This window comes from Callithrix jacchus, chromosome X (assembly GCF_049354715.1).
Source record: "Callithrix jacchus isolate 240 chromosome X, calJac240_pri, whole genome shotgun sequence".
NCBI lineage: Eukaryota > Metazoa > Chordata > Mammalia > Primates > Cebidae > Callithrix > Callithrix jacchus.
Genome location: NC_133524.1, coordinates 104,238,800 through 104,370,208, shown reverse-complemented (window position 1 = coordinate 104,370,208; position 131,409 = coordinate 104,238,800). Strand labels below are relative to the sequence as shown.

The 131,409-nt window shown below is 45.3% G+C and overlaps 2 protein-coding genes across 9 annotated transcripts; one reads left to right on the top strand and one right to left on the bottom strand.

Annotated features, from left to right (window-relative positions):
• Positions 1-22,562: 22,562 nt before the first annotated feature.
• NCBP2L (nuclear cap binding protein subunit 2 like) lies at positions 22,563-23,027 on the bottom strand. The gene is given in 1 exon segment (XM_035288323.1): positions 22,563-23,027. A coding segment is annotated over 1 exon segment (465 nt).
• A 31,816-nt stretch (positions 23,028-54,843) lies between these two features.
• Positions 54,844-120,525, top strand: TSC22D3 (TSC22 domain family member 3). Of its 8 annotated transcripts, none has more exons than XM_008989736.3 (4): positions 54,844-54,928; positions 56,375-56,800; positions 117,788-117,839; positions 118,985-120,525. In XM_008989736.3, exons 1-4 carry the CDS (start codon positions 54,882-54,884, stop codon positions 119,213-119,215), a joined length of 756 nt encoding a protein of 251 aa, XP_008987984.1. In that variant the 5' UTR covers positions 54,844-54,881; the 3' UTR covers positions 119,216-120,525. The 8 variants fall into 8 exon arrangements, with proteins under 8 accessions (XP_008987984.1, XP_078219126.1, XP_035145433.1 ...); XM_078363000.1 differs by lacking the exon at positions 54,844-54,928 and adding an exon at positions 55,208-55,300; XM_035289542.2 differs by lacking the exon at positions 54,844-54,928 and adding an exon at positions 55,594-55,711.
• The last annotated feature ends 10,884 nt before the right edge of the window (positions 120,526-131,409 follow it).

Below are 131,409 nucleotides of genomic sequence, written 5' to 3'. Positions count from 1 at the left end.
TTAAGCCCAGCTCCCATTAGCTATTCTTCCTGATGCTCTCCCCTGGCTGCCCCCTGCCCAACAGGCCGCAGTGTGTGTTGTTCCCCCCACCACCATGTGTTCTCATTGTTCAGCTCCCACTTATAATCGAGAATAGGTGGTGTTTGGTTTTCTGTTCCTGCATTAGTTTGCTGAGTATAATGACTTCCAGCTCCATCCATGTCCCTACAAAGGATATGATCTTGTTCTTTTTTATGGCTGCATAGTATTCCATGGTGTCTACGTACCACATTTTCTTTATCTAGTGTGTTGTTGATGGGAATTTGGGTTAATTCCATGTCTTTGCTATTGTTTTTTGCTGCAATGAACATACATGTGCATGTATCTTTACAGTAGAATGATTTGTATTCCTCTGGGTATATACCCAGTAATGGGATATCTGGGTTAAATGATATTTCTGCATCTGGATTTTTGACGAATCATCACACTGTCTACCACAGTGGGTGAACTAATTTACATCCCCACCAACAGTGCAAAAGCATTCCTTTATTTTCTGCAACCTTGTCAGCATCTGTTGTTTCTTGACTTTTTAATAAATGCCATTCCGATCAGCATGAGATGGTATCTCATTGTGGTTTTGATTTGCATTTCTCAAACCCTTTTCTTACTAGAACATTGTTTGTTATTTAGTGCTGTTAAGTTTAATGCTTCTTTACTGATTTCCATGACACCTCACTTTCCTAGTTCCCTGAACATCTTACTGTTCTTACTTTGTCCTTCATGTGATTCCCCTCCTTCATCAGCCCCTAAAATGTGGATGTTTCCATTTTTATCTGCATCTTGAAGACACCTCAGTCTATAGCTCCAGGCCAGAACTTTACTCCAAGGTTTAAAAGTCACACAGGCACTTCAAGTTTAACATGTCCAAAACCAAACTCATGATATCTTCCTCAAATTGATTCCTTATCTTTTATTCCCAGTCTCAATAACATCACTCAGTCACCCCCACACTAGAATCCTGAAAGTCATGTTTGCCTCCTCACCTCTCTCACTCACCCCATATCTAAATACTGACCCAAATTTAGTGATTTTTATTTCTCAAATATTTCTCAACTCATCACACACCAACTAGCCATGACCAACTCTTAGCTGGCCTCTCTGCCTCTTATTTTAACACTATACAATTCTCCACACAGCCACCAGAATTTTTTTTTTTTTGAGATAGTCTCGCTCTGTCACCAGGTGCCAGGCTGGAGTGCAGTGGCGCGATCTCTGCTCACTGCAACCTCCGCTTCCCGGGTTCAAGCAATTCTCCTGCCTCAGCCTCTCAAGTAGCTGGGACTACAGGCGTGCACCACCATGCCCAGCTAATTTTTGTATTTTTTTAGTAGAGATGGGATTTCACCATGTTGGCCAGGATGGTCTCGATCTCTTGACCTCGTGATCCACCTGCCTTGGCCTCCCAAAGTGCTGGGATTACAGGCGTGAGCCACCGCGCCTGGCCACTAGCCACTGGAATTTTTAAATGAAAACATGATCATATAACACCTCATTGCCTACAAGATGGAGTCCAAGCTACACCAGGACCATATAAATCTCCTCAAACTTGCCAGCTACTATTGAAACTGCCTTTGCAAAAATTATAATGGTATGGAAATTATGATAGTGGAAGACGTCTAATCTGGCCAATCCCCATCTTGCCTTTGACCTTCAGGTTGCCCTTAATTATTTCTGGACTTGGGCCAAGCTAACTTTGGGAAACATTTAGTTTATAGTTTAAATGATAATAGCACTTCCCCAAAACTGAGCCAACCACCTTTGTAAAGTTAATGAGAGACAAATAGTTTAGGAGGATAGAGGAGCTTGAATTCTGCTAAGGTGTAGACATAAATGATTGCAAGTCATTATTTCAGGTGTCACAAGATATGCAACTTCCCTAATTACTCCTGCAGATAACACCACTATTGTAGGGTTTTTGAGGTATCTTTTCAGGTGTTTTGCAGCTCTGACCACGGATGATGGCTCCACCTGAACCCCCAACTGCTCCTGTGACCCCACAGGGAAGTGACTCAAGGTGCAAGAGGACCATTTCCCACACCCATATGATTGCATCCCCAACCAACCAACAGCAAGCACCCCATTGTCCAGCCACTCCCACCCCTTCCCCAAACTACTTTTGAGAACTCCTAACATCTGAGCTTTCAGTGAGGTTGATTTAGATTATAACTCTGTCTTCCAGGTGGCATAGCTGGCTTCTCATCAATTAAACTTTCTTCACTGTAATACCATGGGCTCTGTGAATTTATTTTGTTTGTGCAGTGGGCAGGAAGAATCTGCTGGGTGGTTACACTAGTTCACTTGCAACTAATGTTTTCACAATTCCAAACTGCATGCAACATTGCAATTCTCCATATAGGTACTTCTGTGCCTTTGTTTATGCCGTAGCTTTTGCACTGAGGCTCATCCCAACCCTTACCATTTACTCCCACTTTGCCTGGCTGACTTCTTGTCATCCTCTCAGATTGAGCCCAGGCACCATCTCCTCCAAGAAGGCTTCCCTTAACATGCCCCGTTTCCTTAACATGACCCCATAGGTATCATTCTTTTATGCTTTCAAGGCATCCATTTTTGGGGGATTGGGGGATGGGGTCTCCCTCTGTTACCCAGCCTGGAGTGCAGTGGTACAATCTAGCTCACTGCAGCCTCAAACTTCTGGGCTCAGGAGACCCTCCTGAGCAGATGGAACTACAGGCATGCACCACCACACCCACCTAATTTTTAAAATTATGATTTGTAGAGACAGAGTCTCATTATGTTGCCCAGGCTGGTCTGGAACTCCCCTGCTCAAGCGATTCTACCACCTCAGACTCCCAAAGTGCTGGGATTACAAGTGTGAGCCACCATGCCCAGTTGAGACATTCTAAACTTAACTTTATCACAGCACTTATTCTTCTGTATTTTTCTTGCCTGTTCTCGTGTCTCTATCCCTCACTAGACTATGAGTTCCTGAGAGCAGGAACTACACCTTATCCAAAGTTGTACCCACAATGTTATGCACAATGCCTGGCACATAGAGAGAATTCAATTAATGCTTAATGAATCAGCTATTTTATGACCACTGTACATTGTTTCCTCATTTAGTTGACTTATAACAACCTTAGTTCTTTTTCACACAAGTAATTATTACATAGTGTGATAAGTGCAATGATAGAGGTAAAGCAAAACCACAGAGAATGGCCACCTAACTTGGCCTGAGGTGAGGGGAATGGAAGGTAGAGGAGATACAGAAAATACACTAATTCAAACTTAGGCAGCAGCAATAGAAATAGAGTATACAAATCCAGGGAGGAAATAGTGTGGATCTATTCTGCATGGCCAAACTATACCTGAATAACAGGTAAGTTGAATTATTCAATAAATAGCAATGATTTAGAAAAAATAAAGCTAAACCTCAGAAATGGTTGAAGGCGCTGGGTATAGTGGCTCAGGCCTCTAATTCCAGCACTTTTGGAGGCCAAGGTAGGAGGATTGCTTGAGCCCAGCAGTTTGAGAGCAGCCTGGGCAACACAGTGAGACCCAAGCTGCTCTACAAATAACAAAAAAAGTAACTGGACATGCCTATAGTCCCAGCTACTTGGGAGGCTGAGGTGGGAGAATCACTTGAGCCTGAGAGTTCAAGGCTATATTGAGTCATGATCATGCTACTGCACTTAGCTTGGGCGACAGAGTGAGACCCTGTCTCAAAAAAAATGGCTGAAGGAACAGGGAAGGTTTAGCCAGGATAAGGGAAAACTGTGAGGTATTTGATGGTTTTTTTTTTTTTCAAATATCTGAAGGGCTGTGTTATGAGTGGAATTGTGTGCCACCTGCAAAATATGCTGATGTCTTAACTCCTAAAACCTCAGAATGTGACTTTATTTGACAATGGGGTCTTTGCAGGTGTAATTAGTTAATATGAGGTCATATTGGAATAGGGTGGTCCTTCACACCAGTATGGTGTCTTCATGAAAGAAATTGGGACACAGACATAGAGAGAAGACAGCCATGTAAAGATGGAGGCAGAAATTACAATTATACTGCCACAGGCCAAAGAATGGAAGCACCCCCCTAAACTGGAAGAGGTAAGGAAGGAGTCTCCTTTATAGCATTCAGAGGGAACATAGTCCTGCCAATACGTTGATTTCAGACTTACAGGCCAGCCTCTAGAACTGTGAGACAATTAATTTCTGTTGCTTTAAGCCATCAAGTTTGTGGTACTTTGCTATGGCAGTCACAAGAAACTAATATAGGCTGTCATGCAGTGGAGGAAGCAGATTTGTTCTGTGTAACACCCAATGGATGGAAGATTTAGGGAGACAAAAATATTTTTTTATGTTGAATGAAAACCTCACAGTCATCATAGTCATGCTATCCAAAGATTAAAATGAGCTGCCATGGAAGCTAGCAAGCTCCGTGTCACTAGAGGTCCATGTATAGGCTAGAATTTTCTTTGGCAAAGGTTATAATGATAATATGATCAGTAATAATATTGATAGCATATTTTCCTGATTCAAAAATCCCCAATTGACATAAACATTTTTCAATCCAACCTAGAGAAGATGTTTATGACAATTAGGGATTTTGAATGCTGATTGGATATTTGACTACATTAAAGATTTTGTGTTAGTTTTAGGTGAAAATAATAGTAAAATGGTTATAAGGAGAGAGAAGGAGGGAGAGTAAGAAAAAAGAGGGAGGGGCCTCATCTTTTAAAGATACACACTGAAGGTTTCATGGTGGAAATTATATGTGTGTCTAGTATTTGCTTTAAAGTAATTCAGAGGATGCCAGGCACTGTGGCTTACACCTGAAATCTCAGCACTTTGGGAGGCCAAGATGGGTAGATTGAGGCAGATGTATTCTTTAAAATGCATTTAATGTTTGCATTCTTCACATGATGCTTTCAGACAAAAATATTTAATTTGTCATCAGAATAATATTTTCCTCAAAAATCTTGCAGAAAAATTCAAATGTGTCAGAAGTATGGGCCACATTGTAACTGTGGCTTTTTGTGTTTGCCAGCATATTGTCACATAGTCTGGGGGGCTCACACTCCAGATTGAGGAGCACAGGGACTCCCATAACAATAGGCAGATGGTAGAGGATGAGGAGGGCACCTGGGAGCCACATGCATATTTTGAAGGTGCCTTTTTTGACATAACTGCTCAACCTGCAAATTTCCATGCACATATACTGTTTCATCCCTGGCTCCCTCCGAGAGGCACAAGGCACAAGGGCAGACCAGCAAAGATAGGTTAGGGGACAGATGGGCTTGCAATCACACTACCAATGTTGGACCCTGAGCAGCAATTACAGGTCATCTTCTGATGAGTGTGGCTGCATCCATGCCTCTGTTTCCAGGGGAAGTGATTCATAGGTAGAGTTGAAGCCAGGCATGGTGGCTCATGCCTATAATCCCAGAACTTTGGGAGGTCAAGGTGGGTGGACCACTTAAGCCCAGGAGTTCAAAACCAGCCTGGGAAACATGGCGAAACCCAGTCTCTAGTAAAAATACAAAAAATTAGCCAGGCATGGTGGTGAGCATCTGTAGTCCCAGCTACTTTGGAGCCTGAGGTGGGAGAATTGCTTGAGCCCGAGTGGTTGTAGTGAGCTGAGATCACGCCACTACACTCCAGTACCTGGGCAGCAGAGTGACACCTGTCTCAAAAAAAAAAAAAAAGTTACCATGTACTGAGCACCTGTGATGTTCTAGGAACCATGCTAAGTGCTTTTAAAGCATTATTATTTCATTTAAAGACCTAAATAAAAAGAGACTTATTCCTGTATTAAAAGACACAGTACAGACGTATTCCTCTATTAAAAGACACAATTACCTGAGGTAGATGATGGAGTGATAGATACAGCAAACCACCATGGCACGTGTATACCTATGTAACAAACCTGCATGTTCTTCACATGTACCCCAGAACTTAAAGTATAAAAAGAAAAAAAAAAGACAGTGTTGTAAAGATATTTCTTACAAACTAGTCTGGATAATCAAGATGAAGAGAGAGTTCACTATGCTTGAATTGCTATAATTTTTAGAAGAATATGTGTATGTAATTTTATATATTTTGACAGTTTGATGAGGCACTATTGTATCAGTTTTAAAAATGGGAAAACCAGCTGAGCATGGTGACTGCCGCCTGTAATCCCAGCATTTTGGGAGGCTGAGCCAGGAAGATTGTTTGAGCCCAGGAGTTAGAGACTTACCTGGGCAATATAGGAAGAAGACCCTGTCTCAAGAAAAAAAATTTAAAAATAACAAAACAAAACAAAACAGAAAAGAAATGAGGAAACTGAGGAGGAGACAAATGAAGTAAAGGCTGAATATCTACTAATTGGAGGAAGTAGGATTTAAACCCAGGTTTCTCTTACTCCACTGTTGTGTGCTCTTAATGCCTTTACTATTCAAAATGTGACCCAAGGACCACCAGCACCCTATCACAGGAGAGTTTCCCATAAATGCAGAATATCTGGCCCTTTCTCAGACCTACTAGATGAAATTCCACATTAAAGTTTGAGAAGAATTTCATATGCTATACAGTTGTCCCTCAGGTATTGTGGAGGATTGGTTCAAGGGCCTCCTGCAGGTACGAAAATCTGTGGATGTTCAAGTCTTTGATATAAAATGGTGTAGTATTTGTATATAACCGACTTACATCCTTCTATATATTTTGAATCATCCACAGATTGCTTATAATAACGAATACAATGTAAATGCTATGTAAATCATTGTTACACTGCACTGCTTAGGGAATAATGACAAGGAAATTCTGTACATGTTCAGTACAGACACAATTTTTTTTCCAATATATTTTTTAATAGAGATGGGGTCATCCTATGTTGCCCAGGCTAGTCTTGAACTCCTGGGATGAAGTGATCCTCCTGCCTCGGCCTCCCAAGTGCTGGGATTATAGGCGTAAGCCACTGTATCTGGCCCTCAAATATTTTTGATCTGTGGTTGGTTGAATCCACTGATGTGGAACCTACCAATATAGAAGGCTGACTATACTGCTATTTAGGGCATGTAAGCCCTGGCAGGATGGCTAGATTGGCTGAGGTTTCTAAAATTCAGGTGTTCATTTGAACTTACCAGGGGAAATTCAGAAATAGTGGTCTCAGGTTGCAAAGTATTGTATCTCTGGGGTGGGGCCTGAAAATATATTATTTACAGGCTCCTTCTGATGAACTATCGGTTTGAGAACCACTAAAAAATTAGAACAATAAAGGTCTTTTTCAGCCTTTAGAGTCTCTAATTTCTGACACATTTTCAAGGGGAAGAAGAAGAATTCAGTTATGTGCAACTATGAACAAATACTTAACTGTTCACTGACGATAATAATTTAGAAGGGATTTTAAGTTTCTTTCTAAGGAAATAAAAACTTCAAGGAGTGAAAATGGAGTGCAGATGGACAGAATCAGAGGATTAGAAAATAGAGTATACCAAAAATATGACAATGTATCAATCTTTTATTTCAAAGAATTTTTAATGTATGCATATGTCATAAAACAAGATATAAGCTTGTGACTCCAAAGCGATTTGATTGGCTCTCATGGATGCCTTACATAAATCAAACTCATTTTTCTGGAGTTTAATTGTTCAATATATATTGGATCTCTATCCTCAAGGAGCCCACATTCTAGTACAGAAAAGATAAGTAAACAGACAATTGCAATAAAGTGTGCTGAAATACTGTGATGTCAATACAAGCTGCTACAGAACATGTAGGATGGTGTCATAATAGGCCATGAAAGTAGCAGGACGGCAATCAGGGAAAGATGAGTTCTGGAAGTAGAGTAGCAGTTATTCAAGGGAAGAAGGGCATTTCAGAAAGAAAGCACAGCATGCCCAGCAACACAAAGGCCAAAGAGAATGTAATAACTTCTGATGATATTGTACGAACATAGGCTGAGTATGGAGTGAAATGAAGAGAAAAGGTAGATAAAGTATTCAAAGTATAGATCACAAAAGTTCTATTTCTATATGCCATTCCTAAAAGCATGGGCATTATCCAGTAACTGTGGACAGAATTATGAAATTTCAAGGAGTATAAACATTATCCAGAATCTTTGAATGGTTTTAAATAGGAAAATGGCATCATGAAATTTGTATTTAAAAAAATTACTCAGATAGCTGTGGGAAGGGTGGATTTGAAAGGAATGAGAATGAAGCAGGAAAGCTGTTGAGAAATGCACTAAGTAAGCGATAAAAAGGAGAATATATATTTGAAAGAAATTTGAAAAGTTGAATAGAATTTTTGCGACATAATAAGTGAGGGAAGCCGGGTGTGGTGGCTCACATCTGTAATCCCAGCATTTTGGGAGGCTCAGGTGGGTGGATCACTTGAGGCCAGGAGTTCGAGACCAGCCTGGCCAAGATGACAAAGCCCTGTCTCTACTAAAAATATGAGAATTAGCCTGACATGATGGCACACGTGTGTAATCCCATCTACTTGGGAGGCTGAGGCACAAGAATCACTTGAACCCAAGAGGCTGGAGTTGCAGTGAGTGGAAATCACGCCACTGCACTCCAGCCTGGGAGATAGAGTGAGACTCTGAAAAAAAATAAATAAATGAGAAGTGAAGAGTTAGTTTTCTGATTAGGTACTGGAGGGCAGTGGTGCCACTAACTGGGATAGGGAATGCAAATAGAGGAGCAGACTTTCAGAAGAAATGGGGATGGGAAAAAATAAAAATAAGTAGAGTTTTAAAAAGAAATGGGTGTGTGGAAAGATAAACCAGTTGTGGACACATTGAGTTTGAGTAGTCTATGGAACAACTAAGTAGAATTGTTGAGAAGACAAATAGATGTGTGAATGAGTTGCTTAGAAGAGAGGTAAGATAAAGACATAGATGTGGATGTCATGAGCACGTACACTGGAACTAAGAGAGCAGATAAGTTCAACTAAGAAGAGACTGCAGCCAGGTGCTGTGGCTCACACCTGTAATCCCAGCATTTAGAGAGGCAGAGGTGGGATGACAGCTTGACCCAGGAGTTCAAGACCTGCCAGGGCAACATAACAAGAACCCATAGAAGTGAATATGATATATTGTGGATAACAGGAGTCAAATTTCTCACTGTTGGTGATGAGAATGAGTGTCTGTTCATGACCTTTGCTCATTTTTAAATGGAGTTATTTGGTTTTTGCTTGTTGAACTTTTTTTTTCTTTTTTGAGATGGGATCTCACTCTGTCACCCAGGCTGGAGTGCAGCAGCATAATCATGGCTCACTGCATCTTCAGCCTCCCAGGGTCAAGTGATCCTCTCACCTCAGCCTTCTGAGTAGCTGGGCATACAGGTGCGTGCCACCACACCTGGCTAATTTTTTAATATTTTTTGTAGAGATGGGTTTTCACCATGTTGCCCTGGCTGGTCTCAAACTCCTGAGCTCTTGAATGCCTGTCTCAGCCTCCCAGAGTTCTGGGATTACAGGCGGGAGCCACCGCTCTGGGCCTGTTGAATTGTTTAACTGCTTTATATAATAGATTCTAGTTATTAGACCCTTGTTGGATGCCTAGTTTGCAAATATTTTCTCCCATTCTGTCGATTGTCTGTTTACTTAACCATTCTGAATCCATGTTTCATCCTTGCAAATACACACTCAACTCCCTTGCCCACTTCTCCATTGTACTCTACTGGCAAAGCCAGTACTTTGTACTTTGTGTTTTTGAACACATGTACTTTGTAATTTGTGTTTTTGAATCCTGTACCCAAACTGTCAAATGGTGCAGGAGAATATCATACAATTGAGCTGAGTGGCTTTACTTTAAGTTGGATCCATGAGAATGGATCTTAAAGACTCCCTTAAAACCCCTTAAACACAAAGCTCAAGAGTTCCTCCACTGTGCTCCAAATCCCATCTCTCTTTTTCTCCTCAAGGAATGTGTTCCTTCAGTTATCTTATTTCTCTTCTGCAATAGCAATCTCTCCCTCTCCTTTGGATCACTTCCATCAGAGTTCAAACAAGCTATAGCACTGCTAATCTTAAAAAATAAACACTCTTCCTTGACCAAGATGTACCTACCTCCAACATCCATCCCACCTATTTGTTCCTTTATATTACCAGCTTCTCATATATAAATTTGTCAACATATGTTGTCTCCATTTCCTGCTGTCCCATTAAATTCTCAATCCATTTCAGTCAGACCTTCACCCCCTATCATTTCACCAAAACAGTTATTGTCACCAATGACCTACATGTTGCCAAATCGAATAGGCACTTATCTGACCTCATTTTACTCATACTCTCAGCAACATTCAGCATTGTTGACCACTCCTTTCATTTTGAAATACACTTTCCTTTTGCCTTTCTTGACATCATAACCTTTTGGTTTTCCTCCTAATTTGTTAGCCACGCCTCATTCTCCTTTGCTACCTGCTCATCCTTTGCCTTATGTTTAAACATTAGTAATCTTCAGTGATCTACCCTATTCCCTTCTCTCTTCACTACATTCTTTCACTGGGTGATCTCATCCATTCTCACAAATGTATTGCATTTATTTGTTTATTTTTGTGATAGATTCTTACTCTATCTCTCAGGCTGGAGTGCGGTGGCACCATCCCAGCTCACTGCAACCTCTGCCCCCCAGGCTCAAAAGATCCTCCCACCCCAGCTTCTCAAGGAGCTAAGGCTACAGGCATGTGCCACTACATCCAGCTAGTTTTTGTATTTTTTTGGCAGATATGGGGTTTCACCATGTTGTCCATGCTGGTCTCGAACTACTGGGCTCAAGTGATTTGCCCACCTCCGACTCCCAGAGTGCTAGGATTACAAACCTGAGCCATCATGTCCAGCCCATTCTTATGGCTTTAAATGTCATTTTTGCCACTCTAAAAGGAAGTCTCAGCACAGGTGCTCATGCCTATAATCCCAGCACTTTGGGAAGCCAAGGCAGGTGGATCACTTGAGGTCAAGAGTTTGAGACCAGCCTGGTCAACATGCTGAAATCCCTTCTCTACTAAAATAAAAATTAGCCTTGCATGGTGGCAGGCACCTGTAATCCGGCTACTCAGGAGGCTGAGGCAGGTGAATCACTGGAACCTGGGAGGCAGAGGTTGCAGTGAACCAAGATCTCGTCAGTGCAGCCTGGGCTGAACAGAGTAAGACTCTGTCTCAAAAAAAGAAAAAAAAAAGGAAGCCTTATATTCATTACTGGTCACTCCCTCCCCCACCCACCCCTGGCTCCTAGCAACTATTAATCTGCTTTCTGTTTACAGCTTTCTATCTACAGATTTACCTACTCTGGAAGTTTGACATAAGTGGAATCATAAAATCTGTGGTCCTTTTTGACTGATTTCTTTCATTTAAGATAATATTTTAAAAGTTTAACCATTTTGTGGCATGTATCAGTATTTCATTCCTTTTTATGACTGAATAATATTCTATTGTGTTGATATACCACATTTATTTATCCATTAATCAGTAGATGGGCTTTTGGGCTGTATCCACTTTGGGGCTATTGTGAATAATGGTGCTATGAAAATTCATGTACAAGTGGCCATGGAATACTATACAGCCATAAAAAAGTGAAATCATGTCTTTTGCAGCAACATGGATGCAGCTGGAGGCCATTACCCAAGATAACTAATTCAAAAGCAGAAAAACAAACAGCACATGTTCTCGCTTATAAGTGGGAGCTGAACATTTGGTACTCATGGACATGAAAATGGCAAAAATAGACACTGGTGACTACTTGATGGGGGGAATGATTGAAAAACTATTTGATACTATGCTCAGTACCTGGGTGACAGGATCAATTATATCCCAAACCCCAGCATCAGTAATATACCCAAGTAATAAACCTGTACATGTAACCCCCAATGTAAAATAGTTGATATTATAAAAATAAAAATGAAATAAAAATTTTTTGTGTGGACATATTTTTTAGTTTCTCTTGAGTATATAACTAGGAGTAGAATTGCTGGGCCATGTGGTCCTCCATGTTTAACATTTCGAGAAACTGCCAAGGTGTTTTCAAAGTGGCTGCATCACTTTACATTCCCATCAGCAGTCATTTCTCTACAGTCTCATCAACACTTATTATTATCTGACTTTTTAATTACAGTTATCCTGTGGGTGTGAACTAGTATCCCATTGTGATTTTGCTTTGAATTTCCCTGATGGTTCATGATGTTGAACATCTTTCTATGTGCTTATTGGCCATGTGTATCTCTTTTTTGAAGAAATGTCTATTAAGATCCTTCGTCCATTTTTAAATTGGGTATTTGTCTTTTTATTGTTGAGTTGTAAGAGTTCTTTACATGGTCTAGATACAAGTCCCTTATCAGACATATGATTTGCAAACTTTTTCTCCCACTCTGTGAGTTGTCTTCCTACTTTTTCTGAGATTAAGTCTTGCTCTGTCACATAGGCTGAAGTGCAGTGCTGCAATCTTGGCTCACTACAACCTCTGCTTCCCGGGTTCAAGCCATCCTCCTGCCTCAACTTGCAAGTAGCTGGGACTACAGGCATGCACCATCATGCCTGGCTAATTTTTATATTTTTTGTAGGGACAGGGTTTCGCCATGTTGCCCAGGCTGCTCTTGAATTGGTGAGCTCAAGCAGCCCACCCACCTTGGCCTCCCAAAGTGCTGAAATTACAAGCATGAGCCACTGCACCTGGCCCAAGGTCTTGAAAATTTATTCCTATGTTTTCTTCCAAGAATTTTATTGTGTTAGCTCTTACATTTAGCTCATTGATCCATTTTGAGTTAATTTTAGTATATGGTGTGAGATATAGATCCAAATTTATTATTTTGCCTATTCATATTCATCGTCCAACAGGCGATTTGCTTAAAAGTCTCTTGTTTCCCCCATTTAATGGCCTTTAATGCTGTTATAAAAAAATCAATTGACTACAAATGTGAGGGTTACCTCTGGACTGTCAATTCTATCCCATTGACCTACATGTCTATTCTTTTGCCAGTTCCATGCTGTCTTGTGTATTGTAGCTTTGTAGTAAGTTTTGAAGTTAGGAAGTGTGAGTCTGCCAACTTGGTTCTTCTCTTTCAAGATTGCTTTGGCTATGTTGACTATTGCATTTCCATATGAATTTTAGGATACACTTGTCAAAAAAAATTTTTTTCCTAGTAATTTGAGAAAACACTTAAGAGCTTGTCAACTTCTATAGAAAAAAAAAAATCCAGCTGAAATTCTTGATAGGAATTGCATTAAATCTATACATTAATTTGGGGGTTATTGTCCTCTTAGCAACATTAAGTCTTCCAATCAATCAATATGGAATATCTTTCCATTTATTTAGGTCTTATTTAATTTCTTTTGACAATGTTTTATAGTTTTCAGAGTATACGTTTGGCACTTGTTTTGTTAAACCTGTTTCTAAGTATTTTATTCTTGATGCTATTGTAAATAAAATTATTTACTTAATTTGATTTTGGATTTATTGGTAGTGTATAGAAGTACAATTGATTTTTGTATATTAATCATGTATGCTACATGATTTTTTTTTATTTTTATTTTTTAGTGATTTCAGCAAGTCTCAAGATAAAGGACAAGGCCAGGAACTGCAGAGCACTGAGCAGAGAGGCTGGTGATGAAAAGGCAAAGGCCTGCACACTGAACCACACGGCTGTGGGCAATACAGGGTAACTGGAGGCGGGGCCAGGGCCTCAGCACTGTGGAAGTGTCCACTGAGGCTGCACATGGCCCAGGAGTGGGTTGCAGGGACAACCATCCCCACTTGGCTTCTCCTTAAAACACAAATGCAGCTGCATTATGCATCACTGAAAACTGCAATATAATATTAAATCTGTTGGTCTATGTATGGCTGTGTATGTGTTTCTTGGGCCCTGTGTGACAGGAACGTCGTGTACCTAGCACAATGGCCAGAAGACTGGGCAGCCACCATGGCAGTGCTGGATGACCTCACTAAGAATGTGTCATGTATTCCAGGTGCTGATCTATAAACTGTGGCTCAAATGTCATCGAGCTTACATGAAGCTCCCAAAGAGAACATTTAAAAGTTAACAGAGTGAGTGCTGGGGAAAGCAGAGCTATTAGAGGAAATCTCATAGAAACCAAACTAACAAAAAATGAAGACGGCAACATCTTTAAGGCCACCTCTACCTCTATCAGATAAGCTGTTGGTCTACACCAGGGGCTGGCAAACTTTTCTGTAAAAGGCCAGACAGTAAATATTTCAGATTTCACAGGCCACATAGTCTCTGTTGCAACTATTCAATTCTGCTGTAGATCATACGTAAAGGAATGGGTGTGGCTGTGCCAATAAACTGTACAGTTGACCCTCGAACAATACGGGTTTGAACTGCATGGCTGAACTTATATATGGATTTTTGTCAACCATGCACGTTGAAAATACAGTACTGACAGGATGTGAATCCTGCGTACATGGAGGGCTGATTTATCAGATACATGGGTTCTGCAGGACCCACTGTGGAACTTGCTGAACTATTAGTTCTAATAGATATTTTTGTGGATGCCTTAGGATTTTCTATATACAAGATCATGTCACCTGTAAATAAAGGTAATTTTGCTTATACTTTTTTCTAATCTAGGTGCCTTTTATTTCATTTTCTTGCCTAATTGTCCTGACTAGAACCTTGAGTAAATGTTGAATAGAAATGTCTTGTTCCTAATCCTAGAAAAGCTTTCAGTCTTTCACCATTGATGATGTGTGGTTTTCATAGATGCCCTTTATCAGGGTGAGGAAGTTCTGTTCTATTCCTAGTTCGTTGAGTGTGTTTATCATGAAAAGGGTATTGAATTTTTTCAAATACTTTTTCTGGGTCTTTTGAGATGGCTGTGTGATTTTTATCCTTTATTCTATTGATGAACTCAGCATGATTTTGAAGAACATATTGTAAGAACTACTGGAGGAGTCTTCTTGTCGCACAGTAGGAAAGTCCCTTTACTTAATCAAAAATATGTTTCACAAGACGATGTTAAAACTTTTTCTTAGCCTAGGAAAACAATTTCTCTTCAGGAATAATCCAAGTGGATGGCCACTAGAAGGGGTGGTTGAGAGATACGCCAATATACCCCTCCAGAAACACCCTGTAATGACAAATTTTAGTTGCATGACTTTGTAAATATCTTTTATTTATTTATTTTGGGAAAGTTGCAGAGGAGAAATACTCAAACATTAGTAAACTGCATTGCTACATTCAGAATAAGCTAAATTGGCCAGAAATACATGTCGGATGTTCTTCCTTCTCCCATTAGATTGCGGAGTCTGAGTGATTCTGGATGTCAAGACAGAAAGGAGAGTACAGTTAAGAAGCTTGCTTGAAAGAGAGAAATCTCAGATGTGATATAGTCAGTGGGATATGGGATAATTCCCTGAGGAAAAAGGAAACTCAAAGAGACGTTTGCACCTAATGGCGTGAGTGAAGGAAAGGGAAAGAGACAATATAGTACCCTGATTAAGGACACCAGCCTTGACATAGAGTTTTTTGGTTTGAATCCCAACTCTGCCACTTCCTACTTAGTGACTTTAAGCAAATTACTTTACCTCCTCAATCCTCAGTTTCCTCACCTATATAATCAGAACAGAGTGTTTAAAGCCTCTAGCAAAATGCCTAGCACTTAATAATCACTCCATAAAAATGGACATTCCAGTTCCTCCCTGATTCAGAAAAAAAAAGTGTTACTGACCAGAGAGAATTAATTCAGGTCACAGAGTAAAAGATTCAGAAGTGAGACATTTATTTTTTCCAACTTTCCAGACAAAAGATCACGAACCCTGGAGATACATGCTTGGTTTCATGAGGTTTCAATTTAATTTCTTTAAGCAAGGATTAAACTAAAGGGAAAGTGTATAAATAAGTATTGGTATCAGAGTGGTTTTTTAAAATTAAATTAAATTTAATTTTAAGTTCCAGGATACATGTTCAGGATGTGTAGGTTGGTTACATAGATAAACGTGTGCCATGGTGGTTTGTTACATAGGTAAATGTGTGCCATGGTGGTCTGCTGCACTGATTAAGCACCACATGCATTAGCTATTTATCCTGATGCACTCTCTCCCCGCCCCACTGACAGGCCCCATTGTACATTGTTTCCCTCCCTGAGTCCATGTGTTCTCATTGTTCAGCTCTCACTTACAAGTGAGAATAAGTGGTTTTTGGTTTTCCATTCCTGCATTAGAGTACTGAGGATAATGGCTTCCAGCTCTATCCATGTCCCTGCAAAGGATATAATCTTGTTTCTTTTTATGGCTACATAGTATTGTATGGTATATAGGTACCACATTTTCTTTATTTAGTCTATCATTGATGGGCATTTGGGTTGATTTGTCAAGAGTGCTATGACTGTATGTCAACAGAAAATCCTGCCACAACTTGGCTTAAACAGTAAAATATAACATATTATCTCATATATAAGACATCCGGACATAATGCATGCTGCAAAGTTGGTTGATTAGGCAACTAGATAATCTCACGAACAACACAGTTTCTTTGGTCCCTTTTTCTGCCATATAAAAAGTCCCATTTATCCTAGTTTTTTTTTTTTTTTTTTTTGGTGGTGGTTTTAAGGAAGCTGTCTGCAGTAATTACTATATGCATGCTTATTTGTATCCAATAGGAAGGAGAGATACAGCTTCTCTTCCAGGCTAAAACTAAAAATCCTTCATTCAGTCTCACTGGGGTCTCTGTTGCTTGCTGTTTACCCCTCAACTTATTAATATAACTTTAGGATTGTCCACCTCTGATTGGCTTAAGCATAGGTTCCTAAACCAATCACTAGCAAGAGGAAGATTACCATAACTAATTTACACTAGTCAAGCCCATGAAAAATAGGGAATCAATATAAAATGCCCAGTATTCAGATAATAGGTGTTACAGAGACACCAGAGGAAACAGAAGGGAAGAAATTACAAATAAGTGATACAAGACAATTTCCCAAAACAGGACACAAGATTCCAGATTGGAAGTGTCCCTTGAAAGCTCATCATACTAAATTTAAACAAATAAACAAACAAAAACTTACAACTGTAGAAACATTGTTGTAAAATTTTAAGACATCATTAAAAACTAGAAGACTAAAAATTATGACAAAATAAACAGAAAAAAATCTGACAGGATTTAAAAGACAATGGAACAATGACTTCATAATCCTGAAGAAAATCATTTCAACCTAGAATTCTATGCCAATTCAAACTACCAAGAAAGTGTTAGTGACAATAATGGTGACAGAAAATCTATTTACCATATGTCTTGGCTGAGAAAGTTCTTTGATGATGTGTTCCAATGAATCAAGGGAGTTGATATGATTTTAACTTGTGTCCTGCCCAAATCTCATGTCTAATTGGAGAAGGTGCTTGGTGGGAGGTGATCGGATCATGGAGGTGGACTTCCCCCTTGCTGTTCTCATGATAGTGAGTTCTCACAAAATCTGGTGGTTTAAAAGCATGTGACCCTTCCCCCTTCACTCTCTGTCTCACTCTCCTGCTCTACCGTAGTAAGATGTGCCTGCTTCCCCTTCACCTTCTACCATTATTGTAAGTTTCCTGAGGCCTTCCAGTCTTGCTTCCTGTTAAGCCTGCAGAACCGTCAGTCAATTAAATCTCTTTTCTTCATAAATTACCCAGTCTCAAGTAGTTCTTTATAGCAGTGTGAAAGTGGACTAATACAGAAAATTGGTATGAGAAGTGGTGTACTGCCATAACGATACCTGAAAATGTGGGAGTGACTTTGGAACTGGGTAACAGACAGAAGTTGGAGTAGTTTAGAGGGCTTAGAAGAAGACTGGAAGACGTGGGAGAGTTTGGAACTTCCTTGAGACTTGTTGAATGGTTTTGACCAACAAGCTGTTAGTGATATGGGCAATGAAGTCCAGGCTGAGCTAGTTTCAGATGGAGATGAGGAACATATTGGGAGCTGAGCAAAGATCACTCTTAGCAAAGAGAATTTTGCCCTTGCCCTAGAGATCTGTGGAGCTTTGAATTTAAGATAGATGATTTAGGGTATCTTTGAATAGATGATTTAGGGTATCTAGCAGAAGAAATTTCTAAGCAGCAAAGTATTCAAGGTGTGACCTGGCTGTTTCTAAAAGTGTATGTTCATATGCATGATGAAAGAGATGGTCTGAAATTGGAACTTGTATTTAAAAGGGAAGCAGAGTACAAAAGTTTGAAAAATTTGTAGCCTGGCCATGCAGTAGAAAAGAAAAACCCATTTTCTGGGGAGAAATTCAAACCTGCTGCAGAAATTTGCATAACTAAAGTGGAGCTGAATGTTAATAGACAAGACAATGGGGAAAGTGTTTCCAGGCCACTTCAGGGACCTTCACAGCAGCCTGCTCCATCACAGGCCCAATGACTTAGAGGGAAAAAATGGTTTCATAGACCAGATCCAGTGCCCTACCACTCTCTGCAGGCTTGGGACATGGTGCCCTGCATCTCAGCTGCTCCAGCTCCAGCTGTGGCTAAAAGGGACCAAGGTACAGCTTGGGCCATTGCTTCAGAGGGTGCAAGCCCCAAACCTTGGAGGCTTCCAAATGATGTTGGGCCTGCAGGTGCACATAAGGCAAGAGCTGAGCTTTGGAAGTCTCTGCCTAGATTTTAGAGGATGTACAGAAAGGTCTGGATGACTAGGCAGGAGTCTGCCGCAGGACCGCAGCCCTCATGGAGAACCTCTGCTAGTGCAGTGTGGAGAGAAAATGTTGGGTCAGAGACCTCACACAGACTCCCCACTGGGGCATTGCCTAGTGGAGCTGTGAGAAGAGGGCCACCATCCTCTAGACCCCAGAATGGTAGATCCACTTACAGCTTGCATCCTGCACCTGGAAAAGTCTTAGACACTCAACACCAGCCCGTGAAAGCAGCCATAGGGGCTGTACCCTGCAGAGCCACAGAGGTGGAGCTGCCCAAAGCCTTGGGAGCCCACTTCTTGCATCAGCATGCTCTGGATGTGACATGGAGTCAAAGGAGATTATTTTGGAGCTTTAAGATTTAGTGACTGTCCTACTGGGTTTCAAACTTGCAAGGGGCTGGTAGCCCCTTTGTTTTGGCCACTTTCTTCCATTTAGAATGGAAGCATTTACCCGATGCCTATACGTCCATTGTATCTTGGAAGTAATTACCTTGTTTTTTATTTTACAGGCTCATAGGTAGAAGGGACTTACCTTGACTCAGATGAGATTTTGGACTGTGGATTTTTGAGTTAATGCTGAAATGAGTTAAGACTGGGGAACTGTTGAGAAAGGATAATTCTGTTTTGCAATGTGAGAAGGACATGAGATTTGGGAGAGGCCAGAGATGGAGTGGCATGGTTGGCATTTGTGCCCCCATCCAAATCTCATCTCTAATTGGAGGAGCGGACTGGTTGAAGGTGACTGAATCATGGGGGTGGATTTCCCTCTGGCCGTTCTTGTGATAGTGCGTTATCATGAGATTTTATGGTTTAAAAGTGTGTGGCACTTCCCACTTTGCTCTTTCACTCTCTCTTTCTTGCCCCACCATGGTAAGACATGCTTAATTCCCCTTCAACTTCCGCCATGATTGTAAGTTTCCTGAGGCCACTAAGTGATGCTTCCTATTAAGCCTATAGAACTGTGAGTTAATAAAACCTTTCAATTCATAAATTACCCAGTCTCTGGTAATTCTTTATAGCAGTGTGAAAATGGGCTAATACAGGAGTAAACCAAAAAAGGGATAAACACAGGATCCATGAAATAGTCAGTCCAATTCAAGAGTATATAGTGAAGAAAAATCTCTGGATGGGAACTATTGTTTAGAGCAGTGGCTTGCAGTCAGTTGTGATTTTGCCTCCCTACTGGCCTGCCAGAAACAACTGGTAATGTCTGGAGACATTTTTGGTTGTCACAAGTTAGAGACAGAGAGAGAGAGAGAGAGAGAGAGAGAGAGAGAGAGAGAGAGATGAGAGAGAGAGAGTGCAAATGCATGCTACTATATCTAATGGGTATATGAGGCCAAGGATACTGAATTCTATAATGCACAACACAGCCTTTCACAACAAATAATTATCTGGTCCAGAACATCAGTAGGGCTGAGATTGAAAAACCCTGGTCTAGAGAGTGACAAATCCAGCTTGGAACAGGAAGACAGACAGATTATGGAGAGGAAAGTAGGGGAGTATCCACAGAAGGCTTAATTTTTTACAGAGTTTGGAGGAAATTAAGGGGTACAATAAAGGCAAATAAAAGAAATAGAGAATGGTAAACAAAAATTTCAGAAGAAAAGATATAATTGTTGGAATCTCCCTGGCTTTGCAGGGAATTTTATTTATTTATTTATTTATTTGGAGATAGGGTCTGACTCTGTCACCCAGGCTGGAGTGCAGTGAAAAAAATCTCAGTTCATTGTGACCTTGCCTCCTAGGCTCAAGTGATCCTACCACCTCAGCCACCTGAGTAGCTGGGATGGTAGCCACATGCCACCATGCCCAAATAGTTTTTGTATTTTTGGTAAAGACAGGGTTTTGCCGTATTGCCCAGGCTGGTCTTGAACTCCTGACCTCAAGTGATCCACCTACTTTGGTCTCCAAAAATGCTGGAACTATAAACATGAGACACTGCACCTGGCCAGGGAGCAATATTTATATAGTCACAGTAATAAAATGCTCAATACTAATTGTAAACTTTTGGAATTAACTGAAAGACAGAGTGTGGACTTTATCAAATTTGACAATGTAAAAATAGAATATAGATTGAAAAAGCTAGAAAGTAGAAAGGGGAGGAGGAAAGATGAAGAAAAGGCAAAAGGATGTTAATATCTTCATCTTACAAAGTGGGGAGTACTATATGGTAGAACAAAAATGGGGGTATATTTGTATGTATTAAAATTACAGGAGAACCTATAGTAAACTGTATAACTCATCACTAATATTCAGGGCCTTTTCCTACAGATCCTTCTCCACTCTCTCAGAATCAGTTTTGACAACATGTTTTGAGAATGGAAATGTGAGCAAAGGTGATGAATATCATTTCTGGATGGAAGCTTGAGGAGCCAGGACATGATTTGTCACTCTGTTTTTCCCTCTGTCACCATGATTCCAGATAGTGGTTATAATATTAGCCTGGGCCCCAGAAGGAGGACAATCATGACATGGAACAGACCCCCCCATTGTGTAATCAGCAATGGAAATGTAGTGAAAGGAACAGAGCTTAGTGATTTTAAGCATTAAGATTTTTTGACTGCAGCATAACCTAACTTATGCTATGTAACAATAAAGAAAGTAAATACAGATGCTTATTGACTTATGATGGGGTTACATCCTGATAAACTCATTTTAAATTGAATATATTGCTAAGTTGAAAATGCATTTAATACATCTAGTCTCTCAAATATAGTATAGCATAACCTACCTTAAATGTGTTCAGAACACTTATATTAGCCTACCCTTGGGCAAAATCATCTAATCCAAAGTCTATTTTATAATAACGTGTTAAGTATATCATGCAATTTGTTGTATACTGAAAGTGAAAAACGAAATAGTTGTGTAGGTATCTGAAGTATGGTTTCTACCGAATGCATATTACTTTTATAGCACTGTAAAGTCAAAGCATTGTAAGCCAAGCCACTGTAACTCAGGAACCGTCTGTAAAGTGTTGTGAACTATATTGAGAGGATGGAGAGTAGAGAAGTGCAAATGGAGATGTAAGTGAGCTAAATCCTCATCTCTGAAAACAGGAAGTCAGTAGATAGCATTTAAAAAGAAAGTAAGCAGTTATATTATTTGGAGATATGGAGAAAACTATCAAGAAACAAACAAGCCAAAAACTACTAAAAATAATTAAGTGTTATTGTCCAGGGAACAGGCATAAGATAGGAAGAGGTGGGGCAGGAGGGATTTTGTTTTTATTACAAATTCTTCCAGACTTTTTTATGGCTTTATTTTTTTGAGATGGAGTCTTACTCTGTCACCCAGGCTCAAGTACAGTAGCATGATCTCCGCCTCCCAAGTTTAAGCGATTCTCCTGCCTCAGCCTCCTGAGTAGCTGGGATTACAGGCATGCGTCACCACGCCCAACGAATTTTTGCAGTTTCAGTAGATACGGGGTTTCACCATGTTGGTCAGGCTGGTCTCGAACTCCTGACCTTGTGATCTGCCCACCTCAGCCTTCCAAAGTGCTGGGATTACAGGTATGAGCCACCATGCCTGGCTCTATGGTTTCAAATAATAGTGCTTGTGTTTCTTTTGATAATTTGAAAAAATTTTTCATTTATTTGACTTCATTTATGCAAGCTTCAAAAACTATATAATTTCAGCCTTCAGAAACATGGTCATAGAATCCAAAGGAAATCTTAAAAGGGAAGTCGTACTTTGGTTGACTCTGATCTTACATACCTAATTTGTTCCTGAAGAACACTTCACTTTGGACCAACTAATAGACTGGTAATCAGACAAGCAGCTTCAAAATTCAGACAAAAACAAATGGATTTTTTTGTTTGTGCCATTTAATAAATTTTCACAGAAAAAGAAATTTATCAACTAGTAGGGTAATTTAAACCTGGAATTGGCAATTCGCAGACTTGAGGTTGCTCTTTAATGCACTTTTCAAGGGGTTAGAGTTTCAACTTTTTCTCTATGGACTGTTCTAGATCTGAGCCTGTCTTCCAGAGCCTCCTCTACCAGGATCAAAATCTTCGTGAAACTCACCCATTACCTGACCCCCAGATACACCGTGACTATACTGTCAACCCTCTCTAAAACCTATATCCCGATCAGTGTGGATAATACGTTCATCTAGGCAGGTCCCATTTAGAAACCACATGGCATTTTCAGCATCGGCTCTGTTATAGTATTCTACAAAACAGAAACAGCATGCTGTTTTCGTTATTTTATCCAGGCCCATAAATATATTCCTGACATCACCGCATCTACTAAAGAGCTCATGTATTTGCTCTTCAGTTGTATAAAAGGAAAGATTCTCCACATACAATGTGGAGCTTTCCCTCAGTAATTTTTCCTGCTCAGATTTACTGCCACTGAACTGGTAGTCCTGGTAGCAGCTCAGCTCCAAAGCAGGGTCTTTACACAGACTTTTCAGGCCTTTGGACATGGTGCTGGGTGAGCAGCATGCAGATGGCCATTTTTGGTCCAGCTTCGCAGCTGAAAACCTAAGTCGAGTTGGAAAAAATGAGGGAAGTCAAAAGGAGGGAAACAGAAGTGTAAACCTGTGAATATTTAACATATTTGTGTCTGGATACAATAGCATTTCATCTCTTGACCATAAGGATCATGTCAAGGCAAACTAAAAATAGACAGTTCCAGTCCCCAAAACATGGTCATAAAATCCAGCTTCCTGAAAGGGAAGTTGTGCTCTCTTTGGTTCACTTGGATCTTATATACCTAATCTATTAACAAAGAACACTTTTAATAACAGTATGCTCTTGGAAAATATATCATAAAACAGTTAAATGGATCACATTTTCACAGAGAATGAACACTAACAATTCTGATCAAGGACTAAGCATCAGACAAATCACATACACAATCAAAGTTAAAGCACAAGTGCAGTTGGGACATACTCTTAGTTTGCAATTCAAGTCTATAATATGGAATCAATATATTGCATTGTTGAGTTACACAAAGGGTACCTATACACCATCAAATATACAAGTAGCTCTATAAAAACGAAAACTCACTGGTATCATAAATTTGACCTAAATTAAGAATAGATTTTATTAACAATAATTCTGTGTGTTCAAAAGGTAAATAATAACCTTTCTAGACAATTTTAACTAACTCCTTTTACTTCTTTGCTAAAATTTCCTACAGCATTCAGAGGCATTAAACATGATGTAGTTGGTTTTAGCTATACTTTTCAATAATAGGCCTTAGGTCTCCCTATTTCTGTTCTATTTCGCAGTGTTTCCCAAATTTTAGCATGAAAGAAATACCTGCAAAACGAGATTAAAATACAGATTCTTGCAGCCCAGTCTTAAGATATTCTGATTCAGTGGGTTTGGAGAGGGACCCAGGAATTAACGATTTAACTTACATCCCTCAGTGATCCAGATGCGAATGGTTCAAAGACCACACTTTGAGAAACTCTGCTAAGGAAGTACATATCCTTAACAAACATTTAATAAGCACTCTACTTGCCAGACACTATGACAGGTGCTATAAATACAACAGTGAAAATACAATTTTCAGAAATCACTGTGTCCCCAGCACCTACATGAACAATGCATTGTACACCATGGACACAGTAAATATTTGTTAATGACTGGATGAATGTGTGAGCTCATAATTGAGTGGTGAAGCCAGCCAAATAAACAAAAAAATACAATATGGTGTAATCAATACTATTTTAGAGCTATTCATGGAGGAAGGGGAGAAGGGAATTAACATTTATTGGGGATCTACTTTGTGACAGGCACTGTGCTCACTTGCCACTACATCACCCAGGAAGAAAAGCAGTTACCTTAGTCTGGGGACAACAGGGAAGGCTTCTGGAGAAGCGGCTGCATGCACTGATTCTCAAAGGACAAGAAAGGTATGAGTATGTGTGTTGGGGGCGGTGGGAGAGCATAGGAGTTTAGGGAACGAAACAGGCAGAGGAAACATGTGCAAGGGCAGAACACAAAGAAAAAACAAAAGCCCAGAAAACTGAAATGGAAGCTTAAATAAAACCAGATGCAAACGACAGTGCTGTACAATTCAAAGCAATAAAAATGAGAGTCCCTATTTAGATGTCATTTGAAGCGAAGTAGGAAGTCCACTGGCCAAAAATTATCTTCCTGACAGCCTATCAAGGATGTCTGAAAGTATACCACTGGAAACTCATTGCTTTAAGTCATTGACAAATTGCCCCGTTAAAAAACAAATATCCCTCCTAGACTTCATTTCCTTTGTTTTTGTTATTGTTGTTGTTTGTTTTGATCTGCTGACTAGATTGGCATATCAGAGAATGTGATAGCTATAGTGGATTTCATTTCATCCAGGCATTGGACAAAGTTTCCCATAATTTCCTTGTAGATGAGATGGCAAAATATAAGCTGGAAGCTTCAGCCATTTGTTGAGATAAGCCTATAAATAGTTGAATAACCACAGCCAAAGAAGTGAATGAATAGTTTGGTGTCAAAATGGAAGGAAAGTTCTAGTAGAGAGCCAAAAGGCCTTATTATTGGCCTCGTCTTGTTTGGCTCATTTATAACTTGGCTCACTACAGACAAGAGCTTTTAAAACGATCAGAGCAGTCCAAAGACAATGGGCTGCCTTGAGCTAGGCACTGAGTGGTTCTAGCCAACCTTGAAGAACCCTTTACCCAGTTGTACGGCAGTGGAGATGTTTCTTTGAATCAGTGTAGTGTTATAAATCAAGCATGAATTTTGAAGTCAAAAGACCTTGGTTCAAATCTGAACTTCACCATTTACCAGAAATGTGACCCTGGACAGACCACTTAACCATATTGATTTCAGTCTTCTCATCTGTAAACTGGAGAGCAAAATGCTGACTTTGCACCAAATGCTGTGACAATGTCATATGTAAAAACATCTAGTACAGTGTTTGATGCACAGTAGGTGTTCGATAAGCAGTAGGTATTGTATCAACATTCTGATCAAGTGATTCAGAATAGGCTATACAAATATGTATCAGATCTACCCATAACACAAAAATAAGAGAGACTTTGAAATGATCTGAGCAGTCTTAGATAATGCTGAGCCCAAATTGACAAGGTAATTGATGGATAATACTTAAGAATAAATGTAAGGCAGGTGCAGTGGCTCACGCCTGTAATCCCAGCACTTTGGGAGGCCAAGGCAGGTGGATTGCTTGAGCCCAGGAGTTCAAGACCAGACTGGGCAACATGGTGAAACCCAATCTTTACAAAAAAATACAAATATTAGCAGAGTGTGGTGATGTATGCCTGTACTCCCAGCTACTTGGAACGCTGAAGTGGGAGGATCTAGAGCCCATGAGATCGAGGCTTCAGTGAAGCCATGATTGTGCCGCTGCACTCCAGCCTGGGTGACAGAGTGAGACCCTGTCTCAGAAAAAAAAAAAAAAATATATATATATATATATATATAAAGGTAAAGTATTACTTTTAAGCTCAATACATGGCAAAAGGACAAATTGAGAGAGACTGGGAAAGATAACTGGTTTGGGAGCATTGTTTTATAATTTGAGGCATTCCCTACTTTATTCCTCTTTTCACTTGTTTCTTCATTCACTCAATAAACATTTATAGAGTGCTGTGCTAAATTCTGGGGAAACAATAAAAAGTAAGATGCAGCCCCTTCCCTCAGGTAGCTCACAATCTGGGGAGACAGACAACTTAACATGTAAATTGGGTCCGGGCATGGTTGCTCAAGCCTATAATCCCAGTACTTTGGAAGGTTGAGGCAGGCAGATTACCTGAGGTCAGGAGTTCGAGACCAGCCTGGCCAACATGGTGAAACTCCGTCTCTACTAAAAATACAAAAATTAGCTTGGCATGGTGGCACATGCCTGTAATTCCAGCTGCTTTGGAGGCTGAGGCTGAATTGCTTGAGCCCAGGAGGCGGAGGTTGCAGTAAGCCAAGATTGTGCCATTGCACTCTAACCTGGCCAACAGAGCAAGACTCTGTGTCAAAAATAAATAAAATAAAATAAAATAATTGCAGTGCAATGTAATTATTCTAATCACAGGAGCACACATTAGGCCCAGAAGTAGCACAAAGCAAGGAGTACAAAACTGCAAAGGAGGATGAAGAGGGGAAAACAACTTTCTAAAGGACCTGATTCCTAAGCTTTTTTATTTATTTTTATGTTTTATTTATTTATTTTTTTGAGACAGAGTCTTGCTCTGTTGCCCAGGATATAGTGCAGTGCATGATATCAGCTCACGGCATCCTCTGCCATGCAAGTTTAAGCGATTCCCCTGCCTTAGCCTCCTGAGTAGCTGGGACTAGATAATTTTTTTTTGTATTTTGGTAGAGACGGAGTTTCACCATGTTGGCCAGGATGGTCTCGATCTCCTGACTTCGTGATCCACCTGCCTCGGCCTCCCAAAGTGCTGGGATTACAGGCATGAGCCACCGCGCCCAGCCTCCTGAGCTTTTATAACAAAAATTTTATGTTGCGTTTACTTTTTTGAATAGTGAATTCAGATTTGTGGTACAAAATACAGAATGTACAAATAGGTGGATGAAGTCAATCTTCTTTCCACTCCTGTGCCCCAGCCACCTAATCACTGTCACTAGTTTCTTGTGTATCTATCCAGACATGCTCTGAGTCTGATTTTGAAAGCTGAATGAAGATTTGGCTGGAAGACCAACGGGTCATTCTAGGCAGAGAGAACAGTGTGTACTAAGACATGAAGACATGGTGGGGAGTATTCAGCGTGACATTATTTGAGCAAAGAAAATAAGGAAAGGATGATAGGAGATAAGATTGGAAGGGTAGGGAGGGCCAGGTTGTGATGGACCTTGTAAGCCTTGTGGAGCAGCTTGGGTTGTACCAGGAAGCAGTGGGAACCATGATAGGGCTTCAAGCAGAGGAGTGGTGTGATCTGATTTGCATTAGAGAAAATGCACTCTATCACAACGTGAAGGATAGACTAAAAGGGAGTAGGCCAAGAAGCAGTAAGACCAGTTAAGGAGCTATTTGAATAGTTAAAAAATTAAAAGATGATGGACAGCCTGGACTAATAATATGCTGCAGTAACATAAAGGAAAGACTTATCAGATAGATACTTAGAAGACAGACAGAACAGCTCTTGGTGACTGGTTGAATGGGAAATTTAGGATGACCACCAAGTTTCAACACTGTGTAGATAGAGGTCAACTGTGTAGACAGAGGTCTGAGTCACCAAAATGATATCAGTTGGGCAGATAGAAGAGGAGGGGCACATTAGAGTAAAAAAGATGGATTTGAAACATACTGCATTTGGTCTTGAGGAGCCTGTAGGATGTGCCATATTTTTTACTTGCATTTTAGGTTTTGGGGTACATGTGACGAACATGCAAGATAGTTGCATAGGTACACATGTGGCAGGGTGATTTGCTGCCTTCCTCCCCTTTACCTATATCTGGCATTTCTTCCCATGCTACTGCTCCCCAACTCCCCACCCCATGCTGTCCCTCCCCTATTCCCCCCAACAGACCACAGTGTGTAGTGCTCCCCTCCCTGTGACCATGTGTTCTCATTCTTCAACACCCTCCTATGAGTGAGAACATGTGGTATTTCATTTTCTATTCTTGTGTCAATTTGCTGAGAATGATGGTATCCAGGTTCATCCATGTCCCTACAAAAAACACGAACTCATCATTTTTGATGGCTGCATAATATTCCATGGTGTATATGTGCCACGTTTTCCCTGTCCAGTCTATCATCGATGAGCATTTGGGTTGGTTCCAGGTCTTTGCTATTGTAAACAGTGCTGCAATGAACATTCGTGTGCATGTGTCCTTGTAGTAGGACGATTTATAGTCCTTTGGATATATACCCAGTAATGGGATTGCTGGGTCAAATGGAATTTCTATTTCTAGGTCCATGAGGAATCGCCACACTGTCTTCCACAATGGTTGAACAAATTTACACTCCCACCAGCAGTGTAAAAGTGTTCCTATTTCTCCACATCCTCTCCAGCATCTGTTGTCTCCAGATTTTTTAATGATTGCCATTCTAACTGGTGTGAGATGGTATCTCAATGTAGTTTTGATTTGCATCTCTCTAATGACCAGTGATGATGAGCATTTTTCATGTTTTTTGGCCTCATGTATGTCTTCTTTTGTAAAGTGTCTGTTCATATCCTTCGCCCATTTTTGAATGGGCTTGTTTGTTTTTTTCTTGTAAATCTGTTTGAGTTCTTTGTAAATTCTGGATATCAGCCCTTTGTCAGATGGGTAAACTGCAAAAATTTTTTCCCATTCTGTTGGTTGCCGATTCACTCTAGTGACTGTTTCTTTTGCCGTGCAGAAGCTGTGGAGTTTGATTGGGTCTCATTTGTCTATTTTGGCTTTTGCTGCCAATGCTTTTGGTGTTTTGGTCATGAAGTCCTTACCTACTCCTATGTCCTGAATGGTTTTGCCTAGATTTTCTTCTAGGGTTTTTATGCTGCCAGGTCTTCAAAGGGAATGATTCCAGTTTTTGCCCATTCAGTATGCTATTGGCTGTTGGTTCGTCATAAATAGCTTTTATTATTTTGAGATATGTTCCATCAATACCGAGTTTATTGAGGGTTTTTAGCATAAAGGGCTGTTGAATTTTGTCAAAGGCCTTCTCTGCGTCAATTGAGATAATCATGTGGTTTTTGTTTTTGATTCTGTTTATGTGGTGAATAACGTTTGTTGACCTGAGTATGTTGAACCAGCCTTGCATCCCCGGGATGAATCCTACTTGATCATGATGGATAAGCTTTTTGATGTGCTGTTGCAATCAGCTTTCCAGTATTTTATTTAAGATTTTTGCATCTATGTTCATCATGGATATTGGCCTGAAGTTTTCTTTTCTTGTTGAGTGTCTGCTGGGTTTTGGTATCAGGATGATGTTGGTCTCATAAAATGATTTGGGAAGGATTCCCTGTTTTTGGATTATTTGGAATAGTTTCAGAAGGAATAGTACCAGCTCCTCTTTGTGTGTCTGGTAGAATTCAGCTGTGAACCCATCTGGACCTGGGCTTTTGTTTGGTGGTAGGCTCTGAATTGCTGCTCAACTTCTGGTCTTGTTATTGGTATATTCAGGGTTTCAACTTCTTCCTGGTTTAGGCTTGGGAGGAGACAAGTGTAGAGGAATTTATCCATTTCTTCCAGGTTTACTAGTTCATGTGCATAGAGTTGTTTGTACTATTCTCTGATGATGGTTTGAATTTCTGTGGAATCTGTAGTGATTTCCCTTTTATCATTTTTTATTGCATCTATTTACTATTCTCTCTTTTCTTTTTTATTAATCTGGCTAGTGGTCTGTCCATTCTGTTGATCTTTCAAAAAACCAGCTCTTGGATTTGATTTTTTTGAAGGGTTTTTCGTGTCTCTATCTCCTTCAGTTCTGCTCTGATCTTAGTTATTTCTTGTCTTCTGCTAGGTTTTGAGTTTTTTTGAACTTGCTCCTCTAGCTCTTTCAATTTTGACGATAGGGTGTCAATTTTGGATCTCTCCACTCTTCTCATATGGGCACTTATTGCTATATATTTTTCTCTAGAGACTGCTTTAAATGTGTCCCAGAGATTCTGATATGTTGTGTCTTCATTCTCGTTGGTTTTGAAGAACTTCTTTATTTCTGCCTTCATTTCATTGTTTATCCAGTCAACATTCAAGAGCCAGTTGTTCAGTTTCCATGAAGCTGTGTGGTTCTGAGTTAGTTTCTGAATTCTGAGTTCTAACTTGATTGCACTATGGTCTGAGAGACTGTTATGATTTCCATTGTTTTGCATTTGCTGAGGAGTGATTTACTTCCCATTAGGTGGTCAATTTTAGAGTAGGTGTGATGTGGTGCTGAGAAGAATATATATTCTGTGGATTTGGAGTGGAGAGTTCTATAAATGTCTATTAGGTTTGTTTGTTCCAGGTCTGAGTTCAAGTCCTGGATATCCTTGTTAATTTTCTGTCTGGTTGATCTGTCTAATATTGACAGTGGAGTGTTAAATTCTCCCACTATTATTGTGTGGGAGTCTAAGTCTCTTTGTTAGTCATTAAGAACTTGCCTTATATATCTGGGTGCTCCTGTATTGGGTCCATATATATTTAGGATCGTTAGCTCTTCTTGTTGTATTGATCCTTTTACAATTATGTAATGTCCTTCTTGATCTCTTCTGATCTTTGTTGCTTTAAAGTCTATTTTATCAGAGATGAGAAGTGCAACTCCTGCTTTTTTTTTTTCTCTCCATTTGCTTGGTAAATCTTTCTCCATCCCTTTATTTTGAGCCTTTGTGTATCCTTGCATGTGAGATGGATTTCCTGGATACAGCACACCGATGGGTTTTGGCTTTTTATCCAATTTGCCAGTCTGTGTCTTTTGATTGGTGCATTTAACCCATTTACATTTAGGGTTAATATTGTTATGTGTGAATTTGATACTGCCATTTTGATGCTATCTGGATGTTTTGCCCGTCAGTTGATGCAGATTCTTCATTTTGTTGATGCTCTTTAACATTTGGCATGTTTTTTGAATGGCTGGTACTAGTTGTTCCTTTCTATGTGTAGTGCCTCTTTCAGGAGCTTTTGTAAAGCAGGCCTGGTGGTGACAAAATCTCTGAGTACTTGCTTGTTCACAAAGGATTTCATTTTTCCTTCACTTATGAAGCTCGGTTTGGCTGGATATGAAATTCTGGGTTGAAAGTTCTTTTCTTTAAGGATGTTGAATATTGGCCCCCACTCTCTTCTGGCTTGTAGGGTTTCTGCTGAGAGATCTGCTGTGAGTCTGATGGGCTTCCCTTTGTGGGTGACCCGACCTTTCTATCTGGCTGCCCTTAGCATTTTCTCCTTCATTTCAACCCTGGTGAATCTGATGATTATGTGTCTTGGGGTTGCTCTTCTTGCGGAATATCTTTGTGGATTTCTCTGTATTTCCTGGCCTTGAATACTGGCCTGCCTTGCTAGGTTGGGGAAGTTTTCCTGGATACTATCCTGAAATTTTCAGCTTGGATTCATTCTCTTTGTCACATTCAGGTACACCTATCAAACGTAGATTAGGTCTCTTCACATAGTCCCACATTTCTTGGAGACTTTGTTCATTCCTTTTTGCACTTTTTTTCTAATCTTGCCTTCTCATTTTATTTCATTGAGTTGATCTTCAACCTCTGATAACCTTTCTTCTGCTTGGTCAATTCGGCTGTTGAGACTTGTGCATGCTTCGTGAAGTTCTCGTGTTGTGCTTTTCAGCTCCATCAATTCACTCATACTCCTCTCTAAGTTGTCCATTCTTGTTATCATTTCCTCAAATCTTTTTTCAAGGTTCTTAGTTTTTTTGCATTGAGTTAGAATGTGTTCTTTTAGCTCACAGAAGTTTCTCATTACCCACCTTCTGAAGTCTGATTCAGTCATTTCATCACACTCATTCTCCGTCCAGCTTTGTTCCCTTGCTGGTGAGGGATTGTGGTCCCTTGTAGGAGGCGAGGTGTTCCAGTTTCGGGTGTTTCCTTCTTTTTGCACTGGTTTCTTCCCATCTTTGTGGATTTGTCCACCTGTCATCTGAGTAGTTGCTGACTTTCCAACTGGGTCTCTGAGTGGATGTCCAGATTGTTGATGATGAAGTATTTCTGTTTCTTGGTTTTCCTTCTAACAGTCTAGCCCCTCTGCTGTAGGACTGCTGAGGTCCACTCCATGCCCTGCTTGCCTGGGAACACCTGTAGCAGATGTGGGACAGTGAGGGTTGCTACCAGTTTCCTCTTCTGCTATCTTTGTCCCAGAAAGATGCCCACCAAATGTCAGTCTAATCAGTCCTTTGTGAGGTGACTCTTTGGATATATGGGGGTCAGAGGGCTGCTTGAGGAGACAGTCTGTCCTTTATAGGAGCTCAAGTGCTGAGCTGTGAGCTCCATTGTTCATTCAGGGCTGCTAGGCAGGTACGTTTAAGTCTGCTGAAGCAGAATTCATAAAACCCCTTTTTTTCCTCAGGTGCTCTGTCCCGGAGAGTTAGGGCTTTATTTATGAGTATCTGTTGCACTGTCCTGCCCAGCAAGGAGGCAGTCTAGTCACTGTCTGCCTGCCGAGGCTATGCTGAGCTGCTCTGGGCTCCGCCCTGCTGCTCTGGGCTCCACCCTGTTGCTGTGGGCTCTGCCCTGCTGCAGTGGGCTCCGCCCTGCTGCCATGTGTAATTCCCTGTAGTCCTGTTTATATGGGTGTGGTTACAACTGCCGTGGCGATGGTGGCCCACCTCTGTAATAGGGGACTCTCTCAGTTATGGCGGGTTGCCTTGGCAACGGCAGGCTGCATCAGCAATGGCAGAGTACCTCCGTAGGGGTGGAGTGCCTTGGTAATGGCAGGCAACCCTCCCCCACCGAGCTGCAACGTCCTGGGTTCAGCTGTGCTTGCTGTGAAACTCTTGACCCCGAGCGTTTCCAATTGCTGTATTGTTTGTTTTTGTGGGGGTGGGACCTGCCGAGCCTGATCACCTGGCTCCCTGCCTCAGAGCCCTTTTTTTTTTTAAGTTGAATGGTTGACTCTCTCCCAGGTGTTTCAGTCGCCTGCTGAAAGTGTGTCGGGATCTGTGTGATTTCCTGTGCAGCGACCCACTGTGCCGGCTGAAACAACGTCACTGCCTGGGAATCTCCTGGCCTGGCTTACTGTTTAAGTTCCATTTAATCAAATGAAGGTGCTAATTTGCCTTCCCAAATCTCAAATTGCTGGTTTAACAGGGCAACCAGACCAGTGTATTTTGTACAGAGTGCCGCTGTGCTGCGGCGCCAGCCAAAACAGCTGCACTGGCAGCTCATGGGGCTCCTACACCTGGGATTCTCCTGGTCTGTGGACAATAAAGATCCATCTGGAAATGCGGTGTCCACTCATCCTCTGTGCTTTCACTGGGAGCTGCAATCCTGAGTTGCTCCTATAGCTCCATCTCTCCTCTCCCCTGGATGTGCCATGTTATACATATCTAATATAAACTACTATACAGGTTTGGAGCTCTCAAGAGAGATCTGGAACTACAGCCACAGATTTGGGGCTCAATAGTATGGTAGATAATACCATGGGTATAGATAAGATGATCTAGGGGAAAGGTGTGGAATAAAAAACCTGGAAAAGACTGACATTTAAGGGGTGGCAGACAAAGAGTTCACAAAAGAGCATAAGAGCGAGTAATCACAGAAGAATGAGGACAGTCAGGAGATGTGCAACATCACCAAAGCCAAGGAGTAGGCACTTTCAAGAGAGTCATGAGGACAGAAGTAGGGTGACAACAATCAGTTATGTTGAATACATCAGAGAGAGGTCCAGTAAGATAAAGACTTAACATTTTTTCATTAGATTTGGCAGTTAGGATGTCATCAGTTTACTTAACAAGAGAAGTAAAAGTGGTGTTCTGGGAATCGAAAAGCCACAGTAGGGGCTCAGTTTCTAACAGGTGGTGAGGAAATGGAGGGTGCCTACACTTTAGAAAGGATTCCATAACAATAAAATAAGAGAAATAGGGCAAATGCCAGTTGGGGATAAAGACGAAGGAAAGTTTGTTTGTTTCTTTTTTAAGGAGTGAAAGTTGAGCATGTCTGAAGCTTGATGGGAAGCAGCCAGGAAGTAGAGAAGGGGTTGCTGAAGATACAGATGAGAGGAGGGATAACTGATGAAGAAAGTACTCAAAGAGGTAGGAAAGAATGGGCTCCAAAGCACACATAGAGGAATTAGCCTTGAACTGGAGAAGCTATGTCTATTTCTGCAAGACCAAAAAAAGAGGAGGCTAGGACATATAGGGACACAACTATGTTGCAGGGTGGGGTGAGGGCAGGAAAGTGAGTGTTAGCATCTGATGACCTAGATTTTCATAATGGAATAAGAGGTGAGATCATCTGCTGAGAATAAAGTGGATCATTGAAATTGGTTGGTGAAGCAGAGTGGAGGTAAAATGATTGAAAAAAATGAAGCTTATAAATGGGTAATCTATGAGGACATTAAGATCACTCAGGATGGTGGCTAGAGTTGGGGAGGAGACGAAGACTATCAGTGAGGTGCTGAAGTCCTCAATAAGTGAGAGCACTGAAGTACAGTAGATGACAGTAGGAAGGATTGGAAGATGGTGGCTGTACCATCTCTGGGCACCATGGGGTAAGAAAGAACAGAGAAACTCTACCGCTGAAAATAAAGTTTTCTAGTAGATGTTAGGTACCTGACTCAAAGTAGGTACTCAATAAATGTAAAGAAGTGAGTTACTCTTTTTTAAGCTAGCATGATCATAAAATCACATTAGGAACAATCTTGTAAAGGTAAGGCGTGTAGTAACACTACTCTCTCAGTGTTTTCTGATCTCCTTTCTCAGAGCTACTGCCTTCATCTGGAGCAGGAAGCAGCCTGGCTTTTTAAAAAGTCCAGATCATTGTTCCCTTCACATAGCTGAAAGAATCCCATCATTAGTTTAAGGGAACTATTGAGAAGATGGTTCTCATATATCTGCAATATATCCATGTACCAATATATCCATTGCATCAGAAGATCACAGGACGTGGCAGTCACAATGTACTCCGTGCTAGTCAAACCACACAGTGAGCAGTACATTTCACTTCTAGGTGCCATAATTTAAAGTGAACATTTACAAACCATAGTGTATCTAGTGTTTATTGAATGAATGAAGGGTCAAGAAGTAACTGAGGACTGATTAGAAATTGGGCATGTTTAGTCTAGCAAAGTGATGGTTAAAGGAGGATATGACAAATGCCATGAAACATTGGAAGTGCTATTGCTGCTCCATATGATAAAAGTAAGATTAATGGATAGAAGTTACAAAGAGAAGATTACAATTCCTTTTTAGCAGAGTTTTTTTGGTGGTGTTGTTATGGTTTTTTTTTTTTTTTTTTTAGATGAAGACTCACACTGTTGCCCAGGCTGTAGTGCAGTGGCATGATCTTGGCTCACTGCAATCTCTACCTCCTGTGTTCAAGCAATTCTCCTGCCTCAGCCTCCCGAATAGCTGGGACTACAAGCATGCACCACCATGCCCAGCTAACTTTTTTTTATTTTTAGTAGAGATGGGGTTTCACCATGTTGGCCAGGATGGTCTCAATCTCCTGACCTTGTGATCTGCCCATCTTGGCCTCCCAAAGTGCTGGGATTACAAGTGTGAGCCACCGTGCCTGGCCATTTAGCAGAGTTTTTAATTCATCCAGTGGTGAAATGTGAACTTCCCTAGTCTACTCATGTGCAGGCTGCATGAACACCTACCTGCTAAAGGTGTTAGAAGGGTCACCCCCAAGGTTAACCTCCCTAAAGGTTAAAGAGAAGATAGAAAAGCAATCCAGTTGCCAGGGACCACAGATCATCAAGTTGATCTGTAAACACTGTGAAAGAATATTTCCTACCTAAAAAGTACAGCTTGATTGGAGTGGAAGGCTCTCCTTGACTCTTGCTATTGGGGAAAATTAGTCAGAGAGTCTAAAAATAGAAGGAAAATGTGAAGAATGGCTCAAAATGATGAGTCAAAATCATAAGAGGACAGAGGAGGTGGCAAAATAAAGTAAATAATTTCTTCCAGGAAACGAATTTCACTGAGCTTTTGGAGTTGGCAGGACTCTGCAAAGAATCTTCTCAATGGTTCCCTTAAACTAATGCTGGGATTGTTTCAACTATGTGAAAGGAACAAGGATCTGGACTCTTTAAAAAGCCAGGCTGCTTCTTGCTCCAGATGAAGGCAGTAGCTCTGAGAAAGGAGATTAGAAAACACTAGGACAGTAGTGTTACCACATGCCTTACCTTTATAAGACTGTTCCTAATGAGAGAGAGTGCTGAGAGCAGTTGTTGAGGCCTGGAACCCCGTGGCCAAATATCTATTTTATGCCAAGAGAAACTCATCCCTCATCCCCGCCCATGATGATATGTTTATGCTTAAACGAGTAGTTAAACATAAACATGTCATGGGGTGGGGGTGAGGGAGGAGAAATTACTTAATGGGTACAATCTATACCGTTTGGGTGAGGGTTACATTAAAAAGACCAGACTTCATCCACTCTGCAACATATCCATGGATCAAAACTGCACTTGTACCCCTTAAATTTGTACAAATAAACATGAGCTGAAACAGACTGGCAGAACCAAAGTGGAGACAATGGCCTGAGACAGCCTACAGGAGAAAAGAGGATAATGAGTGACTGTTTAGTGTAGAAGCTGATCTGGATTAAATTATGAAGCAGGTGTTAACAGATGCTTGAATGTTGTTGTTTATCATTTGCACTATATGGCCTTGCTATTCAAAGTATTGTCCATGGACTAGCAGGAACAGCACACCTGGGAGCTTTTTAGAAATGCAGGGTCTCAGGCCCCTCCCCAGACTTGCTAAATAATAATCTTCATTTTAACAAGTTTTGGTGATTTGCATGCACAGCGCAGTTTGAGAAGCACTGACGTATGTGGTTTCTTAGTTGAACTTTTGCCGAACAAAATTATCTGTCTGTTCCTCCTTCCTTTTCTCCCTTGTACCACCTCTCCTAGTTTCCCAATCTTTGTTTCCTTGTGAGCCAGCAAATAACTCTAATCATGGCTCATAGTCCCAAAAGTAGTATTCCCGACATACCCAGATAAAGAAAAGAAAAGGGTGGTCAGAAATATATTTTGTAAAGCACAGGTTTGAGCAGTAGGAAACAATTGACTTGGCCTCTAATTGTGCTGTCTGTATAACTTTTCTCAAGTTCATTGACCTTTCTGAGCCTCAGTCTGTAAAATAAGGGTCATAATAGTATTTAATTTATAGTGTCATTGTGAGAATGAAAGGAAATGAGGGGAAGGTATGCAAACTACCTAGCACAGTGCCTGACACACAGTAGGTGCTCAGTATATGATAGTCATTATTATTGAAAGCCATCAGTTTTGAAGTAAACTTAAAACTATGTTATGATTCTACAGACTTTCAAAATCCCCATGAGTCTTTCTGGAGAGCCTCTAGAAAGTCCTGTGTACCTCATCCAATTCAACTTTCTTGACTCCCGTGCCAGCAGCCAAGCAAAAATAGTACTTATTCCATTGGACTGTCTTCTTGGTTTTGCTGAATTACCAAGATTTCCTACTTTTTCATTGCAAATGGCCCACACTTTTAGTACATTAAAGCTAAAAAAAACATCTTTTGTGGGCTGGTTTGGAAATGTAATTCGATTTATAACATTTTTTCCTCCTATGGAAAAAATGCATGTCACCTTCCAAACAACTGACTTAAGAGTCAACTTTGAGAGCTCAGCCTGTCTGTAAGTTGGAGGCTGACTCTATGTCAATATGTGGAGTGGTCACAAAAGCTAGAATTCCAGAGATTGCTGAAAGGCAAATGAGAATGCTACAAGGAGTGGAAAGCAGGGCAAATAGATCAACCTGCATGCACAGTATCAAGATTTAGAAAGCTAATACAGGAAGGGAGATATACCTCTGGAAGGATATTAAAAAATAGCCATAATGACAGCACAAACCATTTTTTTTACTATATCAGGTCAGGGGCCCCTGATCAGTAGCTTGGGATCTACAAACAATATCAAGGCCTTGCAAGCTAACTCTCCAACATGATCATCCTTCCCCTGCCCTGCTCTATGCAGTTTGCCAGGATTCTCAGCTCAGAGAGGAAGACAGTAAGCAGCATCTCCCCAATCCTCTTCACTCCCACACCCTGACAGCCAGCCCCCAGATTCAGTCAATTTCCTTCTACCCTTAACTTCCCTCTTCCCAGGGAGATCAAGGTGTCAGGAATATACAAATAGTTCTTCCTTACAAAAAGGATTAGGACTCCTATATTGGGTAAAATGAGATGACTGGTGAAAACAGGGCCCCCAGGATGGAGAGGGCTGGAAAGATAGTAAAAAAAGGACCATGAAAAAGCTAAGGACTTTTGTGCATTCTCCCTGAAGTCATTAGCAAGAAAATCAATTGTATCTGGGGAACTCTGGGTTAACATGGCAGCCAGCTAACACAGTATGATACCCACTATCTAGAAATGCCCATTAAAATATCCATGAAGCTCTGCAAAACAAAACAAAACAAAAGAACACTTGCACTAGCTATGGAAACTAGGGGAAAAGAAACTGCTAATTGCTAATGGAGAAGGAATTTCTGCTAGCTTTTGTGGGGAGATGGGGTTGGAGTGAGGAATATGTTTACAACCTACACAAACTCTACCCTCCTATCCAGAACAGCAAAAGTGCCCAACAAAGTTGGGGAAAGCTTTTGATTCACTTCTATCAACTGTCCTCAGACTGGAAACACAGAAGCTGATCAGAAACCTAGTGTCATCCCTTTACTATATAGAAAATTTTTCAGAGGCAGCAACAGCTCTGTTACATTTCTTCCACCACCAGTTCCTGTATTTTCTTTCTTCCTTTCTTCTTTCTCTCCTTCCTTCCTCCCTCCCTCCCATTCTCTTTCTTTCTTTCTTTCTTTTCTTTCTTTCTCTTTCTTTTCTTTCTTTCTTTCTTTCTTTTTCTTTCTTCCTTTCTTTTTTTTTTTTTTTTTGACAAGGTCTCGCTCTGTGGCCCAGGCTGGAGTGCAGTGGCACAATCAAAGCTCACTGTAGCCTCAACCTCCCAGGCTCAAGTGATCTTCCCACCTCAGCCTCCTGAGTAGCTGAAACCACAGGTGCATGCCACCACACCTGGCTAATTTTCGCTTTTGGTTTTTTTTTTTTTTTTGTAGAGATGGGATTTTGCCATGTTGTCTAGGCTGGTCTTGAATTCCTGAGCTTAAGTGATCCACTTGCCTCAGCCTCCCAAAGTGTTGGAATTACAGATGTGAGCCAGTGTACCTGGCCAGTTGCTCTATTTCCTATATGCTTTGTAAGATCACAACTTAAGAACACCATGTGGCTGGTGATGGTGGTAGTGGTGGTTAGGGCCAGAGATTGTCATGGTTGGGGCCAGAGATTGCTATCAGGAAAAGTTCTGAACATAAACATGCTTGTAGACATTATATCTGAAATAATGTAACATGACAAATTGCAGAGTTGAATGACCCAAAAGATCAGAGATGGAAGATTCCATCTATCTTAGCCCAGTCAAGCCTAAATATAATAATAGCAGAAGCAACAACAACACTATCAACTGCCAGCATCTGCTGTGCAATTATTATATGCCAGACACTATATTAAGTACTTTACTTGCCATGCATTATCTCATTTATTCCTCATAGCAAACATAACTTGCCATTCAAGTTTGTTTGAAAAGGTCAGGCAAGGGCTGGGTGCAGTGGCTCACGCCTATAATCCCAGCACTTTGGGAGGCCGAGGTGGGTGGATCATGAGGTCAGGAGATCGAGACCATCCTGGCCTCGATAGGAGGAAACCTTGTCTCTACTAAAGTACAAACAATTAGCCAGGCACGGTAGCACATGCCTGTAGTCCCAGCTACTCGAGAGGCTGAGGCAGGGGAATTGCTTGAACCGGGGAAGCAGAGGTTGAAGTGGGCCAAGATCGTGCCACTGCACTCCAGCCTGGTGACAGAGCAAGACTCCATCTTAAAAAAAGAAGAAAGAAGAAAGAAAGGAAGAAAGAAAGAAAGAGAGGGAAAGGGAAAGGGAAAGGAAAGGAAAGGAAAGGAAAGGAAAGGAAAGGAAAGGAAAGGAAAGGAAAGGAAAGGAAAGGAAAGGAAAGGAAAGGAAAGGAAAGGAAAGGAAAGAAGAAAAGAAAAGAAGTCAGGTAATGATGTCTACCACATATTGAGCTGACTATGTGGTAGGTACTAAGTGTTATATATCCACCATCTCATTAGTTGAATGCGTACTAGGCACCAAAAATGGACTTGGATAAGCACTTTGTCCTCAATTATCCTTCAAGCCATCACCTCCTCTAGGAAGCCTTCCTTTACCCTTCCAGTCTGTGTTTGCTATGCCATTCTTTGTTCCTTCCTTCATCATCCTATGCTTCATTCCATCACAATCCTTATATATACTGTGATTGTTTCTTTACTTGCCTGTGCTCCCACCCTGGACACACACACACAAACACACACACATACATACACATACACACGCATGCACATCAGACTGTGAGTTCCAGAAGAAAACACTGTAGATATTAGGATGCAATAATATATAACCTCCATGGAACAGTTCTACAAAGACAGAGGTTAATGTACGTGTTAATTAGCTTGATTGTGGTAATCATTTCACACTGTATATCAAAACATCACGGTGTACACCTTAAATATATACAATTCTTGGCCAGGCGTGGTGGCTCACGTCTGTAATCCCAGCACTTTGGGAGGCTGAGGAGGGCAGATCACTTCAGGTCTGGAGTTTGAGACCAGCCTAGCCAAGGTAGTGAAACCCTGTCTCTACTAAAAATACAAAAATTAGCTGGGCGTGGTGGCAGGTGCCTGCAATCCCAGCTACTTGGGAGGCTGAAGCAGGAGAATCACCTAAACCCAGGAGGCGGACGTTGCAGTGAGCCGAGATCATGCCACTGAACTCTAGCCTGGGTGACAGAGCAAGACTCTGTCAAAAAAAAAAAAAAAAAATATATATATATATATATATAATTCTTCTTTGCCAATTATACCAAAATAAAGCTAAGGAATATAAATAAAAAGAGAAAGGAAGAAAGGAAAGGAGGAACTGAGGGAAGAAAGGAAGGAAGAAAGTCGGGAAGGGAGAGAGGGAAGAAAACATTTGCTGCTCCCTGCCCTAGAAAGTCTCTGTAGGGATATGGGCTGAGCCCACAGGGACCCAGTTGTCCCAAGTCTCCAGGTATGTGGGCTGCTTTCTCAAGCAGCTGATTCTGACATCCCCTATCTGCACCCCTGCAGTCTCTATCAGGGGATAGAGACTAGGGAAGGGAGTGTATGGTTCCAGGTACCCATTCTGTACTTAATAAAAGGCAGGTGTTATGTGGTCTCTTGGACCAGCCACAGGCATTGGGGCTGAGGATCAGGGTGACCTTGGTGTACTGACTGACTTACTGGTGGAGCGTCAGCAAGGATGTTTTGTCACCAAAGTGGTAACTTCTGCACTATCTGTAGAGAAAGCGAAATAGACTGAATGTAGAGGCACTAGGATGTCAACAACAGTTACCTGTGGTGATATTCACTGTTCTCTTAAATTGTACCATGAACATTCACATTTTAAAAAGGAGGGAGCTAAGATCAAAGTTGCTCATAAGTGGCAGAATTGTGAGTTTTGAGACTTCTTCATATTATTCTACAACATCAATTTTCTAAAATAATCCTTCATTACTTTTATAATGAAACTATTTAACTTATATAAGTAAAACAAACTAATTTTTTGGCAAACCATAAAACTAGAAAGTCTCTCTCCTTCACTTCCTTCTTTCAACACCTAATCCCACCCCTAAAGGAAACCACTGTCAATAATTTAGTTGGACTCCTTCCACCGGGGATCAATTTGAATTTAAGAGACAGAAAAATGTGTGAATTCTGAATAGAGAAAATCTCAGTTTAATAGAAGAATGAAAACCCAACTTTAATAAAAAATAAATCAGTGTTTAAAGATCTAAACTTACCAGCTGTACTGGGGTTGACCTCTCTGAGATGGTGTAACTTCTTAGTAATCTACTTTTCCCTGAAAAAAGAAGGAGAAGGAGAAGGAGAAAAAAAAAAAAAGATTTCAAAAAAACTAGAAATTCTTGAGGACAGGGACCTTATACTGTTACTATTCTTTCTATTTAAAGAATTATAATGATAACCAATTATTGAGCTCCACGAGGAAAGAGTAGAGAAAGCGGCCCTTAATCTAAATGAAGCAACCTGATACAAGTGCACATTCACACACTCTTCTATAAAAATCCCCTTTACTTGGGCCAGGCACAGTGGCTCATGCCGGTAATCCCAGCACTTTAGGAGGCTGAGGCGGGTGGATCACAAGGTCAGATCAAGACCATCCTGGCCAACATGGTGAAACCCCGTCTCTACAAAAGATAACAAAAATTAGCTGGGTGTGGTGACGCATGCCTGTAATCCCAGCTACTCTGAAGGAGAATTGCTTGAACCTGGGAGGTAGAGGTTGCGGTGAGCCGAGATCACACCATTGCACTCTAGCCTGGGCAACAAGAGTGAACTCCATCAAAAAAAAAAAATCCCTGTTGCTCATACACAAACATACTCAAACACCTCCCCCACAACATATACAATATCCACACATAAGCAAAGCTCCATACAGAAATATAGTCACAATCACAGAGACTCAAATATCCTACATGTATAGGATCTTACTCATTGCCTTATTAACTCTATCCCATTTAAGTCAGTTCTTAACATTCTCTTAACACTTGCATGTTTGTACCATTTTATTTTTGTATACAAAAACCTTGGGATGAATATTGACATCATCTGGTCCAGCTACCTATCAGCAAATGGAGGTGTCTACATTACTTGAGATCTCTAAACGTGTCTTCTACTTGATGTTCCCCAAGGACAACTTTTATTTTATTTTATTTTATTTTATTTTACTTATTTATTTTTTGAGATGGAGTCTCGCTCTCTCTCCAGGGCTGGAATGCAATGGTGCAATGGTGCAATCTCCGCTCACTGCAAACTCCATCTCCCAGGTTCAAGTGATTCTCCTGCCTCAGCCTCCTCAGTAGCCATGCCTGGCTAATTTTTATATTTTTAATAGAGACATGGTTTCACCCTGTTGGCCAGGCGGGTCTCAAACTCCTGACCTCAAGTTCAGATGGGCAACCGAGGGAAAGTGAAAAGCCAGGCTGTGCCTGGACCCCAAAGGCAGCTTTTCAATTTCCCTCAGTTGCCCATCTCCATATTTTATTTCCCCTTGGTTTATCAGATATTTGTGATATCTAATAATTCATTTTTATCCATTTCTAAATTAATTTCTAACTTTTTCTAATAAATTCAATTTCTAAATATAGAAATTGTGGTATGTGGCTAGGTGCCTCATGTCTATAATCCCAGCACTTTGGGAAGCCGAGGCAGGCTGATTACAAGGTCAGGAGATCGAGACCATCCTGGCCAACATGGTGAAATCCCGTCTCTACTAAAATACAAAATATTAGCCAGGTGTGGTTGTGCGCTCCTGTAGTCCCAGCTACTCAGGAGGCTGAGGCAGGGAAATCACTTGAACCCAGGAGGTGGATATTGCAGTGAGCCAAGATGGCACCACTGTACTCCAGCCCAGCGACAAAGCAAGACTCTGTCTCAAAAAAAAAAAAAAGAAAAGAAATTGTGCTGTGTATGTATATATGTGTATGTGTGTGCATGCGTATATGTATATGCATATATGTATATATATATATGTATGTGTGTGTAGATATATATAATAAAATATTATTTCACCTTAGAAGGAAATCCTGCTATTTGTGATAACATGGATAATCCCGAAGGCTATTTTACTAAGTGAAATAAGCCAAACACAGAAAGAAAAATGCTACGTGATCTCACTTATATGTGGAATCTAAAAAAGTTGAATTCATCAAAGCAGAGAGTAGATAGTGGCTACCAGGGGAGGGGTGGGGAACCCATGGGGAGATGTTGGTCAAAGGGTTCAAAGCTTCAGTTACATAAGATGAATAATTTCTAGATATACAATGTACAGCACTGGGGCTAGAGTTAACAATATCCTATTGTTTACTTGAAATTTGCTAATAGCATAGATCTTAAGTGTTCTCACTGTACACACACACACCCACACAGACAAAGATAACTATGTGAAAGATGACTACGTGAAGAGATGAATGTTAGTTTGACTGTAGTCTATGTATATGTGTGTGTGTGTGTGTGTGTATATACAGCCATTATGTACACCTTAAATATATACAATTTCGATTAAAAAGTAAAATAAAAACAAAAAGTTTGTGGTTGAGAGCATTAAAGCTCCCAAACCTGGCTACCTTTAAGAATCATCTGGGGACCTTTTAAAAATATAGATCTGGGCCGGGCACGGTGGCTCACACCTATAATCTCAGCACTTTGGAGGGCCGAGGTGGGCAGATCACCTCAGGTCCGGAATTTGAGACCATCCTGGCCAACATGGCAAAATCCCGTCTCTACTAAAAATACAATAATTAGCCAGGCGTGGTGGCACTCTTTTGTAATACCAGCTACTCTGGAGGCTGAGACAGAAGAATCGCTTGAACCTGGGAGGCAGAGGCTGCAGTGAGCTGAGATCCCACCATTGCCCTCCAGCCTGGGCAACAAGAGCGAAACTCTGTCTAAAAAAAAAATATATAGATAGATAGATAGACAGATCCCAAGCTGGGCGTGGTGGCTCACATCTGTAATCCCAACACCTTGGAAGGACGAGGCCAGTGGATTGCTTGAGCTCAGGAGTTCAAAACCTGATTGAACAACATCTCTACAAAAATAAGAATAAAAAACAATTAGCCAGGGGTGGTGGTATTCACTTGTAATCTCAGCTACACTGGACACTGAAGTGATAGGACCCTTTGAATTTGGGAGGCGAAGCTAGCAATGAGGCGAGATTGCACCCCTGTAGTTCCCACTACTCAGAAAGCTGAGGTGGGAGGACCCCTTGAGGCCGGGAGGCCCGAGGCTGCAATGAGCAGAAATCGCGCCACTGCACCCCATCCTGGGCGGCAGAGCTACACTCGGTCTTTAAAAAAAAAAAAAAAAAAAAAAAAGCCTGTCTTGGTGGCTCACGCCTGTAATCCCAACACTTTGGGAAGTTCAAGGCAGGCAGATTGCTTGAGCCAAGAGTTTGAGACCACTCTGAGCCAAATGCGAGACCCTGTCTCTACAAAAATTAGCTGGCCCTGGTAGCGCACGCTTGTAGTCCCAGCTACTCAGAAGGCAGAGGTGGGGAGACCCCTAGAGCCCCAGAGGTCGAAGGTGCAGTGAGCTGAGATTTCATCACTGCACTCCAGGTCTGGGCAACAGAGGAAGACCCTGTCTCAATGACAATAATAATGATAGTAATAACAATATTAAGACCGGGTTTGGTGGCTCCTGTAATCCCAGCACTTAGGGAGACAAAGGCAGGTGGATCGCTTAAACTCAGTTCAAGAGCAGCCTGCGCAACATGGAGCAACCCCGTCTCTACTAAAAATACAAAAATAAGCCCGGCATGATGACGCCTGCCTGTAATCCCAGCTACTCGGGAGGCTGAGGCACAAGAATCGCTCGAACCCAGGAGGCAGAGGTTTCAGTGAACCTAGATTGTGCCACTGCACTTCAGCCTGGGCGACAGTGAGGCTCTGTCTCAAAAAAAAAAAAAAAAAAAAAAAAGTAAACTTCCCAGGGGATTCTAATGTGGCCATCCTGGTGCAAATCCAAGAAGTTTGGATGGGACTTAAGTGACACTGAATCAGGGTCAAGTCCCATCTCTGCCCCTTGCCAGCTGTGTAACCTTAGAAAACAATTCCATGTCTCTGAGAACTATTCAAACAAGGCTGCCACGCAGGCTTGTGATGATGAATCAATAAGAGAAAATGGCTATAAAGCTTTTAGCACAGTGCTTGGCATATAGCAAAGGCTCATTCATCTAATATTGTTATTAATATTATAAGGTGGTTGGTCTAGAACTCTTCTCCCAGGCTGGAGTGCAGTCAAAAAATCACTGCTTACTGCAGCCTCGACCTCCCCAGGCTCAGGTGATCCTCCCTGCATAGTTGGGACTACAGACGCACACCAGCATGCCCAGCAAATTTTTGTAGTTTGTAGAGACAGTGTTTCGCCAGGTGGCCCAGGCTGGTCTTGAACTCTTGGCCTCGAGAGATTCGCCCACCCTGGCCTATCAAAGTGCTGGGATTACAGGCATATGCCACTGCACCTGGCCTTAGAACAGGGACCTTTAAAAATTCAGGGGATAGACTGGGCATGGTGGCTCATGCCTGTATGTCCAGTACTTTGGAGGGCTGAGTCAGGTGGATCACCTGAGGTCAGGGGTTCAAAACTGGCCTGGCCAACATGGCAAAACCCCATCCTTACTGAAAATACAAAATTAGCTGGGTGTGGTGGCAATGCCTGTAATTCCAGCTACTTGGGATCCTGAGCAAGAGAATCACTTGAACCTGGGAGGCAGAGGTTGCAATGAGTCAAAATCGCTTCATTGCACTCCAGCCTGGGCAACAAAAGCAAAACTCCTTCAAAAAATCAAAAATAAAATAAGAATTCTGGGGATAAATTAACTTAGATGGGAAAATATTACCTCTTTATTTTCACCAATCTCTAAAATTTAGATTTCCTTCAACTACAAATGCAGAGAACAGATCACAATAGTGTTAGCAGTACCTGTGACTTTGTCACCAATAGAAATCACAGTTTTATGTCACATTATTGTTACTACAGCTATCTTTAAATACGTTTACAATTATCATTATTTTCAAGTTGCCATGGTTATCCGAGTTGCTTCTAGATCTTTTTATTTATTACATTAATAACAAGCACTTCTATAACTATACCAACTTCCGTGTCTCACATTTTATTCTCCAGTAACACTGAACTGCTTTGTAATCCACACCGGACTATCAGCATACACTGTTCTCAGCCCCAAGCCTCTATTCACTAGTCTCTCTACCTAGATGCCCTTCTCTCCTACCCCTCCTCCACACCCACACAAGACATGCCAGAGCTAACCCCTCCTCCACACCCTCACAAGACATGCTCCATCCACACACACCAGGTCTCCATCACCACTTACTATTTGTACTGTTTTTGTCTATCTACATCTCTGTTTCTCCAGCTAGACCATGAAATCTTGGGGAACTTGTTTACCTCTGAATCCCCACTTACACTACACCTGGCACAGGACAAGCGCACAGTAAGTGACTGTCGAATGACTTCATCTGAGAAAAAGATGCCCCTTATTCACTCTTTCTGCTCCACCCAGAAAGCTACCAGCTCTGTCTGGAAGTGGGGACTCCCCTCTGCCTTCTGAGTTTATGCAAGAATGTTTTGCTGCTTGGAGTCTCTCCATTCAACACAATGTATGTCAGCAAAGCAAGGCTTTGCAGAAGAGAGACAAGGTGGCCCTGCCCAGTCAGCCTTCTTCCAAGGAGGCATGCAATATGTCGATACAAGCTGGACCTGTATTCAAATACATGGCAGCTCTCTGAACTCTATCTCTGAACTATCTAGTTTTTTTTATATCTCAATTATATTTATTCTTGATCAGCCTGGATATAGCATGGAAAGCTGTACTTAATTATTAACAATACTGCTTGAGATCAAGGACTACAACAAGGGAAATGTCAAGGGGACAGAATCTTGAGTTTAATGGTGCCATATGCCAAGAAGGAAATACTTCCACCAGGGCCTCATCACAAGGTTATGCACAGAGATAAGAGGACTCAGGCAAATATAGGAACAAAAGTCCCAACAGTTCTCAAAACACAATGTAAATAAACATTTATGGATCTAATGTATTTTGTTATAATGTTTAGCATGAAATAATTATAAATGAGAGGAAAAAACATAAACACTGTAATTAAAAAACAATTTAGTAGACTATAAGTCTACACAATGCAGATGAAATTTCATATTCTACTACCTCCTCTGTCTTTTACCCAAGAAGATTTTTTTAAAGCAAAGAAGAAGAAGGCAAATTAATACATCTAAAGGATTTGCTTTTGAGGGGAGAAATAGAGACTCCTCAGCAGTCTGTTAGAACAAAAGGACCATACTCTCAGTTTTGCAGGTATGATCAGTGACCCCCAACACCTCTTTCATCTCTGACCTTGGGATACTGTCAAGAGCTAGGGGTACAGCTTGTTTCTGGATTTCTGGCTGCTACAGCATAGAGAGCACCACCCCACCTCCATTTCCCCCAAATTGCAGGGCACATATAAGACCCACAGGGCCTTGGGAACAAGAGTTATAATAGTTGGCTGCCCTTTGCTCTTAATCACAGGGCTGATGCTTGTCATACCTGGAGGAAGTTTTAAATCTAGGGAAGTCCAATCTGCAGGGACTCTGGCCAAGTGAAGTTCTACTAGAAAAAAAGGCCGTGCAGCAGGGCAGAGCCCACAGTGGCTCAGCAAAGCCTCTGCAGGCAGACAGTGACTAGGCTGCCTCCTTGCTGGGAAGGGGAGCCCTGAAAAAAAAAGGCAGCAGCACAACAGAAACTCATAAATAAAGCCCTAACTCTCTGGGACAGAGCACCTGGAGGGAAAAAAAAGGGGGGTTTATGAGTTCTGCTGCAGCAGATTTAAACGTACCTGCCCAGCAGCTCTGAATGAAAAATGGAGCTCACAGCTCAGCACTTGAGCTCCTATAAAGGACAGACTGTCTCCTCAAGCAGCCCTCTGACCCCCATATATCCAAAGAGTCACCTCACAAAAGACTGATCAGACTGACATTTGGTGGGCATAATTCTGGGACAAAGATAGCAGAAGAAGAAACTCCTAGCAACCCTTACTGTTCTGCAGCTGCTTCAGGTGATCCCCAGGCAAGCAGGGCCTGGAGTGGACCTCAGCAGTCCTACAGCAAAGGGGCCAGACTGTTAGAAGGAAAACTAAGAAACAGAAATAACTTCATCATCAACAAACTGGACATCCACTCAGAGACCCAATCTGAAAATCAGCAACTACAAAGATGACAGGTGGATAAATCCACAAAGATAGGAAGAAACCAGAGCAAAAAGGAGGAGAACACCCGAAACCGGAACACCTCTCCTCCTATAAGGGATCACAACTCCTCACCAGCAAGAGAACAAGGCTGGACGGAGAATGAGTGTGATGAAATGACAGAATCAGACTTCAGAAGGTGGGTAATGGGAAACTTCTGTGGGCTAAAAGAACACGTTCTAACCCAATGCAAAGAAACTAAGAACCTTGAAAAAATATTTGATGAAATGCTAAGGACAACTTGGAGAGGAATATAAGTGAACTGATGGAGCTGAAAAACAACGCAGGAACTTCACGAAGCATGCACAAGTTTCAACAGCCGAATTGACCAAGCAGAAGAAAGGATATCAGAGGTCGAAGATCAACTCAATGAAATAAAATGAGAAGGCAAGATTAGAGAAAAAAGCCTAAAAAGGAATGAAAAAAGTCTCCAAGAAATATGGGACTATGTGAAAAGACCTAACCTACGTTTGATAGGTGTACCTGAATGTGACAAAGAGAATGGATCCAAGCTGGAAATTTCAGGATATTATCCAGGAAAACTTCCCCAACCTAGCAAGGCAGGCCAATATTCAAGGCCAGGAAATACAGAGAAATCCACAAAGATATTCCGCAAGAAGAGCAACCCCAAGACACATAATCATCAGATTCACCAGGGTTGAAATGAAGGAGAAAATGCTAAGGGCAGCCAGATAGAAAGGTCGGGTCACCCACAAAGGGAAGCCCATCAGACTCACAGCAGATCTCTCAGCAGAAACCCTACAAGCCAGAAGAGAGTGGGGGCCAATATTCAACATCCTTAAAGAAAAGAACTTTCAACCCAGAATTTCATATCCAGCCAAACCGAGCTTCATAAGTGAAGGAAAAATAAAATCCTTTGTGAACAAGCAAGTACTCAGAGATTTTGTCATCAGCAGGCCTGCTTTACAAGAGCTCCTGAAAGAGGCACTGCACATAGAAAGGAACAACCAGTAACAGCCACTCCAAAAACATACCTAATGGTAAAGAGCATCAACAAAATGAAGAATCTGCATCAACTGATGGGCAAAACATCCAGATAGCATCAAAATGGCAGCATCAAATTCACCCATAACAATATTAACCCTAAATGTAAATGGGCTAAATGCACCAATCAAAAGACACAGACTGGCAAATTGGATAAAAAGCCAAAACCCATCGGTGTGCTGTATCCAGGAAACTCATCTCACATGGAAGGATACACAGAGGCTCAAAATAAAGGGATGGAGGAAGATTTACCAAGCAAATGGAGAGCAAAAAAAAGCAGGAGTTGCAATTCTTGTCTCTGATAAAATATACTTTAAAGCAACAAAGATCAAAAGAGACAAAGAAGGTCATTACATAATGATCAAAGGATCGATGCAACAAGAAGAGCTAATGATCCTAAATATATACGCACCCAATACAGGAGCACCCAGATGCATAAGGCAAGTTCTTAATGACTAACAAAGAGACTTAGACTCCCACACAATAATAGTGGGAGACTTTAACACCCCATTGTCAATATTAGACAGATCAACCAGACAGAAAATTAACAAGGATATCCAGGACTTGAACTCAGACCTGGAACAAGCAAACCTAATAGACATTTACAGAACTCTCCACCCCAAATCCACAGAATATACATTCTTCTTAGCACCAAATGACACCTATTCTAAAACTGACCACCTAATTGGAAGTAAATCACTCCTCAGCAAATGCAAAACAATGGAAATCGTAACAAACAGTCTCTCAGACCACAGTGCAATCAAGTTAGAACTCAGAATTCAGAAACTAACTCAGAACCGCACAGCTTCATGGAAACTGAACAACTGGCTCTTGAATGTTGACTGGATAAACAATGAAATGAAGGCAGAAATAAAGAAGTTCTTCAAAACCAACGAGAATGAAGACACAACATACCAGAATCTCTGGGACACATTTAAAGCAGTCTCTAGAGAAAAATATATAGCAATAAGTGCCCATATGAGAAGAGTGGAGAGATCCAAAATTGACACCCTATCGTCAAAATTGAAAGAGCTAGAGGAGCAAGTTCAAAAAAACTCAAAACCTAGCAGAAGACAAGAAATAACTAAGATCAGAGCAGTACTGAAGGAGACATAACACACACACACACACAAAAAAAAAAAAAAAACCTTCAAAAAATCAATAAATCCAGGAGCTGGTTTTTCCAAAAGATCAGCAAAATAGACAGACCACTAGCCAGATTAATAAAAAGAAGAGAGAATAACCAAGTAGATGCAATAAAAAACGATAAAAGGGATATCAACACAGATTCTACAGAAATTCAAACCATCATCAGAGATTATTACAAACAACTCTATGCACATAAACTAGTAAACCTGGAAAAAATTGATAAATTCCTGGACACTTGTCTCCTCCCAAGCCTAAACCAGGAAGAAGTCAAAACCCTGAATACACCAATAACAAGATCGGAAGTTGAGGCAGCAATTCAGAGCCTACCACTGAAAAAAAGCCCAGGTCCAGATGGGTTCACAGCCGAATTCTACCAGACACACAAAGAGGAGCTGGTACCAGTCCTTCTGAAACTATTCCAAATAATCCAAAAACAGGGAATCCTTCCCAAATCATTTCATGAGACCAACATCATCCTGATACCAAAACCCGGCAGAGACTCAACAAGAAAAGAAAACTTCAGGCCAATATCCATGATAAACATAGACACAAAACTATTCAATAAAATACTGGCAAACCAATTGCAACAGCACATCAAGAAGTTCATCCACCATGATCAAGTAGGATTTATCCTGGGGATGCAAGGCTGGTTCAACACACACAAGTCTATAAACGTAATTCACCACATAAACAGAACCAAGGACAAAAACCACATGATTATCTCAACTGTGCAGAGAAGGCCTTTGGCAAAATTCAACAGACCTTTATGTTAAAACCCCTCAATAAACCAGGTATCGACGGAACGTATCTCAAAATAATAAAAGCTATTTACGACAAACCAACAGCCAATATAATACCGAATGGGCAAAAACTGGAAGCATTCCCTTTGAAATCTGGCACTAGACAAGGATACCCTCTCTCACCACTCCTAATCAATATAGTACTAGAAGTTCTAGCCAGAGCAATCAGGCAAGAAAAAGATATAAAGGGTATTCAAATAGGAAAGGAGAAAGCCAAGTTGTCTCTATTTGCAGACGACATGACTGTATATCTAGAAGACCACATTATCTCAGCCCAAAATCTCCTGAAACTGATAAGCAACTTCAGCAAAGTCTCAGGATACAAAATCAATGTGCAAAAATCACAAGCATTCCTATACACCAACAACAGACTTAAAGACAGCCAAATCAAGAATGAACTGCCATTCACCATTGCCACAAAGAGAATAAAATACCTAGGAATACAACTAACAAGGAACGTAAAGGACCTCTTCAAGGAGAACTACAAACCACTGCTCAACAAAATAAGAGAGGACACAAACAGATGGAGAAACATTCCGTGTTCATGGTTAGGAAGAACCAATATCGTGAAAACGGCCATACTGCCCAAAGTAATTTACAGATTCAACGCTATCCACATCAAGCTACCAAAGACCTTCACAGAACTGGAAAAAACCACCTTTAACTTCATATGGAACCAAAAGAGAGCCCACATAGGCAAGTCAATTCTAAGCAAAAAGAGCACAGCAGGAAGCATCACACGACCAGACTTCAAACTATACTACAAGGCTACAGCAATCAAAACAGCATGGTACTGGTACCAAAACAGAGATATAGACCAATGGAACAGAACAGAGGACTCAGAGGCAACACAACATATCTACAACCATCCAATCTTTGACAAACCTGACAGGAACAAGCAATGGGGAAAGGATTACCTGTTTAATAAATGGTGTTGGGAAAACTGGCTAGCTATGTGCAGAAAGCAGAAACTGGACCCCTTCCTGACACCTTACACTAAAATTAACTCCAGATGGATTAAAGACTTAAACATAAGACCTAACACCATAAAACCCCTAGAAGAAAATCTAGGCAAAACCATTCAGGACATAGGAATAGGCAAGGATTTCATGACCAAAGCACCAAAAGCATTGACCACAAAAACCAAAATAGACAAATGGGACCTAATCAAACTCCACAGCATCTGCATGGCAAAGGAAACAGTTATTAGAGTGAATCGCCAAGCAACAGAATGGGAAAAATTTTTTGCAGTTTACCCATCTGACTACCCAGGGCTGATATCCAGAATTTAAAAAGAACTAAAACAGATTTACAAGAAGAAAACAAACAAGCCCATTCAAAAGTGGGCAAAGGATATGAACAGACACTTTACAAAAGAAGACATACATGAAGCCAACAAACATGAAAAAATGCTCATCATCACTGGTCATTAGAGAAATGCAAATCAAAACTACATTGAGATACCATCTCACGCCAGTTAGAATGGCGATCATTAAAAAATCTCGAGACAACAGATGCTGGAGAGGATGTGGAGAAATAGGAACATTTTTATACTGTTGGTGGGAGTGTAAATTAGTTCAACCACTGTGGAAGACAGTGTGGTGATTCCTCATGGACCTAGAAATAGAAATTCCATTTGACCCAGCAATCCCATTACTGGGTATATATCCAAAGGAGTATAAATCATTCTACTATAAGGACACATGCACACGAATGTTCATTGCAGCACTGTTTACAATAGCAAAGACCTGGAATCAACCCAAATGCCCATCGATGATAGACTGGACAGGGAAAACGTGGCATATATACACCATGGAATATTATGCAGCCATCAAAAATGATGAGTTCGTGTTTTTTGTAGGGACATGGATGAACCTGGAGACCATCATTCTCAGCAATCTGACACAAGAACAGAAAATGAAATACCACATGTTCTCACTCATAGGAGGGTGTTGAAGAATGAGAACACATGGTCACAGGGAGGGGAGCACTACACACTGGGGTCTGTTGGGGGGAATGTGGGGACAGCGGGGGGTGGGGAGTTGGGGAGCGATAGCATGGGAAGAAATGCCAGATATAGGTGAAGGGGAGGAAGGCAGCAAATCACACTGCCACGTGTGTATCTATGCAACTATCTTGCATGTTCTTCACATGTACCCCAAAACCTAAAATGCAATAAAAAAAGAAGAGGCAGAAAAAGATTCCCTCTGTTTTTGTTCACTGTTCTGATCTGGGAGTCTCTATTCATTTCTGTTATGGAAACAACTATTGATAATCCTGGAAATTAACTCAATTATGCTAACAACATTTTAAAAAAGAAAAAAAAGAAAAAAGAAAAAAAGGCCGTAATTGGTGTTCCTGCCTATTAGCTTGGCCACGGAACTCTCTTAGTGTAGGAATTCCGCCTCCTACACTTCCCTGCTACTCTCAGAACCAATGCACTGTGGATTCCACCAGGAAGCACCTCTGGTGGTGCCTCTCAAAGAGCTAACTCTGTGACGCAGGCAGAGAATATTCGATGTCTTGGGCACTAGATGGCAGTATATACTGCTCTATTTCAAAGGTCGGACTTGTGAATGAAGGAGCTGAAAGAGGGGTGGGGAGTACTGACTGAAATGTAAATGTGAGTTTTACGTGAAAACTGGACATCATGAAAAGTTTAACTTTTTTTCAGACACTAATAATTATTGAATCCTACACATTTAAAGTATTCCAAGTCTCTGAGTTCTGAAACACCCTGGAAACCCACCACTTGCCCACCCACAACATCCCTCCATCTTACAGAGCTGGGGGCTGCCCCTCAGGCCTGTGAACATGCGCTCGCTCCATCTATTTAAAGGAGGACAGACGGAGATCAATGAAGGCGGCAGGTGATGTTCAGAAAAGAAGGAGGAAAACAAATTTGGAGAAACAGGAGAAGGTAAATGAAGTGAGGAAAAAGAGGGGCTGCTGAAGCAAGAGAAATGAGGTGAAAATAAGGGAAATGACGGGGGGGGAGAAAATGAGAGAAAGAGGAAAGAGGAGAAAAGGGAAATGAGAAAATACAGAAAAGGAAAAAAGAAACAAGGAAAGAAAGGTAAAAAAAGGAAGTGGGGGAGAAAGTAAAGGAAATCGGTACAGAAAAAAGAAAAGAGAAATAAATGAGGGAAATAGTGAAATGAGTGGAAGCAGAAGAGCAGAGAGAAGGAAGGGGAGGATTGAGGAGAGACTGCGAAGGAGCAGAGGGAAGCTGGGACAGAGACTGCCTCTGAGGGATTCAGGGAAGAGAGGACACAGCGAGCCGGGAAAGGAGGTGAGGATACCGTTAAGTGAGCAGAAAGAGACAGAAACTGAAGAGAGTTTGAGCGTGCTTATGTGAATTTTGCTTAAGGCATTTATTGGGTACTCCTCATGTGTGCCTGGCACTCTCTGACTCTCTGTAGAGGCAACCCTTCTCCTTGCACGTCCCCCCTCAAAACAAAAACAAAACAAAAAAAAACAGGCTTATGGCGGGCGGCGGTTTAAGGCCACTTGGGGCTCTCTAGGGCGTCGTCTCTCCTGTAGGGGGCCCATTCGAGGTGAGACTAGAGACGTTTGCCCTCCCGCAGAGCTGGAGCCCAGCGAGATCGGGCCACTAGAGGGGCTCGGGGCTGCGTGCGTATTTCTGGCCGAGGCTGCGCCATCAGCGCTGAGCCTGAACCGAAACGTCCGGCGCGCCGAGAGAGTGAGAGCCGGGCCCGCTCCCTTGAGCGCGGGCGAGGGTGCGAGTGGCAGCCTGGATGCCAGGGCACGAGGGTGCGGGCGGGGCAGGGGGGGGGTGGAGGGGCAGGATCCAGCCCGCTCAGGGCCAGCGCCTGCCCGCCGGGGAAGCGGCGGAGGAGCGTCCTCCGCCGGCCCCTCTGTGATAATTTACATGCTGTCATATTCCCGTGCTGACTCCCGAGCGTGCAGCTCGCTCACTCGCTCACTCGCTCTCAGCTCCTGCCACCGCTCAGCCGTCACAGCCCAGGGGAGCCCGAGAGCCGGAGAGCCTGCAAGCCGGGGAGGGAGGGAGCAAAGAAGGGAGGGAGCAAGGGCGCGCCCCGGCTCTCCCTCTGCCCTCCTGCCCGCCCTTCCTGCCGCCACAGGTCCGCCCCAATCCCTGCTCATACTTGGGAAACTTGGGACTGCGCTGGGGCCGCGTGTGGCACCCCAGGGGGGCGGCCCCGGCCTCAAGAGGAGGGGGAGGAGGAGGAGGAAGAGAAGGAAGTGAGCCCGAAGGATCCGCTCAGAGCTGTTTGTCCAGCTGTTTCTATTCGCACCCGGAGCAAGGAGCAGTACAGCCAGAAGGGGGCCGAGCCGAGGGTGACTGGCTTTAGGCGCTAATTTCCAACTCTTTTCTTCACAGCTTGTCTTTTCCAGGCACCCTGGAGTCCCCTCAGGCCGGCCCAGCGGGCGCGCACCTGCCAGCCGCCCCTGACCCCTCGGGCCAGGCGACCTCGGAGCCTGAGAAGATGGCCCAGTCCAAGATCGACTGCCGCTCACCTGTCGGTCTCGACTGCTGCAACTGCTGCCTGGACCTGGCCCACCGGAGCGGGCTCCAGCGAGGCAGCAGCGGGGAGAACAACAACCCGGGCAGCTCGACAGTGACCAACTTTCGGCAGCTGCAGGAAAAGCTGGTCTTTGAGAACCTCAATACCGACAAGCTTAACAGCATAATGAGGCAGGATTCCCTAGAGCCGGTGCTGCGAGACCCCTGCTACCTGATCAACGAGGGCATCTGCAACCGCAACATCGACCAGACCATGCTCTCCATCCTGCTCTTCTTCCACAGGTGGGTGGTTCGGCACACGGTGGGAACTCGGTCCTTGCTCACACCAGCCTCTGCTGCACCCTCACCTCTGACAAAAGGGGCAACTAGGAAGTTCATAAGGGGCATCGGGGTGGTCTGACTCACAGGCTGCAGTGACTGAACCTTGAGGTTGCCTGGAATACTGCGGAGCAAAGGGGAGGCCTAGCAGGTGCGAGCCCTATTTTAAAAGGTGCCTGCAAAGGCTTTCTGATGGGGACCGCTGGGGCCCAGAAGGTGGGCAGGCCTCAGATGGTTTAGAGGTAGCTGAAAGTACCCCCTTCTCAAGTGCATACATTTCCGTAATTCCCTTTGGAGATTCTGCCATGGGGTCTTACTGAGTTGCAAGTTCTACCCTTTTCAAAAGCCCATATCTAAATGAGCAGACTCAGGCTGAAACTGCAAGAGCTTTTAAATTACTGAGTGGCCCTGACTGACAGTGAGGGCAAGCAAAATGTCAAGACAAATTAAACTGTAGGTGGTGGGAGAGGGGGAGGGGGAAATTTTTAAAAATCAGAGACTTGTGAGAATTTCTTGAGCCTCTGGATGGGAGGCATTCACCTCCTCCCTGGATCACAGCTTTCAATTTCAAATGTAAGCTAAGCCCAACCCCAGAGAGTACCCCAGGACATCCTGAGTGCCTCAAGAACTATGTGTGGCAGGAGGGTGGATGAGTCCATGTCATTGCAGGCATGTGTCAGAGTAGTGATCAAGCTTTCTAGAAATCCTGCTGAGGAGGCAAGGAAAGGACAAGGGAGGAGAAAAACACAATGGGAAGACCCAAGGCAGCTGCTGTCCTTCAGTTTGAGACGCTCTGGTAAGAACCAGTCTGGGGGAACAACTGGGGCAATTTAGAGGCAGGGCAGACAACATCAGGAAACCCAGCTATGGGTTTGGTGTCCTTAGCACCATCAGGACAGGGCACCAGCGTGTGTGTGTGTGTGTGTGTGCGTGTGTGTGTGTAAGGGAGGATTTATTCTTCCTCAACAACACAGGTTATGTAAGAGAAAGACATCACCACTGTGGGAGACCTGGGCTGTAAGTTATGGCTTCACCCGTTTGTATGAGCCTGAGCAAGTCACCTGACCTCTCTAAGATTCCTTTTAGCTCTGAGATTCTAGGTTGTAGGCAGGTGGTGTGCCCAGACAAAGTGATAAGAAATTCTGAGCACCTACAAAATATTTACAGTGCAAGAAGGCTCAAATAGGAAATTTTCAAAGCAATCGAGAAAAGCAGGCGCTATCCTTACTTAATGTTAAGAGCAGATTTTTCTCCCTTGCCCCAAGACAAAGCCACCATTGCCTCCCCCTCAGCCCAGCCCCATTGGTTCTGGGCAAGACAAGCAGGGCTGCTAACTTCGTTAGTGTTATTATAACAAGTTGTATTCCTCGGGCATTTTCAACACCATTGAAGCTCTTTCTCATCTATTATTTTACTTTAGGCATCAAATTATCTTATTGTCTAAAATAAACCAGGCTGAATTTTTAAAAATAGTAAAATAAACCCAGCTGTGGACAGAAAGGTTTCAAGGGAATCTTCATTTCTGGTGAAAGATTAATACAAGTATATTCAGCCCACAGACGCTGAAACCCTGCCGAGCGAAAGCCCTAACAGGCAGGCTCCTAAGGATCCCGCCTGCCTCTATGGGAGAGTGGCAGTGGGGGAGGGGTAGGAGAGAAACCTGGAAAGAGCGATCCCCACATTTGCATTTGTTCAACTGGGAGAGAAACTGCCACTCCAGGATTTAGAGAAGTGTGAGAAGGGGCGCTTCCTCTGGTTCTGGGCCTAAGAGGGTCAAACCTGGGTGGAGAAGTGTGAGGCTAAAAGCCTGAGATCAAAGTGTTTACTTGTGCCACACCTCGGGAGCATCCCGGTTGTTTGGGTTTGTGAAAAGGGAATACCTCCTTTGTCATCTCCTCCACTAACATGAGTTTATTGACTCTTAGTTCTTGGCAAAGCCTGGAAATGCAACAGGGTGGAAATGTAGGGGGGTGGCGTTGGTTGAGGGAGGAAAGCAAATTGTAGGAAAGGTGTATGTGAGCACCCTGCCTTCTTCGATCGGAGCTACTCACTCAGCGTTCAGAACCACTGAGTAGCTAACCAGCAAGCTCTGAGGCTTCGCTGAGGCTGGGGAGTGACAGGGTCTTGTAGTTCTAAGAGGACAAAGCTTTCTCTTGCTTTTTTTTTTTTTCCTCCTTACACAGGGTCTCACTCTGTTACCCAGGATGGAGTGCAGTTGTGTGATCACAGCTCACTGCAGCCTCAAACTCCAGGGCTCAATCAATCAATCCCACTTCAGCCTCCCGAGTAGCTGGGATTACAGGCACATACCACCAATCAGCTAATTTTTGTATTTTTTATACAGACAGGGCCTTGCCGTATTGCCCAGGCTGGTCTTGAACTCCTGGGCTCAAGCGATCCACCCACTTCAGCCTCCCAAAGTGCCAGGATCACAGGTGTGAGCCACTGATCCCCTCCTGTTTTCCTTGACAACTGGGACCTTAGAGACTAGAGATTCTGAATTCAGTTTAGGTTGTGCCCAGTATAACATGCTCATTAGCAAATGAGAAGACCATTATTGCTGGTCATGGGGCTTCTCCAATATCTGTGGTGGACAGCCTTCTCCTAAGTGAACATTTGCCTTCTTCATTAATTTCCCTGGATCTCTATCATCGTACTTCAGCCATTGTTTTTACTCTTATTCCATTTAATGATTTGACATTTCAGGTTCCTGTTGGGTGTTTTTTTTCCTCTGTCAACTTTCAAGGCCTCTTCTGCTGAAGAAACTACTCTCCCCACCCCTCCTCCTGCAGTCTATTCCCCTGCTGAGAGGGCTCCTATATTCTTGGGAAGAAGGGTAGGGCACATTCTAGATTTATATCTGCCTTGTCTGCTTTGACCTGTCCCTGGCTCACCGCTTGGGTCTTGGTTTCCTTGGAACACAAGAGTGTAAGCAATTTGAGGGTAGGGCTGTGTTTTACTTGCTTGGTTTTCCCTTGGCTTTCAGTCATACAGCCAATATTCAATAAAGGCTTCTTGGTAAGATGACTACTTTGGTCCCTTGTAAAGATTTTACAGTTCCATTCTGTGCTAGTTTTCCTTCTTAAGGTTTAAAAGTTGTTTTCCTTCCATTTTAACCACATGCGGTAAGTCTCATAGAGTGGTGGAGGTCCTGATAGACAGTGCTGTGTATATACATACGAATCAGTGAGAATGGGCATGCAGCCTGTTGGTATGTAAATGGTGCCTGTACACTACTGGGTTGGGGGTGAGGTGTATTTTAAACATCATCCCTCCAATCTGGTGTTATGTAAGTGATAACTATGATAGATTAACAACTGACACTAACTGAACATTCACGATGTATACTAAGCGTTATATCTGTGTAATCTCATTTAATATTTACACCAATTCTACGGAATGGATACTATTTTTATTTATTTATTTAGAGACGAGTCTCGCTCTATCACCCAGGCTGGAGTGCAGTGGCACGATCTCGGCTCACTGCAACCTTCACCTCCTGAGTTCAAGCAATTCTCCTGTCTCAGCCTCTCCAGTACCTGGGACTACAGGCTCACACCATCATACCCAGCTAATTTTTGTATTTTTAGCAGAGACGGGTTTCACCATATTGGTCAGGCTAGTCTTGAACTCCTGACCTCAAATGATCCACCCACCTCGGCCTCTCAAAGTGCTGGGGTTACAGGCGTGAGCCAGTAATAAAATGAAAATCCTATTTTCATTTTATAAAGAAGGAAATTGAGGCTTGGAAAAAATTAAGTAACTTGCCCAATACCTCACAATGAAGAGTAGAGCCTGAATTGTCTATGAAGAAAGAATTGTTAAGAACACTAAGTAACAAAACTAATGCTAAAGAAATTCTTCGAACACTTAGGAATTATCTATGAAGCAGAGGTAAATGTGAGCTCAGAACCTTTCCAAATTATCAAAAATGTCCATTTGACCTTCCTTCCTATTAGGTAGGAAAACCAACCATCCTAGTCCTGGGATACAAGACTGCCTGTGCTCAAACTGGAACAGTCCTAGGGAAACTGAGATGCTTCGGCACCATATTATTAGGGGACTCCACCTTGTTATTTGTATATGCTTCTAATTCTGGAAAACTTAGGCGGGAGATAGAATATTCTGGGCGAACGGCAGAAGTTTCCAATTTAAACATAGCATATGAAAAAGCTTCCTGGCCGGGTGCAGTGGCTCATGCCTGTAATTCGAGCACTTTGGGAGGCTGAGGCGGGCATATAACCTGAGCTCAGGAGTTCAAGACCAGCCTGGCCAACATGGCAAAACCCCATCTCTACTAAACATATAAAAATGAATGGCGCTTGGTGGCGTACTCCTGTTATCCCAGCTACCCAGGAGGCTGAGGCAGGAGAATCATGGGAACCCAGGGAGCAGAGGCTGCAATGAGCTGAGATTGCACCACTGCACTCCAGCCTGGGCGACAGAGCAAGACTTGCTCTCAAAAAAAAAAAAAAAAGCTTCCTTTTTTCCTTAGTTGACATTTGAAGAGCCTTCCTTAATTCTCTGAACCGTAAGGTATAACAAGCTGGAACTGGAGCTTTGGCAATATTTGTTGTGATTGTTGTTGCTATAACCTTAAATTTATTCTAAGATTTTACCCAAAACTTTTTAATCAGCTCTACTATACCTTTGGCCCCAGAGCATACCTGGCTAGTGTGGTCTGAAATACTCTGGATCCAAGTTACCTTCCGGCTCTAAAAAGCCTGGAATTCTACCTTTAAGCCTCTGACCTGGTCCAAACTGGTTCCCATGCATAGATGCTCAGAAAGTAATAAAATAGCAAACATTTCTAATTGCTTTATGTGTGCTAATTCATTTAATATCCTCTATTAATATGGTAACAAAGGGGAAGGATATACATTTGGAGATCAGGTTTTCAAGAAAAATTTGTGCAAAAAAACTATTTGTGCATCTCTCAGTGAGTCTGAGAACAAGTAATTTCATAATGTATATTCCTGGGCCTGGCTTCTGAGGAGGTGACCACTCACACGGTGTGATTTGAGTGGCTGCCTGCTGCAGTGCCTAAGTTCATAGCATTTAAGATCAGTTCTCTGTCCATGTAGGATCTAAAACTCCTCTCTCAGAGCACCGCTGGTATGCAGACCACACTGTGAGAAACCCTGTATTAGAGATTGCAACCCATTGTCAACTAATTTACCATTTGATTTTGAGGATGGAGTTACTTGCTGTAGAGCGGTTTTGGGTTTCTATGTGGTTAAGCCTGTCATTCTTTGCCTTTGTGATTTTTGCTTTTGGTATCAAGCTTCAAAAGTCCTTTCATAGCCCAAAGTAATTTAAAATAACTATTTCCTGAGTGTCTAGTGGTCTAACAAAGAATAGGCATTCTTGGATTAAGGGAAATTCTCCATTAAAAACACAAATGCATTTGCAAACTTAACATTCATGGTTTGGATACTTCATGAGAACTCTGACTTGTAAGAAACTGTCTTTTTGCTAAGGCACAGATGTGAATCACATATGCTAGGAGGCTAGTATGTGGAGACCAGTCCTTTCACCACCGAGTGAACTTGGTGCCCTATCCCACATCTACTAGTGTGTGTGTGTGTGTGTGTGTGTGTGTGTGAAAGAGAGAGATGTATTATATGTATCTATTGTACATAATACATATATAACAGTGGTAAAATATATATAACATACAATTTGCCATTTTAACCATTTTTAAGTGTATGATTCAGTGGCATTAGCTACATTCACAATGTTGTGCAACCCATCACCATTCCCAAAATTTTGTCATCATCCCAAACAAAAACTCTGTACCCATTAAACAATAACTCTCCATTTCCCCATTTCCACCTCCCACTACCCCCGGTAACCTCTATTCTATTTTCTGTCTCTATGGATTTGCCTATTTAGATATTTCATATAAATGGAACCATACAATATTTTGTGTTTGGCTTCTATCACTCAGCATGTTTTCAGAGTTCATCCATGTTGTAGCATGTATCAGTACTTCATTCTTTTTATGGCTGAATAAAATGCTATTGTATGGATATACCACTTTCGCTTATCTATTCATCTGTCAGTGGATACTTAGATTGTTTCCCTTTTTTGACTACTATGAAGAATGCTGCTATGAACACTGGTGTACAAGTATCTGTTCGAGTCCCTGCTTTCAGTTCTTTGGTGTATATACCTAGGAGTGGCATTGGCCGGCACCTACTTTCAACACAATTTTGTGGTCTACTGCTCGTAGTTCGCACATATGTAGGAACCTGTCATAAAATGAGCAAATGTCTCAGGGCATTCTTTGAGGAGAATGTTCCCTCTCTAAGCCAGCTGCTGGCACTAGTAATTACAATGAAAACGAAAGCTAGGAAGTTTAGTAAACTGATAGTGCTGCCTGGAAATAGACATTTTATGGAGAAAATGACATGCTTTGGAGATTGCATCCGTGAGTTAGAGACTGGGAAATGTTTTAGTGTGTATCTCTCATGAATGGCCAAGATCTGGTGTATCTTTTAAAAGAGGGAGAGTAACATATGACACCATTACTTGCCATTAACTACTTTGTATTATTTATCAGACCTCTGGTCATGGTGACAGCTCACTGGGAATAGGGTCCCATGGGACTGGAATGTGGCAAAGGCAAGTTTGGAGGAGAGAGGTAGAGAGATGGGGCAGGAGTCCATGGAAGCGCTAGCTTGAGCAGGCTGTTACAGCATGGGGACTGAACAGCATGAGAGTTCAAGAGGTCTGTTTGGAAGGTTCATGCTCTTAAAGAAAGGTGGGAAGCACAGAGCATGAATTTCATCTACTCCTCAGTTTCTGCCAGGAGTGGACCCATGTTAGTCCACACCTAGGTAAATAATGCTTTCCAGGGTGACCTTAGTTTTCTTCCCTGCCTAAAGAACAGGTTAACACTCCTGCTTATATTTACACTTGCAGATAAACTAACAAGCTCTCCATTCCAGGTAGAGTGTTGGCTCCTTTCCAGATTAGGTCCTGAATGCCAAGGAGTCTGGGTAAAATGGAGATGGATGTATAGGCCTCCTGGATGATGGAACCCTGCAGAGTTCTTGCCCCCACCTTGTGGGTTGGTTGGGAGGAATGAGGTTGGCCATGTTTGCACCTGGTGGTGGCTATTGCGCTATTTGCTTATCGTGATTCTGCTCCTACCTAAACTTTCTCCTCTTCTTATGTAAGGCATCCCTCAAGATAACTGTAAAGCTATAATCTGCCATAGCTGGTTGGGTTTACATAACAAATTGGTTGGTGTTGTGCAATAGCCTCTTGAGCCCTGGAGAAACCAATGTGCTAAGTTAGGACTAAAGCTTAGGTTCACTTGATGGGGTATTTTGTGTGCTCAGTGCACTCAAGGGAGAGCAGTCCATGACCACAGGGGTCAGAAAGATGACATTTCCTTTTAAATAAAGAGAGCAATAATGGCTCAAAACATAACTGTGCTGTCCCAAAGCTTGCAACAATGGGACAAGGCTTAGGCCATTGCTGTAGCACCACAGCTTTGGCAGAGAAGGCCCTCCGTAGAACCCCATGGGTTAGTAGGAGCCCCATGAAGGCCAGAAGGCTAGATTCCAGTTTCAGGGCAACCTAGGTGTGATAAAGAGTCAGGTCAGGGAAAATGTCTTTTGGAGGCCACTGTCTAAAATGCTGAAATCCAGCTTAACTAGAGTTGGAGTGGGGCTAAGATGGGATTCGTGAGAGTAGAAAGCAAGCTTTTCTCGATGCTATTCCAGGCAGGAGGGAATTTTATCAGCAGGCAAGGCAAGTTCATTTGTACCTTCTAGCTGAAAATTCCTGCCTCAAAGTAGCTGTGGCCCTTCTGGAAACTATAAGAGTCGTTAAGATCCCAGCCAGCACAGGAGACTGAATGGAAAGCTTCGAATTGTGCAGACACTAGCCCAAGGGAAAACAAGAGCTGGAAGCAAGCTTGATTAGTAATGACCCAGGCTCACCATTGGCCTTCCTCGCTTGAGAGCCACTTTCTTCAAATAGGTCCAGCCTGAAATCAGGCCCCTGCCTATGGACAGAGCACCATAGGGACCTTCCTATCCTTCCTTGAAGGAAGACTTTACTCACAGAATATCCTTGATTATTCAACCCACTTCCTCTAATCTCTTCAGGGGAGATGGAGAGCAGCTGCTCACGGCTTAGAGGTGTGGCCCGGATTCCCGCTCCGTGCTATCTAGGCTGGTGATTGGCTGGAGCTATCCCTAAGGAAGAAGAGAATGAGAAGTGAGAGGAAAGGAAGCAACTCCAAAGTCTCCTTCCTGGCTTACCCCCATCCCAAGATACCCCGCATTCAGTGCTGCCGTTTAGCCTCACTCCCAGACTAGGCTGGGCCTAGGCCAGCCCAAGGGCCCTGACTCATAACTAGCATAGTGTCTTATGTAAGACAGCCAGGTTACCGAGGCATCACACTGCTGCTTCTGCTTGCTCAGTGGTATGCTTCCCTGGGGACAGGCATTTGGAAGCATGCTGGGGGTCCAAGTCAAGCTCATCATACTTCCCAAGGAAAAGCCTACTCTCCTCAGTGTCAGGCAAGCATTCTGCTCAGAGGCAAATGCCAGGCCACAAAGCCTGCCCCTGCCCCACCCTCAGCCTCCGCATTCAGCAGTAAATGTAAACAGACAGGCAAGCTGGAGTGAACTTAGTTTGGCTTGAGGCATTTTGGAGGTGACAGGGAGGAACTTACTATCACCTGATAATGCGCTGCTAAAGAAACTGCATGGTGCACAGAGAGGCCCCAGAACAAGTTGCAGAAGTCCCTATTCATTTTGTATCTGCTTGTTGGTTCAGAAACTGTTGGTTGGGCTGGGGCAGGAGGGAATGGGGGACTCCAGGCTGACTGACACCAAGTGAAAGCGTTCACCGGAAGCTGGAGGGGCTTTACCGGAAGTTGGAGGAGCTGTTTAAAGGAAGGCCTTTCAAGAGCCAATTCCCAGTCCATGCTCCATGAAGTCTCAAAGTCCCCAGGTTGACCTGAATTCATAACGATTCTTAGCTCTCTGCCTGTACAGAAAATTATTTACCCACTTAGTGGAACTGAGTCCCCAGTGAAGTCAGTATTGCCGGATTCTATGACAGGTTTCTCTAATAAGGAATATGACTATCTACAGCACAGAATATCCCCATCAATTTAATATTCCACTAGCTCAAGGTTTGTGACTGAACCAATAGCTCCTCTTCTTCTCTTCGCTTGTCTTTGCCCCAGCTTGTCTCACATGTGTTGCCATCAGGCAAATGGCTCACAGACTGAGAGTAGGTGGGAATACAGCTCTCCACTCCAAGAAAGAGAGAAAGAAATAGGGAAATAAAGTCAAAAAGGTGGTGTGGGAATTACTAGCAGGCATGATTTGTATCCAAAGGTGACTCATTAGTCCTTGAACAACCTCAAGACTACCATCTCAGGGCTCAGAAGAGCTGGGCACCCCTAGTCCCCCAGATCACAGAATCCAGTGAAAATTGAGGGACCTGAGATGGAGATGCAGAATTTTCTTTTGTGGGACTCCTCCCAAGCTTCCAGCCCCTTGCTTCTCCCTATCCCCTCCGCCTTTTTGGTTCATAGGCTGTAGCAGTAAAAAAGAAACAAAGAAAACAAAACAAAGAAATAATAAGAAAAAGAACTGCTCAGTTTTAAGGCAACATAATCTACCTGCTTAGGTGCACAGAAAAATGAATGATGGCAGCACCTCATTCGGCCTTGTACCAAAGCGACCAGGTACTTCAATTAATCAATCCATCATTTATTGACCAAGGGCCTGCTATTTATTGAGTGCCGCCTGAGGATTTATTGAATGTCTATCTTGCTAAGCACTGTAAAGGACACAGTAGATGTCAGAGGCTAGGATCAGGGCTCTGAGGAGCTGACAGTATAGCAGGAAGGAGTGGAGCAGCTGCATCCAAGGCCAGCAGGAAACAAAGCACTGGTGTGGTTGCAGGCTTCTGAGAACAGAGTCCAGCCTCCTACTCCTTAAGGGAAAGGCCTTAAGCTTACTGCTCCCGGGGTCCACAGGTCTGGAGCTTAGATGGTGCCAAAGCAAACTAGGAAGGGAGAGTCTCTTTATGGCAGCGGCTTCCAGCAGGGCCTCAAAGAATGGGTTGGCTTTGGCACAGTGGGAAGCAGGGAGGCTTTCTGATTGGGAGAGGGAAGGAGAACCTTGCTAGTCCAGCAGGGCTCTTGATTAGGAAGGGGCTAGCCTGTGGTGGGGACACTTTGATTCCTTCTGGGCTGAAATGCAGAGTCACCATTGATTTAGGAAAAAGAGAGAAAGGCCCACTCTGGCCCTCCTTTCATTGCCCCTCTCTGATACAGGACAAGCCGTACCCTAGCACCCTCTCCTCAGGAACCTGGGCTAGCCCTGGGGAGGCAGAAGCCTTTGGGACCTGGGAGTAGGAAGGCACCTCCTCCTTATCCTGGAGAAAGCCCAACAGAACAAGGAGAGTTGAGCAGAGTAGAACCAGGATGTGCAGTGGAGGGTGGGCACCAAAGGAGCCTGGGAGCTGTGGCTTTCTATCTGTGCAGCTCTGGCTTCGGTCTCCACAAGGCCCCTTCTGAGGTGAGTAACAGAAGCAGGGGTGTGTCAAGATGCTACCATGAGAATATATAAACCATCCACCCAAGTCTCTCTGTAAAAACAATTGCTGATGGCCCTGCAAGGTGACATTTGTACCTTGTTTGCACCTTGGTCAAACCCTTCTTCCCAGGTAACCTATAAACGAAAGCCTCAGGGTAGGGTTGAGAAAGGTAAGAAACCTCAAGCTGATGGAACAGAGGTGGCAAAAGGAAACAGCCTCAGGTAAACTGGGGAAGAAAGATGTTGTTTATGGTTAATGTTCCATCCTTACTCTCTGGGGCCCTCTCCCCAGGTTAGTGTCTTGGACACACCTGTCCCCACATCCTTTCCCGCCAGTACTCTGGAGAATTCATGTTTAAGTTCATAAACAACTTCAGTCAATAACAAATATTCATTGCACACTTTCATTAGCCAGACTCAGTGGCAGGTACTGGGGATATAATAAGAAACACACAAGGCCGGGCGCAGTGGCTCACGCCTATAATCTCAGCACTTTGGGAGGCCAAGGCAGGTGGATCACGAGGTCAAGAGATCGAGACCATCCTGGTCAACATGGTGAAACCCCATCTCTACTAAACATACAAAAATTAGCTGAGCATGGTGGCATGCGCCTGTAGTCTCAGCTACTCGGGAGGCTGAGGCAGGAGAATTGCTTGAACCCAGGAGGCGGAGGTTGCAGTTAGCCGAGATTGCGCCATTGCACTCCAGTCTGGGGAACAAGAGCGAAACAACTCCGTCTTAAAAAAAAAAAAAAGAAACACACAAAAGCTGTCATGGAACAGTCAACAGAATGGGGGAGATAAGCAAATAGTCACGCTAATGAAGTATAGTTACAAACCAGATGCCAAGAGAGAAAAGAAATAGGCTTCCATCAAAGAGTATAACAAAGGGTCAGAAAACGCTTCCTGAAGAAGTTATATTTGAGCTAAAGAAATGAATCTCTAACGCTGAAATTCGAATCATCAGACCCAAGCCGAAGGTGATATTTTCGGACAGAAGACTTTCTGAGGAACCCCTAAAGTCGTACCATGTAGGTAGTTCTCATACCCCTGGAAATATCTCTAGGCCATGAGTAGCCGGCAGGTCCCAAAGGGGAGGACTGACAATGTTCTGACAAGAGGAAGAGATGAGTTTGAAGCCCATGGGGTAACTAGTATTTAATGTCATCCTTTGCTAAAAATAGTCCATGATAGTATGGAAATGTGTAAAGGCTAGCCCTGGGGACCAGTGATAAAGTGGGTATAGCCTGTGGAAAGGAAAATTTGTTTTTGTAAATTATTTACTGTAAAGGAAAAACAAACGGGGGTTGTCTGGGTTTTCTTTTCCCTTTGCAGGCTTCCTTCTGAGTTATGAATGCTTCTCATTGTACAGAGGCAATGGGGCACAGAGCTTCAGGCTGCACTCCTTTCTGGAGCCCAAGGTGTAAATTTTCTGGGCTGCAAATATCAGATATTTGTCCAGGCTAAAAATCAGCCTGAATGCAGAAGGGGATGGAGGCTAGACTTCCTTCTGGGAAGGACAAATAAATTAATCAAGGGGCCCCAAGGAGTGTTCATTTGAGAGAGGTAGCCCCTCTCTCAAATGGCCCACCGCAATGGCAAGGCAGGTGATAGCTAACAGCTCAGCGTGATCCAAGGGAATCCGATTGTGAAGGGTCAGGAAAAGGCCAACAAGACTTGTTTAGCCAACAGGAGGCAAATCTGGGACTTTAGGGACCTGTGGGGCTAAGATAAATGAACTAAGATTATTGATCTATGAGAAGTTTAAGGGTGGAGTAGAAGGTGGTAGAGAGCAAGAAGAGAGGTCAGTCTTGAAATACAAGAGAAGTACATGTGCAGGTTTTTTTTTTTTTTAAAAAAGCAAATATAAGAAAAGTCACAACTCAGAGACAGTGACTAGCTGTTTGCCAATCACACTGGGACAAGAACAAGAGGAAACAGGCCTACATTGTACCATGAAGAATTGAGATTAGATAGCAGAAAGAACTTCCTGACTGCAAGCATTCAGAGGAGCTGAACGAAATTACCAAGGGATGTTGTACTTAATTTATACATATGGGGAAGATGGTGATAGTAGTAATAAAGAATTGGATAAAAGTGTGAGAGTCCTGATTTTATAAGATCCATGGTCAGAAGTGGACAGACAGGTGGGGAAAGCAAAGGGATCAGGAGCAGGTGCTTATAAGAAAAAAGAAAGTGTATGTGTGAAAGGTGGAGGTATTTTCATGAAACTACTTTCATTATGAAAATGTCAATGAAATTTCTATTGGAGATAAGTCAGTAAAACTAGCCTACATTCTCCTGTAACTGGAATAGTGTGGGAGAATGGACCAAGGAGCTATTAGGGCCCCTTCTAGCATCCCTCAGCTCTGTTGTCTCCTGGATATATTAGTCTCAAGGGTGCCTCCCATCTTCTACATTCTAAGGATTTTAGAGCACACTTCTCTGCTGGGGCATTGGAGTAAGGCTGCCCACTCCAAGTACTTGTTGCTGAGGAGAATGTTTTCCTTTTCATGCACACAAACAAGATTAGACATAGGGTATACAAATTAAATATAAAGGGTACAGTTGCAAACAGCAAACCATGCAGGATCCCTGCCACAGGAAACTTACAATTTGGTGGTGAAGACAGACATCAAATAGTAATTACACAAATAACAACATCATTACAATTGATGGTAATGAGGGAAAAGTGCAGGAAGTCGGGAGAACACAGGCTAAGGGGACTTCACCCAGAATTAGAAAATCCACAAAAGAAAATTCATCATGTAAAGACCTGGGGCACTGCATGTGCCCTGCTGTGAGTGATTCTTGCCCAAAAATCAGTAGTGGAAAGGCAAAATGAACCCAGTCACTGCTAATGCCCTAAGATGTGGATTTTGAAGCTCCTCGGCTCACTGAAGCCCTGTCAGGAGCAGGGAAATTTTCTCACTGCCAAGATCAGGCAGGCTTGATTTAGGCGAGTAACTCTCTAAGGGTCATAATGACTCATCAGCTGAAACTTAGGATCTGGAAGACTGTGAAGAGCTCATCACCTGCCAAGTATACAGGATGGAGGTCAGTAAAGAGAAGAAAGAATTAATGCAGTGAAAATTGCACTTGAAATTGACCCCCAGCAGTGGCCATGTCTCCAAAATCCTGCACCCTCAGTATCCTCTTTAAATGTGGGAGGCTTTCCTGGTAAATTCTAGTATTAGCTGCAAAGGTGCACCCCAGGGCCTTTGAGCAGGAGCCTGGTCCTGGGGCACCAGGATCCTAGAGAGGTGAGATTCCACTCTGATTTTCCCTGTCCCTCTCTCAGAGGGTCAGGAAGTTCTAGGCCTTGTTAGGACCTAGGATGGGCTTCTCTGCCCTTAAAAGGCCCTGGAGAGGCCATCAAGAAGCAGAGGACATTAGCCAGTATGTGATCATGAAGTACAGGTGCTTCGTGTCTGATAGACAACCACTGACTGACTGTGACCTTGGCAAGTGACAACCTCTGTAGACCTCAGTTTCCTCCACTAGAAACTGGTGGTGATGTGGTTGAGAAAGTGAAGTGAGAGGACGCTTCTAGAAAGCACTGAGTGTCTCTTTATTAGCATTAGGCAAGTCAAATGTGGTACCACAACAAAACCTTATCTGGCTGGCCTTGCCTCCCTCTCTCATGAAATCCCAGCCTTCTTCTTTCTCTGTCACTCACATACCCTCTCCTGCCCAGAGCCAGATGACACCTGAAACCCAGTCTGGCAAGCTTTCTCCCTGTCAAGGCTTGCTCTCTCAACTTTCTTCATTCACATGCAGGTATAAATGACTGAGAACACTTCTGGTTTCCTTTCCATGGGGGTAGAGGGAAGAGGGGAGAGAGCGGGGAGCTGTGGAGAACTTTGAAAGTTTTACCAGAGAGCAAAACCTACAGAAAGCATGAAGGTGCATACTGGCATTGCTAGCAACTGGGGAAGATCTCAGAGGACAGTGGGCCCGGGGACAGTCTCTTCAAGCTCCTGAGCCTCTCTGCCTTCTCAGGGTTGGTGACTGACAACTTTTGCCTCCACATGCACCTTACATGGAGACGCAGAGGCTCAGAACTGGTAGGAGTTTTCTCAGCCATCTGCCTGACCCTCTCCTATTACAGATGAGGAAACTGAGGCCCAATGTGGGGTGGGTACCTGCTCCAAACCAAACAGCCAATTAGTGACCAGCTGCAAAGGGAAACCAGGTCTCCTGATTTTCTGATCCAATGATCTGACTTCTCATCTCTAGACGACTGTGCAACATCCCATCCCAGTAGGTACACAACATTTCCATGCCAGGGGACCAGCTTTGGGTACACCTGATGCCAAAAATGGTGTTTTTCTTAAATTTGATTTTGTTTAATGGAATTGACCAGCGGTTTGGGTGTTACGAAGCCCCAGCCCTGGAATCTTGCTTTTGCTCAGGCTGGGGCTGCATGCCACAGCCACAGTCATGCAAGGGGGACAGAAAGGCCTGCTGTTCGGATTGGAAAAGAAATCAGTTGCTGAAACATTGGTCTTTTTGAAAGTTCCAACCACAGGGGCTGGCTGGCAGAGCCGCCGTCTGGGCTCCCCCGGAGGATCCGGCCCTCCCCTTCAGTCTGGGAGTTAGTTTAGGAAGCTGGCCCGGTCTCTCGGCAGAAGATCCCGAGGGCAGTGCTTGCCCCAGGAGCTCCAGCCTTCCCTCAGGGCCTGGGAGCCCCTGAAGGCACTCAAGACCTTGAATTTCCTCCCACCCCCACAGCCGAGCCAGCCCAGGCTGGCCCTGAGGCTCCCCAAGCACTTTTTCTTCTGAGCCAGTTGTCCCGCCCTAGCCCAGGCAGCTACAGAGAGAGGGAGAGAGCACAAGCAAGAGAGGAGAGAGCCAGAGCTTGAGAGCACACTCTACTAAGAGAAAGGAGGGAAGCAACCCCAGCCAGGTAATCAAGGCTTGGGCAGCTGTGAGATGAAGGTGGAAAGGCTGGAGGAGCCCCAGCTCATGGAGGAACCCCAACTCGGGGAGGACCCAGAGCTTGGGGAGGAGGCACAGTTCCTGGAGGAGCTACAGCTCGAGGTGGTAGAAAGTGGGTCAGATTTGGATCCAGAAGATTTGGGTTCGAGTCCAGACTTTGCCACCAATCTGATGCTGGAACTTGAGTAAGTAACTCCTGCCCTTGTGTGGGCTGCTTTGCCTACTTACAAAATGGGGGAGGGGAGAGACAAGATGGTCTCTAGGGTCTCTTTCAACTCAGATATTCTGGAAAACTGTGTTTCTAAAATCTTGATATGTGAGGATGGGATGTATGGAAACTTGAATGAATAAGTCACTGAACCCCAGAATGTCAGAATGGCGTTGTGCAGAGAGAGGGAGTTCCCATAAACAAGACAAAAGAAAGAGCATGAGAAGGTAGTAAATGGGTAAGAGTCATGACCCCAAGAGGGGGTCCCGGCTGAACAGAACAATAGGGTCAATTTTCAAAACTCAAAGATGGGCCGGGCACAGTGGCTCACGCCTGTAATCTAGCACTTTAGGAGGCCAAGGCGAGCAGATCACCTGAGGTCAGGAGTTTGAGACCAGCCTGGCCAACATGATGAAACCCTGTCTCTACCAAAAAAAAAAAAATACAAAAAATTAGCCGGGCATGGTGGCCCATACCTGTAATCCCAGCTACTCGGGAGGCTGAGGAAGGAGAATCACTTTGACCCAGGAGGCAGAGGTTGCAGTGAACTGAGATCGCACCACTGCACTCCAGCCTGTGCAACAGAGCAACAGAGACTCCGTCTCAAAAAAAAAAAAAAAAAATCAAGGATGATGGACTTGGAATGGGTTAGTAATGAGAATCTGGGTGTTTGGAGGTGTCATTAATGTGCAGTTGTTAATAAGCTCCTCAACCACAGGTCTTCCAGTGAGCCCATCTGCCCTAAAACGTAAGCGCTGAATGCAGAATGCATTTCCTGAGTTCTCTACTTGTGTCTTTGCAGAAATTCTCTACTGAATTTTGAGGGAGTTTCAGATAGTGATGTCCAGATCTAAAAAGCGAGTCTACAAAGAGAGACTGGTCTGGCTTTCTTTCTAAAAACCTCCTTCCTTGGTAAATCCTCACTCTCACCAGACCTACAGTTGCATGACTCAGTGCAGGTCCCTTTGAGAATCTGACTGCTGCTATATACAGCTACTCTCCCCCAAATAATGCACAGAGGAACTACCGAAAGCCAATCTGCTTGGTGGGTGTTGGTATCTGGTACATTTCACTGCATTAAAATCCTGCCAAAATCGGTCATCCCTCTCTGGGTTACATGGTGAGAGTCTGTAAGCCATAGCAGGTGACGTCCCACTAACCAGAGAGTACCTTTTCAGGCCAGGTATGATATCTCAGTGCTCCTTATATCACAGATCATATACAATGTCATCTGCCAACCACATAATCACCAGTATCTCCACTGCTGGCAAAGTGTGATGGTGAGAGTGAGTAGACGAGGAGCCTTCCTCCACCTGTACAGACACCTGTCCACAGCCCTAGTGCACTCAGTACCGCACAGTCTCCTCCCTCTCTGCTAGCCTTCCTTCTTCTTGGTTCAGTTCATTCTTTCAACAATAATTTCTTGGGTGATTTCTGGCCACTCAGTTAATCTTTTGTTATTGTTTTGTTTGTTTGAGACAGAATCTTGCTTTGTCACCCAGGCTGGAGCGCAGCGGTGCAATCTGAGATCACTGCGGCCTCTACCTCCCGGGCTCAAGCAACCTCCTGAGTAGCTGGGACTGCAGGTGTGCACCACCACACCGGGCTAATTTTTCTGTATTTTTTTTGTAGAGATGGAGTTTCACCATGTTGCTCAGACTGGAAGTTAATCTTAATCAATTATAAATTCCTAAGGGAGGGGATCTTAGAATATCCTCAGGACAACGGTTTTCAAAGAACCCTTTGGGTCTTCCTTGGCGCCTTAGGGGCTGTGAGAAGGGGAAAGGAAAAGGGGAAAGAAAAGAGAGTTTGGGGCAGAAGGGCAGAGGCAAGGGTGAATATGAGGGAGGGAAGGAGAGGAGGAGAGTGTGTGGAGGACAAAAAGAAAAAGGAGAGGTAGATTGTGACACCACCCTCACCAAATACAGCCTATGTCTGGAAACAAGGTTGCAAATAAGAATTTATATATTCCTTTTAAGGTTTGTAGGGTTTTGGTCATGACCTGGCTTGTGTTTCTTCACCAGAGAATTTTCAAGCTAAGCTCCTCCTAACCAGAAGGCATCTCCAAGTGGGTGATGGATGCTCGGTGGGAGACCCACGGGCTGGGTGGGTGGAGCTCCTGGCCTCAACCCTGCCTCCCTGAATGCAATTCCACTCCTTTAAGGACTCTGTATCCAGAGAACCTGAGAGCTGCCACATTAGGCTGGGGAGTGGTGGCAGGGATGAGGGATGATTATCTGTTAAACAACAACAAAATATGTTGTCACAGAAAGACCTTAACTTCCCAGCTGCAAAAAGAATCTCTTCTAAAGCACTCCCAGAGGGTGGCCATGCCTCCTTGGCTCAAAGATGGTCTGCATACAAGCCGCTTCCCTTGTTGGTCAGTCCTGATTGTTAGACTGTCCGTCTGTTTAGTCAAAATCAGCACGCATCTTGCCTGCAGAATGCTTTGGTTCCTCCTTTCCTGTTCCCACTTGAGGCCTCTTTTGCCTCCTGAACACCTGGGAGCAGGCTCTAGGATGCGGGGAGTGGCCCTGGCTTCCCGGGGAAGACCGAGTTCCCAGTTGAGGGCACCACATGTTTCAAGGGGCCTATGTGAGCTCGGTGTGAACAGGGCGATCATCAGGTTACTGATGTGGGCATGGGACACTCTAACTGATGCAACCCCTGGGGCCAAGGCAGAGGAAGTCCACTCCACAGAGGACACTGGCCGACTTGAGTGAAGTCTAGTGTGGAATTCTCGGCAAGGGAAATAGCTCGAGGGAAGGAACACTTGATCAGGAATAAGGGCTCTGTGTTCTGTTGCAAACCCCAGCTTTGGCTGGGGTTGTCACCTGAAAGGAGAAAAATAATAACGGCCAGTGCCCTGGCCCTGAGAGGAAGGAGGGGGGGAGCCAGGCTCAGGACCGTATCCTGGCCTTTTGGAGCAGTCTAAAGCCCTGACGGCTTTACATTGGAGAAGGAAATAAAGCCGTGCTTGTTGGCGATGGGGACCATCTGTGTGCATTATACAGAGAGCACTGTTTCCCCAAGTGTGGTAAACATACGCTGGTGGTGTGCAAGATGATTTTAGGTGGTACGTGGACTAACTTTGTTTTTCTATTTTTATAGCTATTTATTTATTTAACATGTATTGGGAAAATATAGCTAACACACTCCATGATTTCAAAAAATATTATTTCTAAGGATGAGGCATTTTTGTAAAAAGAGAATCTGCTTAAAGTTAATTTACAGTAAATATAAAGTAAATAACAATAATCAGATACGACAAAAATCTTGACAAGTAACTGGAGTCAAGGACATGCTACTACACTGTGTGTTAGCAGACGTGTGGTAAGAGGGGCCAGAGGATATGTAACAGGAGCCATACAGTACGGTCTGAGATGGTCTTTTCCGTGTATACCTAGCTTCAAGTCCCCTTCTGACAGCCTTCTTCCAAGTGTAAGAACAACCTGCTATTTTTGTATCCCCAGTGTCCTGCTCTGCCCCATGACACTCAACACTCCAGATTAGCAGCAGGCTTTTCCCTTGGTTGATGGCATTGTCTCTACCACGCTCCTGGCAGACATGGGGAAATAGGCACTGGAGAATTGGTGGGTCTGTCCTCACCAGCCTCCATTGATTTCTCTTGGCATTGTTCATGGGCTTTATTCAACCCACATTAAGGGAGGTATTTCCAGGAAGCAAGTCAAGAGGTTACAATATTTCTTTGAATGCACAAAGCCACAGTAGGACAGGAAATCTGTCACTGTGGCAATTTCACATGGACTTGCTCTGATTTCCGGACAGATTCGGACAAAGTTTGGTGGAAAATGTGTACAAAATCGGACTATACATGAGGGTTCCCACTTCTACCAGGAGTTTGTGATAGGCTGTGTGTAAATACGTTTGGTCAACTTATTCCTCCCATTCCCTGTGATACAAAACATGATTATTAGTTCTGCTTCTTCCCAGGGCTCACCTTGTGGATTTCACGAAGATGATCCCTGGTGGGAAGCAGAAAGGCGATGAAGGTTCTGGGTCTGCCTTCTGGCTGGATTACACTCAGGAGCCTTGCATGTCTTTCCTATGTTGGCCAGTCCCTTGAACAATCTATAGCAAAAGCCTCAAACAGAGACAGTTGATCATCAGACCCCTCCAAGTAAGGAAATACCACAAAGTCCTTTTGTCATACATTCCAGTGTCTAACATCCTCTGCTCTCTGACATTATTCCTCCTAATTCTGTCCTCCAGCTTTCCTATGCTTAATACATTTAATTTGTTTAAATTGTTATCCTGTCCCTTTTCAGCCTTCTTTTCCAAATTAGCTAAATCCATTTTTTTAAAAAAGGAAAAAACTTTGAATTAGCTTGCATTTCTCCATCTTTTAGATACTGTTCAAGCCATGACCAAAGATTTCATTCTGTAACAGCTGAGATTGTGGCATAAAAGCTTTGGTCTTCAGCCAATCACCCCAATCCATCCTCTGATAAGTGACACACATTTGTAAGATGGCAGGTTAGGAAAGGAGCAAAATTAACCCATTTATGCCTAGTGTTCCATTATTGGAATGCTAAGCTTGTGAGAGTTATTTATATCCTACTGCTCAAGGTCATTGCCAAGGTCTGATTTTTAATGAAAAACAATTTGCAACCTCTGTTATAAATGGGTTAACTGTACTGCAGAGGACCCAATCACCTGCACTAACCTTCTGAGCTAGCTGTTTCACAGGAAACCGGAGATGTATAAGATTTCATTAGTGACCAATGACCATGGAATAGAGAAGGAAGATGACCTCATAGTTCCTACATGCTTCTTTCCTATTTAGAGCATCCCGGCTCATGCTTGTTCCTTAATGATTTAAATTGTGTGCTAGCGATTCATTGCAGCCTCTGCTGTTAGCTGCCTACCCACATAGCCCCATTCTTGTATCTAGGTAGAGTTTTGATTATTCCTATATTCATTATACACTTTGTGGATTATTCATAGCAATCACAAAATTGCAGGTTGCCCCCACCCACCTTCTAGCTAGTTTCTGGAACTCGGGGGTGCAGGATCACCTTGACACTAGTCCAAGTAGCACATAAAGAAAGTTCTTTCAAAAATAAATTACCCACTCACACATGGATTCCAAATCCAAGTGTGGCTGAGTTTCACATGGCTGGGGTAACATAGGACATGTGGCATAGATAATCCAAAATAAGAGATAATGTAGGTGAAAAATCATGTCTAGCTAGCTTTGAAATTGAACCACGGTGGGCCAGGTGCAGTGGCTCATGCTTGTAATCCCAGTGTTTGGGAGGCCGAGGTGAGCATATCATGAGGTCAAGAGTTCGAGACCAGCCTGGCCAGCATAGTGAAACCCCATCTCTACTAAAAATACAAAAAAAAAAAAAAAAATAGCTGGGTGTAGTGACACTTGCCTGTAATCCCAGCTACTCAGGAGATTGAGACAGGAGAATTGCTTGAACCTGGGAGGTGGAGGTTGCAGTGAGCCAAGATCACACCACTACACTCCAGCCTAGGCAAGAGAGTGAGACTCCATCAAGAAAGAAAGAAAGAGAGAGAGGAGAGAGAAGGATAGGGAGAAGAAGTGAAAGAAGGGGAGAGAGAGAAAGAGGAAGGAAGGGAGGGAGGGAGAGAGGAAGGGGGAGGGAGGGAGGGAAGGAAGAAGGAGGGAGGGAGGGACAGAAGAAGGAGGGAGGGAGGGACAGAAGAAGGAGGGAGGGAGGGAAGGAGGAAGGAAAGGAGAAAGGAAAGAAATTGCACCATGGTTCTAATTTTTTTAGTAGATCTACCTTCTTAATTATTTGGGCTGCTATGAAAATAAGCTTACCACCCCTGCAGTATACAGAAACTAGAAGAAACTGGAAGTAGGGAGAAGCTAAGCTGAGACCAAGCATTGCCACTGCTATTTCACAAAGTGGAAAATCCACCTAGAAATAATTGGGAGTTGATTCTCAAGCATACAGAAGTAATTTCTGTGTGTCTTTGGAATATGCCATATGCTTCTGTATGCTGTGGATTTGTCCATGAATACCTAAGGAACCTGCATAATGGTACCTAGTTTGACTTGGGGAGACAGATCCAAGGAGTTTCCAGGAAATCGATAGTTCCCTTCTTCCTCCTCACCGTAACCTGATGGCTGTATAACAATGCCTGGTCTGATCATCTGACCTGTGTGAGTCTGAAGGAGGTGGCGCAATTCATCTGAGGAAAATCACATCTGAGACAGGAAGGGGCATGGCAGCCTCTTCAGCCAAGGATTTATGCATCTGTCACAGGAGGGAAGTGTGAGCTGAGAAATGACTCCCAGAAGTGCTAGAATTGGAAGAAGCAGCACTGCTACCTATCATAGTCAGCAGTGTATTCATGAGGAATCTATGCTACCTCAGGAGGCCAGCATCCTGGCCCTTCCTCTTTTCTGAGGCCATCCTCCCTCCTCTCTCTTCTCTGGCTCAGCACGCACTTAAGAAAACAGAGCCAAGCTGTCCAGGTGCGCCCTGCCAGCGGTCAAGCAGTAGGTAAAGGGAAGGATAGGAGAGGCTTGTACTGCTCCTGGCCTAGCAGTTAGAGGCCCAGGGACAAGTCCCAGACCCTTGAACCAGCCACAGGCTTGCAGCTAATGCCATGTCACCATGATTGAAGCTAGTGGCAACCTGGGTGGATGGGGCTTCTCTGGTTCCTGCAGCCCACAGAGACCAGCAAATTCACTCAGTTGGGTTCTGTCTAGACAATTCTTGTTATCTTTGTGAACTGATTTTTACATTTTGGCTTGCTGTGCATATCTTGGCTATGGGATCTCTTGCTGAGCCTGGGACTGAGTCTTTTCTTCATGCTCCTTCTCCTCTGCAAGGCTGCCGGACAAGCTCCCTTGGCAACCCCATTAGGCTCCAGTGGTGTCTCTGGGGAATCTAAGCTGGGCAGCAGTGCTCCATCTTTAGGGCTCTCATGCATCCAGGTGCCTCCGAACCTCTCCAATGCAAAGGGACCCCAGTTGAAAAATCAAAACCTGTCTTCTTTGGGAGCACCCACTTACTGTTGTAGACAGGCTACGGGAAAGTCCATGCCTCCAGGCATACCTCTTTGTGCTTCCCTTCCTTGTTCTTTGTCTCCAGGGCAGGAGCTTGGCCAAGGAGGCAGGTCTCACAACTCACCACCCATAACAAAGAACTAATGACTGCTTTCACCATTCTCCTCTGGAAGCAAGGGGTGGATCATGCTAGGCCTTGAAGTTTAGCAGGGAAAGTGAATCCCACCCAGGCTCCAGACCTAGTCTCTCCTCATCAGCACATGGTCCCTGTATTATGTGGGAAAGGTTAATATGAATTCTGGGCAAATGCCTCAGTCTGGAGAGGAGATGGTATCTCACTTGTCATAAACCTAGCTGCCAAATCAGAACCATTTTCAGCTTGGATAGTGGAATCAGGCTCATCCCTCAGAAAACAGACAGTGAACTGTGTAGGCTTTGTTTTTGATACTACCTTTTCTCACTCCTTCTCCCTTCTAGCACAAGCTCCTTCATGCTACCCCCTGCTGCTGCTTAGGACTCTCAACTATAGGATGATAGCTCATGTTCCAAAAAGTTCCGCTCTCCTGCCTCTTAACCATGGCCTTGAGGCCTTGCTTTCTGCTAATGCTAATGTGATATGATGAATCCAGCTGAGGTGTAAACAGCTTGTAGTAGCTGAATGTGCTCTCCTTCCCAAGTTACAATTTTATTTAAACCTGGACCTTCAAAAAGAGTAAGCAAAGTGAGGATTGCAGGCTCAGCTCAGGCCAAGTAGAGTTGAGCTTTTGGGTAGTAGTGCCTTTGACCTTTATCCCCTCAAATTATACCATACAGGCAGCCACCCTGTCCATCTATGTGTAAGGCCATCCCTGGGAATGTGGTTGACTTAAGTAGAGGGAACTGAGAAAATGTTGGCTAGGTGAAGTCCCAGTTTAGCCTGCAGAGCAGTAGCTGAATTCTACCTAGGCCTCTGGTCCCTCCCCTGACCAGACAGGCAGGCACTTATGGAAGATCTGGGGAAGAAACTGGAAATCCTCTCTTGTCCGTACCTGACTCAGTTGACTTTTTAAATATCTGAGAACACAAGCATGAGGCAGTTACTTGTAATAGCAAAACCAGTCTCAATTAAAGGGAGAAACTCTAAACACTTACAACGTAAGGGTTACAGTCCTTCCGAATGGTCTGTTGCAAAGCTATTTTTGGCTCATTTGCTCTTCTTTCCTCTTTGAGTTCTGTTCCCCTCTAGGCCCCTCAGGAGCCTCTCTCCCTACCTCCTTCCCAGTGTCTGTACTCACACAGCTTACGCAGGGGAAGTAACCCCTCGCCAAGTGATTCTCTCATCCAACTCATTTTCCGAGATGGTCCCATTGCTCCCTTCCAGAAGAGCAGGGACAAAGACTGTCTGGGTCAACATAATGACCTCTTCCCCTCCACCCAAGCACACTGGAATCCCAAATGCTCTTGTTTCCTTCGAGCACAAATGGCTTTTTGCTGCTGATCCTCTGCTCTGGGTTACCCATTTCCTGCTCAGCCCTGGCACAGCAAACATGTCTCTGGAGCAGCTACCTCAGGGTAATTTGAGAAGTAGCTCTAGGCCACCACATGTGGAAAAGGAATCAGGGGAAGACACATGTGGAATAAGAATCTCCTAGAGAAAGATGTTGGGCTTTTGCAAATGGCTTTAATAATATAGAAATACCAGCATAATTTACTCTAAGGTGACTTTAAAATTATAATTCTATCCTCCCAGTTTCTGTGACTTTAACAAAATCCCTGACACTGTTCTGTCTGCCTCAGGGAGTCAGCTACTACCCATCTCCTGGCTATGTGAAAGTCTTGGGCACACATACCCCTGCCTCCAACTGGTACCTGCAGTATCTGATCAGTTTCTGCCTAGTCAGATGTGCCCTGTTGCTGAGCCTGTTTGGGTGGGGAGGATGGGAAAATTGGGCAAGTGCTTCAGGAGGGAGCTGTTCTCAGCCGCCCCCTCTCCCAACTCCCCAGCTCTCTCACCTTGTTCTGTCTCCTGTTTCTGGGCTCTAATCCTGGTCAGGTCCAATGCCCCTTGCCTGTGATGCTGGGTGTGCAGTTTTGCTCTCCGTCCTTGTCCTCGCTTTGCCGTCTTGCCTGCCACTTCCAGCATTCCTCCTCTGCTCAGCTTCTGGGTTGGTGTCAGGTTTCTACCTGCCTGGCCACTGAGCCCACCTGAGGATGTCTGGCCAATTCCTTTTGGCCTCTGCCTTCTCACCATGCCAGGGATGCTTATTCATGGAGGGGCTACAGGTGGAAGGTGCTGCTTCAGCAGACTCACTCTACAGAGCAACTGCTCCCCGCTCTGCCACACCACCAAAAAAACTAAGCTGGAAAGCCGGAGTATTGCCCATGTTCACTTAGCCCACAGCTTTGTTTAACCCGTTTCTGGATCCACATTTTTTTTACTATGTTGCTGTGTTGCCCAGGCTGGAGTGCAGTGGCTATTCACAGGTATAATCATAGCATATAATAGCATCAAACTCCTGGGCTCAAGCAATCCTCCTGCCTCAGCCTCCCAGATAGCTGGGACTATAGGTGCATGCCACCATGCCCCGTTTGGATCCACATTTTTAATAGGCCTTCCGGTACTGATTACCAAAGCTGTAACCCCACTCTAGGGTAACCAGAGAATGTAGGCCTGTTGTGGAGACACTCGATAAAACTGCTGAGTAAGTAACTCTGTCTGCCTTTTATAGCATTCTCCCCCTCCTTCTCTGTGCCCTGCACCCCAACTCCTCCAGTGTCCAGGCTGTGGCTGCCCCCTGGAGATGCCTGGGAGCACCAGGTGTTAGGCAAGGGCTCCTGCTCAACACTCCCAATTTCAGTGTGCACCACTGGAGTGATCTCAAGGGCAAGTGCAGGATCCAGCCAGTGGGCCACCATGCCCATTACCCCAACTTCACCCTGAGTACCTCTGCTTTTGTCTGTTTTATAAATTGAATTTTCTATGTGAGATTCTCTTTTAAATCTGCCAAGCATGGTGGCTGATGCCTGTAATCCCAGTGCTTTGGGAGGCCAAAGTGGGAGGGTCGCTTGAGGCCAAAAGTTGGAGATCAGCCTGAGCAACTTGGTGAGACCCTGTCTCTACAAAAAGAAAAAAAATAGTATCCACTATTTAAAAAAAAATCACTACTCTAGGCCTTTCTCTCTCCATATCAGAATTAACCTCCTCCTGTCCTCCTGTCCTTTTCTCTCTCTCTCTTTCTAATTTTACATTTTTGAGACAGAGTCTCACTCTGTTGCCCAGGCTGGAGTGCAGTGGTGTGATCTCAGCTCACTGCAGTGTCTGCCTTCCAGGTTCAAGTGATTCTACTGCCTCAGCCTCCCGAGTAGCTGGGATTACAGGTGCCCACCACTACACCCGGCTAATTATTTTTATTTTTATTTTTAGTAGAGTCGGAGTTTCACCATGTTGGCCAGGCTGGTCTTGAACTCCTGACCTCAGGTGATCAGCCTGCCTCAGCCTCCCAAAGTGCTGGATTACAGATATGAGCCACCGCGCCTGACCTGTCCTGTCCTTTTCTCTTCTTCCCTCTGGCTCTGCCCTCTGCTAGCAGATGGGGTCCAGTGGGGGAGGATGCTAAGCAAATAACTGTCCCTACTACAGGCTGGCTACAGAATGCCAATGCCAATGCCTTCACCTAGTTAAGATGGTAAGCAGAGCAGGCAGGTTGGCACTCTGCTTCTCACATCATGTGCCTGCCTCCCCACCTATCATTAATGATAATCTCTCGCATTTGCATAGCACTTGACAATTTCTAAAGCACTTTCACAGACTTTATCTTATTTGATCCTCTGGAAAGCCTGTGAAGGCCGCCAGGGCAGGGGCTGTTATTTACATTTTACAGACTCAGGAGACTCTTGAGACCATTTAATCACTGTACTCTCTGAAGAATTTGCTAAAGAGAACTAGTCAGTGTGAGCTGATGGGCTGGTTAAAGGGAACAAGGATTGGAACAAGGGTTATAAAAGGAATGACAGGGGAGGGAGATGAGGCAGAAGGGAGGAAGATCCACTGTGCCCCAGATCCATCAGCCTGGTTTGTGAGCCATTTCAGAAGCAGTATGGAACTTTGGGAAGGGCTGACCCAAGGAGGCAGTGATTTTTCATTTTCTGTGATGGTGGCTTCTGGGGCTTCTGAGCTGACCACTGGCCCTACCTTATCTCATCCCCACACCACAAACCTGATCTTGTCACACAGCTCTATTGAGTCTCATTTCATCTGAGGAGCAGAATTTCAAGTGCTAGAATTGGAAAGGCTCATAGAGATTATGTGGTCCAGCTCCTCATTTTCCAGAAGTGGAAATAGAAGCCCAGAGATAGAAAAAGTCTTGCCCAGCGTCACACAGAGAAGAAGCAGAAGCAGAGCTGGATTGAAACCCCTATCTCCTGACTTGCAGTCCATTGAGTTTTCCACTATTGACATTCTGCTCCCTCCATGTGTGTGCATGTATGTGAAGGGGTGTGTGCAGGGGTGTGAAGAAGGCCGTGGGCAGTGCCTGGAATGCCTGTCTGGTGAACTGCTGTGGCCTGGACCTTGGACCATATGCAGTGTCTGGGGGTTAAAGCCATTTATAGGGCCTGGGGTATGATAGGGTGTGAGAAAGACAGGGTTCAGGGTTTCTCTCCCAAGGGGATTCACCCATATAAACTGCTCCAGGTAATTAAGATCCCAGAAGAATTGGCAGCTGCTTGCTGAACAAATTAGACTCTGCCTTTATGGGCATGTTCTGTGCTGGAGATCAGAGGGCCCTCCCTGATGTTTGGTTCATTAGTCATTGTTCCCTGTCAGAGCAAGCACTCAGAAAATTGGATGTCTGGCAACAGCCTGTATTTAGAAATTCAATAGCAAAGCAGCAACAGCAACAGCCGAGTGTCTGGGACAGTGCTCCATGCACAGTAGGTGCTTGAAAAATGCTTGTTAGCTAACTAATGAACTAAGTAAAGAAAGCCTTTAGTCCTCTGTGCTATTCAGAATGAAACAGTGTCAATAACAGATCTGATTGCTTTTCAGCCGAGCCACATTTGAACTTTTTAATGGGCAGGCTGGCGGGACTGGCTAAAAGCTCACTGGTCGCTAGGTTTTCTATGTAGACTGCACTGCGTAGATCACAGTGCCCACCACTTAGATGTCTCACTACATTCTGCTTACATCTGACAGACCCAATTCTCTTTGTAAGCTTATCCATGACTTCCTTCTAGTCAAATCCAAAAGTCCTTTTCCCAGTTCTAGGCGTCTCTGGCCAGAACAAAGTAAGCCTGGCAGGGGACAAGATGCAGTCCCAGGGAGTGTGTGATAAGGGGGAGTGAGCACGCTGCAAGAGGACACACAGGGGAGTGGGCTTTCATGTTAACTTTTCTTTTTTCCCCGTCTTGCCACAGGCCAGGCCTGCCAGGTTAATTTGGACAGATACTTTTACGTTGTTCTTAACCATCAGGGAAAGATTTTGTTTTTGTTTTGTTTCTTATACTAAATGTTCTTAGTTCGGAATACCCAGGATTCTTTGCAAAGGTCAGCTAGCATAGCAGGACTAAAAGAATCTTAGAAGCTTTTGGCAGTCACTAAAGGTTGCCGCTGGGGTCTTGTCTATAGGCCAAGGGAATGAACTCTGTGAGGGATTTCAAATGACCTTGATGGACTTTTCCATCATGCTAAGAACCATTAGAAAAAGTATTTCTCCAGTTCACCTAGCTATCCAGTCACTCCTCTAAATTTAATCCACCAAGGAAGAAAGCACAAAGAATTTATTGAGCACAGACTCCCTTTTGCCTTTGTTGGGAAGGAGGACACGCATGAATGTGTGTATGTGTAACTGTGTACATATGTCAGGACTTGAGTGGGTGGAAGGGACTTTAAGAAAGATGAGGGTATACCTAAAAAGCATCTGTTACACTGTATGCAAAAAAGGCATGGGAAAAATGTATGATAAGTATACTTATGGGGGGCTACCTGTGTTTGTGAAGAAACAGCTGGAAGGATAGCATCTGTGAGGGTTGGTGTTCTTGTGTATGTGACTCCATCTGAGTCCACTCCTGTATAAGGAAGTAGTACTCCTTGAGAGTCAGGATGACCAAGGTGTATGTGAAGGAGGTATATGTGCCTGCCTGTGTGTGTACATGCGTGAGTGTGTGCCTGTGTCTGTGTGTGTGTCTGTCTGTCTTTTCTGTCTAGTGAGAGTGAATATGTCTGGACTGTCCTCAAGTCTTAGGCCTGCCTTGGAGAACTGTCTTGGCCCCTCTTCCCTTTTCTGCACTCCCAGACCTCCTTAGTTCTTTGCCTCTGCTTCCTCCTTCTTAGGGAGATATTTCATACCATGTGTCCCCCCTTTCTCTGTTTCATAAGATAGAGAGAAAGGTGCCCCATATCCCAGGCCACCTGCAGTCTCTTCTAACAAAGTAGGGGTGACTCCGCCAGTGAGAATTGCAGGGCTCAGTGATTGGGAAACAATCTCCAAGCCAATGAAATGTCTGCCTAAAGATTGTTCTTGGATCAATGGGAATCCTGTGGGTCACCCTTGGACAGATTAACATTGTCAAGAAATGTAATATAGATATTTAATCCTAGAATTTTGGTGAATTAATTAAAGCCTTGTTTTTAGTTCTGTTGAGAAGGAAAATCATTTATTATCTTTAGTCTGACCCTAGGCCTTCAAGAGAACTCTTATTCTCTGAAAATAAGGGCTGAGGTAGGCAATTCGCACATACTTGTGAAATCTAAGCAGATTATCTCACCAGTGGCTATAACTGTAATAAACTAAAGTGACCTTGGTTTAAACAAACAGCTGTTTGGAACTGACAATTGAAGTGCAAACATGACCCTAATTAATGACTTGGTTAATAGTAAGTGGTTCACTCTTTAGAGATATTAGCTAAATTCTCAGTCTTTAGCTATAATATAGGTCGCAGGCTACCTTTGTATTCTTTATGTTAGAAATTTAAAATTTCAGCCTACTCAGTCTGTAAAGCTACTTGCAAAGCAAGAGAGAAGTACAAACTAGAGACAGTCTGATTTGAAGGGTATTTTAGGTAAAGTATTCTTTTTTTTGAGACAGAGTTTCGCTCTTGTTGCCCAGGCTGGAGTACAGTGGCTGTGATCTCAGCTCACTGCAACCTCCGCCTCCTGGGTTCAAGCGATTCTCCTGCCTCAGCCTCCCGGTAGCTGGGATTACAGGCATACAGCACCATGCCCGGCTAATTTTGCATATTTTTACTAGAAGCAGGGTTTCTCCATGTTGGTCAGTCTGGTCTCTAACTCCCAACCTCAGGTAATCCGCCCACCTCAGCCTCCCAAAGTGTTGGGATTACAGGAGTGAGCCACCGCACCCAGCCAGTAAGTATTCCTAATTATTCAGGGCTTCCATCCATAAATCTATGTCCACCATCAAAACCAGTCACCTCATACCTTCTCAAAGGTAAACCTACAAACAAGGTAAATGTTAATATACATTAATGAACAAACATGATATCTACTTTCCAATGACTTCCTACAATAACTCACTCTGGATCTGATGTAATCAATCATGTGACCAGATTTCAGGGAGACAGCCGCTTCCGGAAAGAAACCTAGAAAGCAGCCTAAAATCCTGTTGCCAAAGAAATGGATGAAACAGAGGAGAGGATGTTGGGAAATGGAATGTCCAGCTCCTAGGCTTAATGGCTGCTTGGTGTGAGGCACCCCACCCTTGTCCCAACTACTTATTTGTTATTTCATCAAGATGGGACAGGGAGGGGGTGGTTAAGTCAACTGACGTGCTGGCTTTGGGTGGCCCTCCCGCCAAGAATAGCTCTTTCTTTGCTGCAACGGATACATCCAGCTGCAGATTTCCGTCATCGCTGGATGCACTTCGCAGATGAATTCAGAAATTATACTGGCCTCCTCAGTTGTTGTTACTGAGTTGAAAAAGCACTATTGAGAACATCTTCTTGCCCACACAACTGTACTGGGTACCACAGGAGAAGGGAGGAGGGGAGAAAAAAAAACACCAGAAGCTTGCTTCTCACCCTTCAGAAGCTTTGGGTCGAGTTAGAGAGATGGGATACACACTGAAAAATCACTCAAGAACAATTATAAAGATATACATCCACAGAAGCAAAATAGCACAAACCAACATATCCTATAAAATGATGGGCTGTGGCATTAGGAGGAATAAGGTGGTAGTTGCAACTGCCTGGAATCCTGGTGCAGAATTTCATGAGTGGAAGGCCAAAGAGAAGGTCATTCTAAGTGTTTCATATATATCAGTCATCAGCAAGAACAAGAATAAAGGTGGTTAAGATGGTTTTGCAGCCTGTGTGTAAGTATGGAAAGCAGTAGGCATGGTTTTCTTTGATGCTGAGCTTTTTTATTTATTGACTGATTTTTGAGACTGAGTCTTGCTCTGTCACCCAGGCAGTGGCATGATCTCAGCTCACTGCAACCTCTACCTCCGGGGCTCAAGTGACTCTCCTGCCTCAGCCTCCCGAGTAACTGGGATTATAGGCGCATGCCACCGTACCTGACTAATTTTTGTATTTTTAGTAAAGACAGGGTTTCACCATGGTGGCCAGACTGGTCTCAAACTCCTGACTGCAAATGATCTGCCCGCCTCAGCCTCCCCAAATGCTGGGATTACAGGCATGAACCACCACACCCAGCCTGAGCTCTTTATTTTAATGGATTTTCTCTCAGATATCCAGGTCACTGTATCTCAGAACACAGTGTGCTATTTCCACACTGGCTATAGTGAAGGGTTGGCGGCTGGAAGTATTGGAAGGTTGGCCATGTCAGAGAGAGCAAGGCACAGGGCAGCAGTACCAGTGGCCTCTGCTTTAGCCCCAGCCCATGGCTGGAGCATGTATTAAATCAATCCACCTGATTGATTTAATTTTGGCCTAGGGGTACCTGGGTTAACCTTGTGAACTTTGCCATCTACCTACAGTCTAGCCACAGAACGGGCTCAAAGGTTGAGAAAGTTTCCCATGGCTTATCATTTTCTCAAAGCTGGTGGGCACTCCCACCCACTCACTCCTCTCGTTGTGCTCATTTCAGGCTATACACTTGGGCCTCAACTGGAGTATTATTACATCTGGACTGGGAAGGAGCAAGATGGGATCTGAATCCCAAAGGAGTGATAAAGACTAAAGACCTGGGTTTATCCTCCTATTAAACCCCCCCTTCAACCAGTGGAAAAACTAGGGCCACACTTCCCCTCCCTTCCAGAGCTTGGGCCCTGGGTGGGAAGAGCACTCTAGAAAGAATGAGGGCAGGGAAGAGCAGAGGCCTTCAATCCAGCTCAGGCTTGACATTGAGCCCCACGTGTGATGCTCACCTGGCCCAGCAGTGTCAACAGGCACGTCTGTTTGGGAAAGTACCCTGACTTCTATTGCCAGTTCTTCTGCTAGCCAGCAAAAGTCTCTCCGTCACTGTGGGCCTCGATTTCCCCATATGTAAGATGACAGGGTCAGACTAGATGATTGCCCTGGCTCTGCTGTCTGTTCTGTGAGTCTAGCGCCCTCTCCTTTTTCATGAGATAAATACTTTTGTTGGGGGACATGGGGGGTTGTTTGGAACAGGGGACGTTTGAGGCCTTCCAGTGTAGAAGCTGGTGCAAAGTTCCCAGGCTGTGTTTGTCTTTGTGGCATATTTGCTTCTTCCGAACTGGCTTCTCCTGCTGCTCAGGGCCAAGGGCCACTCTGGCTCCAGCCTTGGACAGGTGTGGTAGGGCGGCGGGTCAGACGGGGCAGTGTCCAGGGCTACCCTGGCAGCCTGAGCTAGCAGGGGAAAGTTCTGTCACTTCTGCTCTGTTTCCCACCCAGCCGCCGGGCCCTCGACATGGGCGGCCTAGCCACTGACCCTGGGAGGTCATCTCCCAACCATGGGTGGGTGGCTGCGCTGCAGGGCTGGCTGTGTGTGGGAACAGGCACTGCCCTCATGGCTCCCCGAGGAGCGAGGATCTCTCAGGGATGATGTGAAGAGCCTGGGCTGATCCCAGGGCAGGATCAGGTTCCCCTCAGGAATCTGCAAAACTCACAGGGAGGCCCTGCAGGGGCTGGTCTAACTATCTGGGGTTTTGGGGGCATTTGGTTATTGGGCTGTAAATGCAGGGAGGGGGCAGGGGGACTTGCCACATTGCAGGCCCTGGTCCCTCAAACGGACCTTGGAGGCCTTCAAGTCCCCTTTCTCCTTTTATTAAAGAGGGAGAAGGGGGAGAGAGAGGCTTCCACAAAGCCAGAAGGGGGTGGGGGCAGAGAGAGGGCTTGTTGTTCTGCATGATCATGTGACAGGAGGACTCCTTCTATTTCCCAGACCATTTCAGGGAAGCATTAGTGAGCTGGAAGGAGCCTAGGCGGGGAGAACAGTGGTGATGTGCCACACAGAAGGCAGTGTCAGCCACAACAAACAAGCAGAGCCTCTCAGACAGACACAACTCAGTCTCTCTCTCTCACTCTCTCTCCCCTCTTCATGCACACCACACACACGCATGCGTGCGCGCGCGCGCACACACACACACACAGACTCACTTAGATATATGTGCCTGAAAGTATATGCTGAGACCTCACTGCACACCCGTCCCAGGCCCTTGAACATGACTCTGTGGCACTGACTTGCTGTGAAGGCACCTGGAAGCCCAGCCCACATCACCTGCTGTGCGACTTCACTTTGCCCAGGTGTTGAGGGGAGGGACAAGATTCCTTGGGAGGGGAGGGGCCTTTTCTGAAGCTTAAAAAAAAAGAAAGAAAACAAAGCAAGGCTGAAGTCCTCCCACAGGCAGGCTCGTGCTCTGGGTGTGCTTTCGCAGGCCAGAAACTACAGAACTGGGAGTACTGCCAAGTGCTTTATCAAAGGAAACAGCCCGCCCAACAGCTGGAGATGGGCTCCTGCCAGCTGTGTGTGCCTCTTAGTCTCTCCTTCTCCTTTTCTCTCCCCTTTTCCTGTCTCTATCCATCCATCTCCTGCAGCCTTGCACTTTTCACTGGGCTAGCCTACAGACAGACTTCCTTGGACCACAGAGAGTACCCTTGATGCTGAGTAACTGAGCAGATTGTTGCCCCAGCTGGATTGGAGGAGGCCGTTCTTGCGAGGGGATGTGTTACCCAGGAGCTGGTCTCCAGGCACTGAGCAACGGGCTGCTGGGTTGTGGGCGCTTTTGCAGTAGCTGGAGCCTTAGGGAGATACAGTTCAATAATTCCTCCTTAGCCTGCTTTTGCCCACGGTGGGAGGCGGGTGCCTGGCTGGGCTGTATGTGTTGGCGGCAACAGGGTGTTTTCCAGCAACCTCAGCAACTTTACCATCCATATTCATTAATTAGTTAATTACTTGGATTCATTTCTCTAAGCCTTGGGCTTCCCAGAGTGGGAGGAGACATTGTGGGAGTGGGGAAGAGCTCTGAGGAAAGTTGCTCTCCCCTTGCTGGGGTGTGGTTGAGTGGGCTTCACTGCCACATACTAAGAGAGAAAGGGAAAAAGAGGATCTCCGAGGCTTCACCCCTTTTCCCTCCTCACTCATTTCAAGCTCCTAATTTGCCAGCTAAAGTGGCCAACATAGCCCCAAAAGGCTGCTGTGAGCTGCGTTTATAGAAGCAACTCCATGGAGAAAGATGCCAGTGGGCCTGCCTCATTCTGTGACAGTGCTGAGTTCTGGGAGCTGAACTCTGGGGAGCAGCCCCATCCCTGAGGAGGTCTAGGGGCTTCATTCTCTTCTCTAACCATAGCCCACACCTCAGCAGACCCCTGGAGACGGTTCGGGCAAACCTAACATCTCCCCTGCCAGCCTGGCCATGCCTCAAGGGCAGGGGCCCTGTGATGTTCAACTCTGTACTCACAATGCCTGTCACATGCTTGGGGCTTAAGTAATGTCTGGTGACCTGGACTCTGGGAAAACTCACTTTAAAGCTTGGGTCTTACCAAGTGGGAGGCAGTAACTTGGTCTGTGTGTATTCCCCAAGGTTGCCATGTTGGGCTTATTCATTCTTTAGCAGAGTTTGACTGAATGAGTACCAGTGAAATGGTAGATATCAGTTTCAGTTGCCATGGGGATTACCAAGGGGGCAAGGCCACAAACAGATAATTTTAGCTTCTGGCATCTGCTGGGCACTCTGCTGCCCATCCTCCCTATGTTGTACACCCACTCTTTCGCCATCATGGTTCTTCACCCTCAGACAAGCTCTTGGATCTTATTTATTTATTTATTTTGAGACAGAATCTCACTCTGTCGTCAGGCTGTGGCACAATCTTGGCTTACTGCAACCTCCGCCTCCTGAATTCAAGCTATTCTCCTGCCTCAGCCTCCCGAGCAGCTGGGAGTACAGGCATGCACCAGCACACCCAGCTAATTTTTGTATTTTTAGTAGAGACAGGGTTTCAACATGTTGGCCAGGATGGTCTCAGTTTCTTGACCTTGTGATCCGCCACCCTCAGCCTCCCAAAGTGCTGGGATTACAGGTGTGAGCCACCGCCCCTGGCGGATCTTCTCTCTTACCGTTCTTTCCTTCCCTGAGGCTTCTTCTACAAATGGGCCTGCTCATATGCTTAGTCACAAGTGGCCCTGAAGTGTAATGAGCTCAGGCTTTGGAGCCAGTCAGACCTCAATTTGAATCCCTAGTCAGCCACTTTCTCTACCCGGTATGACTTTGGGTAAGTTACTTCGCCTCTCTGAGCCTCAGATTTCCCCTCTGCAAACTAGAAGTGATACAAACAATACCGACCTCATGAGTCTGGGGAAGGCTGATTGAGATAACATGTATACTGTATGTGAAGTGCTCTGAGCCATGTTTGGCACAAGGCAGGTGCTCAATGGCTGTTAGCTGCTGGTGTTCATTCCTGTGGCCCAGTGTATGTGTGATGATCAAGCGTGTCGATCACACACCACTGGGCTGATAGGACTGACTATGTGACCAACCATAGACAGATCAAAGACCCCTAGCAGGATCCTAGGAAGACACTTCAGTAATTCTGTATGTCCATCCCTGGCAGTTACAAACCTGGATGGAACGAGGTGCAGAAGTCAAGAGCCTGAGGCACAGCTCAACCCATTATCCCTGATTCTGTCCCTCCCAGGTAGGGCTTCCCCTCAAGTCATGGGACAGACTTGACTAGCCCCTGGGCATGGGGCTAAATAAATGTCTTCAGTGTCTTCTGGGAAGCTCCGCCTTCCCCACAACTTCTCTGGACTCCGGATTCCTGGCTTCCTTCATGTGGGGTTATCTTTGTCCCACCTCTGCACCCCACCTACGCGCCAACACACATGCCGTTGACGTTTTCCCCAGCGTGTGGTCAACTGAGTATATCTGGAAGGATCAGGCCAGGACTGGAAAGGACCATTTTTATCACAGCCTGTTTATGACCACCTTCATGAAGGGGTGCATGTGTGTGTGCACACATACCTGAGTGCATGTGTGTGTGTGTGTGTGTGTGTGTGTGTAGAGCCTATAGCATTGCAGTGCTAATTAACTTTGTGACATCAAGATTCCTCATTCCTAGCCCATATACTGATTGCTTCACCTTCCCTTAGCAGCAGCTTCTGAGCACTGGACAGTCAGGAGGATGCCGACGTGGGCATTTCCACGATTTGTGATGTAGGTCTTCACGAATGGAAGTTTGTGGGGCTTGCCCCCTCCAGTTCCCTCGCAAGGGCACTTCCGATGGTTGGCACCAGCAGCATGTCAGCTGCAGGGAGCAAATGGTGTAAGGGAAGAGAGTCCAGGTCTTCTTTGGCTACGACTGATTCCTTATTTCCTCTCTTTTCCCAGTTTGGGAGCATTTGTTGCTGTATGAAGGGTCGGGCAGTGCCAAGACCACAATAAACAGCTTGTCCAGTACACACAAGCTCTTTGGACCCTGAAATGTCAGCTGGCCAACTGGCTCACAGCTAGCCCCTGCTGCGTGCCGTTTGCATCCGGCTCCGACAATGCCGCTCAGCACTTGTAGAACCATGTGTCATGGCAACAAGGCTGGGGGTGGGGGGCCCCACAGTGACCTGGCCCTAGCTCTGGGAAGCCAAGCTCATGGGCCACACTTAGAGCCCCTGGAAAAATTATTGCCTTAGGTACCTAGTTCTGCTGGTCTCAGACCAGGAGAGTGGTCTGCTCTCCCCGTCCCTTCACCCAGGCCTGGTCCCATGGGCAGCAGAAGGCCAGACTCCCTATGCCCCATATGGCTAAACTGCCAACTGGTGTTGAATAGAAACATCTCACACACGAAAACTAGTGGGGTGTGGGGCATGTGCCTCCAGAGGGTGCAGACTGGGCACAAAGGGCAAGAGAGGAGAGCGAGCGGCAGCAGGGTCTGGTGGCAAGAGTGCCAGGCCAGGATCCAGGAAACCTGGGCTATGCTCCCAGCCTCTGGTGTCCTAGAGCAAGATCACCCAGAGGGCAGGGTTGGGGGTGCAGGCACAGGGCCAAGACCTTGCCTAGGAGAAGATGAGCTGCAAAATCTTGTTCATGCATTCAAGAGGTAGGGGTGGGGTTAACCAGGATAACTTTCCTCTGAAGAGCTATCTAACTGCCTTTAAATGCCTTGGATGTGACTTGACCAGCAACGGAACCAAACTCAGGTGCCCAGCACACATATCAGAAAAGAGGGGGCTGCTTCTCCCAAAATGCCTGTCTGTTGACTTCCTTGAGAGACCAATAGGCAGTGATCCCTGCTGCTGGGACTAAGGTCAGAGGACACAGTTTTTTCTTAACTATGGAAAGGCCTGGAATTGTCCTCACTTCTGCCTCTTGCAGCCAGGCAGGACAACTTCTCTGGGGTGTAATGTTTGTCCCTGGTCTTAGGTGTTTGTATGGAAAGGGTATCTCCCAACTTGCCACCCCAGGCACCCATGCATCCCTATCCAAGTGTCCAGGGACCACACTTATTCCCAGGACCTGAATTCACATTTCTTCACTGAGCTTTCTCTGCCTGGTAGCAACAAATCTGCCATTGATCTGGCCCTGTTTGTTCAACGGAAACTCATGGGATGCATTGGTGTTTGATAGTATGAAATGCAATTGAGAGAAGCCACCAGTGTCTGACACAAAGTAGGGGCTCAATAAATTTTTGTCAAATGAATCCAGGCTACAATCAACTCACAATACTCTCATATGAAGGACTGCACTTAATGGTAGAAAGTTCAAGCTCTGCAGTAGGACCAGTTCAGGAGCAGGAAGAAGCCTGTTTGAAAAAAACAGCATGGAGACAGCCACCTTCTTTGTGCATGCAGGGAAGGTGGGATACACCCATGGTGTGTAGCGGGGAGGATGTCTGGGAAAAGGGCCAACATCCACTCCAGTCTGAGAGCCTCAGATGCTTCCCAGTGCAGGAAGGCCCCATGGTGGTGTCTAACTGGCTTTCTGGTTGTTCTCTTACTTAGCAAAACCCCTACGTGGCAAAGCCGGGGCAGAGTTGAGCTTCCAGAAACTCTACTGGAGTTTTGAGCAGCTCCTGGTTATTTCCAACCAGGAGTCAGTTGCCAGGGAGGGCCCCGAATCTGAATAGCATTGCCTGGGGGAAAGAGGGACTTGGCCAGGATCTTCACAAGTCTTTTATACCTCAGCATGCCCCTTGTCCCCCATTGGTCCAGGGGCCGGTGTTCTGGCCTTTGCAGCTTCCCTTGCTAGATTTCTGTGTTGTCTGTGCCTTCACAGCAGGGTGGGCGAGAAAGACTGGCCCAGGAGGAGAAAACAAACAAAGGAAAGGTCTCTGGGTCTGTTGACATTATAAGTGTTATTGATTTTACAAGATTTTTCCATTGAGATGACAGTTAACTGACCTCGTTTTGCAGCCCATTTGGGCTTTGACGCCACTGTCTAGGCCATGAACTGAGAATTGGAAGGCTATGACTTCATCTCAACACATATTTGATAGTCTCCGCCCTCGGCAAGGCCAAGTTGGACTTCCCGGGGTGGGATGTGGGAGGATCTTGGTGGTTCCGGGCCTCTCAGCTCCTTCTATTTTTCCCCAGGGACATTGTGTGACCCTGGGCCCAAGCACTCTCAGACCTTGCTGGACCTGATCATGCCTCGAAAGGGGCTTTTCAATCAAGAATGACCATACAAATAGAGCTCAGACAGAAAGAGAATGGTTAGAAGAGCTCTGGACCAGGAGCTGGGGTCTTGGCCTTGCATCTCAGGCGCACCACTAATTAGCTGTGTGATTTTTGGCACTCTGTTTTCCCTCCTGGTTCTTCCGTTAAGTGGTAGGTAGCGGTCCCTTCCAGTTCTAAAATCCAGCAGGCTTGTTATGAAAAATGCAGACGTTAGGAATGAGGAGAAGAACATAAAGAAGAAAGGAAGGGACAAGATTGTAAAATCCCAGGACAACACAGAAGGGGAAAATGGAGAGAGAGGTGTGATGCATTGTGGTATAGTGGGAGTGGCCCCAGGTGGAGGCTTGGAGACCAAGATTCTGTTCCCAATTCTATCACTAATGAGCTGTGTGACCTTAGGCAGGTTATTTCCTTCCTCTGTACCTCATTCAAGTGAGAGGAATTAGTTATCCCCTTGCCAGTCAGGCTGCTTTATTGTTGGAAAAACTAGATCTACACATGGCAAACAATTAGAGAATAGAATCAGTGCTCAGTGGTGTATTATGGAAAAGAGGTACATTTGAAGAAGGGGATGGTGATGGTGGCTGTCAAGCTAAGGCCTAAAGGGCAAGGGAGCAGAGTAAAAGAGCAGAGGCTCTGGAATTAGATGGGCCTGGATGGAGTTTTGGCTCTGTCCCTACCTGTCTGTGTGACTTTGGGCAAGTCACTGGCTCTACCCAAATTTCAGTTTTCTCACCCCAAAAAAGGAGGAAATTGAACTAGTTGATCTTTAGAGTTCCTTTCATCTCTCTGAATATGAAAAAAAAAACAAACACAACAAAAATAAGCCAGAAGATACCAAGTAAGCCAAAGGGGAGAATTCTGCATTCAGGGAAGTAGCTAGCTGGTATGGGTCAGCTACTTCTGCCAGGAGCAAAGAAGAACGGTGTTCTGAGAGCAGTGGTCAGCTGGGGAGGCGGGTACTGAGGAGAAGAAGGAGAAGGGGAAGGAAAAAGCAAGGCAGGGTTATCTCAGAGGGGTGATTGGAAAGGACATTAATGCACGTTCAGTGACAGGGCTTGGCTGGAGGACATGCTGGTAAGCAGCCATCGCCTGGCATGGAGGTCTTACTTGGTCCTGGAATCAGATGCTGAAGGTGATGGCGAATGCTACAGCAGACTCATGATCACCAAGTGGAAGGTGGACAGCTGAAATGCTTTCAAATTGCCAGGCCTTCTTCCACTGCAAACAGTGAGGTCAAGGGCCCATCACTGTCTTTAATATTCTTGAATTTTATACATCACTTATCCCTGCCCAGGACCAAGGATAGCATCTGAGCAGGTGTGGAAACCAAGGCCCTGAAAAGGAATTCAACCTGCCTGAGGTCACATGACAATTTCATGGCAGGGCCAGAAGCAAAGTTGATCTCTCTCTTGATTTGGAGCCCAGTACTCTTGTGAGACCCCTGCCCCATCCGTTGGATGCTCTTAAACAAATTCCTCATTGCATTGTTGGCCTCTTAGAGAGAAAAAATGGAGTAAAAAAAACCACACACACACACAATTTCAAGTAACTGAGGCTCACTCCAAGGGCCTTGGGAGGCCAAACTGGTGGACGGTGCCTGGTGAGCCCTTCGTGCTTGGGGCAGGGACAGTGAGGGTTGGGTAAGGAGGAGGAGTGTGAGTTCTAGAGTCAACTGGATCCTCAAATCCCAGCTCTAGCTGTGTGACCTTGGACTGGTTACAACCTCTGTGAGGTTCTGCTTCCTCATCTGTCATCTGTAATTTTTTTTTACGTAGAGTTGTTGTGAAAAGTAGATAAAATAATGCGTGAAAAGTGCTTGGCACTGTGCCTGGTACATAATAAACTCTCAATAAGTAGTAGCTATTGCTACTGTTATTATTCTTACCATTACTGGTAAAAAATGTGACAATTTATGATCTTTCTTGCCAACCTCCCACTTCCTTCTTTCCTCACTTGCTTCAGAGTCTTATCACATGTTCACCTGCCTGTGCCTTCATCCCCCAAGACCACCATTTTCACTTCTATTACAGGACCAGCTTCCCCAGATGGCCTTTCCAGAGAGTCCCACCTCCTCCCAACCTGCCTGCCAACATGGGGCCCCAGCAGCCGGCAGAGGGAGGGAGACAGACAGGTGGCAGGGGCCAAAAAATGAGGCCATGCGTTGCCTCCCTGTCACCAGTTCCCTGGCAAGGTTTAGCAAGGTCACCTTTTGTTTCTGATTTCCTTCTTTGCGGAGAGGAGGGTTGAAATGCAGCCTGGAGGGACTATTTGGATAAAAGAAAGGACTTTGCCTCTACAATTTGAGAGGCACTCTTTCCAGTATTTTTCAGAACAAGAGACGTTCCAGCTAAGGAGAATACCATCACCATGTATAGGAGCAGAGCTGTTAGATCCACGCTGTACTATGGTGGGCCCCATTTTCCAGCCCCTAGGTCAAAGCCCAGAAACCGTCAATTCTGGGAAAGGAAGCCCTGGTATCTTCGTGAGAGGACTCTTGGGTGTGGCTCTGCAGAAGGAGCTGATTGTTTGTGCTGGGAAATTTAGAGGGTGCCCCAGACTGCTCCTTAGCTTCTCATCCCTGAGGGAAAGGTGGGGAGATCAGAGAAACTCAGTGGCACTAGGCCAGGGAGGACTGAAATCGTATTCTAGCGTGCAGGTCCTAGAGATGAAACAGCCTAGCCCATTCTCCGTGTTGAGAGGTAAAGGGGAAAATGGGTGGGAAGAGTCGATGGGCAGCGCTTGCTGAACCTAGAGGTGGGGCAGGCAGTTGTCTATCTGGCAAGATTTCAGGGGCCCCAATGCAGACTCCACCCCAAACATCTTCCCCAGTGCAAGTAACCAAACAATGGTGTGTTTTTGGAGCACATGCTGAGTGTTTCGCATTGTGCTCAGTCTCTGTAGCAAATTGTCAAGTTCAGTCATTACCCCCTAGAGTCCCTTCCGCTTTAAAGCTTTGATGGAGAGGGCCTGAGGTCACGGCTAGGAAAGTGGGGTCATTTGGCACAGCAGCAAGAGAAGGAGAGAGCACAGCCAGAAGCCCTCGGCTGGTGGAGAAGGGCTTGAGGGGACAGGATGGGTGGTGAGGGAGATGAGGGTGGGGCGGGAGATGTTCTTTAAGCAGGGTGGAGGTGTGCAGGAGACCAAATGTGGCTAAGGGCCAAGCCTTGGGGGAGGGACAGAAATTGGGAGAGGAGAAAGGGGCAGGCCTAAAGTAGACTGGCATTTTTTGTGAAGAGAGCCCTACCAACTAACCTGAATGATTACTTCAAGCACATTGCAGTGGAGGTGGGAGGGGGAATAAGAATCCCTGATATTTGTCCAGGGTCTTGCCAAGTAGAAAGTGCGCACACTCTCGCTCTCTCTGTGTTATGCATACCTGTACACTTGTGCATGCACACATTGTCTCTAATTTTTATAACCGCCCTGCCAAGGTGGGTAGGGCAAGGGTAATTATCCCCACTTGACAGATGAAATTCAGACACAGAGAGATGAAGTGATTTCCTCAAGGTTACATGGAGAATTTGGGGGTTTTGTTTTTTTTTCTTGGAGACGGGGTCTGGCTCTGTCACTCAGGCTGGAGTGCAGTGGTGCAATCACAGCTCACTGCAGCCTCGACTTCCTGGGCTCAACTGAGCCTCCCACCTCAGCCGAGAAGGTGATGGGACTGCAGGTGTGCACCACCATGCCTGGCTAATTTTTAAAAATTATTTTGTACAGACAGGGTTTTGTCATGTTGCCCAGGCTGGTCTGGAACTCCTGGCCTCAAGCAATACTCCTGCCTCGGCCTCCCAAAGTACTGAGATTACAGGTGTGAGCCACCGCACTCAGCCTACACAGACTATTTTAATGGCAGAGATGGGACCAGAACTTTAGCCTTCCAGCACCCAGAGCAGCAGAGTCCAGAACTGGCCTAATGAGAATCCAGAGTAGGTAACCATCTCCATAGCGTTATGTCAAGAATACTGGGAAGGAATTCTGCCCTATAAATCTGTCTCTCTCTCCCAACTCACTAATACTTGAAATTTCACCCCTGAAGATTTACTCTTTTGGATTGGAACTACAGCCCCTGTTATAATGTGAAAGAGTGCTCTGAAGGAAAGAGTAGGGAGGGCAAGGGAGAACATCTCAGCATCTGAGAATAATGTCTGGGAATGTCCTAGAAGAGGGCCTGGGCGATGGAGTTAGGCTGGAGTAGGGCAGGGGGTGTGTTCAGAGTGGAGGAAGGCAGCGCTGGCAAAGCCTCCTTCCTTTTGCATAAGGAGGGGAGGAGTTGTGTCAGAGTGTGAATGTGGGCAACACTGGGAAGGGGGGCCAGTCTGTCCAGAAGTTGGCCTGGCCTTGGAGAGCTCTAATGGATGACTGCTCTGGGCCCCAGTGCTGAGTCCTTGGAGGGAGGTTGGGGGAGGATTTCCATGTAGCCTTGGCAGAGGGAAGGGAGGGAGGGCAGTGGAGGCAGTGGCTGGACAAGGAAGCAGATTGGCCTAAGAAGCTGGAATCCTGGAGGGGCAGGGTGGGGGTTGGGAGAACTATTCAGGGAGCTGGCCTAGAGCCAAGGTCTAGTCCCAAGGGGATGAGCAGAGGCTTGAGAGCTCTGGGCCCCATTCCAGCTCCTGACCTTGAGTCACCATGCGACTCGGCACTTTTCCCTACCTCAGCCCAGACACCCATCAGGTCTCTGTTATCTAGGTTTCCCGTTTTACAGAAAATGTAACAGTTACTCCCTTGGCTCCTCCTCCTAACCTACCCTGCACTTCCTATGGTCTTCTCCCTTCCCCACTCCCACCCCCATCTAGCATCCTGCAAGCCTCCCGCACCTCTTGGAAGCTCTTGCTTGCTGCCTTTGTCTCAGATCTGTTTATCTCCAGTGCAGGCTGCCCCTGTACCCCATGGGGGTAGACATGACCTGGTCCTGAAGGCAAGGGACTGAAATCCTCACCCAGCTCTTGGCCAAGGCCTCTTGACTCAAGAAGTATGGTGGCAAATAGCTGCATCTGAGGAGATGAAGGCTGAGACTATTAGAACTGATCAGCCCTTGGAAGTAACTTTCGCCATTCATTCACGCAACATAATCCATTTATTGAGCACATACTATATGCCAGATACTGTTGGAGGCAACTTGGGATATAGTTCCCAGTCTAAGTAGAGGTATCATTCATCAAATAAGCATCCAAATAAATATAATTTTGCAGCCTCAAACCTCTCGTTTCACGGTTAGGGGAAATGGGCCCAGAATGGTTCTAGAACTTTCTAAGGTAGTTCTGTTCTGGTAGTCAGGGGCAAACTCAGGCCAGAACCCAGGTTTCGTGACTACTATTCCAGTGCTCTTTCCACCGTGCTCTGGAAAGAGTACAGTACAAGCATAAGAGCATAGTATTCATCCCTGTGCATTCATACAGCCAGCCTTACCTAGAGTCTCAGTCGAATGTGGCCAACTTGGCAAGATCTGAACATCACCGATAAGCAATCTTTCCCCCAGTGCTGCATCTCTTCAGCTTGTTCTTTCCCCACCACCCCCAACGTGTGACTAAAATTATAGCATTGACTGAAATCTTTGGATTAAAGCCCCTGTGATCTGACTGAGAAAAACCTGTTAAGCCATTTCCTACAATTTACACAAACAGATTCCTTCGATTTGTCCTTTAGGGCTGGCCTGAAGGCCATTTACGTTTGATTTTCATGAAGGACTCACTGGGAGTATCTCTTAAAGAGGGCATTGCTAAGGAAGGCAGGTCCCCTGCTGCACCCCGCCCCCGCAGCTGTGGCGCCCATGAAACTCCAGGCAGCAGGAGGGCACAGGTGGCATAAAGGAACAGGCAGGAGGAAGGTACCCGAAAAGGAAACAGGAAGATTCTGAGGACAGACTCCTACTTCACCGTTTACTCTGGGGGCCAGCCCTACACAGACCGTGATTGGTGACATTTTTGTTTCAAAATATGTGTTTACATTTGGTTTTTGCTTATACTGGATTATACTTGGCTTTTGTCCCCTCCTCAGCCTGGTGTCTGGTAGTTTGTACTTATTTGCAGTTACTGAGTGGCCTGTGTGAGAATGGTCAAGCGGCTGCCCATAAACAATCTGCCAGTCCCTGAATTGAAATGCAGATGGTTCATCCCATCCTGGCATTCCAGGGGTGCTCACTCTTTCGGGTAATTAATTGCCTTGGGAATCTTTCAGTCAATTGAAAGAAACAGCTCCAACCCAAGCACTTCCCCACGCTGACCTTGATAAGGACCCTTTTCGAATGCTTCTGCAGCTGTGATGAAGGGAATTCAGTGGGAAGGAATACTAGTGCAGGTTCCAGTTGCTGCCTGGCGTGCAGCTGGGCCTGGAACCCTCCTCAAAACAAAGCACAACCCCAGCTAGAAACTGCCCAGCGCTTTAAAAATCACACACCAGGGAGTCTCACCTGACCTCTGCCATTTGCTTGCTGTGTAACCCCAGGCAAGTTATTTAACCTCTCTGAGCCTCTGTTTCCTCATCCACAAAATGGGTCTAATGATAATACGCAACTCCTAACAGTGCTGACAAGATTCAAAAGGTTAATGTATCTAATGTCTTTAGCAAAGCGCCCACTAAGTAATCAGTACATGGGAGCTGCTGATATTATTTGGACCTAATGAGGCTTTGAGATCTCCTAGAGGTAGGTCAAGTCCTAACAGCTGTCCATCCCTGCCCTCTTGTTAAGTTAAAATTTTCATAATGTCAGGTTTGCTTAAAGCAAGGCCCACCTGCAGGGCATTCCCTGCACTGGTGATTCATGAGTGGGAGGCATTCCACCCACTTATTTTAAGCTGTTCTACATTTTCTTCCCCCTGACATGGACGTGTTTACACAGGGGAGGACGGTCCCAGTCAAAACAAGATGAAAATACACTGCTGGCTGGAAGCCCCAGGCTAACTGGTTTCAGGTCCTCTCCCAGCTGTCAACACCTCACAACAGGGCCCCGGGGATGGAGGGGTGATGCCCAGCCCCACTTTCCTGCCTCCCTCTATCGGCCCAGCTCTGCCTGGTGTCAGGCAGTTGGCTATCACCTGGTCAAACTAGAGGGAGCCCCAGGGCTGAGGTTTTTCCAGAGTTTTACAAGGGCAAGAAGGAGTGGTGCTGAGGGGCAAGGGCTTCCCTCGCCAGCTCTAGCGTCAGTATTGTGTCAGCTGCCAGAGCTGCCTGGGGCGCAGTCAGAGAAGGCCACTGCCAGCAGAAAGTGGCAGAAAATGGTCAAAGAAAGCTCCTCCAGCATCCTGCCCTTCTGCCTGGAATTTCTCCCACTAGACTCATTCCTTTGGATTCGCAGCAGGCTCTTGGTAAAAAGAAATTACCCCAGGGAAGGAGAATCCATCAACTCCCAACAGCCACAGACTCTTCTGGGGGTTAATTTCTCAGCTATGCCACAGTATAAATGAGGCAGTAGAGCTGGAGGAGGATGCGCCCAGGGAGGATGTTTTGATGAGCAAGCAAGCGGGGTCTCCCAGACAGGGAGCACTGAAGATTAACACCCCCAATATGCCCAAGGCAGCCTTGCTGCTCCTCACGGCATCTTCATAACAGTTTGCTTTCATTTACCAAGAACAGGAGAAAACAATGTTCTTTGCCCTAAACACTACTTTAGTTTTGAGTTTATTTTTATTTTTACTTTTATTGAGACAGAGTTTCACTCTTGTGGCCCAGGCTGGAGTGCAATGGTAGGATCTCCACTTACCACAACCTCTGCCTACCGGGTTCAAGCAATTCTCCTGCCTCAGCCTCCCGAGTAGCGGGGATTACAGGCATGTGGCACCATGCCCAGCTAATTTTGTATTTTTAGTAGAGACAGGGTTTCTCCATGTCAGTCAGGCTGGTCTCGAACTCCCAACCTCAGGTGATCTGCCTACCTCAGCCTCCCAAAGTGCTGGGATTACACGTGTGAGCTACCGCACCCAGCCTAAACTCTGCTACTCTTAAAGCTGCTCACTCAGAGCCAGTGAGTCTTCAATATTTGGGCACATTTGCCTGTCCCCTGAAATCCCAAGGCTATCAGATAACCAGGGCTCAATGTGATGCCCCACCCTAGGGAGCACCCCACCAGTCTATACTTAGCCAGCCTGGGTTACTTCTCCCAGAAGCCCCCCAACTATTCTGACCAAGCTGAGCCAAGTCATCACATCCCTTCCCTGAGAAAAACTAAATTTACAATTTTAACAGGGCACCTCAAGACTTCAAACCCAAGGGTGACACTAATGGTGAGAATTTCCTTTATCTTAGTGAGTATCAGGGTATATTTAGTCCGGATAATTTTTGTCCTCCCCCTACTCCCATCATTCCAGCTATATGGCTGCCACTGACTCAGAGCGTCAGGCCTGCTAGCCCTAAATCCCCCTTTGATATTGGTGCCAGCTGAGACTTGGCCACCCTGCTCCTGGGCTTTATCACCCTCTACCGCTCACTCTGGGTGACCTATTCCCAACTGACCCAGCCCCTTTAGCTAGCGATGGAAACTGACCAAAGTCCTAGCATTAGTGGAGAACCAGGAGCACACGCACGGATGAATTATCCCTTTTACTTAAGTGGTTGTGCTGTGCTTCCAGGTCATTAGTGGCCACTTACTCAATTAAACTATATTTGGGTTTCCCAAGTGTGTTTGATTTTCACAGGTCTTCTGTGTTTATAACTGCACTGTTTCTCTCAGAAAATGATTGTCCCCAAATTAAAATGTTAACAGAGACTAATTAATTAATGTGCCTATAGTTCTCCATGAGGCCATTAGCACAGTCCTAACACATAGACAACCTTTTTTTTTTTTTTAACTTACTAAGCATGTATTTCCTGCATTTGTACTGTGTGTGCCAGGCACCGGTCCAAGCCTTGGGTGTACGGTAGTAAATAAGCCCTGCCCTTACAAGGTTTGTATTCTAGTCTAGAAAGCTAATCAGTGCTCATTGAGACCTTGCACGGCCGATTTTCAGTCATGGTCCTGTCTGACTATGCCTTCAGTCCTGCTGGAAACAATAGAGGTCTTACTGATTACTGATTGTTTGTCCCATTGGAGTGGTTCTTGGGGTCAAAACGTTGTGCAATTTAGAAGATCTACATTCAGGTCGGCTGGGCGCGGTGGCTCACACTGTGGCTCTTGGTAAAAAGAAACTACCCCAGGAAAGGAGAATCCATCAACCCCCAACAGTAATCCCAGCACTTTGAGAGGTAGAGGTGGATGAATCATGAGGTCAAAAGTTCAAGACCAGCCTGGCCAAGATGGTGAAACCTTGTCTCTACTAAAAATAAAAAAGTTAGCCGGGTGTGGTGGCGAGCACCTGTAATCCCAGCTACTAGAGAGGCTGAGGCAGAGAACTGCTTGAACCCAGGAGGTGGAGGTTGCAGGGAGCCAAGATCGCAACACTGCACTCCAGCCTGGGTGACAGAGCAAGACTCCATCTCAAAAAAAAAAAAAAAAGGGCAAGGCGCAGTGGCTCAGACCTGTAATAACAGCACTTTGGGAGGCTGAGGTGGGTGGATCACGAGGTCAGGAATTTGAGACCAGCCAGGCCACGATGGTGAGACCCCGTCTCTATTTTAAAAATGCAAAAATTAGCCGGGTGAGGTGGCAGGCACCTGTAATCCCAGCTACTTGGGAGGCTGAGGCAGGAGAACTGCTTGAACTCGGGAGGCAGAGGTTGCAGTGCCGAGATGGTGCCACTGCACTCCAGTCTGAAAACAAAAGAAAACGAAGAAGTTCTACATACAGGGAAACATTGCTAGGACCTTCAGGAGAATAATTTAAACAACTTTACCCTCCTCCTCATAGCAGTGTATGTGAAACCATGAGCACAAACATTGAAACTGGACAGAAGGTTAGAAAGATAAATTTGAAAGAGTGTTAAAAGCGCTGCTCACTTGGGGAGCCATTTTGCCAGCAGTGTTTGGGAGCCAGAGCTTTTACTCATCATAGAGTTTATCACACTCACATAGCCAAAAGAAGAGCTCAGCTATGCTACGTACAGGGTGTCCATAAGATCCATAGGTAAATATTTATAAAGTCATCAAAGACATCTTTAATCTGTAAAAAATTAAAATTAAATGATATCTATTTATGTTTCCAGACATTAGGGTATCCATAAAACATATACACCTTGTGTGGCAGTACTCCCATTTGAGAGGTGTGAATCTAGCAGCATAGAGAGTTTAGAGGTCTTCTATGAAGTCCCCAGCTGGTTAGTGGCCAAGGTGAAAAAAGAACTCCGGCCTTGTGACATATTTTCTTGCCACTTGACCAAGTTCGTTTAGAGTGAGAGCTAGAATGACATTTCTCAGGGCATTACCTCCCTTCACAAATATATCAGGGGAGTCCCTCTCAATTTTTCATCTCATTACTGTCTGTCTGAAGGCTCAGTACCAGCTCCGTAGGCCAAACCCATCATTGCAGCAGCCTATTATTGGACAGAAATCACCTGACAGATGACTTCTGGGTTATCTCCCAATCGTGCTCAGTCCCCGGTGCCCCAAGATGTCCAAGGAGAGTATCTGTGAAACTCTCGTCCTCTCAACTGCTGAGCTAGTAACTGTCTATACTTGGCTGTTCCTCGGTTTCCATATTTACTTTAGCTCTTCTGCAACTCTGTCAACAAACTCCATGGTATTATTAGTTTTAGCAAATAACAGGATGTCAGAACTGTTGACCGGGATTCATTAGTTTGCTGTTAGAGCTCTATCCGTAGGACATAGGGGCTAGTGTTCCTCTTATTTTTTAAGGTGTATGAACTTTGGCAAGAAGCCTTCTTGGTCAAGCCCACCCTGCTCTGGTGTCTATAGGTCTTTAAGGTTGCTCGTGCCGCAAAGGCCCTATCCACAGAGACCTGGACACTTCTGTGTTTGCTTGGTGGTACAAAGACGTCTGTAAAGTAGATTTTTCAAAAAGAAATAAAAGAAAAGAAGGAAGGAAAAGAAAGAAAAGAAAACAAAACAAAACAAAAGAGAAATCAATGCCAATACTTTGAATTTTCCATTTTTGTGCTTTATTTTTACAATCTTGCTGTGGACTTTTTAGAAGCCTGTCCTTGGTAAAGTGGCTTCAGTGCTTAACATTCATATTTTGGCAAGGGCTGAGGATGGCACTTTAGTGTGACACTAAGAATTTCCAGGTTTTTGACCCTAAATATCTTTCTCGTTCAACTCCAATCCCAACACTGACTGTCTCAAGGACCAAGAGAAGAGGTTAAAAGGGTCACTCTGTTGCTGGCAGGCAACCAGGAAGTCTAGGCCTTGGGGAGATGCATAGCTTTTGTTTATTTAAGCCCCAAACCTAGCAAACAGTGTAAATTATAAAAATACAAAAATAAAATAAGACCAAAAGTAGGCCGGATGCACACCACAGAGAACAGTAAATTCCCCTCCTGCTCCCTCTTGGAGAGGGGACTCCGTGAGCAGGGGAGATAGACTTGTTGCCAGGGAGGGGCTCATAGCGATGGGATGGGGTGAGGATGGTAGGCAGGGGTGAGTTCCAGGCTTGGATCAGGGTGGGGACGGGCATGTTTGCAGAGATCCTGGCAAGTCTTTATAGTCAGCCCCAGCAGGTTCTTGAGGGGGGAATGAGTCACCCCTTCAGCTTACCTGGGAATTGACCCAGGTTTGACCGGGCAGTGACAGCCACGGGGCTGGAGAAGAGCTGGTTCCTGTAGAAGGAACGTTAGGCCGGTTTATAGACCAAACTGCTGTTAGAGAAAAATCAGCCCCTTCCCTTTCTCTACCCTGGGTTCTCTCTTTCCCACAGCGATGCCTATACCCCCTGCCCATGTCCCTGACCTAGTAGGCTGAGAGGTTCCACTGATAGCTGTGTAGTGTCTTGAAAGGCATCTGTTCCTTTAAACAGAGAGGCAAAAATTGCCAAACATATGGATGTAAATCAGAGCAGGTTCAGGATCATCCCTCTAATAGTAGCTCTCGGCTGGGCATGGTGGCTCACGCCTGTAATCCCAGCACTTTGGGAGGCTGAGGTGGGCGGATCATGAGGTCAAGAGATCGAGGCCGTCCTGGCCAACATGGTGAAACTCTGTCTCTACTAAAAATACAAAAATTAGCCAGGCATAGTGGCATGGGCCTGTAGTCCCACCTACTCTAAGGGGCTGAGGCAGGAGACTCGCTTGAACCTGGGAGGCAGAGGTTGCAATGAGCCGAGATCACACCACTGCACTCCAGACTGGCAACAGAGGGAGGCTCCCTCTCAAAAAAAAAAAAAAAAAAATATATTAGCTCTCACGTTCTGGTCAAGCTTTCAGGAGTGAGAGAGAAAGAGAGGGCAGATTAGACAGCAGGCCTGGAATATGCCAAGCCTCGTCTGAATGTGTCACACAAAGTGAGTCTCAGTGCCCTGGCACCATAGGGGCTCTTCAGATAGACCCTTCCTTGGCTCTTACCTTTAGGCCAGCTGTTCCTAAAAGCAGTTCCATTGACTGGTGTCAAAAGAGCTGCATCCAAAACACCTGAGAAAAACCCTTCTCCCGCCCCACACCTATTCCACTAGACTTGTTGGGCTGCAACCCAGGATGCCTGCATTTTCCACAATCTCCCTCAGGCCCTCTAAAGCCCACCGACGAGGTTTGCCTGCTATGTGTCCAATTGCATGCTGACACTCATTGGCCACTGACTGCTCTGTTGAAAGTAATAGTATAATTAAGTTCATACTGAAGTATTTGAACTGATAGTGGCTGAATGTAACCTTCCCAGGGCTTTTTGCATTGGAAAATAAACTTTTCTGATTCCTCAGAGTATAAATGAAGAACTCCAGGAGAGATCATTGGAACCCAAAGGCATGATTCTGATGGTGGCATTTGTAAGAACCACAGTGGCAGGTCTGGAAACAGCTCTGACTGAGAGGGGTTTTTTTTTCTCACCGCCTTTCAGATCACACTTATCAGGTCACAGAGGGCATCTGTGCCAGGACTGGCTCTAGTTAGAGCTGTCCTCAAGAGGAACCTGTGGGAATCATTTCTTAGGCGTCCATATGATTGATTGTGCACAAATGGTACTTGTTTTTATTTCTCCTTCATTTAAAACAGCCCATTATAATGCATGATTGACATCTTTGAAAACTGGGCTTGTGGCAATGCCAGGACTTCCTGTTCCCGGTATGCAGTATGAGGCTTCAAGCTGGTTCCCCCTGTGTCCACCTGAATACCACTTCAAGCTTCTTCTAAGACCCTGTCACCTGTCACCCTTGCACAGCACACAGCTAGCGTTGGATGTCAGAGAGTGCAGAGGCCATGCCTGTTGACATTGTGGCAAGGTCTACAGTGTCCTGCCCCGCTGTCTTGCTGTGTCTTGTGGCCTTATTACCCCTTTGGGGTCATGGGGAAGGTGACAACATCGGAGAAGGGGGTCAGGTGCCCCTCTCTGCCTGGCTATGTGTGAATTATCAGACCGTGTGAAAGGCTGGAGAGGGTGTTTGCACAAATGTGTGTGCTTCCATGCTACTCTTTCTTCCTGAGAAGCTGTGTGTATTCCTTCTCAGTGATTCTTAAACCAAACCAGGAGGCCTTCCTTAAGCCCTCCCAACACTCCTTTGAGATATCTGGTGCTGTTCCCATGGTTGGGGGGGCCCTCCCCAGGGAAGAGCTGGCCTGTTTCTCCCTTTCTTTCTGTTCTGGGAATATTGTGCCCCCTGCCGCCTCCTGCCACTGCCCCCGCCCCAGCTAGGCTGCCTTCTTTCCATCCTGGAAGGCAGGAGGCGGGGGGTGGTGGTGGCTGAAGAGCCAGAGGCCCTTTGCAATCTGCAGAGCCCCTCTTCACATGTGACAGAGTCCCACAACAGACAATCAAGGAGCTACCTCAAATGAGCTCATGGTGAATAGATCTGCTGTGTGGTAAGCGAGGGCTCTAGGAGACTCACAATGCTTACCCATCACGGCCAAGGAACTAAAGAGGCCAGCATTATTAACCATCCTTTTGTTCCCTAGAAAACCTGTGCCACTTCAAAGGTCACCTATTCTATAGCGGGGCCCACAATGGAGGCAGGTGCTCCTGCCCTCTTCACAGGCCCCTTTTCTACTGCACCCCAATCCCCAGCAAGATCCTCCTGGTTGCTGTCTCCCAAGCATTGCCAATAGCCTGCAAGTCCTTCACATGCCACTCAAAGTAACCCTGGCAACTGCCAGAGAAAATGGCTTGGAATTTCGGCTCTTGGAACTGTTCCGCAGAGCAAAGTGGAGGCGGAGAGGCCCTGCCAGTGTCCTGCTGGCCTGGACTGGCTGGTGGAGGGCTGGTGCAGACACACAAATGTGGAGAGTGGCCATAGTCTTGCTACTTTCTTTCCCAACCCCTGCCAAAGCTGCAGGACACTAGGATTTCCAGAGGGTGGGCTGTGACAAGGGAGCCTGTCTGTCTACCTGAAGATGCTTGCTGGTCTGTGGGAGAGGGTAAGGAACCTTAGCACCTGCCTCTGAAAGAGGTGGGACAAGCGTAAGGCTGAGAGGAGCTGGCCAAAGGATGAACATCAAGAAGTTGGCAGGGAGAGCTGAGCCCTACGCTAAACAAAGACCCCCTTCTTGGAAGAAAGGGACCCACAACTCAGAAAGCAAATACCTGTGCCTTGTTCCCTTGCTTCACAAAGCCCTGGGTTAGGGAAGGGAATCAGGGTGAGGGACCTTTCCTGGCACTGTCAGCCACAATGTTAAAGGAGTGGTAGATCCCACAGAAACCCCAAGTTTCATGGCTGCTGCATTATCCTGTCTAGGTGGGCACAAGCTGAGGGGCAGGATGGGGAGGAGAAAAGCACGCCCCATTCTGCCCCGGATGGTAGTGGCATCATTTCATGGGTCAGCCCCCAACCCCAGGTCACCCCCCAACCCAAGCACCCCCAAGCCCAAGGCTTTCTCCTGAAGCAAACATTTCACTAAGGTCTAACCAGTAGAGAGACTTCTGAATTGACCACAGACCCAGAATATTCTGGAAGGAAGCACAATTTTGGACTTGTACTGTCAGTTAACTTTTTTTTTTTTTTTTGAGACGAAGTCTTGTGTCACCCAGGTTAGAGTGCAACAGCGAGATCTCGGCTCACTGCAATGTCCACCTCCCAGGTTCAAGTAATTCTCCTGCCTCAGCCTCCGGAGTAGGTGGGATTACAGGCACCCCCCACCATGCCTGGCTAATTTTTTTGTATTTTTAGTAGAGATGGGGTTTCACCATCTTGGCCAGGCTAGTCTTGAACTCCTGACCTAATGATCTACTCTCCTTGGACTCATGTGGTGCTGGGATTACAGACGTGAGACACTGTTCCCGGCCCACTTTACTTTTTAAAATTTCCCTGAAATGTGTCTTGTGCTTTGAATAAACATTCACTCAACTTTGAATTGAACTGATTTGAATTGAATTAAATGATAATGGCAACTAGTGTGGGCAGGGGAAAGGAGGACAGTGACTCAATTTACCAAAGTTAGTTTTACCAACCACCTTTTTCAGGAATATCTATTTCCTACTTGTAGATGGACAATGGGGAGGGTGGAAAATAAGAGGAGGGCCTGGAAAAATTATGGAGGTAAATCTTCCCAGCTACAAGGCATAAGGAGAAGGGAGACAGGCATAAATATTGACACAAGGTTCATGAAATTGAAGATCCACTGAGCTAAACTGCATTCCCGTATAAGTCGCCAGTACTTCCAGCCCTGCTGACACGGCAGGACAAACCTCCCCCTCGCCACGGTGAGCCACCAAAGTTAGGGTGTTGAGGGTGATTTGACGAGAGCAGTTTTTAACTCCTCTAAGTGAAGGCAGGAGGGGTAGAATGCTTTGTTAAAACAGGGTTTGGTTGCACCTGTCATCCCTAGTGTCACTCAGAGATTGTGATGCTCACATGGGACCCTGGCTGGGAGGAAGCTGAAAGGCGCAATTCATTGCTCCTGCCATCATTCGGTGCCAGAGTTTGCCCCAAATCAGTTGCTAGAGCTGCTTTTCCAAGACAGTGTCCATCTCTCCGCCGAGATTCTCCTTGGGCTCCATCCCACTCATCATCACCTTCTGCCTCTGCATCTGCATCCTCCTCCCCATTTTCCTGCCCCCCCAAATTCGGGGCTCTGGGTCCTGGCCATGCAGGGCAGTTCACATGATCCACAGAGAACAAGGCACTTTCTCTTTCTCTGTCTTTCCTTCTTGCTTCCCTCCTTCTGGACTTTGGGGATTTTCCATGAAGCCAAAGTAACTATGTAAGTGGCAGTGGCCTTCCTGTCTATAGTCTCCCACACTGGAGTGGAACCAGAAGGGAAGAGAGAAGATAAGCAAGAAGCAAGGACAAATTAAACCATGGCATTTCAACCTCCTTATTCACCCAGCCTCTTCAGAAAAAGGGATAAGTAAGTAATTAGAACTAGACAGAGCTTCAGACGGAAGGGGGCCCGCGGTGGAGGAGTAAGTGGGGAGGGATGTTTTTCAGCCATCCCATTAACACTGTGTTAACGCTCTATCGCTCAATATCCTTTTTGTATTTCCTTTTCCAGCTCCTAACCCAGTGTTTGTTTTGTGGCTTCTCCCGCACCTCTCACATCATGTCTTTTTCCGCTTCTCCTGACACAGGACCCTGTGTTTTGCTGGCAACACTGCTGAATCTTTGGGTGGAACATTCCCTGTAGAAAATAAGGAAGACTTGCCTATAAATAGTTTCCTTCTGGCTGTGTGGTACACAGTGCTTCAAGTGTGACAAAAAGGGAAGTGATATGTTCCCCCTCATTGCCACCCCCAACCTACCGCACCCACCCTGAATCTGCTGTCCAACCGCCGGCAGGGCTCTGAGATCCTGCCCAGGGTTCTGCCGCCCAGACGTTGCCCAGTTTCTGTTCTGCTGTTCCATGGGAACCTGGCATAGGAGGGGCTCTTGTCCTACCTAAAGAGTCCAGTCTGGCATTTGAAGGGGAACACATAAGTGGGAAGTGCTGAGGCACTTTTTTTCAGCTCAAAGGGAATATGCTGGCTTCCAAGGCCTCTTGAAATGGAAGGAATTGGCCTTGTCCTCATTATGCCGCCCTCCATCTCAGAAGGTCACCCCTAAGAAAGGTAGGGTCAACCATGTCTGTTTCATTGCTATGTCCCATTAAGACTAGAACTCAGAGCCAGCAAAGGGCCTGGCTCTTCAGTGAGGCACTGTTGCTGTGTTGGCTCTGGGTCTAGCCTACATTATGAGTTATGGGACGTCAGAAAGAGAATTTGGCAACATTTACAAATGTTGGGGTAGCTGGGCCGTTGAATGCCTAGACCACTGTTTCCTGTTTGGGGCCCACTTCATTGGAAACAAGGACCCTGAGGGTCTCAAGGATTAGCACATCACTCAGAAATATTAGATCGGATCATGGATAGGTACAGCACAAACTTCCTCTCACTGCAAGTTTTGGCACAGCTACTCTGGGTGGAGGAATTGATTGGTGTGCTGAGGGTTAAGCAGAAAACTTTTTGGGTTCTCCTCCTTCCCCCACCCCCACCCTTCCTACCCACCCTTATCTCCCCTGCCCTTGTTATTGGAAAATTTTTCTACAGGGACACTTAAGTCCATATTCTTTCCTTAGGGTGCCAGTGGACCCTGGGATTCATTCATTCTTTCCTAATGGAGGATCATAAGGTCTCAGGGTGATCACATCTCACTCAAAAGAACCAGAGGTGTAGAGAGGACGAGAGCTTGGCTGAGTATGGTCTGAACCTGGACTCTCCTTTACATGTCTTTTTTTTTTTTTATTTAAACAAACTAACTAAACCTCTGATAGGAACTTATTTTCTTGTTGACTTCATTCTCCTAAAACCTGAGCACAGCTGGAATCGGGGGAAAAGGAGTTAGTTAAGGGTGCCAGCGAGTGGGGCTCCAGGAACTCAAAGTCTGACCGAATTGTGATTGTTCTGCCAAGACTCCATACTTGATTTGGAATATTGTACACCCTAGACCTACACGTTCCATTCTGGAAGCTGCCCTGTTAGATTCATGTTTCCCATTTCCCAAACAGAGAGTTTACTTTGAGGATTGCTTGGCTGCCTTTTGGAATGATGTGGATGAGCATGGTCCTCTCATAAATCTCACTTGGACAGTTGGAAATTATTTCAATTACCCATTGCTGATCTCCCCTGCCTCGAGTGTCAGAAAAGCCAAGGCTCGCAGAACTCATAGGCCGTCTGTGGACCTCTCTAACGGTAGCGCTGCTGCCCCTCACCTTACCACTCTCCTTACCACTCTCTTCCTCCTTCCCACTCTCTGGCACCTCCAACCTCCCTTTCAACTTCCTCAGTTCACTCATTCAAGCCTCTACCTGTTCAACAAACCTATTCCCTGCTCCACTGGTCAGTGCAGTAGGAAGAAATTTGGTCTCTGGGTCAGGAAGACCCTGAGCTGCAGTTCCAGCTCTGCAATTTATTACCTTTGCAGCCTTGGGCAAGGTAGCCTCTTGGACCTTTGGTTTCTTCATCTGTAAAATGAGAGTAACAGTGCCTACACCTTGGGGTTGGTGGTGCAGCCAGCACAGGGTCTGCCCACAGCAGATACTCTTAATAGTAGCTATTATTGTCAGTGAGTCTCAGACTCAGTTTGCTTTTATAAAACTAATGAACAATTCAGACGAGATCAGGTGTGTTCAGGGTGGTATGGCCGTAGACAAATTAATGACCAATTCAAATGCAGCTCTGCCGGGAACCTTAACCCCTTTTCCCTTCCCTCCTCTACCACCTGGATTACTCTGCCTCTGTCTCCACATAAGGGAGTCCCTGTTGAAGGAGCTGTTTTGCTTCTGTCCTGTGCCCTGGTGGTGTTTTTCCCCTGCCAGCCCAGCTTATTTCTCTGTCCCCTTTTCTTCTCATCATCTTCCTTGGAATATTGCTGGGAGGGGAAAGCAATAGTTGAGGAAAAATTAGCAAGCCAATGAAAAGACAGCTCAGAGAATTTCTGGACCAAGAAAACTCTATGCGTTACAGAGGGCAAATTAATATTAATATATCAGGGAATTCCAATACCAGTTTAGTTCCTGATTTAAGAGGCTTTTTTTCAGCGAATGTTCTTGACCCATAAGTATAGTCTACTCTTTGTTCTGTCTACTACACGTTTTAGTGCAAATGCCGTGTTCAGAGGTTATGTCTTTAACAGAATGTCTTGAGATCAGGATTGTCTCCCACATAAAGCAAAATGAAGAAAAACAGCATCTTGGGATAGTGCAGCAGGTTTCTTAGATAGTTCTATTGGTCAGCACTTTGCAAATAGAATGGCTCTTGTACACATTTTATCACCACTGGAATCCACCAATAGAGCACCACACCATAGCCCAAAATGGTGGCTGTTCAGTGGCATAACTGCCCTGGAAACCGGGAGGAAATCAAGGCCTTCAGATTGGGCTTGCCTGGGGCCTTGGCCAGGGTGTTGGTGCCAGGCACCTGGTTAAGAGAAATATCCTAAAGCAAATCATAATTACCTTCTTTGCTGATAAGAGGCCCCAGTACTTTTCCAATAGCATGATTGCATTAGGATCTTTCTTTTTGGACCACAGCCTGTGGAGCACTGATTCATGGGTACTGGCCGTAACTTCATCCAAATTATTGTATATGTGGTGGAACCCAATGTTCTCCTTTGGTTCTGAGTTGGTGTAAATACTATTCCTGGTTGCATCACCTGTTCCTGCCCTTCTTGTTCCTTCTGGTGGCAATTCTGCTTCTGTCCACCAGGTGTCTTCACTTAGGAAGGAGCACAAGAAAAGGACCTCAAGTCTCTTGTGCCTTTTTTTTTTTTTTCCTCAGCTTGAGGCTGAAAATAAAGAAAATATATTTTGATGGGAACTGTGTAACTCATCGTGGAACAATCACCTCATCTTGTTTATGGTTTAGAGTCTGTTTTTCCTAAGTGCCCTTTAATGCTGTGCATGGCTGGGCACAGGTGTTCCTGGGATTGTTTATATGTATTTATACCTTTGGTTTGGAGTGTTACTGTTATTCACTATTTAAAAGAAAATAACACAGTTTTACCTTTTAAAAAACTAAGACATGGTATCCTGGATAATGTTGAATGAATTTTCTTCTTTTTTTTTTCCTGAGACAGAGTCTTGCTCTGTCACCCAGGCTGTAGGGCAGTGGCACAATCTCGACTCATGGCATTCTCCACTGCCCGGGTTCAAGCGATTCTCCTGCCTCAGCCTCCTGAGGAGCTGGGACTACAGGTGTACGCCACCACACCCGGCTAATTTTTTTGTATTTTAGTAGAGACCGGATTTCACCATGTTGTCCAGGATGGTCTCGATCTCCTGACCTTATGATCTGCCCTTCTTGGCTTCTGAAAGTGCTGGGATTACAGGCGTGAGCCACTGTGCCCAGCCTGTTGAATGCACTTTCTTTGAAGAGTAGAATGTGGAAACCAAAGAGAAAAGGGCTGGCATCTTGTGGTCACTCTAGTGCTCACTCCCATACCCCGTCTCCTCCTCATCTCCTCTGTCACCCACCTAGCTGCTCTCCCCACTCACCTCAGCTCCTGGACACCCTCTCCCCCATACATATGCATCTGTAGATTAGTGTGGACCTGTGCATGCACTACACGCATGTCACAGATTTGGACATGTGCCAGTCCACAGGCAAGTACTCCCACACCTGAATATTCAGAGGAAGGGGCGAGTGGATGAATGCTGGAGTTTGGGGCAGGTCGGCAGGTCAGCTGGCTGGTGAGGGGACAGCTGGGTTGATTAGAGAGTGAATCTGCAGGTGACAAAGTGTGTGTGCAAGGGAGACTGAAAGGTCAGTCACTGGGAAGAAGGTGAGGCCATGATGGTGCGGGCGGGTGTCCAGGGAGTATGACATAGGAGAGCATGCAAAGTCATGGGGGCATGCTGGCTGCCACCTGAAGAAGAGCTTTTCAAACCAGCGTTGTTCTCTGCTGAATGCCCTCTGCCTCTTGTTAGGGCATTTGTATTTTTTCTCTCTCTAGAAATCCGCTCGTTTGGTTTTTATCAATCTCCAGAGCCCTCTTTGGAGATGCCAGTTGGCACAAGAAAGCGCTGAACTGTTTACAGTCCCAGCCTAAGGTTCAGGGAGGGGATGTGGTTTAACTGGGCCACAAAGCCCGGTACAGTACTCATTTGCATGGCCCCTGACGCCATGTGACGCAGCCAGCTCCTCCTATATAAAGAAGCAGGAGCCAAAATATCTCCGAGTCTGGGTTGGACTGGCGGCCGTGGAGTTTGTGACACACAAGGTGACACCCCTCGAGTCACTTCCCTTCAACTCCAGCTGGAGCGCCTGCCTGGCTTTGGGTTCGTTCTGCAGCCTTCGCCCCGCTCCTAGCCTCAGGGCCAGACTCCAGCACAGAGCCCAGCCCAACGCAGCGCTCCGGCAGCCGCCCAGCCAGACACGAAGCTCGGCCAGAGCTCCCGGCAGCCAGCCCGAGTCATGAACACCGAAATGTATCAGACCCCCATGGAGGTGGCGGTCTATCAGCTGCACAATTTCTCCATCTCCTTCTTCTCTTCCCTGCTTGGAGGGGATGTGGTTTCCGTTAAGCTGGATAACAGGTAACCGCTGGCCCCAGCTCCCGCGCCTACCGAGCCTGGGCACCGGCTGGTGCTGGGCTCCGAGGCGGATCTCCGAGCGAGCCGTGCGCCGCCGGTCCCCGTTCCCCGCGGTGCAGCATCCTGGGAAGGGGCGGGGGGAGGGGACGCAGGAAGGCGGGGGTCACCGCCGCTCTGGGATCCGTCGTCGAAGCGTCCCTGCGGCCGCTGCGCTGTGAGAACCAGCTGCTACAGCCGCAGAGGCAGCCGGAGTCAGAGAGGGTGGCGTGCAGGGCTGGGCAGGGTGCTGGCCGTGCGCGGTGCGCCGCTTGGGAGAAGGCCGGAAGCTTCCCAGCCGAGAAGGAATTCCTAGCTAGCTTCAGAGCCGGGTAGGTTTGCCCAGGACCTTCTAGGCCGGCGGCGGGGAACTCCCCGGGCCGCGCGCCCCCATTGTTTGCTAATCGCTCGAGCAGGCCACGGTGGCCTGTGCGCCCCAGGACTCGCGCGCAGCTCCGATCGGTTGGAAATCGGGGCGGCGGCAGTGGCGCTGAGGCAGCCTCCATGAGGACATGCAGCTTCCTGCAGGGCCCAGGGAAGGATCTGAGGACATACTCTCCCGAACTCCGGGCCAGGGAGGCGAGAAAGAGAGAGAGGAAGAGCAGAGGCAGATGGAGGACTTTGGCCACAACTGCCATGTACTCAGAGTAGAACCAAGTGGATAACGGGTCGCTTTGCTTTTTGTCTTGGCAGTGCCTCCGGAGCCAGCGTGGTGGCCATAGACAACAAGATCGAACAGGCCATGGTGAGTGGCATCACTGCGTCATTCTCATCCCCCGACTTAGCTGCTGCTTATGTAACTCTGGGCAGGAGTGAGAGAATGGTTGCAAAAGCTGTTAGCCAAAACCCTGAGGAAGCCGACAGCCCGCCTCCTATCCCCACTGGAGGTGGAGTCTGATTAGAGTGGCACCTTTTAGGGCATTTCCAGTCTTCCCTTGTTGGGCTCCCTCCTTTCTTCTTCCCTCCTCCATATCAGGTCTTTGCAGCAGGCTGCGACTCTCTCCTGGGCCTGCTGCTGGGCAGGGACCTCAGACTCTTGCATTTGTGTGCATCGTTCAGCTAGCAAGGGGCAGAGCTCATTGGATGCAACAGCACTGCAGTGCCTCTGCAGAGCCTGGTCTGGGGTCAGGAGTTGGGTGGAAATAGGAAGAAAAGCACCCTACCCCGTCCCTCTGTTTAGCAGGTAGAGGTCATACTCCAAGGAGCAGCCACAATGCCTGCAAAAGATTAGGGCTTCAGAGGTTGGGAGCCACTTAATTGTGCCCTGGAGCTTAAGGACACCTTCCCTGCCCCCAGTGCAGTCATCAGATTCAGAAAGGATGCGGCAGTCCTGTACCTTTCTCCAAGGCCAGTGTCCTGCATGCTATCTGGCTGGCTGCAGGACAGCTGCAGTTTAATGTGCTGGGTCATATGGCAGGGAGGAGACTCCAAAATAGCCAATTTTATTCTCTTGGTTAAGATTTGTACAGACCAACAGTATGGGATGCACTGCAGGTCTCCCCTTCCCCTAGATCTGGGTCAGCAGCAGCAGGGGCTTATGTGGAAAGGGGGACATAGCAAACCACCAATAACCAGCAGAAGTGTCACCCCAGAGGCCCCTAAGCAGCCAGCTTTGAAAGTCATTAGAAACTTGCAGGGGAGAACCTATCTAGTTCAAATCTGGGCTCCCAACTCCAGCATGAGCCAAATCATGTAGCTCTACTGAATGAGGGTTTCAGTGCTTCAGAGAAAGGCAAACAAGGAATTGGACTTGCCAGACCAGCCCACTGAGGGAAGGCTGGAGGGACCTGGCATTAAGGACAGCAAAGGCACACTGATGGCAGAGCAAAGGTGCCACAGAGGGGCCACAAAAGCTAAGGAATAGCTCTGTTATGATTCCCTTGTCGGCAGGATCTGGTGAAGAACCATCTGATGTATGCTGTGAGAGAGGAGGTGGAGGTCCTGAAGGAGCAGATCCGAGAGCTGGTGGAGAAGAACTCTCAGCTGGAGCGCGAGAACACCCTGTTGAAGACCCTGGCGAGCCCAGAGCAGCTGGAGAAGTTCCAGTCCCGCCTGATCCCTGAAGAGCCAGCTCCCGAATCCCCACAAGTGCCCGAGGCCCCTGGTGGCTCTGCGGTGTAAGTGGCTCTGTCCTCAGGGTGGGCAGAGCCACTAAACTTGTTTTACCTAGTTCTTTCCAGTTTGTTTTTGGCTCCCCAAGCGTCATCTCACGAGGAGAACTTTACACCTAGCATAGCTGGTGCCAAGAGATGTCCTAAGGACATGGCCACCTGGGTCCACTCCAGTGACAGACCCCTGACAAGAGCAGGTCTCTGGAGCCTGAGTTGCATGGGGCCTAGTAACCCCAAGCCAGTGAGCCTCTAATGCTACTGCGCCCTGGGGGCTCCCAGGGCCTGGGTAACTTAGCTGCAACTGGCAAAGGAGAAGGGTAGTTTGAGGTGTAACACCAATTTGCTCCAGAAAGTTTAAGGGGTCTGTTTCTCATTTCCATGGACATCTTCAACAGCTTCACCTAACAACAACTGTTCCTATGAAGAAGCCACTTGTGTTCTAAGCAGAGGCAACCTCTCTTTTCTCCCCTGCTTTGTGAAGCCAGGGGACACAGATCGAGAGATTGAGCCAAGTCAGCCTTCTGTTGGTTAATATGGTGTAATGCATGGCTTTGTGCACAGCCCAGTGTGGGATTACAGCTTTGGGATGACCGCTTACAAAGTTCTGTTTGGTTAGTGTTGGCATAGTTTTTCTATATAGCCATAAATGCGTATATATACCCATAGGGCTAGATCTGTATCTTAGTGTAGCGATGTATACATATACACATCACCTACATGTTGAAGGGCCTAACCAGCCTTGGGAGTATTGACTGGTCCCTTACCTCTTATGGCTAAGTCTTTGACTGTGTTCATTTATCGAGTTGATCCAGTTTGTTCTTTAGGTTAAGTAAGTCTCAAGAGTAAAGGCAAGGGGGGGCAGCCTCTGAATGTGGCCACGGATGCCTTGCTGCTGCAACCCTTTCCCCAGCTGTCCACTGAAACATGTGAAGTCCTCTTTTGAATGCCAAACCCACCATTCACTGGTGCTGACTACATAGAATGGGGTTGAGAGAAGAGCAGTTTGAGCTTCACAGTGTCATTTGAAAACATTTTTTTTTGTTGTTTTTGTTTTTGTTTTTTGTAATTCTTGTGGAAAACTTTCAAGTGAACAGAAGGATGGTGTCCTACTGTGGATGAGGGATGAACAAGGGAATGGCTTTGATCCAATGGAGCCTGGGAGGTGTGCCCAGGAAGCTTGTCTGTAGCAGGTTTTGTGAGAGTGAACACTTAACACTTTCTGACACCTTATCCTGATGTATGGTTCCAGGATTTGGATTTGGATTTTTCAAATGTAGCTTGAAATTTCAATAAACTTTGCTCTGTTTTTCTAAAAATAAATTTGGTGTCTGACTGAATATAAATGGACTGGGTGGGAGAAGCCCCTCACCTGGTAGGGGCTGTTTTACTGACTCTCTGAACATCCCTTGAGCACCCTGTCAGTGCCAGGCCTGTCCTGCAGCCATGACCTTGTGTCATCTGCACAATACCCGTATGAAGAACCTGCTCTTTGCCCTCACTGTCTGGGTAAAGAAGCTGAGACTCAGTGAGTTTAAGTGACTTAACCAAAGTCACATGGTTATTATGGGAATTAGGACTCAAGCCCAGATCCTTCCTCTCTCTCCTGCTCCCACTTTCATATGAGAGCTTCGGAGTGAGTGGTGAGGTGACTCATAACATGAAACTGCAGCTTGAGGGGGTGATTTGGGAGGAATCAAGAAGGCCCCCAAGAAGGCCCAAAAGAAACAGGCAGGGTATACATAGGAGGGAGCAAGAAGAGAGGAATGAAGTCAACAGGCGTGGGCCTGATCCCGCTTCTGAAAATATCATTGGGGTCACTTAATGTATCCTCCTTAATACCAATCCACATGTGACACTTGACTTGGCAAAGGAGCTAAGAAGGCCCTAGGAAGAGAAGGAGGGAGAATGTTTGAGGTAGCAAAACCACCCCCACTTTCTTTGCTCTTCCCCTTACTTCCAGCCAAGGAAAGATGCCCTCAGTGCCTACTGAAAGTTTTTGGGGTCACTGCTGAAAGTTCTCTTATTAAACGCACCAACCATGTAGTCAGGGCCAAGTCTAAGGCTCCTGGCTCCACCTCTCTTTGGGGTTCATTGTCACCCAACGCCCTCTCCCAGCTCTATGTGCCCAGTGTCCAGAGTCCCAGCGTTTCTCTGACTGCTTGCTGATGAGTGCTTAGTGTCTCCTCTACCACACCCTAACTTGAACCTCCTCTGGACCTTGATCTGTGTTCTAAGCCACTGTGTTCCCAAGGAAGCTATCACCCCTCTTTAAGTGACTCCATTCCATCTCAGCTTCTGGTTGCATTTATACCTATTCTTTTCCCACTTGAAATTGGGGAAACAGAACTCCTTGATTTTCCTGAATTACAAACTTCAAGGTGCCCAAGATGTCTTGGCCTCCCCTCCCTTACATCAACCACTGCCCAAATGTAATCAAAATGGCATGCTTCTTCCTCTGTAAAGGTCATACACGTTGACTTTTTAGGTTGTTTTTGAGACAGGGTCTCACTCTCACTGCCCAGACTAGAGTGCAGTAGGTCCATCACAGCTCACTGCAGCCTCAACTCACTGGGCTCTGGTGATCCTCACCTCAGCCTCCTGAGTAGCTGAGACTGCAGGCGTGCACCACCACTCCTGGCTAAGTTTTTTGTACTTCTGGTAGAGATGGGGGTTACGCCATGTTGCCCACACTGGCCTCAAGCTCCTGGACTCAAGCAATCTGGCTGTCTTTTGCACTCCAGAGTGCAAGATTACAGGCATGAGCCACTGGACCCGGCTGACCTGTTCTTTTCTAATCACCAAAACCCTTCAGAACATTGCAAAACCCTGCTTGCCTCTCAAGTCCCAATTTCCCCACCTGCTCCCAACCTTGCTATTCATTATGCCAGATTCATCATCTGTACCTGCCAACTGGTTCATGGCATGCAGATTGCACAGCTGCTGGTACAGATACAAACTTTGGATAAGTGCGTTCAGAGCCCCCTGACAACCATTCCTCACCCTGACCAGCTCTCTCAAACCACACTTACTCCCAAATCCCTCCCACTTTCAAAACTAGCTCAGAGACTTGGTAGTTATTCAGTTCATCTTTTGTAGACTTCCCAGGCCTGACTTTCAGCTGAACAAGAAAAAGCAGATGAAAAAGGAAACCTAGAAAATATCCCAGCAACACCCAAAACCTCTCTGGTCATCAAACCTCTCCTCTACAAGAAAGGGGAAAAAACTGGCCCCACAGTCACATGGTGGTAAAGAGAGAACAACTTTGTTTCCTAGGCAACACTGACTAAACAGAGACAAACACTGCAGCTTCTGAGGCCACAGCAGTTACTAGACTAGATAAGAGGAACTTTGTAGATGTTTCTTAGTCACATACAGGAGAAGCTCTCTGTTGTTTCTTCCACAGAAAAACAACTAAGGGTGGAGAAAAGCAAAAGAACATGTGGCTGTTGGAAAGACTTCCATGGGTTTTAGGCTTCTGGGCTCAGCTGGTCCAGCTGGCGAGGAAAAGAAATAATCAGACTCGAAGCAGTACACATCTCCTGCCTGCATTTGCCATCTCTCCAACTGCCCTCCCATCTATTCTCTCGTCTCATCCTCAAGGAGGCTTCCTTGCACAGCAACAAGGATCACAAGAGCACTGCTCCCTGGCCCCGCTCCTGAGTACAGAACATTCTGTTTCCTGCACTTAGAAATAAAGGCAGTTCTGATTTACCTTCATTTGACCGATGAGAAAACTGAGAGCCAAAGAACTTAGTGGTACTCCCGTAGCTCCCAAATGTCCCATGGGGCAGTGTTTCCCAACATTAGTGACAATAAGGGCCCCTTTTCTTATGTCAAAAATACTCTCAAACCTCCCCCAACTCCATAGCACTCGAACTTCTGGTATTCATTGAGAGAGTGAGAAAGAGAAAGAGAGACGCAGGTGTGCAGGGGAGACATAATTGCAAACACGGACTGTGAATTCAGTGGGCCTTAAAGGAATTAATTAATTGTATTCACTACAAAATCAAAGACATGGATTTGAAAGCTAAAAAAAAAATACATATATTAATCAGCTAAGTTTAGCCATTCCACAATGTGTATATATTTCAAAACCTCACAAATGCATATAATTTTAGTTGTGTCTGTCAATTTAAAGAAAAAGAAAACTAGAACAGAAATCTGGGTGATGGCTTATTTACAGACAAGGACTGCTTGGGACACGAAGTGTGAGGCTGTCGAGCTACCGATGGCCACAGGGGAGGGTGTTCCAGGAGGGCTCGAACAAGGAAGTCAGGGCAGGGCCTCTGGGACTTCGGAGTATCAGCAGAAGGACTATAGAAAGACCATAGGAAACAAGGCACATGATCCATAGTCCCTTAAGGTTGGGCACGGTGGCTGGGCGAGCTGGCTTATGCCTGTAATCCCAGCACTTTGGGAGGCCAGGGCAGGCAGATCACCTGAAGTCAGGAATTCGAGACCACTCTGGCCAACATGGTGAAACCCTGTCTCTACTAAAAATACAAAATTAGCCGAGGGTGGTGGCACATGCCTGTAATCCCAGCTACTTGGGAGGCTGAGCCAGGAGAATTGCTTGAACCCAGGAGGCAGAGGTTGCAGTCAGCCTAGATTGTACCATTGCACTCCAGCCTGGGCAACAAGAGTGAAACTCCATCTCAAAAAAAAAAAAAAAGTATTTTCCCTAACATCATCCTATTTATTCTGGAAAATCTTGCTTTCAACTCTCACCCCCTCTCCTACTAGTTGGTTAGAAATTAATGGGCATAATTGCAGTTTTGTAGACAGCCCAGTTCCTCAGGTTATCTCATGTACAGCAGCTTGCTGGAACCCAAACACTTAGTACTTAACCACCTCCACAAGATCAGGCAAGGTTTAACAGAGAACTCCATCAGTTAGCTAATCTAAGCAGAAATTGTCTCCAGAGAGGAGCTGGCTGAAAACGGAGGTCATCATAATAATTACTAATAATAGCTAACACTTACATGGCACTCACTTTAGCTAGAAACTGTCATAAGACGTTTTACCTCTGTTGACTCTCAATCCTGTCCACAGACATATGAGGTATGCCCTACTGCGATCACCATTCTACACATGAGAACATGAAAACACTCTGGCCCAGAGAGGTTAAGCAGCTTGTCCAAAGTCATACAGCTGGTGTATGACAAAGCCCACATTGGGGAAGGCAAGATTAATGCATTGAGAAGCAGGATGGAGAATCTGAACAGACCAGATAATTCTTCCAACATGACCAGAAGTGTTCCAGGGCTCATGGTGGGAAGCGAGAGGTAGAAGAAAGACCACCCCAAACTAGCAGAGGGACTAACATAAGGAAAAGAAATGACTAATGAGCGTGGGAGAGGTGGGAGTGAATAGAGAAGAAGGTAAGCCGGAGGGTAGGAGGCTCACTTGGCTGGCTCCCAGCCAAGTGACTTTAGATAGAATCTAAGAGGTCTCAGGGAGCCATGGTAGGCTTCTGAGCAGGGAAGTGATGTGATGCAAAAGATATTTGTAGAAGATGGGTCCTGGCAGCTGGAGAGGCTGGAACAGGGAAAGGCTAGTGACGGGCCAGCTGTTGCTGTAATCCAGGTGTGAGGTGATGAGGGCCAGCTGGGGCAGGGATAGGGGTAGCAGAAGGAAGAGGAAGGGACAAAGATGAAAGACACTGAGACGCAGGATTCACTTCTCCAAGTACAGTCTTCAGTCCACCCACATCAGATTTGTTGGGAAATTTAAAATGTAGATTCTATGCCCCACTGCTACACCAAAGAGGTGGGTAGACTGGGGCACTAAGAACTCCAACAAGTCCCTGGTGATGGGAAAGTTTGAGCAATCTCCACTAGGTGAAAAATCAGAATGACCTGGTAGCAAAGTAAGCTGGGGTGAAGAGAGCACAGTAGCCACAAATCAATGATGACATGAGTTTTGGGTTTGGTTTATTTTTTAAATTATGGTGAAATACAAATAACATAGAATTTAGCATTTTCACCCATTTCAAGTGTACAGTCCAGTGCCATTAATTACTGTCACATTGTTGTGTAACCATCACCACCATCCTTGTCCAGAACTTTGTCATCATCTCAAACTGGCACTGTGTACCCATTAAATACTAACCCCCCCATTTCCCTCACCCCCAGCCTCTGGTGACATGAAAGTTCTGAGTTAGGAGGATCTGAGGACTATGGAAGTACTAAAAGAAACAGAGAGGGAGGAAAAGCCTGCAGCTTTGTGTAGGGAAAATGAATTCCAATTTTGATTTCTGGCTGAGCAAGGCATATTTACATATGGAAATATTCCATAGAAAGATAAACCTGAAGGTGAAATCCAGGGCTAGAGCTTGAGATGTGGACGTGTCTGGGTGCGCGTGGGAGCTGAAGCCATGTGTGCGAACAGATGCCCCAGAGAAGTGGCTGCAGAGGAGGACGACAAGCAGGAGCTCCAGAGCCAACCCTGGGAGTCTGTCCCCAGGGAGGTCTTACGTGCCAGAGAGCAGGAAGACAGGCAGGCTGGAGAGGTGGCAGATAAAGGGCTGGGGAAAGCCAGAGACAACGCTGGTGCTGAGGCTTGGTAATCTCCTGTTTCCATCATTTGGTCTATCCTTTTGACATTTTCTCTTCAGAGTCCTTACCGCAAGCCCCGCAAACTGACACAATTAAACTAACAGTCACTTTGAGGAAGAATGAGGCAGCATAAGTATTCTAGGAAGAGGCAGTCAGGAATTCTGGGCTGTAGTGCTAGTCTTTGGCTAGCAAATCATATGACCTTGGACAAGTCATTGGCATCTCTAGACCTTGGTTTTCCAATCCGCAAAACAAAGTGGCTACACAGCATCGTTTCTAAGCCAGGTGCTTTGTGGGCACTGGGGCCAGGAGGAATCCTCTGGCTGTGAGATGCATACACATTACCTCTTTGCTCTAGGCCTCGACTCCCCTTCTAGCCCCCAAATTCTATTCATCCTCATATCTAGCTCTTATCCAGTTACCCTGTTTGAAAACCGCCGAGGAAATAGCCACTTTTAAAGATGGATACATGGTTGTCGCCCTGAGTCCACGTGTTCTCATTGTTCAACACCCACCTATGAGTGAGAACATGCAGTGTTTGGCTTTCTGTTCTTGTAGGGGAGAGATAGCGGGGGTTGGGGAGGGATAACATGGGGAGAAATGCCAGATATAGTATGCACCTAAAGTACAATAAATAAATTTTTTAAAAAAGATGGATATATGGCCCAGCACCCACAAGGCTTTATGTAATTTTGGAGAGGAAGAGAATCACGTACAACCGCATTTCTTCTCTTTATTCCTCTCTCTCTCTGTGTGTGTGTTTCACTCTCATCCAGGTTGGAGTTCGGTGGCATGATCTCGGCTCACTGCAACCTCTGCCTCCCAGGTTCAAGTGGTTCTCTTGCCTCAGCCTCCCCAGTAGCTGTGATTACAGGCCCGCATCACCACGCCTGGCTAATTTTTTTTTTTTAAACAGTCCCTCTCTGTTGCCCAGGCTGGAGTGCAGTGGCGTGATCTCTACTCACTGCAACCTCCGCCTCCCGGGTTCCAGCAATTCTCCTGCCTCAACCTCCTGAGCAGCTGGGACTATAGGTGTGTGCCACCATGCCTGGCTAATTTTTGTATTTTTGGTAGAGACTGGGTTTCACCATGTTGGCTAGGCTGGTCTTGAACTCCTGACCTCAGATGATCCACCAGTCTTGGTCTCCCAAAGTGCTGGGATTATAGGCATGAGCCCTTTTTCATTTCATGAGCCACTTCTGATTGCCCACATTGTGACAACATACTTACAAACTCTGGGGTGCCAAACTAGAATGGGAGGGAAGTGGGTAGATTCCATGGGTAGGCAGAAATAATAGGCTTGCCTTTGAAAGACTTGTGATTAAAGCAGATACATGGAGAGGGCAGGAAAGGAAAGAAAGAGATGACTGGGAGGGGGTGGGTGGGGGAAGACAAGAGCTAGAAAAGGTGGAACATGAGCAAAGAGGGCAGCCCTAGCTCATTGCAGCTTCCTCAGCTGGGCTCTTCTCTTGTTTCTTTGCTGTTCCACTGGTCAGCTTGCTGCCACTGCCTAAGGAAAAAACAGGACGAATCAACCACCAAAGACTGAGTCTGTAGGTCCTGAACTCTTCGAAACATCTCGACTTTGTTGTCCATTGCAATCCAGAATTCTGTCATCTCAAGCGCAAAACTAACAGCCACCATGCAAAGGCAACTTGAGGCACGACTGCTGTCCCAGTGAGTTAAGTTCACATCTGGGATTGGAATAGAGAGTAATAACACCACTAGCACGGGACAGGGCTCTAGAGATCATCTGACCCCCACTCCCTCACTTCCCACAGGAGAGCACTGAGGTCCAGACAGAGAAATAGGCAAGTCCCAGCCCCACACACAGTCAGCAGCAGGGACAGGAAAAGCCCTCTGGTGTTACACCCTCTACAAATAACTTTGCTGTAAAATTAGGGGTTGGACCAGGGCAATAATAGTTCCTCACCTTAGCTGCACACTGAAATTACCTGGGGAGAGTTTAGAGAAATCCTGAATGCTAAACCTCATCCTCAGAAATGTTTATAAAAAATGGTCTGGGATTGAGGCCTGGGCATAGGTGATTCTTGGATGATCTGTAAGGATTATTCTAGTCTCGACATTCACATCCTTTCATTCATTCATTCAACAAACATTGGCATCTACTGTATGTGGGTACCCTGCGAGACAGAGATGAAACAATGACCAGGTTAGATGTGGCCTCTGTGCTCCTGGAGCTTACTTCATGTTTTCTAATGGTGAGAGCAGATGAAAGACAGGATGGAGAGTTGGCAAGGCAGAACAGAGCACACCGAGAGTTGCCGCCTCCTCTCTCCCCACCTTCTAGGTTCTCTCAGCCTGCAGAGCACACATGTTCTGGTCTGCTTTTCAGCCCTGCAATAAGTGGGGCAGGCTTATCTCCTGCTGGGGAGGCCTGTGCTTGTCCACCTGTGGCAGGGACAGATGGCTACTTTTGTCTAAATGGGCAGAAGTGCATATATTAGCAAGTCTGTTAGGCTTCACCTCTACTCTTTATTTCTCCAAATAGCTTTATGATTGCTAAAGGCAATATTCCTGTTTCCTGTCTGGCTGGTGTGTGTGTGTGTGTGTGTGTGTGTGTGTGTGTGTGTGTGTGTGTGTCTTGATTGATTCTGATTTCAGGTAGAAGAGGTGCTATTTATCAGCCCTCTTCAAACTCCGGAACATTCTATCGGAGATGGGCAATATATAAATAATCCTAAGGCCCCTTCTCAGTCACCTTTGCAGGCTTCTCCTATTTGGAGTGTCTGAGCTCAGCTCTGCCCTCTCTGTACTCTCTCCCTGGTCAGTTCCATTTACTCCCAAGATCTTAAGTAACATTGTCATGCTAATGACTCCCAAATTTGTATCTCCAGTCCTAAGCATTCCCCTGAGCTGCAGACTCCAATATTCAATTGTCTCCTTGACTGCTCCATTTGTATGTGTCACAAGTATGTCAATATCTGCATGACCAAAGTCAAAGTCCTGACTCCTACCTCCCCCAGCTTATCCCACCTTGGTGTTTGGCACCACCACCTACGTAGCTGCTCAGACCAGAAACCTTGATTCCTCCCCCCGCCCTGAGCTCCTACATCCAATCCATTGCCCAGTCTGGTCTGCTCAGCCTCCAGAACACACCTCAAATCCCTCCACTTCTCTCTCGCCCCCTTATCACTCCCTGATCTAAGCCACCCTCATCTTTCACACAAAGGCGAAAGCCTCACACATTGGTTTCCCTACCTCCACACTGGACCCCGTCCAATTCCACATAACAGCCAAAGTGACCTCCTTCTTAATGCAAAATCAGATCATGGCATTCCCTTGCTTTAAGCTTATCAGTGGCTTATCATTGTACTTAGTAAAGTCCAAACTCCTTCCCATGGCCTACAAGTGCCTGCGTGATCTGGCCTCCACTGACCTCTCCAGCCTTTTCCTGTGTCACTCCCCTGCTCTAATCAAGTTCCAGCCCACTGAGCTACTTTCATTCCTCAAATACTCCTCAGAGCCTTTGTGTATCTGGTTCCCTCAGCTCAGGACCTTCCACCAGCACCTTCCTCCCATCCTTTGCTTGGCTACATGTTCCAATCCTTGGGTTCTCCTTTCCTCTGAGACATCTTTGCCCGTCACTCGGTCTAAAGAAGTTTTCTCCATTATCTTTGCTTTGTTGCATTTATCCCAGATTGCAATGATTTGTTCACACATTTTTGTTTCTGCCTTGCTGCTCTGGAATATCCCTGTGTGCAGGACCCGTACCGATTTTGCTCACCACTGTGTCCTCAAGAGCTGAACACAGTGCCTGATATTTGCTGATCAAAAAAATAAATTTCTGGGGTCAGGCACGGTAGCTCACACCGATAGCCTCAGCACATTGGGAAGCCAAGGTGGGTGGATCACCTGAGGTCAGAAGACTTCGAGACCAGCCTGACCAACATGCTGAAACCCTGTCTCTACTAGAAAAGCAAAAATTAGGCTGAGTGGCGTGGCTCACACCTGTAATCCCAGCACTTTGGCAGGCTGAGGCGGGCGGATCATGAGGTCAAGAGATGGAGACCATCATGGCCAACATGGTGAAACCCTGTCTCTACTAAAAATACAAAAATTAGCCTGGCGTGGTCATGTGCGCCTGTGGTCCCAGCTACTCGAGAGGCTGTGGTAGAAGAATCGCTTGAACCCAGGAGGCAGAGGTTGTAGTGAGCCAGGATTGTGCCACTGCACTCCAGACTGGAGATAGAGCAAGACTCTGTCTCAAAAAAAAAAAAAAAAGCTGGGTATGGTCATGGGCGCCTGTAATCTCAGCTACTCTGGAGGCTGAGGCAGGAGAATTGCTTGAACCCGGGAGGTGGAGGTTGCAGCGAGCTGAGATCGCACCACTGCACTCCAGCCTGGTCGACAGAGTGAGACTGTCTCCAAATGAAGAAATAAATAGGCTTGGCACGATGACTCACACCTGTGATCCCAGAACTTTTGGAGGCCGAGGTGGGCAGATCACCTGAGGTTGGAGTTTGAGGCCAGCCTGACTGACATGGAGAAACCCCATCTCTACTACAAATAGAAAATTAGCCAGGTGTGGTGGTGCATGCCTGTAATCCCAGCTGTTCAGGAGGCTGAGGTAGAAGAATCGCTTGAACCCAGGAGGCAGAGGTTGTGGTGAGCCGAGATCTCACCATTGCACTCCAGCCTGGGCAATAAAAGCAAAACTGTCTCAAAAAGGAAGGAAGGAAGGAAGGAAGGAAGGAAGGAAGGAAGGAAGGAAGGAAGGAAGGAAGGAAGGAAGGAAGGAAGGAAGGAAGGAAGGAAGGAAGGAAGGAAGGAAGGAAGGAAGGAAGGAAATAAATTTTGGGGAGGTTCACATGCTGTCCTAAGTGATCATCGATTGGAGAAGACATTTTTGGGTGGAGACAGTGGGGTGGGAAAGGTTTCCCAAATGCTTTCAGATCACATAGGTCAACTGGTGGCCTGTCAATTATTTCCATTATGAAAACATTGAACTATTTATTCCATCAAGAATTTTTTTTGAGACAGAGTATCGCTCTGTTACCCAGGCTGGAGTGTAGTGGTGAGGTCTTGGCTCACTGCAACTTCAGCTTCCCAGGTTCAAGCGATTCTCGTACCTTAGCCTCCTGAGTAGCTGGGGTTACAGGCATGCACCACCATGCTATGCTAATTTTTGTATGTTTAGTAGAGATGGGGTTTCACCATGTTGGGCAGACTGGTCTCAAACTCCAGTCCTCAACTGATCAGCCTGCCTCAGCCTCCTGAAGTGCTGGGATTACAGACATGAGCCACTGCACTCAGCCTCTGCTAATATATATATTGAGATGGGGTCTCTCTCTGTCACCCAGGCTGGAGTGCAGTGGTGCGATCTTGGCTCACTGCAACCTCCATCTCCTGGGTTCAAGCAACTCTCCCGCCTCAGCCTCCCTAGTAGCTGGGACTACAGGTGCGTACCACCACGCCCGGCTGTTTTTTGTAGTTTTAGTAGAGATGGGGTTTCACTTTGTTAGCCAGGATGGTCTTGATCTCCTGACCTCATCATCTGTCCACCTCGGCCTCCCAAAGTGCTGAGATTACAGGTGTGAGCCACCATGCCTGGCCTCTGTTAATAATTTTTAATTGAGCCTGTCCTATGTGCCAGGCACCAGACTGAGCACTGGGGATACTATGG

Excerpts from the sequence above, each read along its gene's own strand:
- TSC22D3 (XM_008989736.3), top strand. The coding sequence starts at position 54,882 with ATGTTCAGAAAAGAAGGAGGAAAACAAATTTGGAGAAACAGGAGAAG. Across the intron at positions 54,929-56,374 it reads ATTTGGAGAAACAGGAGAAG|CTTGTCTTTTCCAGGCACCC; the intron begins GTAAATGAAGTG and ends TTTTCTTCACAG. Across the intron at positions 117,840-118,984 it reads ACAAGATCGAACAGGCCATG|GATCTGGTGAAGAACCATCT; the intron begins GTGAGTGGCATC and ends CCTTGTCGGCAG.